Source organism: Echiichthys vipera (assembly GCF_963691815.1).
Source record: "Echiichthys vipera genome assembly, chromosome: 2".
Taxonomy (NCBI): Eukaryota; Metazoa; Chordata; class Actinopteri; order Perciformes; family Trachinidae; genus Echiichthys; species Echiichthys vipera.
The window spans coordinates 34826708-34970886 of record NC_139827.1 but is presented as its reverse complement, the minus strand read 5'-3'; the positions used below and the strand labels follow the sequence as shown (position 1 = coordinate 34970886).

General features: G+C 41.1%; 4 protein-coding genes across 5 annotated transcripts in view; 2 read left to right on the top strand and 2 right to left on the bottom strand.

The window, feature by feature from the left end:
• Positions 1-42238: 42238 nt before the first annotated feature.
• On the bottom strand, positions 42239-56287 carry fbxo8 (F-box protein 8). Its single transcript, XM_083929113.1, has 8 exons — positions 56135-56287; positions 53068-53173; positions 51934-52017; positions 49578-49722; positions 49223-49349; positions 48806-48924; positions 48342-48538; positions 42239-44854 (listed from the first exon to the last, which is right to left on the bottom strand). The coding sequence occupies exons 2-8, from the start codon at positions 53171-53173 to the stop codon at positions 44667-44669; spliced, it is 966 nt and encodes a 321-aa protein (XP_083785239.1). The 5' UTR covers positions 56135-56287; the 3' UTR covers positions 42239-44666.
• Positions 56288-56806: 519 nt separating this feature from the next.
• Positions 56807-66608, top strand: cep44 (centrosomal protein 44; the record flags this gene model as incomplete). Its single annotated transcript, XM_083927040.1, has 10 exons — positions 56807-56898; positions 57475-57622; positions 57779-57916; positions 60280-60354; positions 61678-61842; positions 62614-62742; positions 62871-62969; positions 64188-64259; positions 65813-65850; positions 66548-66608. The coding sequence occupies 10 exons, from the start codon at positions 56807-56809 to the stop codon at positions 66606-66608; spliced, it is 1017 nt and encodes a 338-aa protein (XP_083783166.1).
• A 1187-nt stretch (positions 66609-67795) lies between these two features.
• On the top strand, positions 67796-92778 carry dctd (dCMP deaminase). Of its 2 annotated transcripts, none has more exons than XM_083922066.1 (6): positions 67796-67914; positions 71769-71868; positions 81644-81779; positions 83132-83248; positions 85536-85632; positions 91880-92778. In XM_083922066.1, the coding sequence occupies exons 1-6, from the start codon at positions 67874-67876 to the stop codon at positions 91941-91943; spliced, it is 555 nt and encodes a 184-aa protein (XP_083778192.1). In that variant the 5' UTR covers positions 67796-67873; the 3' UTR covers positions 91944-92778. The 2 variants fall into 2 exon arrangements, with proteins under 2 accessions (XP_083778192.1, XP_083778191.1); XM_083922065.1 differs by having other exon boundaries at positions 91876-92778.
• Positions 92779-115190: 22412 nt separating this feature from the next.
• tenm3 (teneurin transmembrane protein 3) overlaps positions 115191-144179 on the bottom strand; it is a 261242-nt gene continuing 232253 nt past the window's right edge. The window contains exons 39-50 of the mRNA XM_083929171.1: positions 143914-144040; positions 132609-132806; positions 132100-132159; positions 131016-131360; positions 129014-129258; positions 128750-128931; positions 127676-127878; positions 126955-127065; positions 126704-126846; positions 126474-126598; positions 122817-122947; positions 115191-117649 (exon numbers count right to left, since the gene is read on the bottom strand). Of these exons, the coding sequence (XP_083785297.1) occupies positions 116894-117649; positions 122817-122947; positions 126474-126598; positions 126704-126846; positions 126955-127065; positions 127676-127878; positions 128750-128931; positions 129014-129258; positions 131016-131360; positions 132100-132159; positions 132609-132806; positions 143914-144040 (2626 nt within the window). The 3' untranslated portion in view covers positions 115191-116893. The remainder of the gene's footprint in view (positions 117650-122816; positions 122948-126473; positions 126599-126703; positions 126847-126954; positions 127066-127675; positions 127879-128749; positions 128932-129013; positions 129259-131015; positions 131361-132099; positions 132160-132608; positions 132807-143913; positions 144041-144179) is intronic.

Sequence of the window (144179 nt, the reverse complement as noted above, 5' to 3'; positions counted from 1 at the left end):
TCTCTGTGTGGCTTTGTCTGTTACATTCATGTAGCATGGAAAATGAACTGTTATCATGGATAACAGCTTCTTTTATTTAAAAAAAAGGAGCATGTATTATTCCGTTGCATGACATTGCAGCCATCAAATGCCTTTATAAGATCATTTCAGGAGACAAAGTGAATATAGAAAGTAAGGTTCTGCAGCTAATGATCATCTTCTACGCTAAAAATGTAAAATAAATTACTAAAATAATTCCTATCATCAGTTTTCAGTGCTGGTATATTTGTATATACGTAAATGTCTCATGGTCCAAAGTGTTTGTGAAACTTTATCCGCTATTCATTAATAAGACTTCATCTGATACTGTGTTTTAAAATACAAAACAAAAAAATAGCAATTGTTCATGTTCTAATGAATGAGTAGGCTATAATGAAGCTGCATATTGTCAATGGGCTTATAATCTGTGTTCATCAGTAAAATGTACAATAAAGATTGTGTTACAGACTAGTTTGGTGTCTCGGGGGATAAAGCTAAGGCTCTATCACTAGTTCAAACATAAACGGTGTACTATAACACACCCAGGCTTTCTTTGGATAACCTGGATCCATAAATACTAAACACTAAATCAGAGTTAAACGGTACCATGAAGCTCACTTTAGAGTTAATTTATGAAGCCAGGGTTTACACTTTTGTTTCAATGTTACAAAGTTTTAGTAGGCCACTGGTAATGTGCAATGTAATATGTACTTTAATTTCCCACATGATCGAGCCCAGGTAATACTCACATTAATGCTATGTGTTGACTTTCTATTCACAAAGTCTGCCTCATGTGCATTGATTTGGACTTTTTGTACACTTAATTGCACCTATGAGTTTGGGGAATCCTATAAATGGATTAGAGAACTATAGAATGTTGTCATATTATATCACCACTACATCACTTTATTTAGTTGTACTGTAACTTACTTCAGTAAGTAATGCTGCTACACTTTTAACACTGTTATCACTTATCACTCCTCATCACTTATTTAGTTTGTACTTATCTTATTTCAACTTGCTGCTAAACTGCACGGTGCGTATTGTTGTATATTGTATATATCTACGTTTAACCACGATGTCCGTTGCACTCTGTCACACTTAGTTAATTGTTTGATTTATTTAACGTTAGCTTTATTTTTTACGTTAGCTTATTGTCACTCTGATCCTTTCCTACCTTTGTATTGAAACTGTTGCACAATAATTTCCCTCGGGATAAATAAAGCTTCTTGAATCTTGAGTCTTGAATCTTGTTCGGCCGGAGCCATTCGATTTCACCCATCCGGCGGAGTGACCGCTGTGGAGGCAGATATTTTCCTGCTTTCGCGTGGCATCAAAGCTAATTAGAGAGACTGGTGCCTCAAAAGCGACATCTCTTTCTGTGAGGTGAATCATGGGTAATCAAGGAGGAAAAATAAATACTTCCTACCCATGGGGTGGGACTTCTAGATCGATTCAATGTTAAATGTATTTTTTTCTTTCTTCACTGAGAGTGGTGCATTTGGGGAGCACTTTCACAGTTCGGGAAACTGATTGACATCTCCTTCGTCCAGTAACCATATTCAGATTTCAACTTCATGGGCATCAAGATGCAGTGGTCAGAACAGAGAACTATCAGGTACAGACCAAGGCGAGAAGACAGCGACCTGTGGCCGCCAGACTTGTTGGATCACGGCATGGGCATTGGACATTTGCACGGAAGAGAAGGTGCTCAGGTGAGTCTAATATACAGCTAAGTTGACATTTATAAAGGTTTAATCTAAGGAATGGAAATGTAGTTTGATATTTTGGTCATTGTGAATGTTATTTTAAGGAATTTAAGGAAATGTAAATATTTCTTTATTTGTCTGTATAAAAAAATGATTTAATAATATTGATATCTACAGTATTTTTAATGACTGCAGAACACTCAATTTGACGTAATTCAAACAAAGTGCACTGAGGGTTATATACAGTAGCTGCATGTTTAATGTTTATGTCTGTCAGCTTGGGGAGCAGAAAGAGTGCATGCTGCAATACCACCTCCAGATCATGCAGGTGTTAAGAACACATTAAGCACAAGCTGGCAACTGGTTTTATTCAGATTCATTTTGTAATTTTGCAAAGCTATAGTTTCAGTGTTTAGGCACAGTGGCAGTAAGTTGTTTTAAGTGGCCTCAAATGATACTGTGGGGGGTAAATAATCAACATCTGCTCCATTATGCATGTGTATCTGTAAAATTCTCTCATCCAAATAATTAAAATTATGAAAAGACATGGTACATTAAGAAGACGACATTTTTTCACCTTTATTGACGGACATTGAGAAAGCTTAAAGGGGCGTTCACACCAAACGCAAATTGAGCGGCAACTGTACATTAAAAATCTATGTTAATGGCGCGATGACACACGATTCAGGCGGTGGCGGCGCAAATGGAGCGTCTAGGGCAGCAAGACGGTGTGAATGTTCCTATGGATATAATATAATGGATATAACTATAAACTGTGGATGGCAGTGACATGCATTTAGACATCTAGTGCTGGAAATCCAGAAGAAGAAAAAAAAAGCCTACTGCAGAGTGAAGCATGTTCCGGTCTTCATCTGAGAGCTCATTTCTGTTCTTTTGAAAGCATTCAGATCCCTGTTAGCACTAGCATCACTTTCCATTTAGCACAACAGCAGAGTAGGCTGAGCCGGGGGCTAGCTTACTGAAGCTGAAGCTAGCCACTTCAATTGCTACCTGCAATTGAAGTGAAGAAGCGATGATCAAAAATGTGAGCAAGCGACGTAATACTTGTGTTCCAGGCGATTTAATCGCCTCCATTGCAATTGATATGAATGCCCCTTTCATACAATCTCTGCCTTAAAGTTAGATCCAAGGACTTACATTGATAAGTTCTGTTATCATCTAATTAAAAGTAATTTTAACAGTTATCGCACTGTTTCCCCTGCCAAAGCACAGGCCTGGTGGGTTTTTCTATACCTGCTCTAGATCAAAGATTTTTTATTCATTCAGAAATAACATTAGGCACCATGTCTTATTTTGCCACTACATGTCACTACAGTAATCTCCATTACACAGGCTCAGTTATATGTTGCCCGTTGTTAAGTTTCCCTCTATTTTTTTTATGTCAACTGATGCTGATATTTTTCGGACTTCATTTTATCTTACCTTTCATGATTCAGAGAAGACAACAGCCCCAGCTGCCTTTCTGTGAAGATAACAACCAATCCACTGATTCTTTGTAAAGGTGACAGAAGAACCACTGCCTCTATGTAAAGGTGACAACCAACCCATTGAGGCCCTGGCCACACAAGACGCGTTTTCCTATAAACGCACTTTTTTATATACCTGTTAGGCCGGCTATCCACACGCAGCCGGCGTTATCGGAGCCTGAAAACGGTCTTTTTTGTAACCAGGTCCCAGAGTGGGAATATTTGAGAATGCCCCCGTGGCGTTGTCGTCTGGTTGGCGAAAATGCATACTTACTTAGTTACTTTGATGCCGTCATCCCCCCACCTCCAACCTCTAACCCCCGCAGCGTCAGATAACAACAACAGAGCTGCTGCGTGGAGAGAGACACAGACCCACAGAAGGGAAGGAATTAGGCCAACCATATATTTCTCCCTTTTCCCTGATCCCTGAATTAATTCATCTTCAACCGCTTGTCCCTATCAGCTGACATCGGGCATGAGGCAGGGTACACCCTCGTCTGGTCTATCGCAGGGCATATAGAGACGTACAGAGACAGACAACCATTCACACCTACAGGCAACTTTTAGAGTCATCAATTAACCTAACACATGCATGTCTTTTGGATTGTGGGAGGAAACCGGAGAACCCGGAGGAAACCCACGCAGACACAGGGAGAACATGCAAACTCCACACAGAAAGGCCCCAGCCAGGATGCGAACCTGGAACCTTCTCGCTGTGAGGCGACAGTGCTCACCACTACCCTAAATTGGTTGCTAGTAGCTTTTTATAAATACAGTTGCCAAGAAGGTTGCAAAAAGTAGCGAGACAGTGCCCGCCTGTGGGTGCTTTGGGACGGGGAAGGGCTCACAGCAGCACCCACTGTTTGTTTAGATCAGTTACTACAGAGTGATTCGTGCATCAGAGTCCAGAACACCACAAACACCACTACTAACACCAGAAACAGTCGACAGATTTCTCGGATGGATGAGGATTTGGGAAGTCTCCAGATTTGGCGACAAAAGCTCCGGTGTTTGTATAATGATTCTACACAACAGCGGAGCTCTGTCTCTTCTTCTCCGTGTTGGTGTATTTTTGTGGCAGTTACAGCGCCACACCCAGGCCCGGCATGTGTACTACAGCGTTTTCAGCTGGTTTTACTAGTTTCGTGTGGACGCAGATATTTCTAGAGCCGAGTCCGTGTGGACGGAAAACTTTTCAAGAATGGAGGGGAGCGATCATGTGGCCAGGGCCTGATTCTCTGTAAAGGTGACAACAGAACCACTGCATCTCTGTAAAGTTGACAACAGAAACACTGCCTTTCTGTAAAGGTGACAACAGAAGCACTGCCTTTCTGTAAAGTTGACAACCAACCCACTGCCTTTCTGTAAAGGTGACAACCAACCTAATGCCTTTCTGTAAAGGAGTTGTGGCATCAGCCAATAACTCTGTACTGTTCAATTTGGGATCCAGTGTCTTTTTAAATTTTTTAATTGTTCCTTGATTTTTTCAATCTCTATTTGAGTAATAACTTTCTTCTCAGGCCCTTATATGGGAGCTCTGTACTTGTGAGGCATGGGTTTCTTGAATTGTGCCATAAACAACCAAGCTGCTATTATTATTGTCTTCAAAATGTTCATTGTCAATAATTCCTGGTTGCTATGTTCATTTGTAAATCTGGGGTTAAGTGTGTACATATTCAAAATTCCACCTGTAACCTATTGGGTGACCACCGTGTCTACTACATGGTTGGAAAGGGAAAGGTGAGGGGAGGGGTATTCACTTGGTTGTAATCTCTTAATCACCACTAGATGACGTTACATTCTACACACTGCTCTTTAAAGAAAACGTTTAAGTCATTGTTTTACTGAATATAGAGCTGTTACTGCTACAGCCTTTGAGTTCGCCTTTTTAAACTTTCTTAACTTTTATTCTCTTTTTGTTCATTCTATTCCTTCACCCTAACTTCTGTGAAGTTCTCCCCTCTACAATGAGGTTACTTTCGATTGTTTTCATGTTTTTTTTCGTGGTGTTTTTAATAATGCCGCTTCCATCGGCCGCTGCCTTTCTTTACTCCGGAGAACAGCTGATTGCGCTAATGCCGACCGGCATAGCGGCCAGACAGGAGGATCGAGACGGGACTGGCTTATGGAGAGGAGAAGATTTAAGCCGTGTCTTTGTACAACAAAATGGATGAACTAACGGCACTAACGCAGAAGCACCCGGAGTACCGTGAGTGTAGTCTGATGTGTTTCACTGACACATGGCTGCACAGGGACGAACCAAAACGTCTCCGTGGATGGGTTCCACACCATGCGGGCTGACCGGGATTGAGAGCGGTAAGGGGAAGGAGGGGGGCTTGCCGTTCTAATAAACAGCGAATGGTGTAATCCTGGTCACATCACCATTAAAGAACAGCTCTGTAGCCTGGATGTTGAACTGTTGGCCATTGGACTCCGTCCATAGCGTCTGCCCAGAGAGATCCTGCATGTCATCACTGTTGTTCTGTCCATACCTCCCTCTGCAAACCTGACATCTGCCTGCAGCAACATAGACACCACCTTCTCCAGACTCCAGACTCAACACCCCATCATCATGTCGGGAGACTTTAACCCCATCACCTTGGATAGAGTTCTGCCGATCTTCCAACTGTACCTGAGCTGTCCTACCAGAGAGGAGAGGACTCTGGACCTGATGTATGTTATCATTAACAATGCATACATCTCCTCTTCTCTCCCCCCTCTGGGCAGGTCAGATCACAACCTGGTTCACCTCAAACCCTGTTATGTTCCTCTGGTGAAGAGGAAGTCTACGACCACAAGGACTGTGAGGAGGTGGTCTGAGGAGGCTTATGAGACACTGCAGGGCTGCTTTGAAGTGACTGACTGGCCTGCACTTTGTGAGCCGCACAGGGAGGACATTGATGGGCTCACTGAGTGCATCACGGACTACATCAATTTTTGTGTGGACTGCAATGTCCCAGCTAGGACTGTAACCTCCTACGCCAACAATAAACCTTGGATTACGAAGTACATGAAGGCCATCCTGAAAGAAAAGAAGAGAGCAGTCAGAGATGGCAACCATGATGAGGTGAGGAGAGTGCAGGGGGTACTCAAACTTAAAATCAAGGAGGCTAAAGACAATTATAGGAGAAAGCTGGAGAATTTGCGGATTTCAGCTCTGCTTTCAATACTATTCAGAGACACCTGCTGATCCAGAAACTACTCCACCTCAACGTCCCCTCCCACCTTATTCATATCCTCCACAACCTCCTTACCAACAGACAACAGACCATCCGGGTAAACACAATTCAATTCAATTCAATTCAATTTTATTTATAGTGCCAAATCATAACAAAAGTTATCTCAGGACACTTTACAAACTAGGTAAAGACCACACTCTATGACTTATTTAGGATTTACATAGACCCAACAATTCCCCCATAGAGTACGGTGGCAACGAAAACCTTTCCTATTACAGGCAGGAACGCCAGACAGACCCAGCTCTATGGAGGACGGACATCTGTCTGCACCGGTTGGGGAGGAAGAAAGGGAGAGAGAAAGAGAAAAAAGACAGACAGATGGACAGATTTACAGGGAGGAACGTCAGACAGACCCAGCTCTGTGGAGGACAAGCTCAACAACCACACCTGCACTCACCTCCAACACAGGAGCTCCGCAGAGTTGTGTCCTAAGCCCCTTCATATACACACTTTACACAAATGACTGAACCAGCCCCTCACCCAAAACCATATTTTTTAAGATGACACATCTATTCTTGGCCTCCTCACAGATGCTCACTCAACCATAGGATACCTCAACCCAGTCTCAAAACTATCTCAAACTCAATGTCAGCAACCCCACAACCCCAACAATCCATCATCACTAACAACGAAACAGTAGAGACAGTAGACGATTTCAAATACCTTGAACTCACATTTGACAACAACCTCACCTTTGAACACCACACAACAGATATCGACAAAAAAGGAAGTCAGAGAGACAGCACTGCGCAAACTAAAAGGACTTCATGCGCTTTGTTTTTCATGTGCCACAGATGCCTGTCTGTCAAAAGAGCCTGTAATGTGAAAAAGAATGTCCCTAGGGGGAAAATAATAAACTAACTAACTAACTAACTAAATTAAGTATGGAGTGCTTCCTGATAATATTGCGTAAATGAAGCATATTTAAGGTGAACAGAAGTCCAAGTGCAGAACCCTGTGGGACTCCGTCACTAACTTAAGTGTAAATGGAGGACCCGTCATTAACATGTACAAACTGAGATCGATCTGATAAGTAAGACTTAAACCAGCTTAATGCGGTTCCTTTAATGCCAATTAGATGCTCCAGTCTCTGTAGCAGGATGCGATGGTCAATAGTGTCAAAGGCAGCACTAAGATCTAGTAAAACAAGTACAGAGACCTGTCCTTTGTCTGAAGCTATAAGAAGGTCGTTAGTAATTTTTATCAGTGCTGTCTCGATGCTATGATTCATTCTAAATCCTGACTGGAAGTCCTTAAATAACTCATTATTGTGTAAAAAGTTACACAGCTGATTGGTCACTAATTTCTCGAGGATCTTAGAGAGAAAAGGAAGGTTAGATATAGGTCTATACTTGGCTAGTACCTAAGGATCAAGACTGGGCTTTTTAAGAAGAGGTTTAATTACAGCTACTTTAAAAGACTGTGGTACATAACCTGCTGATAAAGCGATATTAATCATATCTAATACAGGAGTGCTAATAAAAGGTAACACTTCTTTAAGTAAACTAGTTGGAATAGAGTCCAGGAGACCAGTAGAAGACTTTGATGCATAAATAGTAGAGGTTAATTTGTTAAGGTCGACTGTAGAAAAGCAGTCCAAGAATATAACAGGTCGTACAGTTGTTTCTAAGGTTCCTGGGTTTGAAGAAAAATTGGTGCCAAGCGAATTGATTTTGTCTCTAATAGCTATATTTTATTTTGTCATTAAAGAAGGTCATGAAGTCGTTACTACTGAGGGTTATAGGAATACATGGCTCAATAGAGCTGTGGCTCTGTGTCAGCCTGGCTACAGTGCTGAAAAGAAATCTAGGATTGTTCTTATTCTCCTCTATTAAAGATGAGTAACAGGCTGCCCTGGCATTACGGAGGGCCTTCCTATATGTTTTTAGACTTTCTTGCCAAACTAAGCAAGACTCTTCCAGATTGGTGGAACGCCACTCACTTTCCAGTCAAAAAGGACATTCTTACCACCTTCTACTACTCATTCATTTAGAGTGTCATGACTTTTTCCATAACCTGCTGGTTCCACTCCATCACCCTTCAAAAAAAGAGACCGTCTGTAGGCCACAGTCAAAGTGTGTCAAAGCACTCTCCACCATGTGGGAGCAGCATACTCTGAGGACAGCGAGCAGGATTGTACAGAACCCCTCACATGCTCTGTTCCCTGAGTTTGAGTGGCTGCCCTCAGGACGCAGGCTTCACTGCCTGAACTGCAGGACACAGAGGAGAAGGGCCCCCTTTGTCCCCAAAGTTTTTCAGCTGCTCAACTCCCAACCGTCCCTGCACCCTACACCCAACTCACCCAGCACATCTTGCTGTTGTTGTTGTCTTTGTTTTGTTCTGTTTTGTGTGTGTACAACTAGCCAATGTGCCCTTGAATTGCCCCTCAGGAACAAATAAAGTTTCTTGAATGTAATTGCGTTTACAGTAGTTTGGGTTAGCTTCAGCAATGATCAATGTGCATTTAATTTTCTGCCCCACATATGGCTGCCAGGTTTGTCCCAAATTTAGAGGTTTATAGCTTTAGAAGCCTTTAACGTTTTACTTTTTTTATGAAAAGAAAGAGAAAACACTATTGAATCCAATGAGAAGACATACATTTGTCCACTGAGGTTATTGTGATTAGGAATATTAATGCAGGAAGAATTGGTGTATTTTTTTATACATGTCCATGAAGTGATGCTGCGTTTAGTGTGTCATGCTGAAAATGAAAAACATTTTGTACTACAGGATTTATTGTGTGACCAGTTCAGGTAAGTACCCCATTAAACACTGCTACTAACCTGCCTCATGTGTGTGTGTGTGTGTGTGTGTGTGTGTGTGTGTGTGTGTGTGTGTGTGTGTGTACTGAGAGAGGGAGAGAGTGATTGAGACTGTGTACGTGTTTCAAGCTATAAAACCACTGTGGTGGCCTCAGTCATGTGTTTTTGCTTGTGTGTAATGTTTGTGTGTGAAGCAACTTCAAACAGAAACTTAATCCTGGTATTTTCAAATCCCTCTCTGTTTATTTAAGATGTATTTAAACTTAAAGTTTGTAGTAAGCTGTTTAATTAACACAGACTGTAACACAGAATGTTTTCAAGTCAGAGGCCCATACATAAAACCGATGGTCAGACTTAGTCCCAGAACCTACAATAAAAAGTTTCTAGGTTTTGTTGATTTATTGTGGAGCAGTTGGTATGTTTAGAGATATATACAACTCCAACTGGCATCAACCATTATCTTATTTTATTTTTTGTTCAGCTTGTTGGTTGAAGTGGGCAGGGATACCTACCTACAGTAACACTCGGAGTAGCAACGGAAATATTGCAATATGGGGAGAATCCTCTACCAACACCAATGCCCCGCTCAGTGCGTTTCCATGCACATCAGTAACCTGAAAATGGCCTTTCCCCAGTTAAGGGAATAACTATTGAAGTTCCCCACGTATACATGAGAGGGGGTTGAATGGGATAATGACAGACTAACTCTTCCTCCGGTACAGCAGGTGGAGCTCCACCAACATTCAGTTGCTCTGAATACGGCTTTATTTTCACCTTCACCTTTGTCAAAATCACAAGCGTGGGGAAAATGGCCGACTTTCTGACAGAATTACAACAGAAACAAGTCTTCTTGGTAGAGATGTTACTTGCTGTTGCCAAATCCTCCCTCGGTTTAAAGGTAACGCTCTATTATTGTTTTTTTCATAATGTTTTCGGTGCCGTTGCTTCCTGGTTTCTATTTCCGGGTCAAAAGCCTCTGTCCCGGAGTGAGGAGGGGTTATAACACCCGGGCACATGCACATGCACATGCGTGAAACCAGTGACGTGCAGTCAGGGGAGGCAGGTGAGGATGTGCCACCCCTGTCATCATGAGAGGAAAAAGAAACGAAATAATAAAATAACACAAGTATTAATATTTGTCCTCTGTACTATGATTTTGGTGTGGTTCTTAATGTATTTTGACCATTTTTATAGTAAAAATCGCAAAAATTTCTGTATTTCCCGCCTAAATAAACGGAGTATCCTTCGGAGACGAGAGGTGAGGCATGGACAGCCGAGCCTCCCTCCAGATTGCGCAATCACTCACAAACTGGATTGAGCGCGTGCAAATGGCGCGTACTTGTTTCCATTTCTGTGTATGTTTCCAATATGATGGTTGAAGACACTTTTGTGTAATAAAAGTATAATTCTTTTCCATGGTGTTCAGTAATGCATTTTACGTATGTGTGTAATATTTACATCTTATTGATAAGACATAAATCCACAGGGAAAATGCTTGCCTTGAGGCAGGCAGTACCTCTGCCTCAAGGAAGGCGGCGATAGTGAGCAGCCTGATAGCTGCCAGCAGCCAGGTCACGGTGAACTCTGACCCGTGTGCAAAAAGTAAACACATGAAGTGTGCTGTGCGACGCTGTAGAGCTTAGCGACAAACTGTCATTTCTCGCCCTGAAAATGGAGGATTTGATTTCTAAACTAAGACATTTTTCAAAGCTGGACTTTCAGTCAAAGCAAGAAGTAATTTACAAGTAAAGGTAAGATATACTGCAACATACAGTGGCACTGGTGTTTTAAAATGGTTTTCAGAATCCTGTTCGCACCTATTCTCTCCTATTCTCTCGTCCTATCCTATCGGCATCCTACTGTATGTTTGTAAATCTGACTTGTGAGTCAGTGCCTCCCCAACCCCAACCCTCACTGCACGTCACTGCGTGAAACTCGATAATAACCCTGGTAAAGCGTTTACATGCATGAGAACTCTGGTTACTAAAGGAGTTCTCTAGGTCTGTTAACCGGGGTATGAGAACTTCGATTTTACCCGTGGTAAGGTGTTTAGATGGTGTTTGAGAAACCAAAGTATGCCCTTAACCCTGATTATAAACAGGTTTTTAAACTGCATGTAAACACACTGACTGAAGCTCCATTTTCCCCTGCTTTCAGAAGTGCTGAGAGTCTCCGTTAAGACCTGGAAATTTCCTGCATTGTAGAGATGAAAAGAGGCTTCAGGTTAAGTGTTGGGAACCTTTTCAAAAGTAGACGTTTGATTTATCTAGTGGTTTTGTTTGACACAGATTCTTCTGCAAGTTAAGATGCAACTGTGTTTTTCTCGTGTTTTCAAGTAAAGGGAAAATTTTATTTCAGATATCTGAGTGCTTGAGATGACACAAGGCAGTGTCCCCAGATAACTAAGAAATGTTCAGTGGTCTGAGGCCTGGTTGCCAGACCCATTACTGACTCTTATACATCATTCATCACAAGTCTATTGAATGATGTATAAGAGTCAGCCAAAATATACATACTGATTCCAATTGCTGGTACAGGCCTAAACCTAGCCCAGGTGCCTCTTACTGGAGTAAATTGTCAGTTTTAATTTGCCCAAGTCTGTCCCAAAAACAAAGTCAACCCTAGCAGTCATTTATGGACCAGATAGAGCTGACATTTGGTTTTCAGGTCCTGGAACATTGCCATGTAAGTTTCCCCAAGGTCAACCACAATCAGACTGACTGGATCACATCTCTGCAGCTCTTTGGAGCTTGGAGCTTAATCCCTCTCTCGTGGACTTCTGACCATTTCCACCCACAGTGTGTGTGTCTGCTCCTGTCCGCACCACAAGCATTAGGTAAGGCTGTCCTTGTTCATTGTTAGTACACATTGCTATGAAAAGTATTGCTTTGTATGCACTGTTATTAGTTTTTTATCCATACATTGATTTATTACTGTAGAAATTACACCGGGAGCAAAGAGGTGACGTAGTAAAAGAGTGCGGGGTGGTGGATAGGTCCCAAAACACAGGACTTTGACCCGGTTGACCGGTGTTCATTTCCTGGAAAAACTAAGCCAAATCACAACCTTTTTTTTCGGATCTTGCAGGTAGCAGCCAAAGTGACTAGCTAACTGAAGCTAGCCCCCGGCTCAGCATACTCTGCTGTTGTGCTAAATGGGAAGTTCTGCTAATGCTAATCAGGGATCTGAATGCTTTTAAAAGCACAGAAATGAGCTCTCAGATGAAGTGTGTGGTTCTTAAAAGAGCCGTTGTGTTGCAGTGAGATCAAGCCGTCAGTGATTTAACCAAAGCCGTAGAGGGTGCTGCCTCTTCAGCACACCAAGACCCGTCTCCTCGTAGATCAGACCAGAACAGGCTCCACTTCAGAACTTCAGTGACGGCGGCTTTCTTCTTCTTTTGCTGGATTTCTGGCGGACTAGATGCCTAAAGGCACGATGCTGCCATCCACAGGTCAGAGTTATATCCATTATATCATTTCCACAGTCTAGTTTCCTTGATGCAGACGTTTACTGTAAAGCAGTTTTGTTGTGCACAGGTGTCGACCCGAAATCTGAAGTTGCATTGTGCCAGTGAAAGCGATACAGCCTCGTCAGGATATGACAGATGTGTCATTAAACTTATTGCAAGTTGATGTACCATCACAAGGGTCTTGGTAATATATTATGAAGGTTGGAAAACGACATGGTGTTGCTTAAACCAAGTAGTTTTTGTGCCTAAACCTAACCGTCACCTTTTGTTCTCTAAACTTAAAGCTATGGTCTACAGTCTGAAAATCAGTTGAGTCTCTGAGACAGATTTGGAAAAAAAGCGTTTTATATACAGTAACCGTATATTACTTTGACAGTAACTAAGTGTTTCTGTAATTGTATATTCCAGTAACATCACTGTGAAAACTTAGGTTGTACAGGCTAAGCTGTAAAGTAATGTAATTATTGTTATTACTATTATTATTTAATTTAACTTAACTCTATCATACATTAGCACTGGCGTTCAATCCCCACAGACCCAATGATTGCAAATATGTAATTTTGTTTATTTAAAACTTTATGAATGTTTACTGCACTTATGACAGAAATGTTATAATACAGAATCAGATGTTGTTGTTTTTTACATAGAACCAACTGAGAAGGTGTCATTAGGAACTGATTGGGAAGGGGCAGATGCTTTCAAATCATACCTGGTAGGCTTTCGGATGAACCATCTGTCTATCAAACTTTAGCTGAAGTCACTCAGGAGAAGAGAGAAAACGTATTTTCCATCCAGAAAAGCCTTCAGTGTTGTTCTCTTCTCTCAGTGAAGAAAAACTCTCCAGTTCTGATCAAACTGATGCTATTGCAGTATCTAAACTAACCTCTTTAGGAGCCGCCACTGTTGTTTTGAACAAGTCGTCATCACCCCTCTTCCCCCTCCCCCCTCATCTGTCAGTAGCTCCTCACAGGATGCTGATTGGTCAACTCACTTTAGATCTGAACAGAAAAGCATTACTTGGAGTCTGACAGGATGGATTTTCGTGTGACATGTGAACAGGTTTCACACGTAATCTTGTGATATCAAAGTATCCGGCTGCCGTGCAAGGTCATTAACTTACATCTAGAGACTTCACTTCAGTTATTCACAGAACACACATTTATATTTCAAACAGTAATGTAGACTGTGTGTATAATTACAACTATGAGCACAAACAAGTTACTCAGATGTAGCAACACTTTTATTTATAGTCTTTGTCTTACATTGAATAAAAACACTTTGGATATTTGGTAATTTGTTATCAGTGCATAGTACATTAACAATTAAGATCAAGTTTCTCCGGAAATAACACTTCAGAAAGTACAGTATTTTTTGTGTAAAACACACTGTCCGGATTCACATAAATCATCATGAAATGTCCATGACCTACTTACCTCAAGGTGCAAACATCAAGCAAAAGGCTTTGGGCAGTTCTTATCTGTGGACATTCAAACCAATTCAGGATGGTCAACAGACCTCTTTCCCTTAGTCTGGCCAGAACTGAAGGAATGAGAGTCATTGGGGAAAAGCCCAACGTTGTGTCAGGCAAAGACACAGAACATAGATGTCCAAGGTTGCCTGACCAAACTATAGCCAATCCTGTTTCAACACCTTGGGGGCTGAAGTCTCCAGTCTGCATACAGTGGGTTGCCTCTGGACAACACATCCACCCCTTAATTCAGAACACCCAGCACATGCAGGTGCAAACTGCTCCAAAGTGTGCCAGTTCAGGTGAAGCAGCCAAGCCCTCACCCGCTAACTTCTCACTCCACACATAAGTAGCTCTCCCCCGGACAGGCTAGCCTGGCAAGTCTTGTTATGATGTCACTATGACTGTCAGAAGACCATTCCCCTGTCTCGTTTTGCTGAAAACCACAGTTATAGTTATTATACTTGTTTAAATAGCCAACAGTTAATTTATTTATATTAAATCAGGTTTACAAGTCTACAAAACTGGAATATTTACCATAATGTATTACTATCCTATTCTGTGTACTACTCTTGTAATGTTAGGTTTTCTATGTGATCACCTCTGTCACCTTCCCTGCATTAGTGCTTCTCCAACTCCACACAAGAGGAAAAAAAATCATGTTTCTAATGTCTTGAGGAAAATGTGATATTTTGTATGTCTCCTCTATGTGTCAACTAGGTTACAATGAACGTAATACTAGTTATTTCAAATTAACATAACTCACCATAAACAACACCTAATGTAAGTCGGACGGACTTCATACAAACACATAGCAAGATGACTATCCAATAGTTTTAAAAATGCCATATGAGAGTTTTACTTTTAATTGATGTAATTATTGTCACAATTATTAATGTTAACTTAGCTGATGATTTGATCCCAGCTGCTGTTTTTGACTGTGGTTAATGACCCTGGAACAATATGCATCAAGGTGACCCGACTAAGCTAATATGCAAAAGATCACTCATACTGGGACTTTTTAAAAGGATTTTTGGGGCATTTTGCCTGGAAACCATGGGGAGAGACCAAGAGGGAGTCAAGCGAGGTTAACTTGGTAGGCATCTTTGACCAAGATGAGTGTGTCATACTGTACATGCAGATAAACAAAGATGGACTGATGTGTTACTTAACATCACAGTTGAAATCTCAAGGTTGCCTCGCCACCATAACTACCAAACTACTGTAGGCCTACATCTTGAGTTAAGAGGAGACACAGGTGAGTAGGGTTACATTTTTAACTAATAGATATCACCATAAAACTTCCCCAATTGAATTGAATTGAATGTAAGAGCTACTGAAGAGTTTTCTGGCTAAGAGTGAGGAAAAAAACTATATTTGAGTAAACAGCCTTGAAAGATATGCATTGTAAAATTCCATTCATTTTACACGACAGTACAGGTGAATAGGTAAAAAATGTTAAATAATGTATTTCTCCATGAATCTTCCTCAGTTGATTACTGACATTATTTTTAGCATGCCAAGTTTTCTGAACTATCATGTTTAAATGCGCAAATGAGGCATTATCTAATGCTAACTTGGTGAATTTAGGACAAATCTACAGATGCAAACAGAAGTGAAGTAAAACAAACACCTCAATGTGTGTTTGAATGTTTTCTTTCCACTAGTCTGAAAGTTAAAGAAGCAAAATGGCCCGAAATCTCAAAATTGACCAAATGATGATTTTGCCTAGTGTGTCTCCCCTTAATGTTGGCAGTTGTGTTGTATGATGCTCAAAAGTGTCTCAATTTCTTATCTGTACTTACTTAAAACTATCATAGACTCAAAATATGTACTAAGACTCGATTTAATCCCTGTCTGATGGATTGAAAGCCTATGCTACACTGTTTTAGTCTAACTCTCAAGGAAAACTAATCTCGAACATTTGCTCAAGCCAGTGGAGAATTAGAGCTGGCTATTGTGTTATAGCCATGGTAAACAGTCCACAACTGTTGTAATTGAATAGAGCTTGCATGTACTTGTGCTTGTTGAGAACATTCAGAAGGATGGTGTTACCTCCCTCTGTCTATCAGTGCTCAGCCATACAGCCATGCTCCATTTTATCTTGGGGGGGTAGAAGACGTATTGGTGTATTGTGTGTGTGTGTGTGTGTGTGTGTGTGTGTGTGTGTGTGTGTGTGTGTGTGTGTGTGTGTGTGTGTGTGTGTGTGTGTGTGTGTGTGTGTGTGTGTGTGTGTGTGTGTGTGTGTGTGTGTGTGTGTGTGTTTGTTTTATTTTATTTTAATGTAAAGCCATTTGCACTGCATTTTTGTATGTATGAAAGGTGCTAAATAAATAAAGCTGATTTGATTTGATTTGATCTAACAACTTGTGAATTTCTACCTGAGAAACATAAAGTGAAGTGATGGTCTCATACTACATTCCACTTAAATACAGTATTGTCCTTTTGTAATTCCTGAGTAATCACAGTAACACTAGTAGAAGCAATATTGAGTGATTGAGTGATTGATTTCTTGTGTCTGCACACAAAGTGCCCAATCCTGTTCCCAGTGCCAGTCCCCGCAGGCACTGGGAACTTTGGTTCAAACCCCTGCACGTACGGCAAGTTGAACGTGTTTTTGCCTGTAACTCCCACATCGTACCTCGCATATTCAAAATTATTACATTAGGAGTTCCCTGAACCTACGTGAATCTTGGGATATAGGCCACGCCCATTTCCACAGGGTTTTTTTGCCAGGATCGCAATATATGCAAAAGCAACTTTTACAAACTCCTCCTAGGCCAAATGTCCGATGAATATGAAAATTGATACACTTGTTTGTTTTGAAGGTCATGATCAAAATTTATCAAAAGAATTATTATAAATGCAGAAGTTATAAAGGAGCCACTTCCTGTAGATTACAGTCGAAGCAGGAAGTGTGGCGTATCTTCTCCAAATTGTGTCAGATCAACACAAAACTTGGGATTCTAGTTTTCTATGTCTTACTTAGGTCTGGTACAAAATTTGACCAACCAACCACTCGGTGGCGCTGCGATGCACAATTCATCATATCTTAGCAATTACAAGTGGGATTGAGAAGAAACTTAGAACAATAGTTTCTTATTCTCGTCTGAGGTATTGAGAAAAATATGACATCGATCAGCCAGGAGGTGGCGCTGTTTTGCTTATCACTCATACTGGAGCATTAACCGTACAAGTTATGGAAACAAAACTTTCAGGGGAGGTATAGAGTGGTGCCCCCACAAAGGCAAATTTGGCCTCTTACTTCCACATCGTATATATGTTTTCTGAAAGGCGCTGAATCTCGGGATACAGACCACTGCACATTTCTGCCGAGGAAGAACTTCCTGTATGTTGTATTCAAAAACAGGCTGGACCCCGTTGATACCTAGTTTTCTTTTTTGCTCTTTTGTAAACTTTATTGACACACATTCAGCTCTCTACTTCCGGAGCAATTGCATATAATGAGGGAATATCTCCACAGACACATAGATCGGAATACTCAAAAAAAATATGCGAAAAGTCAACAAGTGCTTTCATTAGTGGGTCACATGATCAATCACCGTTGTTTTAACTCACTATTTGATATAGAGGAACTTAAAAGACAGTTAACTAGTTATTATGTCTTTGATTTATACAGTGCCTTTCTCAGTGCTCAAGGTGCTTTACAGAATCCAGGTTCCATTCATTCACACAGACATATATGGTGGTGGTAAACTATGATAGTATTCACAGACTGACGGAAGCGTGGCAGCTAATCAGCGCCTAAGGCCCCTCAGACCACCTCCTCAAACATACAGCAGTCACACAAATTCAACGAAGTATTATATCTTTCAAGTCTTTGTAAAGCAGTGACAAAAGTGGAATCAGGTTTTGTCTCACTACCAACTTGTTAGTTTTAGAATAACTATAGTTATGTAAGTGAGACTAAAGCATTTTGAGCACACGTGTTGTTTTTTAAGAACATAAAGTGGACCGTTTGTTAGGATGGGGCCACGATAGAGATGCCAACTTCCCTTAGAGTTTTAATGGTAATTCCTATTATATGTTAGCCTTGAGCTTACAATTTTTTTCATTTAATTATTTATTGTAAATCAGCAAACATTACAATAAAATAAATGTACAGTAACATCTAACCATCTAAACACTAATTATTTACCCTCTCGGTTTTACACAGGCCCCCCGTCTTTTTGCCTCTCTTCTCTTGTAATACATGCTACAAGTACTGCAAGAAAATAGCAAAAGACGAGGGAAAACAAAAATGCTCAGTGCTCCTGTCAGTATAAGTCAAGAGTTAACCGTTGATCAGCACTATAAAGAAATAATCTTGTCCCGGGCTGGGGGAAGCCACGCAGCGGGCCTGGTACATCCCACCACACAGCAGCTTTTAGACATTTTCTGTCTTTTGTTAACAGACACAATTGGAAAAGGAGGCGCCCTCCCACAATACAAAGTCAATGGAGAGCTGTGTGGGCGGGGCTTTCTGTCCCTTTGGCTGCAGTGCATCATCAAACCATGATTTCATCATCCCTAACCGAAAAAATGTGAAAAACTGTGAAAAACTTTGAAAAACTGCTCAATGCTCCAACTCCATAATTCAGTATTACATGAATTACAGTCTTTGCACGTGTTGACAGCACTTCTCTTCTGACATGTATAATGTGTTTTGAAACAAATCTCTGAGTGTCCTTTACACAGACTTTAAATAATATATTTCTAACAAGGTTCCCTTCCTGGAGCACAACTCAATTTTCATAGTCATGCAAACTTAATAAATCAATAAATATGGAGATCATTACATCATGACAGTAAAACAAAAAATTAACCTCATTTTCATTTTCACCGCACACCACCAGTTGATGTTATCATCTGGAGGATTTAAGAAGGAGTTTACTCTGTCCCCTGCTGGCCACAGAGGACACTGCACACTGATCCAACATTGTGTCTCCGTTTTCACACTCGACAGCATTCAAAGGACTCAACACATGAAATCAGCAGTCTTCCTCCATCTCATTACCTCCTTGAACTCTGCGTGGACCAAGTCTCAATGCCCGTTAATCTTCTACCAGAACATGTAATAACATTAGTTTGATATGTTTGGCATTTGAGATACAATGAAAAAGAGAACATAGTGGATTTTAAAAAGGAAGAAAATAGCAAACAGATCACGGGGTTCCATCTAAACAGCTTCATTGATGCATGGCTGGAGTGTTAAATAGTTATTAATTGGCATACTAGCAGCAAATACATAATACAGTATATGGAGGTGTACTTTTGAAAAAAGAGCTAAAAATATTCAATTACTACTTGAGTTTACTATTAACATTTTCACTCTGTAACTAGCAACAGCTGATTTGAAAGAAACTTTCCTTTACTAAGGTCTGTGCTCGCAGCTAAAAAGGCTTTTGTGTGTGTGTGTGCGTGTGTGTGTGTGTGTGTGTGTGTGTGTGTGTGTGTGTGTGTGTGTGTGTGTGTGTGTGTGTGTGTGTGTGTAAATGTGATCAGGAATTCATTAGTTGAGAGGAAGCTCTATGCCACAGTCTGTTTTCTGTCAGTCTGTCGCACACAGATTTTTTTCCCAAGGCCAAGAGGATATCCCTTACACACACACACACATAGAAGCACGGACACACACACACCTACACAAACATGAATGCTGATACAAACACACATGGAAACAGAGAAAGTGAGGGAAAGAGTCAACACACGTGCAGGATAAAGACAGATAACAAAAGTGTATAGAGGCATACATCTTCTTACACAAAAAACAGGATATAATTCAATAAATGAGAGCTTAATAATTCCAAAAACGTGTGTATGATCTTTTTTTTAGTAAGACAACTATGAGTAAAACATTCACTTTGAGATTGTTGAAAATAAATGCGTCAAAACTGAACCCCAGATTATGGAACCAAATATTTAAATTTGGTTAAATTATTTAGACCCCCCCACCCACACACACACACACACATACACACACACACACACACACACACACACACACACACACACACACACACACACACACACACACACACACACACACACACACACACACACACACACACACACACACACACACACACACACACATACACACACAAACACACACACATAGTTGTCTCTAAGGCCAGGAAGACCATGCAACTGTTAGAATATATTATTTTTAAATTTACATCATGCAGCAGTATGTCTGCAGGAAAATTACACAACGCCCCCAAAAATGTGATTTGTCTGGATATACTTTTGTGTACTGTAGTTTGGTAATTATTTATTGGTGATATTAGCATCACAATAAAAATCTAAAATGAAATGAAAAACATGACACTGCGGTGCCTCAAGGCTCTTGTCGACTGTGGGGAATAGTGGTTGAATCCAACTTATACGGCTGTTAGTGTAAACCGTATATCCTCAGTTTGGTAAGAAATGCCTGGTTTGGGATACTTATGTTATCTAAAGGGGTTTGAAAGTGTTTTTGTGAACAGAATTGAAAAATGTCAACAACAAAAAAGTGAAGCTACAAACTTTGCACCAGTCAGCGGCAACAAACACCAGAATCCAGGCTACACTAAGTCTGCAGGACATGTTCGCATACACTCACTGCTGCATTCATCTGTGAGGGAAAGTGTCCTCGTGCCTGTGTTTTGGGGTTGAAAAGTGGAGCGTGTGTCCGTGGTCTGACAGTCTTGTTCCAGGCCGCTCTGCAGTCCTCAGCAGCAGCTCTGCACTGGCTCCAGTCTGACACCCAAGGACCGGACTGAAGGTAGGTCCCAAACCGACCAACAGCCTGCAACGCCAACATACACAACATTAGGCTCATGGATTGGGTTGTTTTGTTCTTTATGGGGCCATGTCTGGGAATCAGCACATATCCTCTTCTTATTTATCTTTATTTATTTGTTTATTTAATATTTATCTTTTATTTTGATATTTATATGTTTAGTTTTTGGCTGTTTTGGACGTACGCTTTGGCACGCCGGAAGGCTTCGTTTTTGTTGTTTATATTATGGTGTCTGTATAATCCTGTATGGAATGGGTCATGGGTACATGACCAGACACAAAAATAAAAATTCATTCATTCATTTATTCATACACAAGAACATTCTGTCACTCTTTCTGTGCAAGAAATAGAAACAGTGGCCCAATTCAAATGCATATCAGGGATAAATGAATGAATTTAAAGTAAAAATAATTAGCTGTTGAACTATTTACGAAACTGGGCAATTTTACAGTTACAGACAGTAGCATGTCACATCCTAATCGGCAAAGGAATTACTATCTACAGAACGCAGACAACTATAGTGGATTCAAAGTAGAAGTATCCCAAAACGGAAATATTTTAGTAAATTACCATATCTCAAAAATCTGTAAAAAAAAAAAAAAATACACGTCTGCCGTAAATGTTCCTTGTTATTATTATCCACCTCCGCTTTTATTTCCAAACAGCTTGATTTCCAGCCTGTTTCCATGGAAATCGGCGTTGTCTGAGCACCGTCACATGCTTCTGTGTGCGTGGCTGCACCTCTGAATTCCACTTACATATTAATATTTGGTGCTTCTGTCAGGAGCTGCTGCGCTAATGTTCTCTAATGACTCCGACACTATTACGCTTCTGACTGATTCATCTCCACAGTTTTAGTATTTCAGGGGACGGAGACAAAGAAAGAGAGTGAGGGCGCGTGACGAGAGGCAGCTAAAGGGGCCTTAATAACTAAATAGCTCCGATTAAGGTTTTAAACGGCGCTCGTGAACGCGCCCTGTTCTAGAGAATGGGGTGTCTACGTGAGCGCGCCGATCTTCTTTCTGTGACAGGGGAAAGTCAGCAGCGGGCCCGGTCGGCAGGATCTGTGGCTCATCCCAGAGCTCCACACACACTCCGGGTTCACCGGGACACCGGGGCGGCTGGGCACGGGCCACGAGCGCACGCGTTTGAGCGCGCCACAAGCAGCCAAACATAAGTGTTGTTCTGTTGTAAGCCTTTACAATTAGATATTACATTTCTAAATAAAGCCCCCCCCCCCAAAAAAAAAACAACAAAAAAAACGATTTTGATGTATTAAATTACAATCTTGGTTTCGTAATCTCTATTTAGGTGGAGGCGAACGGTGAAGTTAGTATAAGGATCTAATCTCAAGCCAAGACTTTTTATTCATGACTTTTTTATTCCCTGAAGTGTTTAATGTTTACAATACAAAGACAACAATAAATAATCATCATAAAGGCATTTGGCTGTGCACAGGTTTAGTTTGTCTTGGTTTGTCTGATAGAGCTCTTCCAACGTCCCGAAATGATTTGTCAGACAAGCCAGAAATACACTCACCATTACAAACACTCACCATTACAAACACTCACCATTACAAACATTCACCATAACAAACACTCACCATTACAGACATCCACCATTACAAACATTCACCATGACAAACATTCACCATTACAAACACTCACCATGACAAACATTCACCATAACAAACACTCACCATTACAAACATTCACCATCACAAACACTCACCATTACAAACATTCACCATTACAACACTCACCATTACAAACATTCACCATTACAACACTCACCATTACAAACATTCACCATTACAAACACTCACGATTACAAACACTCACCAATACAAACATCCACCATTTCAAACACTCACCAATACAAACATCCACCATTTCAAACACTCACCATGACAAACATTCACCATTACAAACACTCACCATTACAACACTCACCATTACAAACATTCCCCATGACAAACATTCACCATTACAAACATTCCCCATGACAAACATTCACCATTACAAACACTCACCATTACAAACATTCACCATTACAAACACTCACCATGACAAACATTCACCATTACAAACATTCACCATTACAAACACTCACCATGACAAACATTCACCATTACAAACATTCACCATTACAAACACTCACCATGACAAACATTCACCATTACAAACATTCATCATTACAAACATTCACCATTACAAACATTCACCATTACAAACACTCACCATGACAAACATTCACCATTACAAACATTCCCCATGACAAACATTCACCATTACAACACTCACCATTACAAACATTCACCATTACAAACATTCCCCATGACAAACATTCACCATTACAAACATTCACCATTACAAACATTCACCATTACAAACACTCACCATGACAAACATTCACCATTACAAACACTCACCATGACAAACATTCACCATTACAAACATTCACCATTACAAACATTCACCATTACAAACACTCACCATGACAAACATTCACCATTACAAACATTCCCCATGACAAACATTCACCATTACAAACACTCACCATGACAAACATTCACCATTACAAACATTCACCATTACAAACATTCACCATTACAAACACTCACCATGACAAACATTCACCATTACAAACACTCACCATGACAAACACTCACCATTACAAACATTCACCATTACAAACATTCACCATTACAAACATTCACCATTACAAACACTCACCATGACAAACATTCACCATTACAAACATTCCCCATGACAAACATTCACCATTACAAACACTCACCATGACAAACATTCACCATTACATTTCTGTGACTCTGCGTCACACAGGGGGAAATAGTTATTACATGTTATAAAGCCTGTGAAACCTGTTAATGATGGATGATGGAAATGCCTATATACATTCAGAAAACTCGATATGATTCGACTTTGGTCTACAATGCAAACACACACACACACACACACACACACACACACACACACACACACACACACACACACACACACACACACAATTGTAAATTATTATTTGTTGTATTTCGTTATAGACTATATTTACACATTTTTGCGCTTGTGTCTTCATTTGTATGCTGGCCTACACAACGTGCTACTAATATCATTATTATTATTATTATTATTATTATTATTAATATTATAAGATATTGTTACAACTATAGTAGACCCTGCTTTACAAAAAACATCTATGATTATACAATGCTCTATATAACACTTTAAAAAAACACTATTGGTTTCTGTTTAAAGCCGTCAACATTGTGTCCTTAATAATATAAGCCCACACCAAAACATAGTTTTTAATATTGCACTTCCTGGATAATATTCTTTATCATATTTGCGCGTGTCTTATTATTAAATCAAACTGGAAAGGACAACAATCCTAGAGAATAAGAATTTGTTCTCCGTGACTTGCCTGGTTAAATGAAGGTTCAATAAATAAATAAATATTTAAGCACATTTAAAACGGTCAAATGTTCCAAACAAAACCGCGTGCTTTGAAACAAGTGTGTGAGAGAAAGCACAAAGGATATTAACTTTACATCAAGTCATTTCACAACAATCGAATGTTCAGTTATGAGAGATGATCATCATTAAGCGTTTGCGCGGGGACAACATCGGTGCGCGAGGCTGCATGATAATTAGAGCATTTGCGTTTGAAATATGAAAGTGACACAAAGTTTATGTCTCGGTGCTGATTTCCACATAATACCGTGTTGATGTTAATGGCGCCTGTGATTAAAGCGGGTTAAGTGGCTGACCTTTAGTGTGTGTGAGTGTGTGTGTGTGTGTGTGTGTGTGTGTGTGTGTGTGTGTGTGTGTGTGTGTGTGTGTGTGTGAAAGGTTTACCTGCTGATGATTGTAAAGATAATAAATGGCGGCCTATCGTTGAAGTCCATTACAAATGAGCCTAAATGGGCCAAAATACACGTTCAAAGAAACGTGCACGCATGCGCGCACGGTCGTGCAGGTGAGCTGAATGTGTGATGAGCGGACGGTCTCGCGGTCGCTCAGAGAAAATTAGTTGCGAGAGCAGATCACCGATAGGACAGAAACACACGATCCATAACCGTGGGAGTGTGTGTGTGTGTGCGTGTGTGTGTGTGCGTGCGTGCGTGTGTTATGTGTGTGCGTGCGTGTGCGCGCATGTGTGCGTGCGTGTGGGTGTGTGCGTGTATGTGTGTGTGCGTGCGTGTGTGTGTGTGTGTGCGTGTGTGTGCGTGTGCAGGTTATATTCACCTTGTTTCTTGACACTTCTGCTCTAAAAAAGACTTCAGTCTGATGACCATGTAAATGAGTTATTACTGTTTTGTGATTAAAGGAAGAGTTTTGAAGAGGCACTGAAAAGGAAATGTGTAGGAGTAAACCCGAGGCTTCCCAAACAGTCAGGGACCCTATAAATCCACATTAGACCCCAAACACACAAGGAATGCCATCTGACAATAGTTTAGTGTTACACAGCTAATACAGGAGTACTGATCCCATATCTGCAGAAGCAGAATAGGTTGACTCAATCACAGTGTCAAATTGCACTCAACAGAAATAGTCATTAAGGAGGCTGGTACAAATATTACAGCCTGTTCGGGAAAAGTTGGACCAAATCTCTCAACAGAGTCAGTTTTCTTTTCAAATCCAAACATACTGTAAACTGAATTTAGGCATTTGGGACAGATAACAATTATTTCCTTCTCAGCAAACTTACCGTACAGTTGGTTAATAAGACCACTGTCTTTTTGTTTGAATAAGTGTTATATAACACTGAATACAGTCAGCTACAGTGTTTTATCCAAAACTGATTTAAGACACGTTATAACACGATGTGTTCTGTGGTGTAAAAATGTCACACTATATGGGATATCTTAGGAAAAGTTAGGCACAAAAAATTGTATGTTATCTTACAAATACAACATTCTTTTTAATGCCATGAAACAGCGATCAGAAGTGGAACGCAAGGCTTACATATCTGGCTCTTAAGTTTTGACGTAACCCCCTTTCAAAATATGATTTCCGGGTCCAAGCCTCATATTTCTACCACGTTTTTTCTGTGTTCCCTGTTGTTTGAACACATCTGAGTTAAAAAAAAATAACATAATTTTCATTTGACCTCTTTCTTATGGATAAAAAAGAGGTCTAACTGACCAAAGAGGTGATCTTAATTGTTCACATGTTCGGCCGTTGTGTCTGTTTGTTTCAGCGGAGCGTTTGGACCCAAAAATCGTATTTTGAAAGGGTGTTACGTCAGACTGAACAGCTGGATAGTGACCCATAAGGCAACGGAGGCTAGGTAAGGTTAGTTGGGATTGGAAAACGGGTTGTGGTTCCGGAACACGAACACCAGTCCCCCTAATGAGTGTAGATGATTAGTTTTCTATGCCTAACTTTAACCATCCAACCTTAACAATCAAGACTTTTGTAATCTGGGGTCTATAATATATCTCTATAATATGAGTGTGATTTTGGCAAATACAGTACATGACATGAAACTATTAACAATATCAGTCTCAACACAACTGAGCAAAGCACTATACAAGTCTGTAAAGTGCAAGTGTCTAAAACATTATAGCTACTCGAAATCTATATTCTATCTTATATGCAAATCTCAAAAGGTACTTTGGAAAATGACTTGATACAGTTTAAAGGAATATGTGTGTTGACAGAGATGAATATGTGTGTTGACAGAGATCCTGTACATAAGTCAGAAATTACAGATCAATGTTGGGCCCGCTGTCTAAAAAGACTCGTAGCTTGGCTGGCGGTGGTGTTATTCCAGAAGACGGAGAGGGTCTCTGTCTGTGCTCAGACAACTTTTTGCTAGGGTATCCACTAATTGTGATCATGTAGATGTTCCTGTATGGGATGGTTGTTTGAAAGTGCTCTGTAGCACCGCTGCGGTCCCAGTTCAGCTTCAGTAAAGGGTTCCAACCCCTTTCTGATAAAGTTGTTGATCAATTTCGTGGATGTGGTTTTCCCAAGTTCCTCCTGGGATGCCATACATGCAGATGGTGTGGTGCCTAGAACATGCTTCCAGGTCTGTAGCTTCATCTGTAGACTTTCCTGGTCTAGTAGTGACTGACTCAACGTCTCTTTTAAGCCTTCAGTCCACACACTGGACCTCACCCACTCTATCAGCTGTAGTTTTGTAGCCGTCGTCTTTACGTCTGCACGGACGTGCTAACTTCCATGTCAACCGCTGCAAGACCTGTACTTAGTCCACCATCTCTCCAATCTCCATGTTCCTCAGCTTTGGCCACATCTGTTACCATTTTATCTCTCCTACCCTCTCCCTGACATTCGTGACATGACGTTCCTTTTCCATTCTTGTATTTTCTCCCTCCAATATTAACAAAGATAAAGTTTAAAGCTTGCTTGTATTTAAAATGGGGAATCCGCTCGGACTAACCAGGAGGGATTGCCTTTCCACAGGGAGTCCTGTCCACTAGGTTTTTTTTTATCACATTGATCACATAAGCAAGAAGTCTGAGGCCTCGGATACTATTACCAAAAAGATGTTTTTGTTGCACACTTGAGTTCCATGTGCAATGACACAGACAGGACCAAGGACAAAACCAATCGTGATGCCATTGTGACATTATCTCCTTTTATTTAGATTAAATTTTTCTTGGCTTCATGATCTAATTTTAACTTGCACAGCAGCTTAATTGTTATGATAACAATAGCATCAGTTTGATCAGAACTGGAGAGTTTTTCCTCATTGAGAGAAGAGAACGACACTGAAGGCTTTCCTGGATGGAAAATATGTTTTCTCTCTTCTCCTGATTGACTGAGAGTTTGATAATGGTTCGTCCAATCTCCAGCCAGGTATGTTTTGAAAGCACCTGCCCCCAAACAGTTTCCTCCAGTTTTTCTGTGAAACAAATCATCTGACCAGTCAGCTTAACTGCATTAGCTTCTCACCACAAATGACACAATCGGACGAGACCTGTCCTGTCCTTCAATGAAAACAAAGTAAAAGGTTGAATATGTAGAATGAGCAGAACAGCTTCATCTAGTGTCTCAAGATCCTAGCCGCAAAAAATAACTCCAGCAGTCTTGTTGCCAGGTTGGTCAGACCCGTTCCAGTAGCCTACATGAGACCAGAGTCTGTTTGAGCCTGTTTGAACCCGTCCCCTCCTGCAAATCATACGATAAAAACAAGGATTAGAGGAGTTTGACTGGTAGTTAGCGTTAGCCGTTAGCATTAGCTGTTCCTGCTAAGTAAAGATGAAAGTGATGTTAGCGATCAAGGAGAACCGTAGCCATGTGGGCGTGCGTTTTAATGGCGTTTCTCTCCTTTCTCTCAGTCCATGGAGTGAATGCTCGGCCTATATTGACTCTGGTTGTTGCCCGTCTCCGATCACTCAGCTGCTGAGACAAATAACGCCTCCTTCACTGAGGCTCCGAAGCAGCTGCAGGATTGGCAAACTCCATTTCACCCAGTGCCAGCCTACAGTAGCTGCACCCAACAACAGACAAACCTAGCAACCAGCAACGCCCAACGCTATTTTGGCTGCTACCATGGAAACACAACGGGATAGAAAGTCATTGTCAAACCCGACAAAAATTTAAATAATAATTCAGACTAAATGTATTTTTTTATGGAAAAGCAATACTTTCATTGTGTAACCCTCAAAATGCCCCATGGGTGGATTGTTATTATTATTATTTAAAATATAGCTTTTAATATAGTTTCTACATATTCAACCTTTACTCTCCAGATAAACCCTCACATTTTTAATACTGATGAGTCAGCACTTTTATGTTTCTCAGACATGTTTTTTTTTCATAAAATGAAATGAGGATGAGCTCACTGACCTGATGAAACTGATTGAGAGCGCAGGTCAAAGAGGTTAGGAGGTCACAGAGATGTGGCCTACTTTTCTTCTTTGTCTAGTTTAATATACAGACTTTTGTTGAAATGATCCAGTAAGTGTGTTATTAGGATTCCAGTTAATATGTGCAAATCTAATTTTAACAACCTCAGAACAGCAAAGCCTAACCCTTAGGCTTCCCAGACCCCACGTTGGGAACCACCTATATAGACTATGTGAGGAATGTAAGTCCAACATTCTCTCTCCTTTTAGCTCTGTTTTCTTGGGGCAAATATCTGTCTCTTTAGCTGCTAATGACTTTGTGGCGTTGCTGTCTGTTGTGTGTGCTGCGGAGGTAGCGGATGGAGGATAGTTTTGCTGAAAACAGCTGCCTGCTGCGATTAAAAATGATGTTGATGAGAGCGGTCCGAGTGAATCAAAACAATAAAGTTGCTTGCCAGAAAACCGAACTAATGAGCTGACTAAAGCTGGGGGAAGTGCAGAGGTAGGGTAATGATTCTCTATGGGCTAATCACTTCCAGCTACCCCTTAAATATAAGTAGTCATGTACATCTACTACATCTATTGTTAATGTAAAAATATTGATCATAGCTGAAGTTCAGTAAACAAGCTCCGCCATTGCTGCTGCGGACATTGATAGTTTTGCTTTAAGACTCATAGCTGAGGAAAACAAAGTAGTTTTTGTGCTTGTTTCTGCTAATACAGAACAGAATGTAGTGGCATTGGGAAGGTTCATTTGACCTGTTCAAGGACAGTTGAAACACTGAAACTGACAGTTCCTCTCTACATAGTGAGTAATAGTAATTAGTACCTGCATTATTTTTAATAATTCCTTTAATCAATCAATACACTAGTGGTAGCACTGTGGAAATGTACATTAAATAACACAAATGCAGTACTGAGCACCACGTATCCCTCTAACGTGAGTGTGTGTGTGTGTGTGAGTGTGTGTGTGTGTGTGTGTGTGTGTGTGTGTGTGTGTGTGTGTGTGTGTGTGTGTGTGTGTGTATCAAGAGTGAAGTTCATAAATTGTCAGTGAACTAAGCTCAGGTTTTTGTTTTTTTTCCCCCATAAAGCATATCTGCACCACTTAGCTCAGCTCAGAGAGAGAGTGAGAGAGCAGCAGAGAGACAGAGTGAGAGGTACCATGTGAGACATCATTCCACAGCTGCTTAACAGATGGCTGAAGCTGACACACACATAACCTTTTTCTCATCTTAGGTGTATATCTAGCTAGCAGACTACAGCTAAGACAGAAGCTAACTACAAACAGTATTTGCTTATGAATATGTCTGTTTACCACTGATGACTGCCAACACATTGGTGTTGGTTGCCAAACCCATCTCTGACCATCGATACAGATGTCATTTGGAAACTGAGCTTCAAGCAGTTTAACTTTCTAAGATCGGTCACTTGTATGTAAAGAGAATGAGGCTACATTTCTCACCCATCAGTCTTTAACTTTTCAGTGGAATTATTGTACAAGCAAATGTGTCATTGAAGGCATGAGGGGCAAGAATGGCATTGTCGGTTGGCCAAGTGGAAAACCACTTTGGTCCAGACTTAAATCTCCAGCGGTAGCATGTAAACACTAACTAACTAGACGTAATCTAAATGAATATGTTGAAAATAAGTGGGCCTACTAACATCACCATGTTAGTATTTTCATGTTAGTATTTAGCTCATCCATACTATCATCTACAAACACTAATTCTACCACCACATGGATATCAAATGGAACATTGTAAAGTTTCTTTAAATATTTATTAGATACTTACAATAATCACATGATCCATCTTCCACTGTGCAGCACTTAATTTGTTAATTTGAAAACTGGTTTTCCTATACTAATAACTGGTGTGGTTTAATTTAATCAGATACACAAGGCTGCGTTACCTCCTCAATTACTGTATAACCAGTTGCTGACGAGCAATAGAGCATTTAAACAGAGTTGAGCTCGTTCCACATAAAAGCAATCAGCAACGAGAACAAGAAAACGAAAACGAAATCACACCGTGTGAGGGTCCAAATCCTGAGACGTTAACACAGAGAACACCCAAAAACAAGCTCACCTCAATTTTCATGCAGCCTACACAGTGCTGCGGGTACACATTATTAAAGCTCTTTCCAGTTTGACAGGTCATCGTGCAGCCCTGCCCTAAAGCACTCTCTGCTTTATGGTCCATGGACACCTGCTAAATGGGACTTTAATTAACTAAATGAACATCATGCTGTACTGAGGAAGACTTGAGATATTTCATGCTCATCTCCTCCATCTGTGACACAGTCTGTTTTCTGTCAGTAGCATACAAGGCAAATGCACTCCAAGACCCAGTGCTCAGTGTGTGTGCTTCTTAAAGCTAGAGATGCAGTTGTAACCAAGTTGGAAGCAGTGCTGGACGAGGAGGAAAAACTGTTTTTTGGTTGATTGGCCTGAGCCATGAGCAGTCACATCAGCTCTTTAAGAGGATGATGCCACGATCCGCTATTTATGTGATGGAAGAGAACAGTCTGGAGTGGATCTGCTTGAAAAAACTTCCCTGAAGTGGAAACTAGGACTTATTCAGCTTATCCCACTTAGCACTGCCTCTGTCCTGGAGCCTGTATGGTGCCTTAACTAGAAGTGCAGTGCTTTTCTGCTGTATTCATTTACATTTTTGAATTTGTCTCATTTATGAAGTTGAGGCCATATAGAATATATACCTATATATATATATATATATATATATATATATATATATATATATATATATCATCAGCGGCTGTCTCCCTTCTAGTGTGTTTCTACATCTCAACCTCACAGGACTTTTTTTTCATTCACATAATGCTCAGTGCTCACCTCGTTCAATTTCCTCCTTCCTTCCTGTGTCTGTGATGAAAACATAAGCTAGCAGCTCTCTGCTGTCCTGGGGCTGCACTAGCAGCAGTAAATCTACCAGTAGACAGACACAGGGAGACAGAGAGAAAACGTGATCTAACAGTGATCATGTCCTTGTGTGTCTTCTGAACTAATAAATCATCATTTGGAGCGTCTGTGCTGGAGCTGCGTGGCTCTGCCAGCTGCTGCCGAGTGTTGCACAACATCTGACAAGAGCTGAGACATGGTCAGAGGAGCCTTCAGCTGAGGGCAGAGCCTGGACAACAATGTGGATAACAGCTGCCTCCAAGGATCTAAACCAAAACACTCATTCAGTTTCTGTAATCCACACACTGATCACTTTCTTTGGAAATTAAGATTCGCAATTTGTAGCAATGCTTATTTCAAGGAGAGGAAGCAAGGGAAATGCCTGGCTGCTCGTGTGACGATAGTCCGATGATAGCCTCGCTGTATGTGCATGGTTCAGCTCAATGTCTGCGCTCATTAGATACACGTCTTCCTGGTGCATTATGGCCGGTAACTATATATTGATATATATTGCACTCGAATGAAATACGCATCCATCTCGGTAAAACTCTGTCACTTTTATGTGTTTAGATAAGGTAACTAATTTGTGGGGATTTATTAAATGTGTATGCTTGCATACATTTTTTTCTGCTATTAAATTTCACTTTGAACTGATTTTCATTTTATGTCACTGCATTTCTCTGTGGTGCTTCTCAATGTTTCATTGTGATGTTAATGTGTTTTTCATTACTGCTCCCAAGATTTTAATTGGTGTGTTTTACCCTAGGTTGACAAAATAAAACAAAACATATATATACTTAACAACTCAGTTCAGACTCGATTTGAAGCTGTTTCCAATGTTATATTTCATACTTTATACCTTTTCTCTTTCTGCCCTTTGCTGTTGTTTTTCTCTCGTTCACTCACTCCTTGTGTCTCTCTTTTCTCTGTACATCTCCTTTTTAATACAATTAAACTTTGCATGATTTGACAAGATTAGGAATCTCAGTGCGACCCACGTAAAATATCTTTTTGTATAAAATGTACAGACACTGAAAACAAAACGGAAAAAGGAGGCCAGACTTTAAAAAAAAAGAAAAGAAAAAAAGAGGCCATATCAAGGTAGACTGCTAACACAGTTTGTTGTCCACATTACATTGATTCAGACATTTTAGACCAATTAGACATTTTAATTGTTTCCCTCTCTACCGGAGATAAATGTGGATAAAAATCTACATGAAATTCAAAAATTATTCTATAGAAGCTGTAGCACTGTTTAGGACAGTTTCTTTTTTTCTTTTTTTTCAAGACTGGAACACTTGCACTCTCTATCCAATAGACATATAAACACACTAACCTATATGCCTGTAGCTTCATTGATACGGCAACAATGGCAACGTACTTAGTTGGTACTTATGGTACTTAGTACCATAGTGTTTTGGTATTTCATCTTGTGGTTGACAAGAATGCTTTGAAGAATATCAGCTTAATCCAAAAATGGCATCTTGAGTGATTTTTTTTTTCCTACTGCGGACAAATGCATTTGGGTTGGAATGTATTTCACTTGCTACTGGCTTAACATTATGATCACAGTAATGTTTTCAGTTCACACTGGACCCTGGTGGGCTGGACTCTTCAGCTGGACTCTAATCAATGTGTCCATGTGTATTATTATTATATCAGCTGTGTTAATGAGCAGATCAAGAATTCAAATACAGTATAAGGGAACTTCTACAGGGACTTTCATCACCAACAATTACTTCTTGTAATTGCTGTGCACATAACAATAAATAACTCTAAATAACATTTACCATCCCATATCCCCTCTGCTGGTCAAAACTGAGGTCAATGTATAAACTCCCAGAAAACATTGAATAGCTTCATAGTGTACAGTGTTACACGTTGTACAGCTTGTATGTGCACAGGATGAGTATGGAATCTCAAATGACCACATTGTTTAACTTTGTTTAGTACAGATCCCAGAGCCAGAACCCTGACAGCTTCTGCTCATCCAACATCAAGCCAAGATATTTTTACTGATCAGAAAAGGACGGCAATCGAACCAAAGTTAAAATCAGCTGAACTTCTCTCTTTCCAGCACCATTCTGCAACATTGTTCAGCATAATCTGCAGACCCTTTTCATGTTCAGCAAATAAAACTACGTCATCTGCATATGATGGTATGCTACAATCTGATCGTCAACTTTAACTCCCAAGTAAGATTCTAATTTGGAGAACTGAATCATTGACATAAATGGAAAACTATGTTGGAGACAATACATCTCCTTGTTTCACATCTCATTTTTGGTTTATGCAGTTGTGTTTTCATTAACCTGAACACAGGCAACATGTGCTTGATAGAGAGACTTAATGACAGTAAAGCTTTCCATTAACACCAGAATTAAATAACTATATTGAAGAAGATTAATTCAGTCAACTGTCTTTTTGAAATCAATGAAACAAACAAATGTATGCCCATTCTCCTTACTTCTTGCACGTACGATGTAAGTGACTGCATATATGGTTAATACAAGCTCTGGCTTTTGCTAATCCATCCTGCTCATCCACTAGCAAACCTGTCGTCTCAAGGTGCTTAACAAGTCTACAATTTAAAAGTGAGGAAAACAATTTATACACATCGCTAATAAGACTAATACAGCTGAGAGGAAACTGTTTTTTTTACAAACTTCTGCCAATGTATTAGAATAATGTCACTGTCAAAACAAGACTGAAACAACTTGTTTAATAAAATGATCAAGCATGGCAACTTCTACACTTCATTGGAAATTCAGTTCCAGTAGCTTTTTTCAGTTTGCATTCACCTATTATATTATTTGTTACCTCTTCTATAGAAAAAGTCGCTTTCAGACATAAATTACAGTTATAACATCAGCTTTCATTTGAGATTCCATTACCTTTTAAACGTATTTACTTCAAGAAAACCTCATCAAATGAACTGAAAATAAAACAGTAAAATCCTTCTCATGCTTTAGTAATACAACCCCTAGAACAGAGCTACAGCCACCATCCTCTAGTTGAATCTCAGGGAGCCCAATATGTTCATTTCATTCCAGATCTGTCGGTGATTATGAGTGTGTGAGTATTCAATATGCAGTGAATTAAAATTATGTTTAACATTGTTTAAAGTTATACTTGGTAAGATTTTCATCTATTAATTTCTTCATCTATTATCTGTTAAGTTAAAATCTATCACAGAGTGAGTTAAAACAATGGTGATGGATCATTTGACCCACTAATGAAAACCCGTGTTGACTTTTTGCCGAGTGTCTGTGGAGACATTCCCTCCATCGATGTAAATGATAAAGAGATTTTTGGGAAAAGACTCAAGCAGGTTGAGTTTATCTGCTGCTCGCAACAAAAGTGTTCCACATTAAGGAAAATAAGTCAAAACTCTTTCATCCCTTTCCCCTCACTTTTCTATCACGCGCTCTAAATGTGGATCCAGCTAATGACATGAAAGAGTTTTAACCTGGAGAGGATGAACTCATACAGTAACCTGACCCTTTACTACGCTGGGACCATTTATATTGGGGGGAACAGCCTTCCTTTATCTTATGACTCACATTTTTTTTATCTGCAGATATTTTTGACTGGTTGCAACTTTAGTGAGAAAACTTCAAGTATTAGTCATGGGATCATCATATTATTGGATATCACTATTTAGAAGTATTTTGTGAGTATGCATTGTTGCAAGTATTTACAGTATGGGCCTGTGTCTTAAAGGAAGTTAAGTGTAAGTTTTGTTATCTTTTTTAACACATGCATCTTCAGGGCTCTCTGGTTATTGCCCCGTAGAGGCTGTTGTGCAGTTTGAAGGCTATTTGGTCAGAAGTTACTTTAGTAACCTTAGCACAATGGTCAGCATCACACCGTTACTTATCATCATAATGGCAATATAACATGAGAATGATTTAATAATGAAAGTAAATGTTTTAGAAAGCATATGCAGAAAAGGCCGTGCCTCGCGGCGGGCTGACAGCAGGGCTGTATAATGACAGAGAGAAACAAGAGCAGCAGGCAGAGAGACAGAAAGCAGGAATGGTGTAAATCCTCCTGTGTTTGGAGGACGTGGTTTCTGTGGTTTTGATGGCTCCGTTTCAAGGTCTTTAGCTTTGATTTAGCTCACAGTGACAGAAACAGCAGTTAAGAGGCCAAAGGTGTGTTTAAAACCTGGGAGAAATGCCTTTTAACCTAACCTGGAATTTTAGACTTGAATATATAATATTATTTTACTGTGTGTTGGACTTAAAAATACAAAACAGGGGTCTGAAATGTTAATCGGAAAGATATTTGGTTCCAACTAGGGCAGGAATACCATGCCAGTCAGACTGCATGAGAGATGCTGTGACGTAGTTATTTTGTGAGTTGAGTTTCTGTAGGTATCACTCAGTCACTCTTCATACTAATGGTCCACTTTAAATGGACATGTTGTGACTACTGAACAACACCAACTGTGGACACAAAGAATGAAAAAAATGCTAAATGCTAAAACATAGAGAAACACAAAAAGAGGACAGTCATCAAATCCATCTAAGCAAGGGTGCATTTTATTGCTTATGAATTTATTTAAAGTTTCATTTATAGGAAGAAGAAAGTATAATTGCTTCTCCCTAAAGTGACATGGTCTCAATTTAAAACTGGAAACTGGAAAGTGTAGAACTGGACCAAAAACTCAAACTGGAAACCTAAAGTGTAGAACTGGACTTTAAAGATAAAGTATATAAATTCTTGTGGTATTCCTGTAAATGTAAGGTGATCATTGAGTGTCTTTATTTGTTCCTGTTCATTTTCAATATAATAACTTCGTTCTAATACACATATTTTTAAAATAGCTCTTTTAACTTGCCTATGCCTGTTATCGTAACCGCAAATTCCTATTTACAAGTTGTGTTCATGCTAAAAGATCTTTTAACATTGACGTGGTGTTATAACAGTAATGTTGGCTCTGCGCGGAGCCCTTGCTTTTGCTTTAGTTCTTTTGTCTTTGTCCCTGTGCTGTCTTGCCATCACCAGTCTGTCCTAATGCACATACATACATGTTTTTTATTCTGGCCTTTGCTTTTATTCATGATTGGTTTCATGCATGTGTTGCTTTAAATATCTGGGTATTGTAATTTTCTGTATGTGTGTGTGTGTGTGTGGTCAACAGCAGTAATATGTGCACTAGAGTCAAATAAAGATGAGTAACATGTAGTGTAAAGTGTAAATACTTTATCCTGACATGTCCGGCCTCTAGAGTCAGTACAGTTTGTGGGATGTTTAAGACTGCAAGTTCACTTCCATAGGTCCCCCTATAAATGACGTCTCCCGCCCTTAGCGCTCCCCTTTTGCTGCTGTGCACCAGGGGAGAGTCACACTGTGGTCTTTTAACCTTTGTATGTTTACTTACTAGCTTAGAGTTATTGTGTAATGAGCTAACATATCCATGCTTGATGGAGGATTTTGTTATGCACCGTCTTTGTCATGTATGCTTTTTTTTAATGTATTGCATGCAACATAATGCCCTTTTGCTGTTGTACTCATGTATTCATGTGTAAAGGAATTCATACAGTACATGATAGACACTCCATTTTGTTATGACCTCCATTGTCAGAATAAAGGCAGAACGGCCACAGAGATATCCTGGTCTGGGCCTCTTCACAGTGCACACGATGCTTGATATGACCAGTTACACACACACACACACACACACACACACACACACACACACACACACACACACACACACACACACACACACACACACACACACACACACACACACACACACACACACACACACACACACACACACACACACACACACACACACACACAGTTGAATGGACCACTGCAGGCTAGTAGAATAATTGTGAGTGTAAATTAAAAACCTACTACAAACTACTAAGTTAGGAGTCACTGTGCTTTATACACACACACACACACACACACACACACACACACACACACACACACACACACACACACACACACACACACACACACACACACACACACACACACACACACACACACACACACTCACACACACACACACACACACACACACACACACACACACACACACACACACGCACACACATTACAGTATATATAAATATTCTTCACCAATGTGATGATGTAATGTCCAGCACCAAAGACTGAAAACTTAAGCACATTTTATTCATGTGCAAGGCCCATTGATTGATTTAAGAACCAATGAATAAATCTATACTGAAGTATATGAAATATATATATATATATATATATATAAATACAACATCCACAAAAAAATATATATAAATATATATATATATATATATATATATATTTATATATATATGTATTCCAGTATATGAAAAATAAAAAATGGGTTATCACTTGAACAGTTTTGTCTTATGCGTTCCTCTGTCATGAATGTGTGTCATTAACAGTTGATTCTGAGCTCTGAATTTTCCTACCATGCTGCATTTGATCACAACACACACAAAAACACGCAGTGACCTTGATACACACACTGAAACTATCTGTTGGTATTCATATGAAATGGCCACCAGTCATTCCTTTCCCCCATATTTACTTTCTTCCACTCTGTAGATCCTCTTTCTCCCGTGTCTTTACTGTGTAATAATAGTGTCTCTCTGTCATGTCAATGGTTGGGTTAATATCCTCTCCTCTTCTGTTTTCATACCCGCCTTTTCATTTCAGCTTTTATTGATTCTCCATTTCTGCTTCATGTGGCTGAGATTTTCATTCGGATGTTGTATTTTACCAGACTGCCCTTAGTGGCTGCTTGATGCTAAAATGCATGTGGAGTAACGCATTTACTTTACTTACATACTACTTTACAATACCCTTGCTATACAACCAGGGACAAATCCACCATGTCCAGTGTTCTACACAAACATCTGGACTTAAAGTATATAAAAATTCAATCAGCTTTTGAAAATTACAATTTAGAAATAAGTTCAGTCAGAGAACATATGTATGTAGTACGGAGGGGAAAATGTTATTAAAATCAATGCATTAATGTTTTTTTTATTTCTCTTTAAGTTTGTTCTAGCTATTCATTTAAAGTGAAATAGCCAAGGTGAAGATTTTTATAGTTGGACCTTTCCTTTAAATAGAAACATTCAAAACTGTAATTGTGATTTCTGCCTCCCAAGGACTCGCTTGCTGTATAATTGTATGCATGATTGTATAATTCATTAGGAAAATTTCATTTTGCCTTTCATCCGGTGCAGAATCATCAAAAATACAAATGTTCATATACATTTCAAAGAGAACATTCTATTGCGGTATTGTGACTGTAAGTCCTTAGGAAATACAGCCTTAACAAAAGTGTATGTGCTGTTAAATGAATCGTTATCTTTGATTTATGTACTGAATTTTCTGTCTTTTATTTCGTTTTTTTTTTGTTAATGTAATTGATTGTGTAATTTACAAAAGTGATAAAAAAATAAAGAGTACAACAATATTACTTAATAGGTGTGGTTAGCACTTTTCTTTTTATTACATAACAATAACAATTCTTAGCAAAGTCTTTGTATAAAAGCAAGAATAATGTAATGTGTAAGAATAATAAAGGCATTAATATTAGTAGTAGTAGCAGCATCAGTAATAGTAGGTAATGGATGAGTGTGGGTAACAACAGCAGAGAAGTACCTGCAGTGTCAGCGAAGAAGCACTGTGTGAACTGGCCTGCAGAGTGCGTGTGTGTGTGCGTGTGCGTGCGTGTGTGTCAGCAGCAGTGGCTGATCATGCTGATGAAGTGCAGAAGCTCTGGGGCTCAGGAGGCCATCCATCATCTCCATCAAGCTTAAGTGAGGCTCTCTGGACTGGGACGCCACCAGACGACGACCTGGGCCACCGGTCTGAGCTGGACTAAATAAACACCAGCCCCTTCATCGTCATCATCATCATCATCATCATCATCATCATCCTCCTGAGGCCCAGCTTGGGTCAACAGCAGCAGAGAGAGCTGGTAGGTTACACGCTGTTGGATGGTATGCTCATTATTTCTTTTTTTTTCAATAACATAACACAACCTTACACATTAATACATTCATTTAGTACATTCAACATTCACTGCACCACACCACAAGCTCTGATAACTGTTCATATGATAGGAAAGAGCCTCACATCCATGCTGACTTAAAAAAGATCATTCGAGTCTGGACTACAGGCCAGTGTATCGATGTAGCCATGTTTTCTGCTTGGTGTTATAACTGACGAGTTGTGGTTGAACGTCTTGACTAGATGCTCCAGCATGACGCCTCATAATACTGAATGAATTAGCATTCATTATGGAAGTTATTGAAGCATTTATATTGTGGGACTTTCATTTCATGTCACTCTAAAGGCTTTATGGATTTTTGGACTGTATAAGCAAGGGCATAATTTTGACCATCAAACGCAGGTTTTTATGCACCAATTTGTGGTGGAAAGTAATGGGAAACACAGGTGACCATTTAAAATATAAAAATCTAATAATATGACTCAAAGCAACCGATTCTATTTCGACTTAATTCTCAAAATCTCAAATGATCATCTTCTTCTAACAGCGGCCCTAATACTCAATGTCCACCTTTTATTCTCATTGTAACGTGCAGCTTTGCCACATTTATTTCATCAAAACTTAGCCTCAACATCAATTATTGTTCTTTGTTTTATGGCAGATTGAAACCGCTGCTTTTGAGGTTGCATGCTGCTCCTGACTTTACCACAGGCATTGTTGAGTCTATGAGTCACTTTCTAGTGGTTCTTCAAAATAAAAGTCCTTTTCATGTTTTTATTATGTGTCCCCCTTCCCCTGGGATCTGCACCCAGGACTATAGGCTTATCTGATTAAGGCGGATTACTAAAAAGTCCAGATGAAACATGAACCAAAAACACATGCACAACAAAATATCTGTAAATGGATTTCAGTTCTGGTATAGCCAATAAGAAATAACTTTTAGTAAACTTCCTACAAGCACCACGACTCTAGAACAGTAAGGCTCAGTCCTTACTGCACCCCGGGTTTGAGTCCAGACCCTTTGCTGCATGTCATCCCCTCCCTCCTGCCTGTCTCTCACTATAATATACAAATAAAGCAGAAATTCCCCAAAAAGAATCTTAAGGACGACAACAAAAACTGCTGCTACTATACCATTCTTTCTTTCTGCAGTCAGGTCTGTTTTCACTGCAGAGATATAGTGAAATATACACAGAATTAAAAAAAGTGTCACTAGAGAATGAGACTTTTTGTGTGCGTGCCTGTGTGTGTGTGTTTGAATGACCTATTCCTGGGTGGTGGTGTTTTATGTACTGCAAATGAAAAGAGAGCAGAGGGCAGAAATGCATGACCTACACACACACACACACACACACACACACACACACACACACACACACACAGAGGTCAAGTGTCAAAGGTCATATTGTGTCTGAAGAGGATTTAGTTTTTTGGTTGATCTAAAACATGCACATGTTTACACACACACACACAAATTACAAGACGCAGTGTGGCCTGTATCTGTCTATATGATGGCATATCTGTGGTGTTTGTGTCCTGTTATTAAGAATATGTGTGCTGATGCAGTTACTGTAGATACTTGATCATTTTCTTGGTTGTTTATCTGAACACTTTTCTTGAATTTACACGTACTCTCAGATTTTCATTTAACTGACATTAAACATTGGATTCCTGCAAGTAATTGTTTATGTGTTTGTAAACTGTAGGTACTATTATTTTAAATCTTCATAATTATTGCTGCACATTAGCTGTTCTTATTAAACAGTAATGTGGCTGGGCGCAATCCCAGTCCTCTAACTCAGTGGTTCTCACCAGGGGTCTTAAATCCCACAGCGGTCCTTGAAGGAGTTCCAGGGGGTCTCCAGAAAAATGGGGAATAGATCACTACTGGACTTAGCCCAGTGTGAGTCGGAGTTCTAAGAGTGACTATTCATCACAGGTTACCTCAGTTATCTCTACTGGAGGGGAATCCTTTACGATTCTGGTCTACATCATGTCTAAGATTATTGTTTTTAGGTCATTGAAGCAAAAATCTTATCAAATGGGTGTGTGTATCAATTTAGAGGTTCTAGACACAGAAAAGGTAGAGAAAAGCTGCTCTAACCACACAACAGCAGCAGAAGGAACCCTGCAGTGCTACTGTATTTAGCATTAGCCATTAGCTACAGTAACCTTTCCATCATCAACACATGACTTTAGAGCACAGTAATGGATGGAATTGTTCTCCCAGCATCACTTTCTATCTATTTTATTTTTCCAAACTTTACTGTGAGCTCACTTACATTGGAGAGAAAAAGAAACACATCATCACCTTTATATAGTGAGGAAGAGGAGCCAGAGCTATCTCGGGAAAAGATGTCCAGAACTCAGTGTAGCAGATCAAATCATATTAGTGGAGCATGTTGGAAATGAAGTTCCCACTACATTTTTTTCAGTCATAAAGAAGAAGAAAAAGAAAAAAAAACACAACACACAAAGGGAAGTGAATTTCCTTCATAATTTAAATAAAAACAATTATAAGTTATCTTTCTAAGTCAGTGTGCACCATCAGCAATAATAGATCTTGAATACCTTGAATGTTGATAATTTACTTGGATAGAACACAAATCAATCAAAGTTAAAACATATGAAACTGCTTCACTGTGTCATCCTGTCTGTTACTATGGTTACCTTCAGTGGCCACTGTGACACCTCAATGTTAGCTGCTGCTGCTGCTACATGCTAGCTGCTGGTGCCGTAAACTCCTAGCCCAGAGTGACACACACACACACACACACACACACACACACACACGTTCCACTATTTAACCAATCTAGTAAAACCACTTCACATAGAGTTAAATAAGAATATGTAGTCTCTACTTTTCAACTACATGTCTCATTTAATTGGATGGATCATGCTATCGTGTGCTATCATCATGGCAGCAATAGCTGTGTCTTGAGCTGTTTCTCTAGGATTTTTGAAAACAATGAAAGCCTACGACTTCAGGAACTAAAGCTGAAGCTGAAGCAATCCTGGGTGAATGTGTGCATTGTGCAAAAATATGAAATTATAGCAGTATTGCTTTTACACCCCAAGAACCTCATACAATTAACTGCACGGTCGTCCACAGACAGTGGTCCTGTCTTTCTGTGACACTCCAAGAGCCAACGTTTGCAGAATGCCATGATGAAAACCCTGATGTTTCACTTAACATGATCGTTCTCTTCACTTGACTATAGCCATTTCCTTCATAGTGATTCCAGGTCCATCATAAAACCTCGATTTCCCAAATACCATTTAACATCCTCATAAAGCAGAATACCATAAAAGTTGCTGCTCTATCTGCTGCACCTCCAAAGCACTGGGATTATACATTCCCTTAATGTCACATATGATAAACAGTTTAAATACATCAGATTTCTGAGTGTTTGGAGCAGTCGCCCCATGTAATGAGGCTGAAAGCTCTTGAGGCAGCGGCCGCAGGTTCGACTTTGACCTGCGGCCCTTTGCTGCATGTCTCCCCCTTTCTCTCTCACCCCATTTCCTGTCTGTCCTATATAATAAAGGCTTAAAAAACTGCCAAAAAAGAGTTTAGACTAAAGCTAGTTGGTTGAAATGAGGCTTCATGAAGCATTTTGTTTATTGTCTGAGTCCATTAGACGGAGGTTGAAAACACACTGTTTCACCATTCATTCAGTCGTTTAATTTAAACCATGAGCTCCATCTAGTGGACTCAGAAAATAAAGAAAGTGGTTCATGAAGCCCTTCATTACGGAAACTACTTAGCGCGCGCACACACGCACAAACACACACACGCACACACGCCTGTGTGCCCGTCACATTAATGAAGCACTTTTTAGGAGTTTACAGGTGGTCCAGACCCGTCATCCGAGCCATGTACAGAGAGGCTGACTTTCTCCACAGTTTTTTATCTGACTTGAATATGATACTGGAATTAATAAAATGTACAAGTAAAGCAAAGCTAATTCTAAATTAATATTCCATCCCTCTTATTGTCATCATCATGGCCGTTGCCAATTTACTGAGAGGTATTTTAGATGTTATAATTGCACTTTGCAGTATGAAATTCTTCTTTTTACCTGGCCTTGATTATCAGATCTCATGAGGTGACATTCATCATCAGACTCAAACGAGCCATTAACATCAGGTTTGTGCAGTTTGCTCACTCTAACTCCGAACACACAGCAAACCTTTTCAAAAAAGAAAAAAAAAAAGTAAGAGCGATTTAGGAGAAGAAAAGGAAAATGTTCGTGCATGACACTCAATATGTTGTCTTGTTCATTTTACTCATCGGCTGGAGAAAAAAAGATCTATGGGCCACAGAAAACCAGACCTAGTTGAATCTTGACACTTGGACATTCTGGTTGTTACCACTGGACATTGTATCAAGGTCAACTGACGTGCAGAATACTTTCGATGTCCCTGTGTCATTAGTTACACTGATAAATGCTACTAGCGCTGAGTGAGTGGTCTTGTGTTAGACTTGTATTAATGTCCCGTGTCACTTCCTTCATTTATGGGCCAGTGTTTGTCCTACTGGAAGCAGCTGTCCAATAGGAAATCAGCAGGACTGTCCTGGCATCTGTGACAGGGTGAGGGCAGTGCTCCTCCTCCCTCCACCAATCAGTAGTCACCATCCGTCAGTGCAGTATCAGAGCTCTTCTTCATGGTTCCACTTTAGAACCTCCTTCTTTGCAGTAACTTGGTTTTCAAGACATTTCCCATGTTTCACACCTTTCATTCAAATCTAAAAGCATTACTTCTATTTGGTAGTACAGCCGCTCTCACAGTGCAGTGGTGAATTGTATTCATCTACCCAACTTCTTAGTAAGATTTATTGGTTGTCATGAAATTTGTCCATGTCCATTTCCACAATGTTCCAGACTACCCAGACACGTATAGGAACCCAATCACTGATTCCCGTTCTTCAGTGCAGTATGAGGATTTCCACTGGACAGCCTGTGCGTGGTGCTACGCAGCCACGTGGCCAATCAGGTATATGTTGTCATATAGGTGGCCTACAAAGTCATCCGAGACATTGTGTGCTGCTCGGCGAGTGTTCCTGATAAACTCCCTCTTGGACATTTTGTTTTTGACGTGGGGGCTGGTCAGGTCGATGGACAGCAGGATCAGACTGTAGCACAGCACATACACAGCATCTGCAGAGAGAAGATAGTAGGATATAATCAAACAGGACACCAGCTCTCACACAGAGCTCTGCTGTGTGAGGCACTAAAGAGAACAGGTGTGTAAACTGAGAGGTCAAAGTCCCACCAGAGTCCTGTATAGGCTGAAGTATCTCGCTCAGAGAGAGACAACCCTGTCATGGATTTCAAGCATGTTTTATATGGTCAGAACTTGCTAACATTGGACTCCAAAACACAATTAGCACAACATCTGACAACACCATTTACACAATCCTTGCTTTGATTTATATTTTGTTTAACATAGTTTTCCCACATTGAAAGTAATAAAAACTCAGAGATGGAGGTGGAACCACATCTAATATTTCTCCCTCATTGAGAAATTCAGCATCTGGCCTTATCCTCGCCCTCGGCTGCTTCAGTCACTGCTTTCTAGCTTCCCCCGTCAAATAGTGTTTCACATATTAGTCACCCATATTATTTTATGGATTAGTGACGTGCAAACACACGTTTAAATCACAGAGCTCAGAGAAGTGCACAGACGCCTCCCCCTTAAAGTGTACTTATATATGTAAAATCATCCCACGGTCTTTTTCAACACTTACATACATCAAATAAACCATCAAGACAGTTTTTTTTCATGTATGAACTATTAACAGAGAAATCTAGAAGAGTCGCTAACAGACGGACGTGGTTAACAAAGTCTAGCTCGGGCAGTACGGTGAAGACATTAAAAGGTATTTTTTAACCACTAATACTGCTGAAAATAACAGCAAACCTCTGCAGCAGCATGAGAAGAGTCCCTACACAGAAAACAAAGCACCAATGGGCTCCTTCCTTTGGGATTGACTTTGGTAATTGACTTGAATGGACTTTACTATGAGAGGAGCTGGTACAGGGGCCAGTAGGTAAGTCTTTTAAACACTCTTTTAATAAACTCTGGGTTCACTAACTATGTTGTTGGTGCTTTGTTTTCTGAACTACACTTTAAAGAGAGGAATGTGAAAACACCTCTCTAGTCACTAGTCAATGTCAGACATTTTAGAGGACAGAAACACTTTTTTAAATGGAGCGGGACTTCAAATAGTCTTTCCATACCAACACCAATATCATGACCAAAATAGACCAACCACAGCTGATTCTAGTCCCAGTTGAAGTTCTTTTAATTACATGAACATACACAGTAAAAATGGGACTTTTTGGCTTGATATCTTGACAAGAGAGAAGAAGAGGACCAGCACCAGGGATAGGAGTAGCTTAGCTGTGGCCAAATGATTACGATCATATAGATTAGTCAAGTCAAGTCAAATTAATTTATAAAGAACATTTTCATATGCACACTCAATGTGCTTCACAATTAAAATCAGAAGATCATACATAACAATAACAGTAACAAGGTATTACATAAAAAATAGGGCATAGCATAAAATAGGTATTACAAGGCAATAAGGTAATTTAATTTTGTGTTTAAACCTACCTAAAAGCTTGTGAATTCTAGAGAGTAGGACCATAATGACTGAAGGCACTTAGAATTTAGCGAGGCGACCTTTATTTGACGATCTAAGAAATCTATCTGGTAGATAATAACAGGAGTGTGCCTGTTCCTGCTTTTTTCCCTATTTGTGTATTTTATTTGTATGTATGGGGCCTTGTATGTTCGATTTTTAGGTAGATCACTGGTAGTCATTTCATGTTGCTAATACAGAGTTTACTGCAGCAATTCTGTCTTTAATGTAGGTGTGTTGCTATGTTAAGAGTGTAGAAAAGGTGTCTTAAGTATAGGTGTATTTCTACTTATATCTAAACGTGATGATGAAGACACATACCGTAGATGTATAGTGTGCTAGTAATTAACTCTAAACTGCTTTCCACTGCTGTGCCCAATGCTTTCCAAAGGGGATGGAGGGGCAGAAATGAAAGGCAGCCATCCATCTGTAGCCGTGGGCTCAGAACCATTAACACTAATCCTCCTAATCATATGAGAGGGTCCAAGGAGTTAACAGTGACAGAGGCAGGGATTGGTTTCTGTATGGTCTGCTGACATTAACAAAGCCCTCAGCTGGTAAATGCACAGCCCATTGAAAGGATTGAAGCAAGGGATTATTTGAAAATAAAACCTTGACGGTTTCCCCCTCATGTTGGGGTTGGGCCAACGAAGGGTCAGAAGTGGAGTAGTATCAAAGGCACTTCCTCTTTGACTATTCACACATTTTGGGCCTTGTAGCTGCATGCTTAAGAAATGGTGTGGTCAGATAGTTTGGAAAATTTAAGGGATTGTACTGTAAATTTCGTTGTACTGGTACAATGACAATAAAGAAAATTCAATTCAATATAAATGGTCCAAAGAAGCTGAATATTTAGATGTTGCCCTGACCGCTCTCACTATCAAACCTTAATTTCAACCTGAGCACTAGAAATATCAATCTAATCCTTCTTCTTGACTGAATGTATTTATGTCCTCCAGAGGATAAAACCTCTTTAATTTGGGACAAGCCATGAGCTTTCCTCTAGCGCCACCTTAAGGACATATTGTCACTTTACACAACCGTGTGCACAGTTTGTGTGCACAGTTAGGTACAATTGGATCATTTAAGCTTACCACTTGTATTGTGTCTTCGTATATGTGCACCGATAAAGGATGGTCATTGATAAGATTTTATTGATACCAATGCCATAATGGATCCTGCTTCGAATTGGTCTGATTCGTTATTGATTCCTCATCAAATTTCTGTGTGGACAAAAAAACGGCCTACACAGGTTTTCAGCATCAATGCATTTGTTTTATTCTCTGAGTCTGAACACAGAGTGGATGAAATAAAAGAATATTTGTAGAGCTTTCTTTTTTTTTTATTTAGGTTTTCAAGTTTTTGAAAGAAAGCTGATGCAAAATCCAGACTTTTGTCAGACCTGCTGCGTGATAATATTCAAAGTCTATAAAAAGTTCTGAACATTTCGGCTAGAATCCTAATGCAAAGACTACAACATTTGACCATATCACACCAATCTTAGCTGCGTCTTATTGTGTCCGACTCCGATCAATCTTTAAGATACTTCTGATGACTTACGAAACCCTAAAAAGAAATGTCCATTCATACCTGTGAGATCTTCTCAAACCTTTTAACTGTGTCCATAGTTCAAAAGCAGTTTGCAGGCTGCAGGGCCTTTTCCTATCATGTGCCCCTTCTCTGGAATAACCTCCCTGCTGACATCAGACAATTGGACTCAGTGGAGGCCTTTACATCCACACTGAAAACTTTTATTTTCAAAAGGTTGCAAATAGTTGTTTGATTTCTTCAGGCATGTACTTTCTCCATTATCCCTCTGGTTCTATGTGCTTTTTGACACCTAGAAGATGTTCTCCACCCACCCGGATCATACTCAAATTTTGTCATCCTGATTTTCCATTTAGTACGTTTATATATATATATATATATATATATATATACATAAATATACATAAATATATGTGTGTGTGTGCGTGTGTGTGTGTGAGAGTACCAACCAGGACTGAGGCCCAGGTCTCGGACAAGGCCAGGGTTACAGGTACAAAACCTGTGGCTGAACTTGGTGATGAGGGTCTCCAGATACTCTCCTCTCTCTTCTGGTGCGTGGATATGTCTGAAGAACTCCCGCAGAGCGTTGGGGAGGAACTGGTTACTGAAGTTATGGAGGGTAACCAACTCGTCCAGGACGTCCCGCCTGCACAAAGACATACACAAATACAGACTCAATGGCACAATATATTTCTTTGTACACAAATCATGCAATTCGCTGTATTATGAGATTTAGAATTGCAATTTCAAAAAGGAAAAGGGAATCAATGAATGTACTGTATATTTAATAGACACCACTCCAGAGTTTCACATAAAAGAGCTGCTGTCACAGAGGTACCAACTGTAAATATTGTAACATTGTCATCAATACAAACTGTTTTGAATTTCTGGGTATTCTTATTTCTGTGTTCACCTCTCATCCAGGTAAATCCTCAGCATCTTCCAGTTGAGCCGTCGAGTGTAAAAGATGAACTTAGCCAGCTCTTTCGGATGATCCATCAGTATACCTTTAGACATGAAATAACTGATACCCTACACACACACACACACACACAGAAGAGAGAGAATCATATCTTCTGAGTGTAGGTCTATTTCTTAACACACACACACACACACACACACACACACACACACACACACACACACACACACACACACACACACACACACACACACACACACACACACACACACACACACACACACACACACACACACACACACACACACACACACACACACACACACACACACACACACACACACACACACACACACACACACACACACCTACCTACCTACCTACCTACCTACCTACCTACCTACCTACCTCTTGTGGATTAGCATTGAATGTCAGGCTGCCCTCATCTAGTTGTAGGTAGAGTCTTCTATATGAGAAACCAGCAGGTAGTCTTCTGTTGTAGATGGAGCAGTGTCCCCATGTGGACTTACACAGCCTGATGGATAGACACAAATGCGTTGTAGAAAGAAAAATGCATAAACATGGCATTTATTTTCAATACCTTGAACTTTCTGTTATTTTGTATGTCAGTACAGCAGTTCACACAATACAGCTGCTGTCACAGCTCAGAATGATTTCTGCTCACCAAGAAGCATTTATGAACCTTAATCAATCACCACCTCATTACTTTAAAGCCTCGGAAACTAGAGTTGAATCTCCTTACCCCTGCCATAGATATTCGTCATTTCCCAGGTCCTGCCACACACAGCCAGCCAGGCAAAGATCAGTGGCATTCAGGTACGAAAGAATGGTGATGCCTAATTCAGGTGGCAACATCTCCAAATCTATAAAACCATGCTGTTCCTTACCTACAGTCACCAGAAAAAGGAGAAAAGACATAGAAAACAAAGATGTATATTTAAATTGACACACCGTACTGACACACTTTACCGTACATACTGTCTAAAATATTGCCCTTTTAAAGCCTCTTGTTGCATTCTTCTCTACTTCCTACCCAACCTGGAAGCCGGTTTCTATTGTCTCCTGCATCACAATCACAGTCATTCATGGAAATTATGTTTATGTTGCTTGAAAGAAGAAAAGATACTTGATCAATACTTGTATCTTGAACAACTGACAAGGAGGAACAGTCACTCTCAGAAAGACAGACTGCAATCAAATGAATGCAGCAGGAAAGCATGGATTATGTTGGATTCCCAATTTCTGTTGAAATGTATCATCCTGTGTGTGTGAATCCATTGAAGTGATGACTTCCAAACCAATCCCTGTTATTTCTAACTGTACTGACTCTACACACACACCTTCAGAAATAATGGAAATGAGAGGACCAATCAAAGAACACTGACCAACAGACAAGACAAGATGGTGTGTAGCACTGTACACGGACAATACAAAAATATAATTGCACATGTAAAAGGCACAGTTGGTCCTGTTGTAAAAGGTGGGTGATAGTGAAAGAGCCAGCAATAAGAGCAAACGGTATGGTAACAAAGTGCGGATAAACACAATAAAGTTTTGTTTATTGAAAGTAGTATTTTGGTGCTATTAATATAGGCGTTTAGCTTCTGTATATGGGGCGCCTGCTCTAACCGCTAAGACATCGGGCACCCCGATAGACTCAAATCTTACAATGATACAATGAAAATGACAAAATAGGCCACAAAATGAAAATAGGATGATGATGATGATAAAAAACAAGTCCATTTTGAAATCACATTGAAAAAAAATGTGACAGTGGCAACAGGAGACTGGAAATATGTAAAATGTTAAAAGAAAACTGGTGGAACATCTCACAAAGGTCAACTGGCAACAGGTCAGTAACATGATTGGGTATAAAAAGAGCATCCAGAGAGGCTGAGTCTTTCTGAAGTAAAGACTGGGAGGAGTTCATCACTATGTGAAAGACTGAGCTGGACAATGGTGGAACCATTGGGACCAATAATGTTTCTCAACATAAAATGTCAGAGGATTGTGGATTTCATCGTCTACAGTACGTAAAATCATTAAAAGATTCAGAGAGTCACCATTAATGTTGAAACATATATACAGGTTTTGGAGCAACATATGCTGCCAAGTAGACATCTTTTTCAGGGAAGGCCTTGCAAAGCATGCAAACAAAGCAAACTGCTCTTTGTAGCAGTTATAGTGCACTCACACTTGGCCCAGATGATCAGAGCCGTGCTTTAACCTGATCTGCACTCACATTACTTTAAAGGATCGGGTCTCAGCATGATTGCTTCTTGCTTATACATCATCACCCCTCAGAGTTTTAGTTTTGTCCAACTGTTTTTGAATATTTTCATCTGACCAAATCTGCAGTAAACACTCACACCACCGTGAACCCTTCGGCGCTATCTTTTTAAATGTGCTAGGAAGGAAGGTAAAGCTGAGCGAAACACTTAAACTTTGTGTTGATTGCATTAGCAATTGTCACAGAGTCCGGAAGATTAATTCCAGGGACGTTTATTCAGTCCACCTTTTTTCTTCTTTCTATGCACATTTAATTCTGTTGTGTCAAGCTCTGGAACTTGGCTTTTCCGTACCTTCAACTTTGGATTTGTAATAGTGATTTATTGCCACATATATTTTACCTTTGGACTTTAATTCTGTGGAACTTTGCCAGAGCACATGATTTTTCAGTCCTGAAAGCTTTTTGTCTCCGGTAGATTAAGTGTTTGATCTTAGGAGTGAACCATGGTTTGTCTGAAGGACAGATTTTCAAGATCTTTGGTGAAAGTTATCAATAGTAGAGTAGTATTGCAGAAGGCGTTGACTTTTTCATAAGTGGTGGTTGCTTCATTCACCTCCTGCCATGGATGAACAGTAATGCACCTGCCAAACTCGCTCAGGCCAGGCTAAGGGTTGTACTACCCGTTTAAGTCTTGATTGTGCTTTAGGACTTCAGAAGACACAATTATGGTATTTTGAGCTAATTGGTGGAAGAATCTCAGGCTTTAAATACACTGATTTCATATTAGTGATAATCGTGTCAAGGATGGCCTCCCCTCTGGTGTTGTTAGTAGCCGCTGTGTGCTTCCTGTGTGTTTGTGTGTTCATACCTCCCATGCGTGTTCTCAGCAGATGGTAGATGTCGGGGCCGTAACACTGCTGAGGACCTCTTTTCTGGGGACCTTCATTTCTCCCTGAGAAGAAAAAACAAGTTTCATATTATTTGCACACAGGGTTAACTCTAACCCTAACCCACACAACATGTAGAGTAATTATTTTAGTAAATCATAAAACCCTAAAAATCTGCAAACTAATTATACTGTCCATGTATGAAATAAGGTGCTCATGAGACTTTCAGCTGAATTAAATCAGAGATGAAGTTCAAACTTTTATTTTGCTCTTTTGGTCTAGCCTGCTCTGTGTAAAATGTTTGCATGTTTGCCAACATGGAACATTGTCCCTTTCTCTGAGTCAATACAAGTGATTAAGGAGAGAAGGTCAGATGTCAGAATTCTAGGAGCAAAACAACAATGCTAAGTGATCACACACACACACACACACACACACACACACACACACACACACACACACACACACACACACACACACACACACACACACACACACACACACACACACACACACACACACACACACACACACACACACACACACACACACACACACACACACACACACACACACACACACGTGCACGCACTCACGCACGCACACGCACGCACACGCACGCACACACGCACACACGCTGGTAAAACTACAAGCACTAGTTTGTGTAGTTCGCATTCAGTTTTTCTCCAAAGTTGAAGTTTCAAACGGCACAAAAACAGCTTGCTGGATTCCTCTATACACTATATTATGATTTATTTTTAGCTAGTTTATATATGTATGTATATACTGTGTATATATACTATGTACATATGTATCTATGTACATCCACTATCAATACAGACTAATGTTTCCACGCGTGAAGTACTGCTTTTATAATAATGATCAAAGTTATTCAGGTGGACTGATTTGTGTTGGTGCTTCCTGTGCTGATACTGAGTTGAAAGTTTATTTATAAGAACCAGAAACATATAAATAAAGTTTATGAATCAGAACAAGTTCCCATTTTGTCTAAAATGAAAAGCATTAATGTCAACCATTTTTGATAGGAGCAGTCACATTCACACAACGTGTACAAAGTACAGCCCAAAGCAATATTAATGTTCAAAAAGGATTACCGTGCTCTCTTATTCCTCCTTCTCCCTGGTCAGCCAATCGGTCTGCGAGCTCTTCCTGAAGCTGCTGCTGTTGTCTGGGGGGCAGCCTCCACAGTGCTTGACCCATCTATATGGCATCACAGTAACACAGTACAAGCATATCTTAGATGATATTGAACTGCTGTATTACAGCTGATCCACATGTATGGCAATAAGTGGTGGAGCTCTCCTGGACACGTTTCATCCATCATCCTTTTTCTCCTTATACCTCAGGAAAAATGTGGCTCATGAGCAAATGGTATGATGTCTGCACAATGTGACAACTAACATAGAGCAGTATGTTTACATGCACAACTCTGGCCATACTTGATTCTTTTATCATTCCATTAATGTATTGTGCATGAAAAAGTGTCCTGAGATAACTTTTGTTATGATTTGGCACTATAAATAAAATTGAATTGAATTGAAAACAATAGTTTGGTTACATACATCTGACTAAACTAGCTGTGATTTTGTGAGTTAGTTGGGAAGGGAAAACAAGTAATATAATTCTGCGATAATGTCACTCAGCACAGGATGGATAACTTGTTTGCTATGATCTGCCATTACCGACAACCTGATGAAGAAGGCAAATCCACAAAACAGAAACACTGTGACTGAATCACAAATGAGATACGACTCACTCTAAAGACACTGTACAGATATGAAATCATACTGTGCCTCCAGCGTGAATAGTTCTCACAATACATTGTCTTGTACTGTATATTATTCAGACTATCCACTAGTAAGTTTAACAATTCACCACAGGTTTTATACAAAAACTGCCCGACTATTGAAAGTTATGGTGCTGGAGATGGAAATATACAGTGTCTCCTGTTATTATCATTTCTTCTGCTTGTGTTTCAGGGTCAGGAAACATTAAAGTACATAAAAATATGTTTTTACAAGATTCTATCACGCCTGAGGTAATGTCTTCGTCAATAAAATACAGACACTATTAGGGATCGACCGATATGGATTTTGTAGGACCGATGCTGATACTGATTTTTTTTCTCATCAGCCTTAGAGACCGTTACGGACTGCCGATTTCCTTGAGCCGATACTACTTTTCCTCCCTCAATTTACAGTGCATCATAAAAATTACACAATGGTGATAACATGTGTTACATACTGTATGTGACATTGTTATGGAACATTTATTGAACTTAAAAAAGGCGTCTCCAGCAATATGGAGCTGCCTGTGGCTGCTGTCTGTAAACAATGCCGATGAACGCAGCAGCCTGCATCGGCCGATGCTGATACACCTAAAAAACTCAAAGCCTATCAATAGCTACCATTCATTAAAGTCAGATCATTTTGACTTATATCATTTGGGTCACTTAATGACAAGTACAGCTATGGTAAACTTCTAGAACTACTTATGATGAAAAACTAATAATAATAAATGAGGTCATACAAAATAACAGACTGGTTGAACATGTGAAGGCATGCTGCTATCATGTGCATGCAGCTTTCTGGCTTTAGATGCTTGCTCTCTCAATGACTCAAGAGCTCCAAGGCTGACATGTTTATATTAGGGCTGGGCCATAATTCTATATAATAAATGAATGTTTTCTAATGAATTCGTATTGTGATAAAATGATATATCTAGATACCATGATACACAACTCCACCATCTAAATCAATAACCACATACTCACTCAGATTTCTCTGAAAATATGATGTGAAATATTTTGAGGGAATATCATTGGAAATGGCGGTTTTGTTTTGCCGTCACATTTTGCATTACCAGTTCAATGCTTCTCCAACCTTTAAGGTACATTACCCAGAATACAACAGTGCGTGCAGCTCAGGACTGGGTTCTCTCTGTATAATAATGGAGGAGAAACACGTGTAAAGGTGCACCTGGAAATGTGGGTAAAAAAATAAAATGTGAGTTGGGTTTTTCACGGAAGCATGCCAGATTTTCTTCATTTATTAATTTTGCTTTTTTTTTGTTCAACTCCTGCATGTCTACACCCAGGAATTCTGTTCATGGGTACATCCCGGTGCAGTTTAATCTATTGTCCTAATCTGATGACTCTGTATCTGTGTGCTGAATGTAAACATAGTCAGTGTATAGCTGGGTAAACGTTATTATTTGTGCTCTATGATTTCACTTGAAACTGTTATGTTCATTTTGCACCGAAACTCCTAATTATATGAGAAAAGCGTAAATAAGTAAAATATTAAGTGCTTTTCATTAGTCAAATATTTAATTCAAACAAGATATATACATACAAAAATAGGCCTTAATTCAATGCAATTCAATTCAATTTTATTTATAGTACCAAATCATAACAAAAGTTATCTCAGGACACTTTACAAACTAAGACCACACTCTATGACTTATTTATGATTTACATAGACCCAACAATTCACCCGTAGAGTACGGTGTACGAAAACCTTCCCTATAACAAGCAGGGTGGTTATTAATATAAACTATTTAATTACTGAATTACCAGAAGGCATGCTTTATCGTGACAGTGCCTACAAGTATATGTCCGACTGACAGCACTGAAGTGTAATTGAAGAAATGAACCAGTGCCATTCGGTATGCACACATCAATGTCAGCATCTACTCCGCGCCAGTGTGCTGAGGAGCCTCGCCGTCAGCTTCACAGGTTAGTTACAAGTGTATACCACTAAACAAAGCACTAAAGCTCTGCCCTCACCCCCTGTCTAACGTCAGCTGTGTTGCATAAACAAATCCATTACACTGTTGTAAACATCAACGCTGGAACTTCGAGCAAGCAAGGTAGTTTGACCTTTAGTCCCGCCTTCCCTTCTATATCATTGGTCACACGTACCAGAACAGAATTCACAATGGGACCTCATTGGTTGAATTGACTATCACTCACAACATGTTCTTCCAAATCTCCGAGTTAGCTTACAGAGCTAGTTTAAGTTGACTAAGACAGTGTCGAGCCAAACGAATTAATTTAATCGCCCTGTTAAGGAACATTTGTGTTATTTCTTTAACAAACCTGCTTCAGCACTTCCCTAATGAGCACGACACAGCGGCGTTACCCTGGACTACCTAACTTACCTGAGTTTAGTGATTCCTCTGACAGCTGGGCCTGTGCGCGAGTATAGTTGGAAAAGCGGTTTCCTTGCTATCAAACGTATCCAGTTGTCATTGAATGTAGGCATACATGAAGCCTCAGCAGCTGCCTGCGGTTCAGTAGAAACCTTTCATACCGTGAACATCATCTGTTTTCACCACCACACTCCTCCTCCTGTCACCTCTGCCCCTCCCCCTGTTCTCCCCCTCTCCTCTCCCCACTCATTACAGGGACGGGTGGACCGAAAGACAATTTAGAATTTCAATGATGAATCAAGCGCACTCGTTTTGTAAAGTCGCGCAGCCTATGACAAACTGATAAACTAAACTCAACGGGAAAAAACAGAGAGCAGTGTGCGCACAGACTACGTCACAGGCGTCAACCTGTTAGAGTACGCGGAAAGCCTTGCGTCAGAGACGGTTGCCTCGCGCAACAGCCAATCCCGTTTCGGGCGGTCGATTCCCCGGTAGAAACAAAACTGATGTTAGCTAGCCCAGGTTCGGTTCATAGACTGTAAATAAATAAAACCAATTCATTTATACACTCTATGGTTACACTAGAGAGGACGTACAGCTAGCTTTAAAGAAGCACTTTCATTTCCGTAAAGTAGCTAGCGTTCGTGTTTTTCTGTTGTAGCTAACGTTCTAATCCCAAAGATGCTGTCTTCTGGAGATGTCCATGGTTATCTTCGTAAACTGGAAACTCTCCTGCGGGTGGTGAAGTACCCGGGATATGTCGACTACACTAGGTAAATAATAATGGAAGCCTTTTAAAAACTCGTCAACCAAAACGTTATCGTTACTTACTTAACGATAATGATTACCAGTGCCAGAAGGCAGTATAAAACTACAAGCTTGATATTTAGCTAACCTAGCACGCCTTTAAAAGTGATGATAAACATCTCGAACGTGACTTGGGACATAGTCAGTGAGGAGCAGCACTAAACGAGTTCAACCCATAACGCCACTGCCTCCCTCCATGTGGTCATATGGAATACATTATGATATTTCACATGCGTTAACGTTACAGTTCGAACAGTTGAATACTATGCAGTTGTAACCTTTTATAAGTTCCTCGTGGTTTACAGTCAAGACAAAGCCGAACATTGCATTCAATGCTCCAAGTGACAGAAACTAACACAGAAATGAGTATCAGATGTGAGAGCCGACAGGTATTGTTCATATTAGATACAGTGTGCATATCATATCTGATACACAGTTAGACCATATGCAGTACAAATGCACCAAAGCACGAGTACAACACATCCATTATATTAAAGAACCATTTGAATGAGTTAATAGTATGTTCTTTGTTTCACCACCAGCCTTTCCAAAGGGGACCCCTCTGCTTTTCTTCCAATTGTGAGCTTCACTCTCACCTCCTTCTCTCCACCTTTTACTAAGCAACTAATGGAGGCTGGACTGGAGCTGACTGGCAAAACTGACCTTCGATTTACTGACACGCTTTATAAGGTAACACACACACACACACACAATCTACTTGTTTTCACGGATGCAGTATATACGAAAGGTTTCTTCATTCACTTTCCTCCCCCTCCTCTATGAAGCACAGTGACTCCTAACTTAGTACACTGTGTGTGTGTGTGTGTGTGTGTTTTGTATGTGTAGGTACTGCGAGATATCTTCCACTATAAGCCCATACTGACCAAGCAGCAGTTCCTCCAGTGGGGTTTCTCTCTAAGGAAAATCTCTGTAGTCTGTGACATCATTAACTTGGTTCTGCAGAAACACAACCAACTGAAGAAGGTACTAAGTCTTTTCAGGGTTTACTTTTACATACATACATGCGTAATGCATATGTGTGTCTTATATATATGAAGTGCATAATCTATAGGTTAACTGTAATCTGCAACACTAAAGGCAGCAAATTCTGCCCTTTATTATTGAGCAATCTTAGATGTTGCATCATGAAGATCATTAAACCACTCAATTGATCAGTTCGGTGACACCAAATGGTAAATGGACTTGTACAGCGCCTTTCTAGTCATCTGACTACTCAAGGCGCTTCACAGTGTCTGTCACATTCACCCATTCACACAGATGGCAGTGGACTTCTACATACCATCTAATCTGATCTAACCATTCACACCACTTTTACACACCCATGCGCAGCACGGGGAGCAATTCGGGGTTCAGTGTCTTGCCCAAGGACACTTGGACATGTGGACCGGGGGGAGATGGGGATCAAACCACTAATCTCTCGAACAGAGGACGACCCACTCTTCCACCAAGCCACAGCCGCCCACCAAACTACTGTCCTATTAAACTGAAACAAGTAGCCTAGTTGCTCAATATGCAATTTTGTGAGCATCACATTGTAATCTCATCAGGTTTATCAGGAAGCAGGGTTGCATTGGAGTCTGATTAACAATAATGAAAACCAGTTGTGGAAGAAGTACTACCACCCAGTTTTAAATTACTCTGTTACATTCAAAAGTCAAAAAGCAAAAGAACAACAAAAAAACACAAGAAGCAGAGTGAGACCGTATAGATTTTCTTAAGGCTGACAACAGATCCAAGAGGAGGTGCAGAAGTCGTGTTTTCCATGATGTCATCGGACCTTGTAGCGTCCTCCATTCTTTTTCAACTTCCAAACACAGTATTTTTCAGAGGGCTGCGGCAATAGTAGCCTGCATATCATGCAGCAGAATCTGTTTTGCCCCTGAAGTGATGTAGTTCAACAGGGAGTGTAAAACACAACACTGGAGATGTAAAATTTTCGAGTCTCATAAATCTGTGACGTTTTTCTCATAGATTTGCTACTTTGAATCTCATAAATCTGTGACGCTATTTTCTTGTGGATTTGACACTTTAATCTCCTAAATCTGACTTTTTCTCAAAATATTACCCCCCCCCCCGGTTCGTCATTTTAATTTTTTTTTCATACTTGGCCCTAGTAGGCCGTCGTATATATTTGTCCAAAGATGTTGTACACAAAAGTTTGCATTAATTTAATCATTGCATGGGCATGTAGTGCGATTCAATGTAGTTTTTGAATCCTGCTGGATATGACGTCATCGGAAAAGGACAACTGTTAGCCCAGTAGCTTACTGACCCACTGACTGACAACTGCTTGATAAAGTTACACTAAGGTCTTTACGCCCAGGTGTTAAGCTACGTGTGCTATCTTACAATCAATATATAGTAAATGTAAGTTAAAGTGTGTTGCTAATCTATCCGATTAGAACTTGAGGTGGCCATGCGGTCTGACAATGTCTGGAAAGGGTCTTAAAAGGAATTAAATTTAACCTCAGGATTCTTGCACACACCCTGATTTATTTGAAATGTTTACTTTCATTCAAATGTTGGAAAACATGTAATGAAGCATTTAAAGTTTGTACGCAAGTGCAACAGACCTTTTGAAGAAGTTTAGCTAGTGGTCCAGCAGAGGGTGCTGTTAAACTCACTATGGCCATGACCTATTGCATGCTCTGTTGACAGGGTTGGCACAAGTTCCTTGAAGTGCTTGGATTTTAAGTGGGAAAGTTTAGTTTAGTAAGAGGACAGTAGTTATTTCTATAACAATATAGAAATGCATGCAACAGATTTAGCAGTCAATTTCCATCTGTAGTCCTAGACTAAGATGCCAATACTACAGTTATACTTGACAGTCACAACATCACAGTGTAAAATAATAAGATAAATACACAGAGTACACAGTGTCCAAGTACTTGTACTGGAATACCTTGAATATAGTCCCTATTTTGACAAAGTCCTTGAAATTCAAATGAAATTTATCTTATATTTTTACCAAAGCTTTTTCATCAAGTCATCAGGTTATAATTACATCGCTCAGCTTTTTCCTTTTTTAAAACTCTGATAGACCCCAATGTTGGTGCTTCAGTACAACATTTATGACTGTGAGGCCCAAGGACCTCTCATGGTTGTGGTGATTCACAATTTTTGAAAAACACATTTTATTGACTGTTCTCTAATACAAACATATACTGTGTATATATATGTATGAAAATGAATTATTTGCTGTCACTGAAATCCTTAAAAAGGAAAAAATGCTGCTTGAAAAAAGTCCTTGAATTTCTGTCTTGACTTATCAGTAAGCTAAGGTAATAAATCAAAGGACATTAGTTATGTGTTAACGTGTGTTGCAGCCGAGAGTCAGATGTCCTGCCTCACACAAGGATGACAGAGGAGAAGCTCATCCAACACTGACTGATGCAGACACTGTAAGTAATGTGTTAAGTGCTATACAACCTCTAGAAGTATACAGTACCATTATTCTGTCCCCTTGCGTTTGTGGCTGTACACAAAGTGACACAGCTAACCAGATGTATTCGGCACTGAAAAAAATAAGCAATGACTTGGACTTAGAAATAAAGTTGAGTTTAATTTATTTGTTGTTCTCCATCAACATGCTTGTTCGTGCACCGGAAACGAGTCTGACTTACTGCCGAGAACCTGTACACAGCTCTTTGAGTGCACACAGATTGGATGGCCCTAAGAAGTGACCCCCTCATCCCATACCCTCATCTCCCACAGTATCTCCCGGTGGAACCAGTCATAAGCCTTCTCCATATCCACAAAGCACATGTAGACTGGATGGGCATACTCCCAGGCCCCCTCCAGGATCCTTGCAAGAGTGAAAAGCTGGTCCGCTGCTCCACGTCCAGGACGGAATCTGCATTTTTTCTCTTTAAACTATTGGCCAAACCCTGCTTTCCAGCACCTTGGAGTAGACTTTAGCAGAGAGGCTGAGTAGTGTGATACCCCTGTAATTGGTACACACTCTCTGGTCCCCATTTTTGAATATGGGAACCTTAATCACGTTCTGCCACTCCTTGGGCACCATCGCTGACACGTAACATTGAAGAGATGTGTCATCCAAGACAACTTCTCCCACATCTGCTGGTTTTTCTCTTACACTGCAGAGGTTATAGCACTTTTTGCCTGTCGGTGCCTTGCAACCGGTATTCAGAATCCTCCTGGAAAACATATCCTGGAAGGACTCCGACTTTACCTGAGTGTCCAAAACATGCGACCTCAGATCAGATGATGCAATCAAATCAATTATCGACCTTCAGCCTAGGATACTTTGGTACCATGTACACTTATGGGCATCCCTTATTCCAACGTGGTGTTCGTTATAGACAATCCATGACTAGCACAGATGTCTAATAACAAAAGACATCTCGGCTTAAGATCAGGGAGGCCATTCCTTCCAATCTTTCCTCTCCAGGTGTCTCCATTGTTCCCACATGGGCATTGAGGTCTCCTAACAGAACTACAGAGTACCCTACCGGAGCCTCTTGCAGGAATCCACCCAGGCTCTCCTGGGTAAAACTGTATGCACAAATAACAGCCAGGGTTAATTGAAACGGTTACCACCCAAGCCTAACAAGCTTTAACAAGGATGTCAAGTGGTAAGACTGTTAGAAGGTAGGGGGGGGTAGTTACAGGAAGATGTGATGAGTCAGACAGATGAATGATTAGAAATGTGCATTGGGGTATATCTCTTCAGTTGAATGCCATTGTGTTTTTATGTGTTTCAGGTGTCCGAGAGGCCATTTGTTGTGAATCACATAGAAAATTCTACTTCTCCCATGAACTCCTCCCATAATGTAACCCATACCTCTCATAATGAAGTGTTCTCGGCCGATTCTCCTGTAAATGGGATTAGAGAGTTGGCAGGCCTGGAGGAGGATAACATTCTTTATGTAAGCATTTATTAAACCAGAAAAGCTTCTGATAGCTTGTGGTGTTTATGGGGTAAAAGTTAAAGTTGTACTCTGTAAGATTTATTTATCTATTTAATTTCCTTTTAAGGAAGGAGGAGTCAAATAAGGAGTTAAAACAATGGTGATTGATCATGTGACCCACTAATGAAAGCACTTGTTGCCTTTTTTGTCGAGTATTAAGATATCAGTGTCTGTGGCGACATTCGCAGTCTATATATTAATAAACCGCCATGTTAGTGAGGCTGCTGACAGCAGTTGTTCTGTCGGCCCAGATCATCACCAATGGTTATGCTGCGTTCACTTGTAATCGGAAATCGGCAGGTCAGGTTTTGTAGAAAGGGCAGAAGTGCAATAGGAACGTGTGTGTATGGATTAAAGAGGGGAACATTTAGGGGACGGACTGGAAGTAGAGAGGTGAATGTGTTTAATTAAAGTTTTTAATTGTCACCACACATTGTGACCCTGAACGTGACAAGATAGAGGCTCTGAAAAAACAGGCTCACCTGCAGTTACATCTTACTGCCACAGAGGCTGCTAGAAACATGGTATCTCAAATCTTATTGAGTAAAACTTTAAAAACAGACTGCCAATAGATGCAGTCATTAAGATTGAAAAGATTGATTGACTGATTGTAGTCGTTTTCTACTCCCAATACAATGGATATGGGATTTCCATGGAAATAAGTGAATATTTACTTAAAAAGGCCTCCATTTGAAACAACACATCCTACAGTTCTTTACTGTATTTCAGTCATCAGAGGTGGAGGGAAGGCTCTCAGCAATGGAAGCTCAACTAGGGAGTCTTCTGTCTGGGCTGGACAGGCTGAGGATCCTGGAGAAACGCATGGAGGAACTTGACAAACTGAAAAAAACAGAAAAGGTTGACAAGATATGATTCCTTTTACTTCTTTAAAATCTTTCAGGTTTACTTTAATGGACAGCAAAGAAAATGAAATAAATCATTAAAATAATTTTAAAACCTTTTCTATTTATCATGTTTTATTTCAGAATGAAGGACAAGTCATCACAATATCCAAACAGAGCTGGGAAAATCTGATGAGCAGAGTCCTGTTATTGGAAACTAAACTAGATCTGAGCAATATGCAGGTAGTGTACATGCTGTGACATTTCATTTTAATTTTATCTCCTTGTAGAATGTAGTCACTGATTGTCTTGATTTTATCTGTCACTAACTGTGTTCATCCAACATGTTCAGGCATCTTCACATTACAATGATGTTGTTGTAACATTCCTTTTTTTTTGCTTTCAAACAACGCAAAATTGGAACATCCATGTGAGTTGAAATATTTCAACTCAAGCGATCAAACTTGTGTGAAAAACACAGCAATACGCTAATTTTTTGCAGCTGGTCTGACAACATTAGCAAGTCATGTGTTCACACCACAGTCAAACAACTTCATTTGCTGGCAATTGTCACCAAGACGGATGCTTGTGCACTGTGCACTCTGCAGTGTTGCCTGGTTCCTGTTCTGATTCTAATAGCAATCATCAAATCTAACTATGCAAGAGATATTAAGATGTATTTATTTAGGGGTGCACATTTTACTGTATGGATGTATGGAAAAAAAATGTTTGCCACTGATGGCAATCAAAGGCCAAGAACTGGTTGCCAATTTCTCAAAATGGTTGTCAATTGCGTCCTGGCAACTGTTACTGTCGAGCGATGCATACGCTACATTATATTTAAATGTATGTGCAAATTAAAAGAAAAAGCAGAAAAACTGATGACTACAGGTATTTTAATAGAAGACAGCTAGCCTGCAAAGTGTGTGATTGGAGTTACAAGCCAGAGAGAAACTCTGGCTTGTAGAATACAAATGTACCAACACCACCAAAGCCCACAGGAAATCCTAAGCAAAAAATGTACACTGTCAGTCCCATGTTGTGGCGACAAAATTCTGCTTAAAATTTGCTGCACGTCATTGATAATAGCAGAGCTACAGTTGAAGAAAGCTGCCTGTGAAAACCCAGCAGAAGGAATGTGGACGTTTAGTCACACACTCACTAAACTGACCACTAATCCAGGTTGCGGTACAGTAAGGTAAGCATGTGCATATGAATAAACTGGTAAATCAAGAACTTTAGGGTCAGTCTTATCCACAGTCAAGAAGAGGTCACAGCACTTACCAGGCTGTCCAACACTAAATTCTGTTCATAGTTGGAAACTCTTCATTAAACTATAGTATCAGCCACCTTCAGGAGTGGTTCAAATCTAGAAACTAGCACCAAGCTAGTTTTTAGATGAATCCTCAGAACATTTTTTAAATGTCCGTTTACATTTGCTTTCTCACCTCTCTTTCTTAGTTAAATGTCCCGCTGCCATGTCCGTCATCTGCCCCCTCCTATCCTTCCAACTCCATGTCTTATGATTCAAAGGTGAGACGGAGCAATGGACTCACTGTCTGTCACTACGGATAAACAAATCTAACCTTCTCCAGCTTTACATTATTTTGTATATGAAATCAACATATTGGTTGTCTTATTTCCTTCATGATCTATTGTGCTGTGTTGTAAACATTTTGGTTTAAGTCCTCACATTTAAATATTCAATATACAACTCTGAATCTGAACTGAATGTCCTTTTTTGATTAACACGTTGTGCAGACAGCCAGCAGTTTGTTCGAGCAGTTCCACTAAAATGTTTATGGCACAATATGTATAATCATCTCAGTTTAAATAGTAAAAATCGGTTTGAAGCTTTAGACACTAGAGTCAATAAATAACTGTCTCTATCATTTGGATGTGAGTGGTCACAACGATGACAGTTTTTCCATTAATATTAGAGGGTAGCAAATCACAAACGCATTAATACTGGATCAGATTAGGATCTTACAATCATATCGCTGTGTCTTTGATCTATATATGTTTTAAATCTTCAACTATTTTTAAATGATGAATTAATTGAGAACACAGAACAAAACTATATTGTGTTCACTTATTGACACTTTCCCTGCTCTGACTCAGGCTCTTTTCTTTAAAGATAAATGTGCACAGTCTGTATGTACATGCATTGATAGCTTTACATCCACTAGATTAAAATGGAGGCTCTGCCTTTTATTTACCTGTTGCCGCGGTGAATCATAGTATCAGAGCTCTATTAATGATGGTGTTTTATATTCAGGTTCAACCTACTCCGAGTTGATTGAACTGACTGATCAGCTGTTCAAGAGTTTCCCATCTCAGCATTAGTCAACTCAGAGTGCAGAATTAGACTCAGGCTTCGTTGAGTCTGCTTTATGAAACAGGGCCCAGGTTGCTTCTATAACAAAGTCTGGCTTAATGGCTTAATGTGACACATTAAGCTTTGGCTATGAGCTATCGAGCTCCACTAGTTTCACATTGCCAGACCTACCTCTTGTATGGTCTGGCTACACCAGCTAATCAGTCTGGGATAAGGGAGGAATCGCTCTGGCTTGTTTGTATTTCTTTAAACCAATCACAATAATCTTAGACACTACTAAATGCATGGACAGTGCCCGTGCGGACCTTACGGATAGTGTAGATAGCAGGAGGATGTGAGGCATTATCCCAGAGCTGTACTTCCAGTAAGCCAGACTGCAGCAAAACATTGACTTATTATCAAATATGATTTCTGTATTTCTTTTACATATAAGCTTCTATAAGAAAACTGATTTAATTCCAGCAATGTTAGCTGGTAGCATTAGTAAAATCATTTTGTAGAAAAGAAAACAATGGGCCTGTTCTACTATGAAGAATGTCATGACTGGACTATATAATGCTGTTATATATAGAATTTGACTAAACTATGAAAACAATACATAAGAAACTAGCAAGCCATCAGCAATACATGCATGTCTGCTTTCAGGACATTCACGTTGCAATAGTAAGTCTGTTTTTAGTTCACACTGCCCAATATTCGTTTAGGAGCCAGAAACATATCTTCTTGTCTGTCCTATTTCTTTGTCCAGGAGGACCTCAAGGACAGGCTGGAGAGGATCACCAACATGTGAGTTCTTAATTATAGTAGCTCAGCATTAGGTACTCAGTTTCTCTGAATATACAGTACATGTGTTTTCTACAGACTGATTCATTTGTGTCCTTGACTTTGTTATTCATTATTGTTAGACCAACAAAAAGGGCACACAATGCAAGCGCTAAATCGGGCTAACCTTGTTATCTGTTCCTGTGTCAGACCCTTTGGTTTGGGCCCTCCAACAAAACTACAAAGTTAGCTGTGTTTAAGATCTGATTCCATTCACACAGGGGATTTTTAGTCATTGGTCTTATTAATCCATTCAGCAAAGCTTGAGAATAGCAGCAGCAGTTACCCCTCCAAACTTTAATCTTCTGAATGTTTTTTTTTTATCTAGGTCATTGGTGTCAAACTGATCCAGTAAAGGGCCGTGTGGCTGCAGGTTTTCATTCCAACCAATCAAAAACACACCTGGTCCAACAAATCAACTGTGTGGAGACAGTTCAGGTGATTGAGTAAGTCGAGTCAGGTGTGTTCTTGCTTGGTTGGAATGAAAACCTGCAGCCACACGGCCCTTTACTGGATCAGTTTGACACCCCTGATCTAGGTGATGTTGGTGTAGCTTCCATATTTAAAATTATATTTTATATTTAATATATTATTTTTTATATACATAATCAGGGCAAAATTAATTTGATGATTTGTGTATTTTTGTGTCTGAAATGTGTAGGCTGAAGAGCACCTCCAGTCTGCTCAAGAACACGGACTCTTCCACAACACACTGCAAATAAATTAGGATAAATTATCAGAAGCTTAGTTTGAGATGAATGTAATATACAACAATTGTGGCACACTTCCCATATCTACCTTGCGTTGTCGTTGTTCTTTGTGTTGATTTTCCTTATTATCACAATTATGTACCTATCGTTTCTATAGCTACCTGGAGAAACTCCTCTAGGTGCTTTTAACATGTTAGCCCTCTACAAATAAATTCTCTGTTCTTAAAACTGTGGGTGCTTGTTTGAATTGTTTTCCATCTGAAGTCCCACTCCCAAGTATTTAAAGACTGCTCTGCTATAATAAATATTTTGTTTCATATGGATTTTCCTCACAGAAAAGAAAAGAAACTCAGAGATGGAGCTGGAGGCGCTGAGTTTCTCCCTCAGTGAGGCATTCTGCATCTGGTCACTTCTTATATGAATAGCGGCCTGCCTTTGACTTCAGACTTACTATAATTTACTTCCATATTTACTTGTACTTTTTTTGTTGCACTTTTTGCACATTTATATGCCATTCTATTTCAGTCTACACCTTCTGAGCTGGAATCCAGATGACTTCACCATTACTCCTGTCCTGTTTATTCTGTAAACAGCTATCTCCAGCATCCTGTCTTGCTTTTGACTACATGCTTATGAAACTGGTTAATACACAGCATGAATCCATCCGTCTTAACACTGCTTGGTTTACAATTTCCGTTCCACTCCAGAGCTAGAAGAATAGCCAACATCCCCCCTGTCAATGCTGCAGGGTTATTATTTATTCTTTTATTGGATATTATTTTTTAAATCAGGGATAATTAATGCAATTCCTACTTTATTTGTATCTGTCGTTGAACATTGAGCCATGATTTCAGGCCTGCCCAAAAAAATCCTGAACCCCCAAAATTGAAAAATTGTACAATTCCAATTCAGTGCTACATGAATTACAGTCTTTTCATATCTTGAACGACTGCAATCATTTTCCAACATGTATAAATGTTTTTAAGCAGACATCTGAATTGACTTTACCCTGGCAGACTTTAGGATTAGACTTCTTAAGGCCACGGTTGAGACTGGAGTCTTCAGTCCTGGCGAAGGGACGGCGGAACAGGTCCTGGAAGGCAAAGAACGGGTCCTGGAAGGCAAAGAATAGGGTGTAAAAGACAAAGTTATAGCGCGGGAGTTGTCTTCCTGGTTCGTGTTGACGTAATACGGTGTCTCATTTTCGGTCGGGCTGAATTTACTTTCAGCCAACTCACCAGCATAGAGTCCAGAGAAAGGCCGGTATTTGGAAGACCATGGAAGAAGCTGAGCAGCCGGGGCCCGCTCATCTAAACAGGTAACTTTTCTGAACTTGTTGTCTACGTTCGACAGCAAATTCACCGGTGGGCTCAGACAGACCGAGTACAGGCTGGTGTAGTGCTGCCTGTCCACACCATGCGGTTGTTTCCCACAGGTTTCTCCTATTTCCAACAGCAGCCTGCGTGAACATGTGCCATGTATCCTTTCTATCAGCCCGTTTGTCACATTTATCACTCATATGTAGTTAGACCCCAGCGGGCGTTTGGAGGTGAGCTACTAGCTCAACGTGATAGAGAGAAGACTACGCTGGGCGCGGTATCCGACTATCCAAAACTAAACAGTGGTGGAAGAGGAATGTTTTTCCTAACGTTACTTAAGTGAAAGTAACACTACCACTGTGTAAACATACACATGCTAACAAGCACGTGCAGCGGGACCGTCTATCACAACAGTCAAAGTCAGATTCCAACACCCACAGGGAGATGACGCCATTACACCACTGTAACTTTACATAACCCATGTTTCTTCACTGCTATGTTAATGTTCTGATGTTTAATGCAGCTCATTTTCAATGACAGGCATACTATTTAGTATTTTGAAACTAAAATATGAATGGAAATGGATAAAGAAGTACTACTTGGTAGTTTAATCTATAACAAAGCATACTGTAAGTCGATCTAATGTTTTTTATTTAAAATCTTTTTTAAAGTCCAATATTTCCCTCTGAAATGTTGTGGAGTTAAGATATAAAGTACCATCAAATGGAAACTTTCAGGTACCTTAGGCCTGTTTGAGGAAATGTAGCCTAATGTTAATTTGTTACATTCCGACACTGCCCCCCCCCCCAAAAAAAAAAATATATATATATTGGAGGGGGGGGTGCATATTCTTAACATCACACGTGTTTCAGGATGTGTTTTTTTTGTAATCATGTACATCTCAACAACCATTCAATTAATAGGGTTGTGAGCAGATATCATCCCATAAGATCTCGTGATATTAAAATGTGACAATATTTTATCCTCATGGTGAAAAGTTGTCTCACAATCAATATGTAGCAACAGACCATTGGCCATATTGCAACAACATAAGATTCACACATTGAACAGAATGCACACATTGGCATTGACACACACACACACACCTAATTACTGACAGTAGCAGGGTACCATCTGGCCAGAACTTGGGCTGTGGTGGGCAGGGGAAAGAAACACGTGCAGTCACTGAAGACTGAACTAACGTTATGTGCTCAAAACCACGTTCACCTGACCTTTCTCATTCATACAACTGTGTCACCCACAGCCCGAGAACCAAAACACTTCCACCCCTTATTTGTGAGCAGTAAGTGTGCCAGAGCTGACGTCAAAACCCAGAAGTTTAGCATCCCGCTTGTTGTTACGGTAAATGCTAAAATAAAATAAAAGTATTTCCTCCCTTGGTCTTAAGACCGCGGCTGCATCGTTTGCATAGTGGCTTCTGTGGATTGATGATAACGCCAGGGTCATCTGCCTCACACACAAAGAACTTCCATACACGGCTCATTATCAACGAATCAAAGTGATTGCTGTTGCCATCTTCAACATGGGGTTTGTTTTGCCGAGTGAGTTCCACTTTTTGTTACGACCACCTTCTGATGCGAGTATTACTGGAACACTATACTGCCCCCATTAGTTCCGGAAGAGTCACAGCACCAAAGCTTATGGTGCCTCAAAAAAATAGGCATCTTTGTCTTTTTTTTTGTTTGTTTTTAAATCGTAGGGTATCGCAAGTATCGGTTCTTGTGAAATCCCTAGTGATGAGTAGAGAGAACACGTCAGCTGGTACAGTGTAAGCACGTAAGCGGTCATCCAACCTGAAAAACCTGAAGCCTCCGTATGGGACGAGTTGGGAGAAATGTTTGGTCTTTGCCGTGTGTCGAAAATCAATTCTGAATCGAATCGTGAGACACTCAAAGATTCCCACCCCTACAAGAGAAACTGTGTTAAAGCTGTGTTTCAGGAGTGGTTCAACATGCCCTCGTTCACTTCCCCTTGGCACTTCCCCTTGGAGGGCTGAGTGATCGAGTGAACAACGATGGTCACTCCAGAGGTGGATACCACCCACAATGCATTGCAGTTATGCATTTGGTGCAAGGCAAGGCATCTTTATTTACAGTATACAGCCTATTTCATACCAAGGCAGCTCAATGTGCTTTACATAAAGACAAAACAAAACATTAAAAAAAAAAAAAGCAGGCGCAAAGAAGAATAAAAAAGTAAAAGAAAATGGATAATGTTTAAACTTATTAAAAAGAGCTTAGCTATAAGCACATGAAAAGAGAAATGTTTTTTGTGTTTGCTAACATGTCCTTCATGTATTCTGGACCAAAACCATTCAGTGATTTGTAAACCAGTAGCAGAACTTTGAAATATGTTCTGTAGCTGACTGGGAGCCAATGTAAGGTCTTAATAACTGGGGTGATGTGATCGGATCTCTTTGTTCTGGTTCAAACTCCAGCTGTTTGATCCTCTTCAATATGTTTCAGTATGACTACTACTCCAATCCGGCTGTTAAGTCTGAAGTAACACCCTTTCAAAATAAGATTTCTGGGTCCAAATCCGTTGAAACAAAACAGACACAAAGGTCAAACATGTGAACCATTACATCACCTCTTTCGTCTGTTAAACACCTTTTTAAATTATGAGAAAGAGGTAAAATGACAATTACGTTGTTTTTTAAAAACTCAGATCTGTTCAAACAACGGGGAACATGGCACTGCGGCGTTGTAGAAATAAAAGGCTTGGACCCGGGAATCATATTTTGAAAGGCCGTTACGTCACGACTTAACAGCCGGATAGTAGTCGAGTCTATTGGAGATGAAAGCCTGAATCAGCCTCTCCTGATCAGTTTGAAAACCCTTAATTCTGGATATGTTTTTAAGTTGATAAAGGCTGATTTGGTGACTGATTTGATATGGCTGTTGAAGGTCAGATCTGAGTCTATCAGCAGGCCAAGGTTTCAGACTTGGTCTTTAGTTTCTAAAGACAGTCACTCAAGGTGTTTACTGACAGCAACCCTCTTCTCTTTATTGCCAAAAACAATGATCTCAGTTTTTTCTTAATTTAGCTGAAGGACATTTTGGTTCATCCAATATTTGACTTGCTCTAAACAGTGACATAATGACTCTATTGGTATCAGAATCAGAAATACTTTAATAATCCCAGAGGGAGGTTGTTTAAATAGTTTGGACTGAGTCATCTGGAGACAGTGCAAGATATCTGTGTGTTATGTGCGTAACTATGATAGTTGACATTAGAATTCTGCAGAATTTGACCCAAAGGCAGCACATATACAGTTGTGCTCATAAGTTAGAAGAAGAAGAAGAAGAAGAAGAAGAATTACTTTATTAATCCCACACGGGGAAATTGGATTTTTTTTTTAACATACCCTTGGAGAATTTGTTTTCCTGGCCATTCTTAAGAAGATATGAATGATAACATAAAAACCTTTCTTCCACTCATGTTTAATAGTTGGATGAAGCTATTTATTGGCAGATAACTGTTCACTCCTTAAATCAAAATGACAAAAGAAAGAACCCAGATGACCCTGATCAAAACTTTACATACCCCAGTTGTTAATACCGTGTATTGCCCCCTTTTAACATCAATGACAGCTTGAAGTCTGTTGTGGTAGTTGTGGATGAGATTTACATATTGATATTGCGATACAACTTTTTGCCAGATCACACTCTTACTATAAACTATAATGTTAGAGATTTTACTGAAGATTATGCATAATACGTTTCTTTGTCAAAAAAACGATAATTCTGGTATATTAAAGTGACAGATGTTTATGTTGCAAAACAAAAGAAATCAAATGCTTTACTCAGTGTTTCTGTTTGTTTGTCTTTAGCAGCACAACTAAGAAGAGGGAAGACTACCTGGAATGGCCAGAATATTTTATGGCTGTAGCCTTTCTGTCAGCACAAAGGAGCAAAGACCCAAGTTCACAGGTGTGTGTCTGTCTGTCTGTCTTGTTTGTCTTTGTGTTGTTGTTTCTGTGATTCAAGATTCAAGAAGCTTTATTCATCCCGAAGGAAATTATTGTTAAAACAGTTTCAATACAAAGGTGGGAAAGGATCAGAGTAACAATAAGCATAAAAACATAAATCAAATAAAATAAGCTAACATAAAATAAATCAAACAATTAACTAAGCGTGACAGAGTGCAAAAGACAATATGGTTGAGCGTAGGTATTTACAATATACAACAATACGCAGCGTGCCGTTTAGCAGCATACTGAAATAAAATAAGTACAAACTAAATAAACTAAATAAGTGGTAAGGAGCGATAAGTGAAAACAGTGTTATAAATGTAGCAGCATTTCCCACAGAACTAAGTGATTGTATGGCACAGTGAAGTGTAGCAACAGTAAGTTACAATACCACAAGATAAAGTGATGTAGTGGTGATATAAAGTGATATAAAGTGACAGTGGAGTGTAGCAGCCTTTCTCACCGGAGTAAGTTACAGTCAGTTACAGTAAAGTACAGTGTAGCAGCATTTTACAGAGATAAGTTACAGTAAACCACAGTAAAGAGAGTAGCAGCAGTAAGTTACAGTACCACTAAATAAAGTGATGTAGTGGTGGTATAAAGTGACTGTGTAAAGTATAGCAGCATTTCTCACTTAAGTAAGTGACAGTACAACTGTGTAAAGTGGTGCAGTGATGATATAAAGTGACATGTGACATTTTCAGGATACAGTGTCTCCACTGTTCCTTACCTGACCAGGGGGAGATGAATTATAAAGTTTGATGGCCGCCGGAAGGAAAGACTTCCTCCGGCGTTCAGTATTACATCGGGGGAGAATGAGTCTGTGGCTGAAGGTGCTTCTGCTGGAGGTCAGCAGCTGGTGGGTGAGTGTTGTTGTCCAGGATGCTGTGCAGTTTAGACAGCATCCGCCTCTCAGACACCGCCACCAAAGAGTCCAGTTTGACCCCCAGGACGGAGCCAGCCTTCCTGATGATCTTACTGATCCTCTTTGCGTCTGCTGCCCTCAGTCTGCTGCCCCAGCACACAACAGCAAAGAAGATGGCACTGGCTACCACCGACTGATAGAACATCCTCAGCATTGTGTTACATACATTGAATGACCGGAGCCTCCTCAGGAAATAGAGACGACTCTGGCCCTTCTTGTAGACAGCCTCAGTGTTCTTGGACCAGTCCAGTTTGTTGTCCAGGTATACTCCAAGGTATTTGTAATCCTGGACAACATCCACAGTCACGCCGTTTATGGAGATGGGTGTGGGGGCAGATTTACTCCTGCAGAAATCCACCACTAGCTCCTTAGTCTTGATGGCGTTTAGAATCAGGTGATTAGCTGCACACCAGTCGACGGAGTCCACAACACCCCTGTATTCCTCCTCCTTTCCCTCACTGACACAGTCAACAATTGCAGAATCGTCAGCAAACTTCTGCAGGTGGCAGGACTCAGAGAGGAGCTGAAAGTCTGAGGTGTACAGGGTGAACAGAAATGGGGAAAGAACAGTTCCCTGTGGAGCTCCAGTACTGCTGACCACAGTGTCAGACACTCTGTCCTGCAGTCTGACATACTGTGGTCGACCCGTCAAGTAATCCGTAATCCAGGAAACCAGGGGAGGGTCCACCTGCATCGCCGTCAGCTTACGTCCCAGCAGAGCAGGCCGGATGGTATTGAACGCACTGGAGAAGTCCATGAACAAGATTCTCACTGTGGTTCCCGCTCTGTCAAGGTGGGTGCAGGCACGGTTGAGCAGGAAGATGATAGCGTCCTCCACACCTAGTCTTGGCTGGTAGGCAAACTGTAGAGGGTCCAGTGATGAGCTGACCAAGGGCCGAAGAAGTGAAAGAACCAGCCTCTCCAGGGACTTCATCAGGTGCGACGTCAGCGCCACCGGTCTGTAGTCTTCGGAGGAGCTGGGACGCACCTTCTTTGGTACTGGTACCAGGCAGCTAGTCTTCCACAGAACAGGGACCTTCTCAAGACTCAGGCTGAAGTTGTAGATGTACTGCAGTACTCCACACAGCTGGGTCACACATGCTTTGAGGACCCTCGAGCTGACACCGTCGGGGCCTGCTACCTTGCCTGGGCGGAGTCTGCAGAACTCCTTCCTCACCTGCTCTGCGGTGATGGTCTGTCTGCTCTGTGTGTTGGTGGGGGTTGAGAGAGGTGATGGCGGGGGGGAGGGGACAGTTAGGGCAAAATCAGGAAGGAATTGAGGGGGAGGGGGGGCTGTCAGCAGGACTGGAGGTTTGGAGGTGGATGGTTGTGAAGGAGCCGCGGGGGGGGTGGTCCAGAGCCCTTTCATCAAATCTGTTGAACAGATTCAGCTCATTGGCACGTTCAGTACCACCTCCTACTGTCTGGCTACCAGATGGTTTGTAGCCAGTGATGCTCCTCATGCCGCTCCACACGTCCTTTAAATTGTTCTGCTGGAGTTTGTGCTCCAGCTTCCTCCTGTAGGTGTCTTTGCCCTGTTGAATCCTCTCCTTCAGCTCCCTCTGGACCTGCCTCATCTGCTCTCTGTCCCCTTCTCTGAAGGCCCTCTTCTTCTCATTCAGCAGGACCTTGATGTCTCTGGTGACCCACGGCTTGTTATTTGGGAAACAGCGTACAGTCACTGTAGGAACAAGGCTGTCCACACAGAAATTGATGTATCCTGTTATGCAGTCCGTGAGATCATCAAGGTCCTCCCTATGTGAATTACAGAGCAAATCCCAGTTCAAAGCAACCCTGTAAAGTTTCGTCAGTCTCCTGTGACCATCTCCTCACCGTCCTGGTGGTCACAGGAAGCCGCTGGACTTGGGGCTTATACAGGGGCTGCAGGTGGATGAGGTTGTGGTCTGATCTTCCAAGAGGAGGAAGGGCAGTGGAGCTGTAAGCCTCCTTAACATTAGCATACAGCAGGTCCAGTGTCTTGTTTTCCCTGGTGGGACAGTCCACAAACTGCTTGAAAGTGGGCAGTGTTGCAGCCAGAGTGATGTGGTTGAAGTCCCCAGATATTGCAATGAATGCGTCTGGGTGCCGTGTCTGAAGTCCCGCGACGACGGTGTGGATGACGTCACTTGCGCGCGCCGCGTTTGCAGTCGGAGGAATGTAAACAACCAGAACGATCACGTGTGAAAACTCCCTCGACAAATAATATGGCCTCAGACTCACGGCAAGCAGCTCAGTGTCCGGGCTACACACACGCTCCTTTACAGTAACGTGTCCAGGATGACACCACTTGTTGTTAATAAGAATAGCAAGTCCCCCACCTTTCCTCTTGCCACTCTCACGGTGACTCCTGTCCGCCCGAACAGTCTGAAAGCCGTCCACAGTTACGTTAGAGTCTGGGATGTCCTCATGGAGCCACGTCTCCGGAAACACAGCACACTGCTCACACGATACATCCACTGAGTCTTCACCAGGCCCGCCAGCTCGTCCATCTTATTAGCCAGCGACCTCACGTTCCCCATGGTGATGGAAGGGAGAGATGGTTTGTATCTCCTCTTCTTTTCCCGTTGTTTACGTCCAGCCTTACATCCCTTGTACTTTCTCCTCAGTTCTGTGGGGATTTCAGGCCTCTGCCGCATTAGCGCCGTTGGTGCTAGCAACAACAGCTGTTCACAGGTGTAAACAATGGAGCCGCCGCATTGTTGCGTCCAGACGGAGACGCGGTCGGCAAAAATAGTCCCAAGAATGAGACAAACGGACAAAAAACATGAACATAGTTGGCTAAGGTTAGCACTACGACTTACAGGAAAAAGCACTAATAAAAAGACAGTAAAATAAGATAAAATAGAAAAAAAGTGCGGAAAGGAGAGAGAGCAACTGTTGCTGGCTGCCGCTTTACACAGCGCCGGAACCTAGTATTGAGTAGGTAGGATGTAGACTGCCTACTCAATACTACATTGAACAATTATTTATTAAACACTAAATATTACATAATAGTAAAATATTATAATAAATGACAAGGGCCTGTATGCATTTTAAACTTTGTGTAAAGTCCTGCAGGAAACCCTGGATATGTTATAGTGTTGCACGGTAAACCGATACTAGAAAGGTACCGCCGTACCCAGCCATTAAGAACAATAACTTTTCACGGTTTATTAGTATCGGTACTTTATGAACTTTGTGCGACAGCGGGGCAGCGTGTTTTTCGTGCAGCTTCTCTCTGCTTCCCAACTGCCTGCAGCCAGACAGGGCGGGTTTTCACAGTGACATGTCACTCACAGACATGTCACTCACAGACATGGCTGACAGTGGCTCGAGTGCTCCTGCTGACCACCCTCGGCTGGTTGACAAAGCAGACGTACGGAGCCAAATATTGAAGTAATTCGCTTACGTTGCCGACAATAAGGGCAAGCCCATGGACACCACAAAGCCCGTCTGACCAACGACCAACTCTGTGAAACATGGAGCTGACAGACATGAGGACTTGTTCAAAGAGTTCAGAGAGCTGCAGGTTAGAGATGGATAACTTAAATATCCCCCTGATGTAACGGTAACTCAAGTGAGTGTTTATGTGACCATTAAAAAAAAAAAACTTTTTTCAGCATCAGAGTTGGAGGGGTAAAGCTAACTGTTTAACTGTCTGATGTGGTTCACACATCTCATGCAAATGCAAAGTTTACACTGGAGAATTTAACTTTACCAGAACATGAGCTGGAGACATTAACTTTACCAGAACATGAGCTGGAGACATTAACTTTACCAGAACATGAGCTGGAGACATTGCCCCTCATTTATCAAACGAACGTACGACAGAAAAACATGCGTACGACCATTTCCTGGCAAACGACTGCATTTATCAATTTGGACGTGAGCGGGAGCTACGATCAAATCTCACGTCTGGTCTGAGATCGTGTACGCACAATTGAGCCTGTGTATTTGCGGTGCAGCACAGCAAAATCTGATTGAAAATGATGAACAAACCTCAGCTTTCATTAAGCATAAGCAGTCACATTAAGAACAGATCAAAACGGATTCTTAAAACGAATAAAAAAAATAAAAAATTGTGGTTGGAGCAATTGATTGTACTCATGCGCGTCTGAAGGCACTATCCATGAATGATTACGCATTCATCAATCGCCAAAACTACCACTCGATAAAAGAAATGTACAGGTGATTTGTGATGCCAAGCTGTCGCTTTTAAACGTGGCGTCCAGGTGACCGGGGGGGGCAAACAATTCTTTTATATTTTAGAACAGCTCGGCTCCAGCCCCCCGCTGAATGAATGAATGTGTTGGCGCGTGGCTGCAGCAAGACGCACTGCAGAGCCAAAGTCATCTCCTCGGTTCGTGGCTACCCTCGAAAAATTGCATTAAATCAAACAAGGTATCAGATGATTAACATCTTGGAATGGTTCTTCTAGGTGACAAAGGTATTTTTTTACGGAATACCGAATAACCCCGCTGGCAAACTCCGCTACAGAGCAATAGCGCCGGTGTTGTGCCGTATTCAGCACCCCTGCCGTGAAATGCACCCCCTCGCATTCAAGGTGATATTCTGGATCAGAAGGCTGTTGTTTCCACCTAAAGGAGTAGTTTATATACAGCTAACCCACAACGGTCAGAACATTGGTTACTTACAGTCTTTAAACTATTTTAAAGAGCTTAAAATCACAAACTTGGATAATAGCAAACACAAAACAACACCCTTTTGTATGTTCTGTGGAAATATACTGCAGCCATAATTACAAAATGAATGAAATGGATCTTTTGAGCAAGTTGAATGTGTTTGACTTAGGATTTCCTAAATATAATCCCAGCTTTTCTTGCAATTCATAGGTTCAAACGTGTGTGCTTTTAATTGGGTTACACCTGTCCAACAGTGCGCACAGGCGCACTCGGGTCCCAGTGGAGCGCTGCCGTTATTATTTTCCATACAGCGTTTTTATGGGGTTCTTTTATTCCACTCTTAAGACTGACAAAAAGCACATCTTTATTTTGCTCCATCTCGGATGTCAGGATGCCGATCTGTGTGTCGGAAAAGTTTCTTTTCTAACCAGCGTTCTTCCTCTCCGTGTTTGACCTCAGTGGGCGAGGCCTCCGAACCAGGAATATTTAGGGGCATAACATATTAAAGACGATCGAATTCAGCCGCAGCATTTATCAAGGCCTGCTCATTCGTACGCTGAATTTGGTCAGATACGAATGTTTCATAAATCACACGTGGGTCCTTTCCTACGACCAATTCTGCGCTCAGATCTGCGCCCGTTTTCACGCAAGATTGATAAATGAGGCCCATTAACTTTACCACAACATGAGCTGGAGACATTAACTTTACCAGAACATGAGCTGGAGACATTGGCCCTCATTTATCAATCTTGCGTGAAAACGAGCGCAGATCTGAGCGCAGAATTGGTCGTAGGACAGGACACACGTGTAATTTATGAAACATTCGTATCCGACCAATCTCAGCGTACGAATGAGCGGGCCTTGATAAATGCGGCGGCTGAATTCGATCGTCATTAACATGTTACGCCCCTAAATATTCCTGGTTCGGAGGCCTCGCCCACTGAGGTCAAACATGGAGAGGAGAAACGCTGGTAAGAAAAGAAACTTTTCCGACACACAGATCGGCATCTTGACATCCAAGATGGAGCAAAATAAAGATGTGCATTTTGGCAGTCTTAAGAGTGGAATAAAAGGGGCCCATAAAAACACTGTATTGAAAAGAATAACGGAGGCAGTCAACCCGAAGCAGCGCTCCACTGTGACCCGTGTGCATGTGTACGCACTGTTGAACCTGTGCTCCTGCTCTCTAGCGGGGTTTGCCAGCGGGGTTATTAGGTATTCCGTTAAAGGATAACCTTTGTCACCTAGAAGAACCATATCAAGATGTTAATCATCTGATACCTTGTTTGATTTAATGCAATTTATCGAGGGTAGCCACTTACCGAGATGACTTTGACTCTGCAGTGCGCTTTCCTGGTGCTGCGCGCTAACACATTCATTCATTCATTCATTCATCTTCAACTGCTTGTCCCCTGTCGGGGGTCGCGGGGGGCTGGAGCCGAGCTGTTTTGAAATTTAAAAGAATCGTGTGTGTGTCCCCTGGCCACCTGGCCACCACGTTTAAAAGTGACAGCTTGGCATCACAAATCACCTGTACATTTATCGAGTGGTAGTTTTTGCGATTGATGAATGCGTAATCATTCATGGATGGTGCCTTCAGATGCACATGAGTTCAATCAATTGCTCCAACCACAATTTTTATTTATTTTTATTCATTTTAAGAATCCGTTTTGATCTGTTCTTAATATGTGACTGCTTATGCTTAATGACAGCTGAGGTTTGTTAATTATTTTCAGACAGATTTTGCTGTGCTGCACCGCAAATCCACAGGCTCAAATGTGCGTACACGATCTCAGACCAGACCAGTGAGATTTGCAGGTAGCTCCTGCTCACGTCCAAATTGATAAATGCCGAAGTTTGCTTGGAAATGGTCGTACGCACGTTTTTCTGCCGTACGTTCGTTTGATAAATGAATATCCAACTTAAAACTAACTTCGCAGCAGCAGCAGGTGACATGCTCTCCGTGTCATCTGCGGAGTGTGGGCGCTCGCGCATCTCTGTGGGAGAGGGACTTTCTGCTCCTGATGTTAATGCTCCAAAAATTACAGATAAAAAAATTGTGCATGAGTCTCATATCTCAAGTCCCCATCTCTGCTAGACAGACAGCTAGAAATGCTCTACAGCGACACTAGCGGCTGGCCGACCTAATAGCGCTTCCTGCAAAGCAAACAGGGGAGGAAATGGGCATCGAGCAGAGTAATGGGGATTTGAATGGGACTTAATGTATCGATACCTGCGGCCAAAAGATCGATACTTTCTCTGGAAACAAAATATTGATTAATATCGCATCATCGATAAAATCCTACAGCCCTACTGGATGACAATGTATCTATTACTTGTAGTCTTATGTTAAAGAAGCTGCGAGGCAACGTTACGGTGCTGCGCCACCATCTCCTTTCAGAGGTTAAATACTGTTCATGTTATCTGTAACTCTGTTGCCATTTATCATTTCCACCAGGAATCCAAAATTCTGCCACGCATAAGATTTTAAAGTGGCAATCAGTGTGTTCAGTACGTTTACATGTACATCAGTAACCCGAAAAATGGCCCCAATGATCAGATTATTGAAGTTCCCTTCGTATACATGAGGGGGTTGAATGGGAAAATGACGGAGTAACTCTTCCGCAGGCACAGTAGGTAGAGCTCCACCAACATACACCTGGACTGAATACATTTGTTTTCTGGTTCACCTTTGTCGAAATCACAAACGTCCGACTTTTGGACAGAATTACGACAGAAACGGGTTTTCTTGGTAGTGATGTTACTTGCCGTTGCGAGGTCCTTCCTCAGTTTAAAGGTAACGCTCTATTATTGTTGTTTTTTTAATCTTGTTTTCAGTGCCGTTGCTTCCTGGTTTATTCTATTTCCAGAGTGGGGAGCATGCGCAGACAAGAAACCCGATAATAATCAGAGAACACTGTTTACATGGATAATTAATCCGGAACTGAAGGAGTTCTCTAGGTCTGTTAACCGGGGTATGAGAACCCCAATTTTACCCGGGGTACAGTGTCTACATGGTGTTTATGAAACCAGGGTATGCCCGTTTTTAAACTGCAGGTAAACGCACTGAATTTTTCACCTTGACAGGTATGACAAATATTGTGAAGTTTAAATATCACGTCACATCTGTAATAATTGCTTTTTAAAATAAATATTTAAATAGTTTAGAACATGATTAGAATTTAATATTTTTTATACCCAAATATTGTTTCTAGAGCAGCAACAGTAAAGTTTACAACAGCAAAGTCAAGTGAGATATTATTGTTTATATAGTGCTATATAAACTCAATAATATCTCACTAGAAGTTGGCCTCAAATATCAGTATAATAAATAATTTTCCGACATCACAGTACTGAGTGAAGTTTAGAAAGAATGCAGAACAAAGATATCAGTTTGTATCCGTCCTCTTTCCTGTTGATGTGTTTATTCAGGTCCCGCTGGTTTTGTCTCAGCCAGCTGAGTTTACAACAGGTTGAGCAGGTTTATTGATAAAGTAGGCTGTTTGCTTTATTCACAAAGTTTTTATTTGTGAGTTTTTTACCTGAAGTTGTCTCTAGCTTCAGCAGACAACGTTGGCCACCAAAGACTAGACTGGGAGTTGATTGAGTTGTAACATTTATTCACCGACAAACTGTAAAAACACTGCTCTGCCACTTTCACCGTTCTAACATTACTGCTGACTTCTTACTCACTGACACACACACCTCCATCACTCACCTTGCTCTCTACTGTCAGTGGACTTCGCTCATTAGGGGTATTAATTGAACGTCCAGATGCTTTCCTCATTGTTTTTACGTTCATAAACTTAGGCTGGGGGCAAACTATCAACTATCCTGCGCCTAAACCGTATAATGACAGGGTAAACCCTGCACAGGTCCCAAGACTATTTGGTCTTTGACAGTCGTCATGTAAGCACTAGCATGAAGAACTTGGCTCTTGAATACTATGCTCCACACAAGTGGAGCAATCTGCAGAAGCGTCTACAATTAGACAAGCGTATCCCTTTTTATCAATTTAAATCCCTCTGTCAACCATACAGCAGTCTGAATGCACGTGTTTCTTTGAATTGTTAATGTGTGCTGTCACTTTTGTGTGCTTGTATTGTGTGTATTGTTTTTTAATTGTTGAAAAAGAGAACCTGCTCGCAGTGGCCCTCAAATTATGAAACCGCTCTCCCTCTCTGCAGGTAGGGGCGTGTATAGTGAACCAGGAGAATAAGATAGTTGGCATTGGTTACAATGGTATGCCTAATGGCTGTGATGATGACCTGCTACCCTGGTCCCGGTCTGCTGACGACCGGCTCGACACTAAATATCCTTATGGTGAGAATGCATGCCCACACTTTTTTTTTTCCTTGCTTCAATTTTTATTTTATTCTGGAATCAAACCGTTTTGTTGAAAAAAATGTGTATGCGCTCCTGTTTTCATCCAGCACAGCACATAACTCATTCTCATTCATCTTACTGTATGAAAGGCCTCTGGAATTAACATTATCCAAATGTCAAGGCATTGTGTTCAACAAACACTGTAATTCAATAGTTGTCCATACTATGCTGCAGAGTTCTCTTCATGTCTCAAATGCTAAACTTTGGCCTGTAGAGGGCGGTAGAGGATAAATGAAAGAATCTCACTCTTTATCCATGACTCAGATCCTCTCACAGTATACTTTATCTTCTTCTAGAGTAGAGAGCATATAAGCATTTTTAACAAAACTTTCATTTTCATGAAGAGATCAGACAGTTCCACAGAAAATGTCTGATGGTTAACATTATATTAGAATTTATCCAGAGGATTCAGTCAAAACCCGTGAAAATGTGGCATTTTCCTTGACCAAGTAGTGTTTAGACTGAGACTTCTACCCCCACCCCATTATAAAGGTTTGAATTTAATTTTGTTTGTTGGGCTGAAAGCCCGGAAAATACATTAAAACCATTCAACATGAACACCTCTTTCCAGAAACAGTGTCACAGTTACAGTGGATAATGCTCAGACCTTACCGTGGATAGTTTAATTGGGAATATCTTCAATCAAATATGTAATGTAATCATTCAACTAGTTTTATGTTTATGTAGTGTGTTTAGGAGAGGAGGAAGTGTTTTTGGTCTTTTTCTCTTGTGTCATAAGCTGTGTTTCCATTTTCCAACTGACATTCAAATTAGTTGTGTCCATCTACTGATTTGGAGTGAATAAACTAGGCTGCATGGTTTCGGTCAGAAGTTGAGGGTATAGGCTTCACATGGCTGTAAACATAGCAGAAGAAGTAGAGGTTGCTAACGGGAAACAAAACGGTCGCCTCACTTATCTAATCCCATCTGCAAGCGAAAAATGGAGAGAGGTCTTCAGGAATTAGTTTGACTGGGCAAGATGCCAAGAGAGGAAACTTATTCGGAAAAAGGTGTTTCCAGATCCAATTTAGAGCATCGACCCTATTTCGAAAGGCAAAAACCACAGTAAGCATTATTTTAGGCTCATTTGAGAAAGTTTTATGACATTTTGCTGTTTCCATTCAGCTTTTTTAATGCAAATCTTCAAAACGCACATTAAAATACGTTCATGGAAACACAGCTATAAAATTCATGCACCATCCGCGGAGCCAGGTTCTTGCATATTATGCCTGTCCATTTTGTTTATGCCTTGTACTGACTTGGGACAATGTCATCGCTGTGTCCCACAGTGTGCCATGCAGAGCTGAATGCCATTATGAACAAGAACAGCGCCGATGTGAAAGCCTGCACCATGTATGTGGCTTTGTTCCCCTGCAACGAGTGTGCCAAGCTCATCATCCAGGCCGGTGGGTGTTTACAAAACACACACACACACACACACACACACACACACACACACACACACACACTCTTACCCGCCAGTCAGCTGTTACTATTTATATTAAAGATTTAACGCCCCTGAACACCCACACAGGTGTTTTCAGTTAACCATGTTGATTAGACCTCTTCTCAGGACTGTGTGGGTGTGTCTGCTGTGAATGATTGACATCCTGTTAAAGCGGGACAAAGTAAGTCTTTATATTTCCAAGTCATATATTCCCATTAAATTCTCATCAAAGCCCCGCCCACCTTCAACCCAAGCAGGGGTCTAAACAGCCAGAAGAACTGAAAACACCCGAGTGGGTGTTCAGGGGCTATAATCACTGAAAGTTGGTGCTAACTGTGTTAGTTGTCAGTTAATTTTGTTTCAGCATTCAGTATCTAAAAATTAGCAACTTTCTTGGCAAACCCCCTACAAATAAAAAAAATTGAAAATGATCAGTGGTCCCAAATCTATATTGTACTACCCAGTAATGATGAAGTCTCTTACCAGCCACTAAAGTTCAGTCTCTCAGCAGTGTAGCTTGCCAGGTCGCACACATCGATGTGATTTTTTTTTCACATAGTGCAGATTAATCGACAATAACAATTTTGACCAATTAATGCTTTCAGTTACAATAAAAAGTAATTGTAATTGTGCACCGGCGTATGCCTTTTATTCCAGTAGCTTATTGGAGAGCTTAAATTAAAGATATTTTTCCTGTTTAGTTTGTGTCTCTAATGGCCGATTGCTGGACACAAGTGACACATGACACAATGTCCATGAGGACTGGCAGGTTTAATCTGCCGTCCTACGAACACATAGTAACATTATGCCAGGCAGGCACACAGCTGATAACCTCACAGCTAAACCAGCGGTGAAGAGCGGGGGCCGTGGCTGCATGTGTGCACTACAAACATGGCACATTGTGGCTGCCTGAACAGTACAAATCCGCAGAGCGCAGAAAGTACGTCCCAACCTCATGGGTGAACTCATTTGCCTGCTCGTCGGTTTACAGGGGTCGGCTATTGGTCAGACGGCACAGGCTACACAGTTATATGGAGCTCCTGTGCAGCGGCGGGCATGTACTGCCACAAAGCTGGTTGACTATCGTCCCTTTAGCTGTATTGCATGGGTGCTACTGTGGACATTTAATTCAACACAACAGACCATTGCGTAGCAATAAGCACTGCTTGATTTAAGTCACTGCATCTTCCAACAACGATACAGTAGTGAGAAGAACAAGTTAGCAGACTGCCGAGTGTTTGAATGCTGAATGAATGGGTGTCAGTCTATGGTCCATGCAGACTCCACACTGAATATTTTCGCATTTTATTGAGAACTTTAGTGAAAAATATAAACTCCAATTTTCTGACAACTTTCAGTTAGTATGTGCTTGTTATTACCAATTTAATCACAACATAATCGTGTATCGCAGTATCTTGATATATGATTTCATCGCAATGTGATTCCTTTGAAAAGCTGAACTTCACTGTGGGACAGTAGTGTTCATCATTACATAACCTTTTTGGTTTAACATGAGTAAGTCATATTAGTTATTAAAAATTCAGAATAAAATAAATGTTGCAGGAAAGTGCTTATTGTTCCAATTCAGTTCTAGTTGGTGTTAAAAGGAAACTAAACTTTAATTTGAGTTTCCTTTGCAGATTGGAGGAAGGAAGAAATCAGCCTTTTATCATGAGGCTATTTGCGTCACACTGGATTGCGTGTGACTCTGTGTGTAATGTAGATATACAGGCTTGGGTTATTTATAGCGCTGGTAAATGTCAATGTGCATTGTTTTGAATGAGGCCTGGAGTAATGAACATATTTCCAAACCATCAGACGCCCTAAACCTTTAGAAAGCTTAATTTCACCATCATTAGTGTAAATCCCTACTACTGGCTATAATGTTCATTGCAGCAAACAGTACGGATGTGTTTAGTGTGAACACCAACAGAATACTTAGGAATTTGCCTGGGTTTTTTTTAGCCTTATTTGGGGCAAAAGGGTGTAAAGTTTGTTCTCAGGGTGGTCACCAGATTTATTGGGATTCATCCTGTAGGCAGCTGAAATATTGCCCTGAGATGGATGGACAGTCAGACGTAGCCATAATAGGGAGACAAACAGCAGTTAAATAAACTTTTCCTCTTCTTTCATCCTGTTCTCTTCCTGCTTTCAGCACATCTCTAAGACTAATAACGGTCCGTATTTATCTTGCACTCCTGCATTCTGCATCTCTTCATAATCCCTCCCTCCCTCCTTCTGTGCAGGTATTAAGGAAGTGGTCTATCTTTCTGATAAGTACCATGACACACCAGAGATGACTGCTTCCAGAAGGCTGCTCAATATGGCAGGTATACAATACAGGTGAGTAAAGCATTTGAACTGACACACAAGAACAAGTGGAAGTGTTTTCTTTTATATGCAAGGTCAAAGGACACACACACAAACACACACACACACAGGGACACGATAACAATAGGTTTGTTTCCACTATGGTCGACTACCCTGAATGAGGCGGCTCTATCTCGCCAAAAACGCCCCTAATTTGCATGTGAGTCGCTCAGGAGGCCGTTTGACTGAGTAGAAAATGGGGCCTCTTCAGTCCCCTGAGTTATACCCGTGGCTGATTGGATAACACTAAGCGGGGTGTGATTTGCAAAGCAGGATGTGAGGTCGCACTCAAGCCGCAACAACCTGCGCCATTTTTAAAAGCCGGCAAAGCCGTAGCAAGCACACGTTTATCAAGAATATGGAGCAGAAAAGATCAAAGAGCAGAGTTATCGATAGGTGGACCAATGAAGAGGTCTTGGCCATGTTGGTTTGCTCTGCTCCTTCCATCTTGGCGTCTTATCCGTATTGTTCACGGCACGTGCTGTATCACTGATCAGCTGATCATCAGCGATCTAAACCCATTCAGAGTGCTACGTCACCTCCAGAGTCTCCTAAATCTCTCTGGGGCCTTTTTTTGTAATGGAAAAATGGTGAGTGAACGGACATTTGAGAGGATGTGCCCTGAAACTCTCAGAGAGGCCACTCTACAGGGCCAGCTGAAAACAATAAATTAGATGAGAGAAAAGCAAAAGAAACAGACTGCACCAACATCCTCCACACTTCCATTGTCTGCCCAACTTATTAGCATCACACTGCAAATTGTTAAACATATAAACCAGAAAACTGTAGTGGGCAATGCCAAGGCAATACTTGAACTCCTGATAGGAGCTTCTCATGGGTACAGCACAGCAAGAGTACTAGTCACATAAAAGGGGAAAGAACCTAAGCTAGACACAGCCCTGTTTGACCCCTGTCCTTATTTTGAAAGAATTTGATCCAGCACAGTGAGCAGTAGCAGTCATGTCATGCAAGAGTCAGGTGGTGGTGGTGATAACACATTTGAAGATGCTTGAAGTGCTCAATACATGCCATTAAATTAAAGGTCAGATCAAGTCAGGTTTTTGTATTGGCACTTTAGCCTTGCCAAGCCAAACCATCTGCACTGATTTGCCTTTCCAGTACCAGTGCCGAGCCCCTTCCGATATGAAGCGTAAATAGGCCAAAGTGCCCCCAAGCGGGTCGTGGTCAGCAAGATGTCGCTGTGGCCTGCTTAGAGGTTGACAAGCTCCAGAGTTCCTGTCTGCACTCCTCCAGCAAAGTAAAGCGGAGGGACCCAGCGGGTCACACACTGGGCTCTTAAATAATTTTTCTGGTTCACAAAACTCTATGTTAAGGAACAAATGTGAGTGAAATACTTGCACTGTAGAGCCCTGGCTTCAGATTAATGTTAAACTACTAAATAACACCTTTTCCGCATTGAATCACTCCAGCTGACAAAGGTTTTCATCAGGTGTAAAGTGTGTTAATCTGCTTATTACACCCCATAATGCATTACGCAAAGGGCTATTTGGTCTATTTTTATGCAACTGATCTCAGCAGTGCCAGGGTGGCTCTGCCCGGTTCAGCTGATTGGATTTGTTCTTCACCATCAACCTGTTCATCATTTTTGGCATGTGTATATTTAGGACACTCACAGTTCACCTGTTTACTTTCTTGCATTGTGTTCATTTGGTCTGCAACACAATAGTTTCCCTCAGGATAGTTTAAATTAATCTTGCCTATTTTATCCCTCTGGAGGCAATTAATCAAGTTATACTGAATATTAGCACAATTACAATATCAACCTTAAATTTGAAAGTATTGGTACTGCATTGTCTGTGAACTGACCAGCAAGTTGCTCTGCTGTATATACTGTACATATTAAAATCAGCCTTCCAAAAACTGAGAGGCCCAGCATCTTGAACACTGGTATGTGTGTATGTTTTTCTTGAAACAGATAGGATTTCACATTACTCAGACTACAACGATTAAGCAGTTATGTCCTTCAACCGCCACAGAGACTCAAATTAAGTTATTTAAGCGATTTCCGATTTTTTTTTAAATTGCAATATTTAACTGAATAAATTATTTTCCCTACTCCAGGTTTTATGTGGACAAGCACCAGGGGCCACATGCATAAAACTCTAGTCACTAGATCCAAAAGTAAAACCATGTACGCACAGACAGGTATATATACAGTGACTATAGAGAGTTATAATACCCTTTTGAAAGTGTCACTTTTTTGTTGCATACATAAAAAAATATTTTCCCAGCTTGATTTAGACATTTTCACAACGGTGTATTAGGGCCAAGTATGAAAAAAATAATAAGGACCTAGGGGAGGGGGGTACTATTCTGAAAAAAATGTTGCAGATTTATGAGATTAAAGTGGCAAATCTACAAGAAAATGAAGTCGCACATTTACGGGATTAGAAAGTAGCAAATTCACGAGAAAATAAAGTCACAGATCTACGAAATTCAAACTCTAAAAAAAATGGTGTTTTATTTTTGCCCTCCAGTGTTGTGTTTTACACTCCCTGTTGAACTACATCACTTCAGGATCAACACAAATGCTGCTGCATGCCATGCAGGCTACTATTGCTGCAGCACTCTGAAAAATACTGTTTGGTAGTTTAGAAAGAATGAGGAATGCTACAAGCTCCGATGGTATTGTATAATACCTCAGTGGATAAGAGACTGCATTGTGGCGCTTCGAACGTCGTATGTACTGTAGGAGCCAGATTGTTCATTTTCTGTTTTGTTGTTTGAGTGTTGTGCACATTTGTGCCAGTAGGTGGCGGTATCTATCCAGGCCTGTGGGTTAATGAGCGCAGGCGTTTTTTGAGCGTGCCATTTGCAGCACCACAAAATATTCCTGAGTTATTGTGTATTGTGAGCGCTGTTGAAAATAGTAGTATAAAAGTGTAAAGTATGGCTTTTTACTCACTAAGGAAGGTTTTATTTCAAATCCATCTCCACCAGGGACTGTTGCTAAGCATGCGTTGCCCTGGTATTAAATGCTTAGCAACGCATGCTTATCAATACACCTGTTCAACAGGCGTAAGTTAACAATGTCACGTTATAACCTAGCCATCTGGTGCGTGCTGTGGCTCACTTCACTATCAGCATTAATCGCGCATCAAAAATAATGGTGGCGTTAAAACTTTATTATACTTATAAAGTCATAAGCGACACAAATCAGTCACTCATCCACGCTGCTGTTTTTCACACACAGTACGCTACTCTGCAAATAGTGAAATACTGAAACAAGTAAAGATGAAAGCTGTCTCTATCTGTTCTAACTGTTTTTCTGAGGGTGCCACAAATCTGTGGCCAAGTGCTATAAAGGAGCTGCTGGCTGAAACAAACCAGCACCTGTCTCTACCAAAGGTGGCTATAATAAAATAAGGGCTGTTGAAGTTTCATACGCATAACGTTAACGTAAGCACCACAGTCTCTCATCCACTGCCGTATTATACATGACGTCATCGGACCTTGTAGTTTTGTTCAGTCAACAGTATTTTTCAGAGTGCTGCAGACATACAGTAGGAACTTGCATGGCATGCAGCAGCGTCCGTGTTGATCCTGAAGTGAAGTAGTTCAACAGGGAGTGTAATACTGACATTTTTCTGCTTTTTTCTCGTGGATTTGCTACTTTGTAATCTCATAAATCTGCATCTTTATTTTCTTGGAGATTTGCCACTTTTTTTTTCTCAAAATATTACCCCCTCACCAGGGTCCGTAATTTCTTTTTCATACTTGGCCCTAATACGCCGTCGTACTTTTTGCCTTACAACATTCAAGTGATTAGATGATCAACTGTTTGGATCTGTCTCTACCAGCTTTTTGCACCTAGTTTGGAAATACATTTACTCTTTCTTCCAGCAGAACTGTTGGAGTTCAGTCAGATCCTGTGGTGAGCAGTGATTGACTGCACTCTTCAAGTCCATCCACAGATGTTCTGTAGGATTTAGGACTAGGGATTTAAGATCTAGGCCAGGTCTGGGTGGATCCATATGCCTTCCACTTCTGGACATTACTCTAAACGGGCCTCATAGGGAAAGTTAAAGCCTCTGAACACTGTTTATATCCTTCTCCTAACTTGTGCCTATCCACAACTTTATCCTGGAGCTCTTTTGAAAGCATCTTTCCAACCATGGTGAAATCTTTGTGTTACCATGTAAAAAATCAAAGGAACAGCTGATTTTATTCTGAAGTCAAATCAAAGGAACAGCTGATTTTATTCTGAAGTCAAATCAAAGGAACAGCTGATTTTATTCTGAAGTCAAATCAAAGGAACAGCTGATTTTATTCTGAAGTCAAATCAAAGGAACAGCTGATTTTATTCTGAAGTAATCAAAAACACCACAGTTGATGTCAGGTGGAGGCCAATTAACTTGGTGTGTAATCTGGAAGGCGATTGGTTAAACCTGAGAATGTTTCTAATGGTGATTCTAAAGGGACTCATCAATTTAACAACACTGCGATTCTAGTTTTTCCTTTTTTTTTAAGTTCAATTTTAGAGATTAAAAAAAAAGATTCACTTAAATATTGTAAGGTAAAATGTGTAAATTAAGCTTTTTTATGTGTTATCATTTCAGGCTGTAAAACAAGAAAAAGTGACTTTCAAAAGAATATCATAGCTTTCTATAGACACTGTTAATATAACTATCATCAGATTTATTAAGCCGCATGTATGCCAGATTGTTTTCTATAAATCTCAGTCATTGGGGAGGTTGGCACACATGCACAATCGAGGTTCTGCAGCGGTGCCAGAGCAGCTGTCATTATGTACGCCTGCAGCTATTTTAGCATTGGTATAGCTAATCCGTCATGTTTCTGCAAACGATCAGGGTGGTAAAATCATCTTTATTATTAAACATCAGATGGATGATGAGTGATTCATTCATAGAGTTCATGTTGAAACAGACTGAACGTGCTTCACAATTCAGGATCAGGTTAAACCAAACATTAACCAGGCCATGATGCTCAAATGTAAATAAAGAGAATCAATCATAAATCATTCATACAGTTTATAAATGCACCTTTAATTGAGATTTTACAGAATGCTGTGCAGCCTGGAAAAATAATAATAATAATAGTATCAGTAAAATTGATAAACAATCTAAAAACAAAGTTTCTCATCCCTTAACTTCTATTCCTTATCGTTTTGTGTGTATGTACACTGGTCTGAAGTCTGTGTGAGGTGTTCACATTCTCACTGCACATTCTTCCTTTATCAATACCATCATGTGTGGGAAAGGCGTACGTTGGGTTTTTGTGCGTACACATCGTTTATGCATGTGCCCAGGTCTTTCCCATCAAAAGCAAATGTGACATTAAGTTCCAGCAACCTGGTCCATACCCGTCCGGTCATGTGTCAGATTAGCTCTAACTATTTTGAGGAAGTTCTCTGTGCTTTGTGCTGGTGGGTCACAGTGCAATATTTATTTATTTAATGTTTATTTTTATAGGAATTAATATGCAGCATAATGCCAATACCATACACCCAAAGTATTTATAGTAAGGCTATGTAGTGCTTTATGTGGTGCATTTTAAGAAACTAAAACTCAACAACAAATCCACATGATACAGTACAAAACATATATAAATGTATAATTTGGGCTATTATTGTTGTCCGATGAGTTCATTTAATGTGCGAGCCTTCCAGGGCAAGCGTCTAACAGACCAGCAACAGAGCAACATCAGGGTTTATTTGGACCCTTGTGTCCACCTGATGAATGGTAGTCCAACGTGAACTCATTTTAACTTTGTTTTTGTCTCTGTTTTAGCTGCTTCATGTTCCACTGTCTGTTGGGCTTCAGGCATCGTACAGTAGGTTTTTAGAGCCCTTTTGTCTCTGTGGCTGAAAACGGTGCTAATAAGAGCAATGAAACAGTAAAGTTAAAGTGCGTGGATGGGAAAAAATAAGCTACAAGATACTGAAACCCGCCATAGCGATGGAGAGATGTTGATAGTGGGTGATAATTCCTTTTGCCAAATAGCACTTCCCAACACAGTACACTTTAGCGTAGAGCTACGTCAGTTCTGTGTGATTTGCTGGGAGGACCACACAGACTGATAGACAACAGACTGAACCTTTCAATAGAAGAATGATGATGAAGTGACTTTCATCCCCATCCATATTTCATGTGTTGTCCATGTGTGTCCTCACACCTGTGTGTCCCTGACTAATGTGTATGTGTGTGTGTTGTTGTTTTTCATCTGTGTTGGCAGGCAGTTCAAGCCCAAGAGGACTGAGATTGTCATTGATTTTAATTCCATTAACCACCCTGGAATGCTGAACAGCGCGACCACGTGAAAACGCAAACGGCTCACCTTGGGGAGCTGCTGAATGAGGCGGGGAAGTAGAGCGACACTGACAAGATTGAAAGAGACTTTGATGCCTCTTTTCTGTATGTCTCCTTGCCCCCTGCTTTGTCCAAAGGAAAACTCAAGGATACCTCGACTTTGGCGTCCTTTGATATTTTGATTAACCGGATATTCAAGATAGTTTAATTTGACGCTTCGCCCTTTGTGGATGGATTTGGCAGAAGGTCTTTCAATGCTGCTTTACCCTTTTTCTTTTTTTCTTTTTAACTTCCTTTGGTTTGCACAAGGACTCTGAACGCACTTTCTTGAGTGTTTGATTTTAAAATTGTTTGTGTCGTGAAGCAGACTTTCTCATGGTTGTAGATTAAAAGTTCTAGATTAATCCAGAGGCACCTTGAAATTAAGTTAATTGACCTGCCCAGTAAATCAGTGTGTTTGCAATTTGGTTCATCATACCAACAAAGTTGCCACTGTTAAAATGTAGCCTGTGTTTTTATTGGCGTTTTTTATCTTTGTAAGTTTAAATGTGTCTGATTCTTCGCTGTCAAGTCAAATTTCAAAACTTAATTTAACAATGCAATAACAATCAATATTTTTTGGGGCATTAAACAACTAAAGTTCCCATGAGGCTTTTTATTTCAGGATTCCTTCATGCTATCAACAGGCTTTTAAAAACATGCATCTGTGTATCACATTGTACCTGCCATTAAGATGACAACGGTTTATTCTTTTGCTGTTTTACTGTCTAACATGCTGTTACCAAAGCTAAACATTTCTTCATAAGCTGTCTGCGTCCACGTAAGTGACTGGAGACACTTTGTTATTCTGTGTCTTCCTACCATCATTTCTTCAACGAAGTGCAGTTCAAGCCAATAAAACGTTTGGACCGCATGAGCTAGTGTCCGAACATTCTGGCTTACATTTAGTATATCAATACTGTTCCAAGTGTGGAACAGTATGTACCCCCCACACATCCAGTCTAATCACAGGAATCAATCAGATTACACAGGTGGCTAAGTCAGTCTCTAGTGCCACAGAAAATGTCTCATTTAACTAATTTAAGCTAATTAGGAGGTAATAAATGAACAAATTGCATATTAAGAGGTCCAATCTTATGCTCATTTGAGGTAAATAGTGTTTGAATAGTATGTTTTCATTTTACATGCTTTAATGTTTAAAGGCCAATATTTTTCTCATACTGTCTGTCTGAATATACCTGTATTAACTTGTTTTAGTGTCTGTCTCTAAGGGTCCACTCACACTTACTTTCGTACCGTGCCCCAGCAGGAGTCACAGCCAAAGTCTAGTTGGTTTGACCAATAGGAGTACAACTGTACCGTGCTCAAGCACTCCAGAGGCAGATTTGGTCAGATGAAAATATTCAAAAACAGTTGAACAAAACAAAAACTGTGAGGGGTCATGACGTATAAGCATGAAGTAATCGTGCAATCCTGGGCTGAGGAAGAGGAGTAAGGGGGGCATGACTGTAATGGCAAAGTAGCTGCATATAACGGCAGTGTTCAAATCTGCTTCTGTGGTAGTTCCCGCTACAGCGGCTGTGTTCAGGACCACATTTTGCCATGACACACACACACTGACTCACAAGGTGCGACTTGGACATAGTCTCTGTGAAATCACCTACAGGTTTCTGAAGAGCCAGTGTGAAAGTGGTCGTCAGTGCCTAATGTTGTCTAACTCCCAGCTCATCCACAAATGGGTGGATCATGGATGGAGCTGAGGCAGACTGAAGCACCACCTGTGATGTCACTCAAAGCATCCATCATCTTCGACCGCTTGTCCTTATCGGGGTCCTGGGGGGGCTGGAGCTGACCCCAGCTGACATTGGGCGTGAGACGGGGTCCACCCTGGACAGGACGGCAGTCTATCACAGGACACTTAGAGACAAACAGAGACAGACAACCATTCACACTCACACCTACGGGCAATTTAGAGTCATCAATGAAGCTAACACGTGCATGTCTTTGGACTGTGGGAGGAAACCGGAGAACCCGTAGAAAACCCACACAGACACGGGGAGAACAGCACACCACTCAAAGCAGCCACTGCCTAATTATGACAATCAATGGCCTATGGTCTAAAGTGCATGCTAATAGTGTATTAAAGGCATGTCCAACTCCACTTTTGCTAGTTAGACAGAACATATTCTGTGCGCAGAGGCCTGAGGCAAAGGGGTTCAATTTAGTCTCTTCATTAGTCATGGGTGTGTTTTGGACACAATATGAATAAAACCAATCAATGTTATCTTCCCTTCCCTTTAAAAGCCAGGTGCGTCCACAGTCGGTGCATTAAATCAACACATTTGAGAGGCTATTTCTTTTGTCGAGGTCCGTTACAAGTGTCAGACATGCATTTAAACAGGCGGGGTAAAATGATAGAGAAGCATTTTTGTTGTTAACATAGCCTACGTTTATGTTCATAATGAAATGCTCATTGACAATTTTTCACATTCACACAAACTCCTAAAATCACAGGCTAGTTTGATCAAGCCTAAAAATGTTACTAAACAACCTTCCCATACATTTTCTAGGAGTTAGTCTGTGCCAGTGTGCACCTGGCCTGGAGAATACTTCACTGAACATTAATGTGGCCGACCTGGAACCGCCAACATCCAGCTTAGGTTTGGATAACACAGGCTCAACAGCTCTATACTCACCGGCATTTGGATGATGAGGGAAATGTAGACAATGTACACAATATATTTTTAAATATATATTTTTAAATTTAATATGAAAGATGAATAGCCATTTACCTGCTTATTTGGAAAAAGAACAAGACAGGGCAGCTCTTTACATACAGGCGTTATATAAGTTTGGTATAACTTCATAATGAACTAGCTACACAATATTTACAATATATACACTTGATCACTATATTTACAATATACACGTTTGATTGTGTAGCTGGCCTGCTCCGCCCAGCCCCGACCGACTACACTGCGTTGTGTTCTGATGCACGACAACGGGGGCGCAGGGAACTTTTATTCCTGTATGATGGCGACATAAAACAATATGGATGAGTGAATGATAGTCACCCTCTCCATAAAATGTCTCTTTCTGTCAGGAACATCACAGACTGCCAAATGCAGCACTGTCTCCAAAAATAATCACGTCTCTTTCCAGTGAATAAAAAAAAATGAAACATCTTTTAACATAACAAATGGAAGCTGAGCAACCACACACACACCTGTATGATGACGACATAAAACAAAATGGATGAGTGAGATGATAGTGATAGTCATCCACTCCATGAAATGCCTAACACACAAAAAGCATGTAGGCTATTACATGAAGAACGCATTCACACGTGCGCACCACCCACCCACACACTCGTGCACCCACTCAGGGAGAATTTGCGCCAAAATAACTTTCTCTATTTTGCTCCAAACGGCTTCCACAATCACTCTACATGACAGAAAACACTTTAAACACATCTCAGAAGAGTATCGCATTAACATTTGTTCATTAAATCAGCATCACAAATCAAAAACATAACTTTTTGATCCCAGAGTCTGAGCTATATACCTCTTTCAGTCAGGAACATCACAGACTGACCCGGGAAGGGCGCTGACTGCGTCATATCAGCAGACAAGAAATTAAACCACAAAAATTTGAATAATCTTTATTACAAAATGAAAAGAAACTACACCACATTATGTGATGAATTTTGGTGAAATGAATAATAAAATAAAATTCCCAACTGTTTTGTTTCCTTTTCCTATCTGTTACAATTGCAATATTTACAGTATTTAGTATCCTTGCAGCAACACTATACAGCGTGATGAATACAGTACAGTTATTTGTCGAAAACAAACATTCGTAACATACAAGATAACAAAATAAAATCTTACCTATGAAAAGTTATGCCTTTATCCTTTGTTGTCTTTGTCCGTTCCTTACTACAGCCATATGCAGCGCAAAAGCTGGTTCTGACCATCAAAGAAGCGCCGTTGAACTGCCTTGGAACCCCGACACAAGATGGTGACTGTATCGACGCCATAGACTGTAAAAATGAATTATAATAGAATTATAATTACGTTCTACTGTCTATGATCGACGCATGCTGAGAGGCAGAAAGACACTTCTAGTGTTTATTTCTATGTGAGTGATTTAGGAGTTGAGTGGAGTCGAGTCGTTTTTATAGATATAGGAGCTACTTTTAGCGCTAAAATGCTTTGTGAATTACACTTATCTTAAAAGGTTAGGAGTCCTAAAATTAGGACTGAAACACCTCTTAAAGAGTTACTCCTAAAAAAGCAAGTTAAGACCTTCTCTTTAGCCTTAAGCTGTTTTGTGAATACGGCCCTGATGACCCTCTCCCATCTCACAATCCTTTGTCCCATCAAAAACTCCATTTCACTGTATATGAGCAAATGCACCCATAACCTGTTTAAATGAGAAAGAGGAGAAAAAGGACCGTGTGTAATGTATACAATAAATCATCCACCCACCACCTATGAATGGATTATTTATCCATCTGTACTTACAAGGTAGATTTTCCGTGTTGCAGTTATCTGTGCTGCAGCACGAAGCAGATGCAACTGTACTCTGAACACCCAACTTGGCTGATAATGTCTGTCTGAGTGAGTGTGGCTGTGCACACACTTCACAGTACAGGTCTTCCACTGAAAAGTACTAGCTGACATAAAGAAAAAGACTACCTTAATGGAAACTAATAAAATTTGACTTAATGATCAAAGGCTGTTTTCAGTCATTGTAGACACTACCATGCGCGCAATAAAGTCTGCAGCAAATATGGGACATAAGCAGCAAAACTCAAACCTGTTTAAATCTTGACAGAGGGAAGATCTTCTGAAATCATGAATGGAGTTACTGTTCTTGGAGCAGCAGTGGACATCAGCTCTGTTCTGCTCTATACTATGTCCCAGAGGGGAAGTTTGATGTTTCTGTTTATTACTCCATCATCAATCTTTAAACTTAACTGATATGTGTCCACAAACTGGTCAATTTATCACTACTGTTCATCAGAGGTGAATGCAGAGTGCAGATAAAGGAGTTGACATGACATTTAATGAATAGTACTGTCTGTTTAATCTCCAATAACCTGTAAACAAAGACTGGTCTTTCTTTCATGTTGTGAATAATTGCAGCTGAAGTGAAGCCTATAATATGGCCACCGTTTTACATTGTACTTAAACAAGTTCAAGCTTGAAGAAGAAGAAGCGTTTCCACTTCCCTTCAGACCCCACAACACGATCAACTCTGACTGCTGAGGGGGTTTGCGCCTTAAAGGTTCAGTGAAACCTGAAAAGCTTAACCTATCTTTTTCTGATCGTCCCAGATCTGCCAGGCCAGGTCTATGTTGGCAGTGACATACTGACTAGACTAGTTGTGCAGGTGGACATGATTAACAACATTCTGTGGTCCCTGACAGGAGTTCAAAATGATGACACTGTCTACGACCCAGAAAACATGAAGTCTGGACAGACTATCCCATAAGCCGGCCAGGTGGCCAGCGAACGTCACATGGTGGTTCCTCCCTTCCCTCACAGCAGACACTGCCTGTCGAGTTGACCTCGCCAAACAGAATGAAATGGTTATACAAAACATTACTGTCCGCTCTCTTGACTTGTCACAAAAAACATCTTCCCTGTCATTCTCAAACAGTGTAAGACAAGAGTCCTTAGAGACTGCACCTGACACTACTGGGAAACCAGACCAAGAGTTCACAGCTCAGCTTGAGCAGGTGGTAGCACAAGCAGATGCCCTTACCTGTGAAAACGAACATGATAAACTCTGCAATGTACTCTTCAAGTACAAAGCGTCCTTTTGCAAAAGATTCCCTCGACTGTGGTCTTACCACCATTCACTTGGTGCGTATCCCAACCCTGCTTAACGCACCACCAACCTTTGTGCAACAGTACAAAATCCCGTTAGCATCATAGATGATCTATTGGAAAAAGGCATAATTCGTCCATGCAACAGCACATACTCAGCACCCCTCTGGCTGGTGCTAAAATCAAATGGCAAGTGGAGCCTGACTAGTGACTTTCAGTGGTACAGGTGCTTACCAAAGTCAGGAACAACGCCAAGTACTTTTATTCCATGGACATAGCATCAGGGTTCTGGACTCTGCCTGTCCACCCTGATGACCAGCACAAGCTGGCTTTCCCCTTTGCAAACAAGCAGTATACTTTAACCAGGTGCCTCACCTGCCGAATTCAACAACTTCTTGAACAAGGCGTGTCCCGATGCTCACGTAGCACCCTCCTCTATGTGGCTGACTGATTCTTTTGCGGAGCTCAACTCTGGACTCCTACTTAGAGGATTGTGCTCGGACAGCTGACTGGAGCTGGAGCAAAAGTCTCCCTCCCTAAGTAAGACTCCCCGTTTGTCTGGGAGGTGCCACAAGAGCAGGCCATGCAGGCTTTGAAAGAAAGGCCGTGCAGGACCTGTACCAGCTGCATGACTGCAACAAACGGGTCGTGGCCTATGCCAGCAAAACCTTACTGGCCCCCGAACTCAACGATTGTGAAAAGGCACTGCTAGCAACAGCGTGGGCTGTCAAACACTTGTCCAACTACTTGTGTGGACAAAAGGTCAATCTCTGAAACCCACCACCAGCCAGTGACCTTCCTCAACAGCCAAAGAAATCAGAGGGGGCGTTGTGACTAACGCCAGGGTTGCGCCATGGCTGATGGCTCTCCAGAGTGAACAACCGGGGCTGCTGATAACCAATTGCCGTCCCCACACACAGAAAGTGTTTGTCAGACTAAACCCCCTCAACGTATGTCAGAAAAATGTGCCGACCATGACCGAACTCACTAGCTGAGCAGGATTAAAATGGAATCAAGATGTGATCATGCATGACAAAGCCGATGTGACTCAAATGCTGCAGCAGCTGCAGAAGTTCACAATCACTCAGTCGGAACTGAGTGGGGTTAGTCGCCGACCTAAGTGGTTTATGGCGGATTCTTGACTGCGTCTGCTATCGTGGGCTGCCTTTTTGGCTTGGGACTCTCCTCAGTCAACGCTCTCAGCCTGTCTACGGTAAAACGTCAAATGGTTGAATTGCCGAAATTCCAGACCTCAGAGCACAGGTTAACCGACAACAGCGCAAGTTACAATCGGTAGGACAGTCATTGAAAGGAACCATCCTCATGTCGAACACTCATAGTGAGGCCCTGAACAAGACCATTCGTGCCGTAGACTCTTTTCTATCAGTTGCCGCCACTCATCGCCTACCATGATAACAACTCTGGACTGTATTTGGACCCAAATTTGAGGATGTGCACCCTTACGAAGGACATCCATTTCCTTTGTCCCAGTAAGCCCTTCATATGGGACAACACAGATGGAATCTGTGGACCAAAAGCCATGACTACCGACTCTCGTTGTCCTACAACCATTACACCCAGATCCCGAATCACCACGACTCAGGCTGAGATTGTAGGAGGACGTTGGTTGGTTAATACACCAGTGAGGACTGGACTCTGCCAGTTCAGACCACAGATAAACCATCCAGTTTGGAAGGGGTGTGACCACAAACTAAAGAACCTGTTATGTTAGTTTATTGTATCTGTATTTCTATAAGAGCAGGCTTTTGCAAAATTGTAGTATAATCGTCGTTTAATAGTTTAAAATTTTATGTACAGTTCAACATGGACAGTGTTCTGACAGTGTTAACTGTGTTGCTGATCTGCATCGCGTTTTTGGGTGCCTTGCTCATGCTAATCTTAAAAGGTACCACCAATTTTGATTAAAAGTTTTGTAGTCGGTGGCTGTTGTGTTGTACCCTGTGTGCGCTCATTATGCATAAGACTTATGACTTCCACTATTGAAAAGCAGGAACCCACAAAGCTCATGATGCCCCTTCTCACTCCTGACTCTGATGGTGAATGTGAGGATGACTGCATTCAGATGCACCGTTTGTAGTGATCTCCATAAAGGAAATCAAAAGGGGGAATGTTGATATATATTCTCTTAGATTCAGTATGTTATTCAATATGTTACTCAGTTACAAAGTGTCACATTGTTTCATGCCTGGGATTCACTCATGCCTTACTGGCTTTGGGTAACCACTGCTGTATGACCTTGATGATGCGAGCCCACACCTGTTTGTTTTTTTCCAAATTTTTTCGTAAGTGCACAAGAAAAATCTTAACAGCCGTACAGTGTGTCTACCATTAAGTGAAAATTAGATTAAATTGATTTGAATTAAGTTTGATTTATAGTGCCAAGTCATAACAACAGTTATCTCAGGACACTTTAAAGAGTAGGTATAGAACACTTATTTATTGTTTACATACAGTAGACTTAACAATTCCCCCATTGAGTACGCCGGCAACGAAAACCATCCCTATAACAGGCAGGAACGTTGGACAGAGCCAGGTCTATGGAGGACGGACATCTGTCTGGACCGGTTGGGGAGGAAGAAAAGGAATGAGAAAGAGAGAACAGACAGACAGAGACACACTTCCAGAGATGCAAGCAACCAGAAAAGTAACAGTATTTATACACATATGAATATGACTTATAAGTTATGGCAGTGAATATAGCAGAATAGTAAAAAAACAAGCACAGCTAAGGTGATAGAATATGAAAATGATTATAACAATTATGGTGGCAAACATGATCAGTGATGGGTAGCAGTAATAACATCTGTGAGACATACCACTGATGGTGTTTTTATGGCTACAAATTTTATAGTTTATAAGACTAATGATAGTATATATGACTAATAGTGATAATAGTAGCAGGAAGTGTCACACAAGACCACGGCAGCAGGCACCACCATGATTAGCAGAGACCTGCGAGACGACAAAGCACAAACAACTCCGGGGAAGAGGTTGAGTTAGTAATATGCATTCATGAGACATGGATGATACAGGTAGAGAGGAGAGAAGCTCAGAGTATCAGGAACAGGATTATCCCCTGGCAGACTAGGCCTATAGCACCATAATTAAGCAGAACAAAATCAGCTTAGGCCCCGTACCTGCAGGTGAGAAGAGAAATTGAATGCCAATAGAGAAATTGAATGCCAAAAGAGGACAGAGACAAGAACAAAAACAAAAACAAACAAACAAAACAAAAAAACGGACCACGCCATCCCTCCCAACAACCCGTGTCAGACACGACCACAACAACCACCCTCTCCTTCCAGGCACTAGGAAGTGTCTTCAGCATCATCAGGAGTAACAGTAATACTATTACTAATAAGAGCCAGCAGTGGGTCCCAAGTTTGGTGGAATGCTGTCAAAGATCCCCTCTGTGGAAAAACTCTAACCGTAGACATTGTAAAATATCATGTATCCAACTATTTTGAGTGGATGGGGAAACATCTTTCGATTTAAGGAGAATATTATGAAGTTTCACTGACCTTCCACTGTAATAGGCCGTGCCTGGCACAAATCGAGGATGAGTGAACCAGTTTTAAAATGTCACTCCACTTGGCCTCAATAATTTCTACCTCAAAATAATTTTCCCCTGCACTTTAAGGTGATACAGTGGGGGGCAAAAATATCTTCATCATACAGGTCGTTAGGCATTTTGAGCCCTTTATCTGACCATATGCGGAATGCAGGGTCGGTGCAGGAAGGGAAAAATGCACAATTGTTCAAAACTGGGACAAGGATCGAAGTCCTTTGGAATCCATACTGCTTCCTGAACTGGAACCAAATTCTTATGGTATTAACCACAACCGGATTGGATGAGACCTTGTGGGCAGTTATGGGAAGCTGTGAGCAAATTGTAAATTGCAAAGAACATGAGGAAGATGTTATCTCATTATGAGATTCAGGATTCAAGATTCAAGAAGCTTTATTTATCCCGAGGGAAATTATTGTGCAACAGTTTCGATACAAAGGCGGAAAAGGATCAGAGTAACAATAAGCATAAACATAAATCAAATCAAAATAAAGCTAACGTCAGATAAATCAAGCAATGAACCAAGTGTGACAGAGTGCAACAGACGTCGTGGTTAAGCGTAGGTATATACAATATACAACAATACGCAGCGTGCAGTTTAGCAGCAGATTGAAATAAAATAAGTACAAACTAAATAAGTGAGAAGGAGCGATAAGTTATAAGTGTTAAAAGAGTCCAGTGTGACCCCCAGGACGGAGCCAGCCTTCCTGATGATCTTACTGATCCTCTTTGCGTCTGCTGCCCTCAGTCTGCTGCCCCAGCACACAACAGCAAAGAAGATGGCACTGGCTACCACTGACTGGTAGAACATCCTCAGCATGGTGTTACAAACATTGAATGACCGGAGCCTCCTCAGGAAATAGAGACGACTCTGGCCCTTCTTGTATACAGCCTCAGTGTTCTTGGAAAAGTCCAGTTTGTTGTCCAGGTGTACTCCAAGATATTTGTAATCCTGGACAACATCCACAGTCAGTCCGTTGATGGAGATGGGTGTGGGGGCAGATTTACTCCTGCGGAAATCCACCACTAGCTCCTTTGTCTTGGTGGCGTTTAGAATCAGGTGATTAGCTGCACACCAGTCGACAAAGGAGTCCACAACGTCCCTGTACTCCTCCTCCTTCCCCTCACTGACACAGCCAACAATTGCAGAATCGTCTGCAAACTTCTGCAGGTGGCAGGACTCAGAGAGGAACTGAAAGTCTGAGGTGTACAGGGTGAACAGAAATGGGGAAAGAACAGTACCCTGTGGAGCTCCAGTGCTGCAGACCACGGTGTCAGACACTCCGTCCTGCAGTCTGACATACTGTGGTCGACCCGTCAAGTAATCCGTAATCCAGGAAACCAGGGGAGGGTCCACCTGCATCGCTGTCAGCTTCCGTCCCAGCAGAGCAGGCCGGATGGTGTTGAACGCACTTGAGAAGTCCATGAACAAGATTCTCACTGTGGTCCCCGCTCTGTCCAGGTGGGCGCAGGCACGGTTGAGCAGGAAGATGATAGCATCCTCCACTCCTAGTCTCGGCTGGTAGGCAAACTGTAGAGGGTCCAGTGATGAGCTGACCAGGGGCCGAAGAAGTGAAAGAACCAGCCTTTCCAGGGACTTCATCAGGTGCGACGTCAGCGCCACCGGTCTGTAGTCTTCTGAGGTGCTGGGACGCACCTTCTTTGGTAATGGTACCAGGCAGGATGTCTTCCACAGCACAGGGACCTTCTCGAGACTCAGGCTGAGGTTGTAGATGTACTGCAGGACTCCACACAGCTGGATCGCACAAGTTTTGAGGACCCTCGGGCTGACACCGTCGGGACCCGCTGCCTTGCCTGGGCGGAGTCTGCACAGCTCCTTCCTCACCTGCTCTGCAGTGAAGGTCTGTCTGCTGTGTGTGTTGGTGGGGGTGGAGAGAGGTGATGGCAGGGGGGGGGGGGGGGGACAGGTAGGGCAAAATCAGGAAGGAATTGAGGGGGAGGTGTCAGCAGGGTTGGAGGTTTGGAGGTGGGTGGTTGTAGAGGAGCCGTGGGGAGGTGGTCCAGAGCCCTTTCATCAAATCTGTTGAAGAACAGATTTAGCTCATTGGCACGTTCAGTACCACCTCCTACCGTCTGGCTACCAGATGGTTTGTAGCCAGTGATGCTCCTCATGCCGCTCCACACGTCCTTTAAGTTGTTCTGCTGGAGTTTGTGCTCCAGCTTCCTCCTGTAGGTGTCTTTGCCCTGTTGGATCCTCTCCTTCAGCTCCCTCTGGACCTGCCTCATCTGCTCTCTGTCCCCCTCTCTGAAGGCCCTCTTCTTCGCATTCAGCAGGACCTTGATGTCTCTGGTGACCCACGGCTTGTTATTTGGGAAACAGAGTACAGTCTCTGTAGGAACAACGCTGTCCACACAGAAATTGATGTACCCTGTTATGCAGTCCGTGAGATCATCAAGATCCTCCCCATGTGAATTACAGAGCAAATCCCAGTCTGTGAGTTCAAAGCAACCCTGTAAAGCTTCATCAGTCTCCTGTGACCATCTCCTCACAGTCCTGGTGGTCACAGGAAGCCGCTGGACTTGGGGCTTATACAGGGGCTGCAGATGGATGAGGTTGTGATCTGATCTTCCAAGAGGAGGAAGGGCAGTGGAGCTGTAAGCCTCCTTAACATTAGCATACAGCAGGTCCAGTGTCTTGTTTTCCCTGGTGGGACAGTCAACAAACTGCTTGAAAGTGGGCAGTGTTGCAGCCAGAGTGATGTGGTTGAAGTCCCCAGATATTGCAATGAATGCGTCTGGGTGCCGTGTCTGAAGTCCCGCGACGACGGTGTGGATGACGTCACTCGCGTGCGCCGCGTTTGCAGTCGGAGGAACGTAAACAACCAGAACGATCACGTGTGAAAACTCCCTCGGCAGATAATATGGCCGCAGACTCACGGCAAGCAGCTCAATGTCCGGGCTACACACACGCTCCTTTACAGTAACGTGTCCAGGATGACACCACTTGTTGTTAATAAGAATAGCAAGTCCCCCACCTTTCCTCTTGCCACTCTCACGGTGACTCCTGTCCGCCCGAACAGTCTGAAAGCCGTCCACAGTTACGTTCGAGTCCGGGATGTCCTCGTGGAGCCACGTCTCCGTGAAACACAGCACACTGCTCACACGATACATCCACTGAGTCTTCACCAGGCCCGCCAGCTCGTCCATCTTGTTAGCCAGCGACCTCACGTTCCCCATGGTGATGGAAGGGAGAGATGGTTTATATCTCCTCTTCTTTTCCCGTTGTTTACGTCCAGCCTTACAACCCCTGTACTTTCTCCTCAGTTCTTTGGGGATTTCAGGCCTCTCCCGCATTAGCGCCGTTGGTGCTAGCGACAACAGCTGTTCACGGGTGTAAACAATGGAGCCGCCGCATTGTTGCGTCCAGACGGAGACGCGGTCGGCAAAAATAGTCCCAAGAATGAGACAAACGGACAAAAAACACGTAAGAAAGTTCACGAACATAGTTGGCTAAGGTTAGCACTACGACTTACAGGTCTAATAAAAAGTACTAATAAAAAGACAGTAAAATAAGATAAAATAGCATAAAAGTGCGGAAAGGAGAGGGAGCAACTGTTGCTGGCTGCCGCTTTACACAGCCCACGGTGGGCAGACGTCTGCCACTCCACCCTGGAGCAAATATAGTTTATGTTTATTAATGTTGCAAGCCTAGAAGTAGTGGCGGAAATTAGGGAGTGCTAGTCCCCCTTCAGGTTTAGGAAGATGAAGAATTTGTTTTACGACACGGGCTGGTTTATTCTGACAAATAAAGGTCTTGAGTTGTTGGTCCAGATGAGCAAAAAACGTGTCAAGATCCCATCCTGGCAGTCCTTCCCTTTTCCTTTTGTTCTTGTGTTTGTCTCCCTCTTTCCCTGTATGTCTCACCTCTCTGTGTTTGTTTGTTGGAGACGGGAGGCGTGGTTTTCCGGACAAGCTGTTACCAATTCCAGTAATCACCTACCCACCAGTATAAGAAGCCGGGTGTGAGACACATTCGGCGCCAGATCGTTACATCATCTATGTGGTATCGTCTTCTGATCGTTGGCTCCCCTTCGTTCTTTGAGATTGCTACTCTGTTCCGTGTTTCGTTGTTTATTGTTTCTTTGTTCCTTTTTGCTTTAGTTACCTGTGATCCTGTTACCCTGTTTGCCTTCCAGTCTGCCCGCCTACCACCCGCCTGTGTATTTCCTGTGATTGTCTCGCTGTTGTTTGCTACCTAACCTACACTGGACATGCTCAGGAGAGCAGCGCCTTCACTTGGACCTCACTCCTTTTTCCCTTGCACACTGGACACTGTTGTATATAGTTTTTTTATTAAATACTCGTTAAACCTAACTCTGTTTCCGTGTCTACATTTGGGTCCCAGTTCTCCGTGTTTTCCCAGTTTGGTTCACTCGGTGAATCCATCAGCTAAAGAAGGTGTTTCAGAGCCACGTGAGAACCACGTGTCCTCAGACCTTCTAAGAATGTGTTGCCACCCGAGAGACTGATTGAACAGATTTAGACTAGGAAAGCCTAAGGAGTAAAGTTATAGAGTTCATAATACGGTTTTCAGTATTAAATATGGCAGTTAAGGTTGAAGTTATTAATGTGTTAAAATGTATTAGTTGGATTTTGCCATAATGATATAACAAGTAGTAGTTTGTTTACAATGTAATTGGTAATGTCTAAGAGCATGAGTTAGAATGGGCATGTGCACGTGGAGCTCGGGTAGACCGAGTGGTTTTGAATGCTTGTAACCTAACTAAAGCCTTGATGATTCTCAAAACAACATGACACAGAGGCAACCAAGAAAGTCACATTCATAGAATAATTACATAATGATTACATTTATAATCCAAAAAATGTGCGTGATAACCTTACCAGGTCCTTCCACTGGGTGCCACTCTGGCTCCATAAAAAGAAATATTACAGATTGTTTGTCCTTTCAATGCCAAGTTCCCAGAGGGGAGGGGGAAACCTGAAGGTGCTAGCTCCTGTTCTGCTCTTATTTTATTGTCAAAGGGCCAGCAGTGTTAACTTTAGTCAGTCCTGTTTTCCAGAGATAACAGTTTTAATAAAAGAGGGTTGGGTGTTGCAGTTCATCAGCACTGTCCTGTCCAGAGATCAACATGTCACTTGGTGTGAATGAAACTTCAAAAAGGGAGTCTAGTTAAAAAGTTAAAACTTATAGTTAGAGTGCATATATTGGTATCCTAAGAAACTAAATTGTCTAAGGAATCCATGGGTACCAACCACCGCATGTTTGGAAGGGGGCTAAATAATGCTCCAAAGTTAGGCTAAATAATGGCGAGGGAAAACTTAGCCTTGAGCCTCTGACCTCAAGATAGCTGAATGGAAATGTGTTCTCTGGGTATCCACAAGCCTCCCCATTACAGACATGCACACTTTATGATATTTCAGATAGTTTGGGGCAAAAAAAAAGTTTTTCCTCATGCAGTAAGATATAAATGTTATTCTGACTTGTGAACTACATCACATCCCATCCCTCTGCAAAAGTCAGTGCCCCTCTTGGGCCACAAAAAAGTCTGGACACACCCCTACTTCCCCCCTTTCAGCACCTCTGCTTGGATCACCCCAGCTTCCAACTCGACCTTCATTTTGATGTCAACTTCACAACTGTAAAGTTTCATGACTGCATTTTTCGACGGCTGGGACACTATCACGTGACAAGATCCATCTACAAACAGACACACATATAAAGACATATAAATACCTGGCAAAATACTCAAAACCGCATCTCCAGGACCACATTTTGCCCGGATGACACACACAGACTCAATGTCGTGGTTGGTAAATATACACATCACTCAGTCATGAACATGGTAAGTCAACTCATAACAGAACTACAAAGTACAACCACAAATAAACCAGCCAGACTGATATGAATGATGCTAAATCATCATATTACATTACTCCATGACAGGCCTCTCCAACCTCAATACCAAAACCAACGCTTCTTTGAATGTATCATTCATTTAATAGCCAGTAGGTCTTTAGGTTAAGCTATGAGCTGAACATTGGTTTCTGTGTCTGTGGCTGGATTTGATTTGTGGACATTGTGTTTTACGTGGCCGACCTAAAGCAGTGATACTCAACTAACTGCTAGGGTGCAGGGTGGCCTGCAAACTATTTTCTAACTCATAATTAAAATACATTTATTCAAATCCTAGATACGTCCCATTGTACACCTTACATGGGTAGAGGTAGTTGTTGAAAGTCAGTGCTTTACCCAAAGCAGATATTTGAGCTCAGTGCAAGTGCACACTATATTTAGAATATTTTCACCGCTTTACCTTGTAGTCAGACAGTCCTTTCCTGTGGGACTACATTTTCTTATGTGTAGAACTTCAGTATTCGTTCACATAAGCACATCATCATGTGTGTGTTCGCGCGCGCATGTGTGTGTGTGTGTGTGTGTGTGTGTGTGTGTGTGTGTGTGTTTGTGTGTGTGTGTGTGTGTGTGTGTGTGTGTGTGTGTGTGTGTGTGTGTGTGTGTGAATGAAAGGCAAATTCTAAAGCAATTCAGATAAATGCAGTCATTTTGCAACCAATAGGTTGCTGGTCTTGAAAACATTAGATGGATGTTTTTATTCATTGTTTATCCTATAGACATACTAAATGCTTTACATTTCTCTAAGTGTTCAGTCAGAATGTGCTTCAACACCAATGAGAGGACAGTGCTGTTTTCTGCTTCTATCGCAGTGTGAATGCATGACTTCATAAAGGTCTAACCTCTGGATCTTGACCTTTATTCTAGGTCATTCCCTCACTCACCTGTTATTCTCAATGTTGTACTTTTTTTTTATGAACCACAAATGCAAGGTTTGTGCTTCTTCTATTCTATTTGTTCAAAAATTCCATCTGCAAGCTATTGTTTGACATTCTGCTAGATATTCATTGGGAAATTATGGGCCTATGGTCACAGATATTTCATTGTTTTTCCCATTGTCTATCATGCCTATCGTGCATAGAGGAATAACTCGTTCTCTCTCTCTCTCTCTCTGTCTCTCTCTTTCTCTCTCTCTCTCTCACACACACACACACACACACACACACACACACACACACACACACACACACACACACACACACACACACACACACACACACACACACACACACACACACACACACACAGTATTCCATTTGCCATTTGACAATTTTTGCAGACATGCCTACACACAGAGGCAGTAAATGCATCCAGCAGCCCATTTCACTGTCAGATTGATTTGCTGCTCATCTCTTCAGCAAGTGTTCACCAATATATTGGAATCATTATTCTGCACCCTAGAATACAGACCCTGACAACACTTTCTATAGTCTGTGCATGCCCAGGTGATGCGTTTACTTGTCATAAACTCGATCCAAAAAAGATAGATTTACTTTAATTTTATATATAATATATATATAAAATTATATATATATATTACAAAAAATATACATGTGGCTACCGCATAAACGGGGCATTGTATGTTTTGTATGTCTAAGTATAGATATAAATGTTTGACCAGGCTTTTTAATCTTTGCTGCAGAGGTGTGTTTTCCAAAACTTTTCATCCAGAATAATATTAATAAATGATAAATACACCTAAATTAGTTGTAAGAGCAGTGGAAGCTGGTGGTTTGAGATAAAAAAAACACCTACAATGTAATCTCTGCTCAACAGCAGAAAAATAGAAAGGGTCAGGTATTTTTATGGCTCTTATAAAGGTTGTTTTTAACTATTTGAATGTCAAGGGATAAAAAAAAGCAACACATTAAAATTGTTTTAATATTGTTCTCTGGCAAGAAATTATAGGGACTTTTTTTTTTTTTCAGGAAACAAACAATTTGGCCCGAACACCTGCTTTGGTGTCTGTTTGTTCCTTCACGTTTGCACAGATCGTTGAACAAAGGTTCACAGTGGGGGTGGTTGAGAGTTTGGGCATGTATTGAAATGCCTCGAGGTGTGGAGTGTGCAGAAAGCCTGAAATTGGCATTGACACCCAAGAACCCCCACTGATATAATATGTTCATTTTGTGCAACAAAGCAGTAAAATATTACTAATGAACTAAGCCGCCACCAGCTTGAGATTCCAACCTCCTGTTGAAAACCACAGTGTGATGAGACACATTAAGCCTTTTCTGCATCACTGGACTGGGCTGCATTTGATTTTGGCCACTAAACAAAGAGCGAGAGGCAGATACTGCACAAACACAGGGAGTTACAATCGAATCACATGCTATATTAGCCAAGGCACTGCTGAGGGAAGAACAGGGAGAATGCATAGAGAATGCAAAACATTGTTGACACCTCTCTTCATAGCATCATCATTATGGACCATGCCCCTGTCTCAATAACTTTTTGCTCTATTCATAGAAATTAAATTGGATAGAAAGGGCATTGAGCCATTTGCCGTGGTAATTTGACTATTACAAAACGGCGGTTGTTGACGTAAAGTGTGTCACAGCTCGCTGTGAGGAGAGCGAACTGATGCATCTCGGAAGACGTTCTCTAGAGCAGCAGGGGGTGAGGAGGAGAGAACTGCTGTTTGTCTCATTTTCTCTTGCCAATGCAAATGAAAGCACTGTGGATCCAGCAAGCTAGAAGTCAACTGATGGCCAAGCGGATGGCTAGATAGTTAGCTAGCTTGCTAACTCCAACATGCCCACACCAAACAAAGTTGTTACTCATCTGGCGATAGTAATGTGATTCCTACGTGGTGACAGAAGTGTGTGGTTGAAGCATATGTTGTTAAATGTGACTCATTTAGCAGCTGGCTCTCCTGACGTCACTACTCCACTGCTCATTTGGCCGGTTACTGTGACCCGCTGCAGGTCAGTACATACAGAAGTTAGTCTGTTGCTTGACAACGGTGCACATAAAAATAACTGCTGCTCTGACCATTCTGCTGCAGGGATTTTAATGGAAATGTCCTTTTTTATCCAGTTTAATTTATATGGCCCCACTGGTAAAATAGAAAATAAAGTTAAGCAATGGAACTTTAATAATTTGAATAACAAAAAAATATGTCTTCATATAAGCCTGTGAATGTTCTCATTCGTCCAGGTCATCGTTATCCTCAAGCAATTTCAGTCAAAAACAACTGGACTGGTTGTTTGTCTAGGAAGACGTTTCACCTCTCATCCAAGAGGCTTCATCAGTTCATGTACACATCTGACCAGGCTGGGACTGGTCCAACTAACTGGTGTGAGATCCAGGTATTTAACCTCTCACAAGGCCAATGATGTCACTGAAACCCTTTGTGCTCCAAAAGCTAACGCCCGTCGTTAGAGTGACAGTCGTTGGTGGGCAGTTGGTTTCGACTTCGTTAGTGCTCTATTGAGTCTGAACGACAGTCGTTGGGGTCACCCGGGGCCATGTGTGAACAGTTGTCTTTTGAGGTTAGATTGTTGAATCTCCTGGGAAGGGATGAAAGGGCAGCATTGTAAATTGGAGATAAGTGGTGTCTCAGACCTCCTCCTCTGTTTGGTGATGGTTTCTCCACTTTTGCATAGATGGCTTCTTTTACTCCTCTTTCAAACCATCTGTCCTCTCTGTCCAAGATTTGGACATTGCTGTCATCAAAGGAGTGGGCTTTCTCCTTGAGGTGTAAGTGGACAGCGGAGTCCAGGCCTGAGGAGTTAGCTCTCCTGTGTTGGGCCATGCGTTTATGCAGTGGTTGTTTTGTTTCTCCAATGTAAAGATCTTTGCATTCCTCGTTGCATTGGACAGCATAAACCAGGTTGCTTTTGTGGTGGTGTGGTGTTCTGTCCTTCGGATGTGCTAGTCTCTGTCTGAGTGTGTTACCGGGTTTGAAATAAACAGGGATGCAGTGTTTTTTGACTGAAATTGCTTTGAGGATGTCTTCATATAAAAACAAAGACAAGTTACAGTTTTTGTCTAAACTTAAAGATCTAGAGCTAAAACATATGGTCGATCCAAATAATGGTGTTTAGAACTGATTTTGGCAAGGGCAGAGGCATTTGCACAAATTGAGAAGAAAACATTATGAAAATGGTGAAAAGGCAAATAAAACACTTACATACCAACTGAAAAAACATGAGCAGAAACACTTCATCACTACGTTAAGGGATTACAGTAGTACTATAATAAGAGATCATGATATCATTAATGATACCTTTAAGGGCTTTTTCTCATTGCTGTACGAAACCAAATACGAAAGACCAGAAGAGTTGAAATATTTCTTTGTGAATCTACTCTTGCCAAAGACAAATTAAGAAGAAAAGGAAACACTTGAGGCCCTCATCGCAGAGGTAAAGATCCATAACACATTATGTGCTTCTCAAATGATAATTCAGGAAATGGTTACACAATAGAAACGTTTTTTTAAAAGAAATCACCCCAATGTTACTGTGTTTAACTATGTACAGAATCTATGACACCAACAACGTGGACAGCCATCATATCATTGTTGCCCAAACCTGGAAAAGACCATTTGAATATAAACAACTACAGGCCTTTAAACCTGCTTAAAGTGTAATTCCGGCATAAAATCATCCTCTGGTCTTTTTCCGGCACTTACATACATCAAATAATCCATTGAGACAGTTTTTTTTTCATGTATGAACTATTAACAGAGATATCCTGGAGAGTAGCTAACAGTCGCTAACAGTCCAGATGTAGCTAACAGTGATTAGCTCGGGGCAGTACGGTGAACACATTCAAACGTCTTTTTTAACCACTAATACAGCTCAAAATAACAACAAACCTCTGCAGTAGCATGAAAATAGTCCTTACACAGAAAACAAAGCGAAATTAGTGAACCCAGAGTTTATTAAAAGAGTGTTTTGAAAGATTTACCTACTGGCCCAGGTACCAGCTCCTCTCATAGTCAAGTCCATTTAAGTGGATTACCAAAGACAATCCAAAAGGAAGGAGCCCATTGGTGCTTTGTTTTATGTGTAGGGACTCTTCTCATGCTACTGCAGAGGTTTGCTGTTATTTTGAGAAGTATTAGTCGTTAAAAAAGACGTTTGAATGCCTTCAACATACTGCCCTAATCAGTGTTAGCCAGGTCTGGCTGTTGGTGACTCTATCGGATTAACCCGTTAATAGTTAATACACAAAAACAACTGTCTCGAGGGCTTATTTGATGTATGTAAGTGCAGAAAAAGACTATGGGATGAGTGTATGCTGGAATAACACTCTAATAATGTTTACAAGCTCCTCGTAAAAATATTAGCAACACATTTACAAAAAGCTGTATCCAATCCAATTCACCTGGAACAAGTGGGCTTCATCCCAGAGTGGCTTTTATACAATAATATGAGGAGGCTTCTACAAATTATACATGCTGCCAACTCTCTCCAACATCCAGAGGTAGCAGTATCACTGGATACGGAGAAAGCATTCGATCTGACCTGATACTGTTTTGGTCCAAGGTGCTGACAGTGGAATAGGCCACAGTTTCATCAGTCAAGTGCAATGGCTTCATCTCAAGTCCTGTTGAGCTCTACCTCTCCAGGCTGTCCCAATTCAATTATTTAGCTTTTGAACCATTAGCATGTGCAATCTGATGTGACAGGGAGTTTACTGGTGTTTGAAATGGTGATCATGATTTGATCAGATCAATAGTTGAAGTCTTTATTATCAAATAGAGATTGTAGAAAAACATGTGCTCAGATATTAGAATCAATCAGTGAATACTGAATGTCTGCTCTAAAATGTGTGTACAAAGGGTTGTTGATTATTCTGGTGCCATGATACATGATACATAAGGATACCTTAACTTGTTAATTTTGTTGACCTGAGGAAGATTAAAATGCTTTCTGTTTGAGAAAAGTGTTCATCAGACAGCATGTGGTTTATATTCCTTCAGGCTGTAGTTCATTTTATATGGCAAAATATTAGTTGCTATGATACATTGGGTGGCTACACTTTATATTCTGTATGATTTGCTGTTGATAGTTTGCACCACATGTGCTCTTGTACTTGGTGGTCTGCACATGGTCTGCACTTCTACTTTACACATTCAGGGAGTCAAATCCGCAACCGTCCTGTTACAAGCCCCCTGGCTACTCCCCCAGGCTTCTGCTGGCCCCAATGAGAGGGAGCGAGCAAAGTTCTGCATAAATGATCTAATGTGAATCAGAGTCTGAGTGAAAGAAAATCCTTGTTGACATAACCTAAATGACTAGTCAGTGTGATGAAGCTGGGATAAGGCTGCTGCTGTGAGAGAGAGCTCAAAAGGCTTACCCTGCTTTCTCATCCTGAAGAAGTGTGTTGGAACAAAGTTCAAGCCAGAACAAGAGAAGCGGAGAGTTTTGAGAAAGAGCAGAGTGTTGAAAGGTCTTTACCTTCTCACCATTTGTGCTGCATGAGTGCTCAATCTCTCAGTGTCTTCAATTACTGCTGCTTCAAACAGATATTATAAAAGTTCAGTCAAAACATTCAAAATGCAAATGTGGGTGACTGGCTTCAGAGCAGCTCTCCTGTTTGTGTATGTGTGTGTGTGTGTCTGACTGAAACAAAAGTATAGACATCTGACCTGGTTCATAGACACACTGATGGTTACCTGCTTCCTGCTGGCTAATCACTGGAAGAATCAGCTGATGATCAGCTGACCTAAGTGATTCATTATTCAAGCCAAACCTAAAAAGAGACTAAATGGAGAGCATCTTCACCGATGTACGTGAGCTAGAGTATCATCCTCTCATAGGAGCTGACTGGGCTTTAAATAGCATGATCACAAGTCAAGTCTAAAGTGACTGGGCAAAGCCAAGGTTCATGTTTTTGTTTTTCATCTGAATAGATTTGTTTTCACGTAGACATACTTATACTCACATGACATACTTGTGACTTTGACAAATCCATCCTCATCCCCACTCGTCACATACCGATGTTTTGTCAGGACCCTTTGGCGTTACTTGTTAATGCCCTGGGCAGCCCTGCACATCAAACCATAGGACGCTTCTGGGTTTCCCTGTGCGTCAGCTCCCGGTCGATGTTTTAAACGAGGGGAACATGTTGTTTATGTTGTAAACTCACATACAACTACGTGCCGGTGCCAAACGCAGAGGGCTGTGATAAAACAGTGAGTTTTAATTTCTCTTCAGGATTTAAAGAACAAAAAACAAGAAAAACAAAAAACAAGCTAATTTCTACATGGGTCAATAGTTAAGAAGAAGTATTCAAATTGTTTAAAGATGTAAAAGTAACAAGAGCACAATGTAAAAAAAGTCCAGCATTGAAATTCTTCTGAGTATTTTATATTATTCAATATCACATCATTAGGTAAATGGTAAAATAGGAAATGGGATCGCGTTCATATATCACCTTTGTCTTCCAACCACTCAAAGTACTTTAACACTGCATACCGCATTCACCCATTCTCACTCTCACTCTCACACACACACACACACACACACACACACACACACACACACACACACACACACACACACACACACACACACACACACACACACACACACACACACACACACACACACACACACACACACACACACACACACACACACACACACACACACACACACACACACACACACACACAGACACACGCCAGAGGCTACAATGCAAGGTTGCACCTGCTCACCGGGTATTTAATCTGGTATTTAAGATGAAATACACTGTATAATAGACAGCTGGGCTCATGACACATGTTAAATGACTAATTGACACTTGAATATGTGTTTTGATAACTGTTAAGTATCTGCACAGAGGAACAATATCACAACCTTCTTACCGTTTGCCTTTCAGAGCGAACATAGAAAGGATCACAGGTGTAAAACACAGTGAAAAAAATCAACTAAAGTTTCAAGGATTTTTATTCTTTACTGTAGAAACACTGTACATAAATTACTTTCTCTGAGTCTAATATTGATGTACGGATAAGTGGAATTTTTCAACCATCAAAATAAAAAAGATCAACCCATAAAACATTGTCAACTCTTCTCTGAAAAAAGATTGGTAGCATATGATGTTAACACTCTGTGTAAAGTTCCTGTTCTTTCCTTTAAAATGATTAAGATGCCTTTCTGACTTTGTAAACACACATACACACAAAGAGAACTCCTCTATAAGAGTACAGAGACCCACAATCAATGAGAAAACATCCACATCGATTTGATCTATTACTGTTACTCATTAAAGTCACTGATGGCGATGCACTGTCCCTTACAGGAGAAACGAGCAAAAACGAGGAGAGAAGCAACGATTAGTTACGACTCACAGCAACCCTGCCCCCCCAAAGCCATGACAACATGTTTCTATTGCAAGCAATACTACTACCTTTGACCGATAAAAGCAAGGTCTATGCATTATGAGGCTGAGTCACATTTTGCAGAAGTGAAGGATACCTGGGCTGACAGGAGACCAGTGTTTTACAGGACCGGTGAGCCCACTCGGTCCACAAAGAATCAGAAACAGCCATGGCATTGTGGTCGCCCTGTTTCTTCACAGACCGCCGTCAACTGTAGTCTGAAACTGTACAATTTTATAGACCTTGTAAAAGGATAGGGGATGAGAAGGAGTGGTTTGCAAACTGACCAAACAGATAATAGAGAAGGAAACAAAAACACAACTCAAAGTTTTGTTTAGTTCAGATCATGGTCCATTCCGGTGTTGGTGGTGGTATAGTAATAGTAGTAATAGTGGTATAGGTAATAGTATGTAAACCTTTTTTTGTTCCTTTTTTATATCCCCTTTTTGTCTGAAGCAAATGCAAGTTTATATATAAAAACAAAACAAGAAATCCAAACAGAAAATAAGTCTTTGTTCTCCTTCGTACAAATTGGAGTCCTTTTTTTGTGTCTGTCTCTCTTAGAGAGAGTCCACAACAGTTCCAGTTCCTTCGGCCATGGAAACAATATCTCCTATAGACATGGCTCATAGAGGTGTACAACCCAGAGCACCGGGTCACCCCTGGACCCACACAGACATGATACCTGCGCCATCTGCGAGGGATCCGCAGATGATATACGGTATATTGACTGCTCCGACAGTTTACAACTGTCTAAATGCTTGGGGGCTCATCTTGTTGTGATGGCTGCTGAAACGCTCAGTGCGCTATTTGAACAGTCTCTACATCCCACTGTTTCACAGCTAGAGAGCACAAGATCATAGCACTGACGTTAGCCCCGCCTACCAGAGAGAGGGGGAGGGGCATGCGTGTAGGCTGTTTAAAGGCAGACGACAGGGCTAAAGAAAGAAAGAAAGAAAGAAAGAAACTATAGATAGATTAAGAAAGAGAGAAAAGGCATTGGTCAAAAGACTGAACCTTCTTGCAGGCTCATGAAGACTACTGTAAACCATCACAACTGTACTTTCATAATGTTTCGGGTCATTTGCGTTGAAGTGATTGTTCACTATAGATCTGACTTTACCGTCCTCAGCGTGAAACTAATTTGCAAACATGGGGTCTCTTCAGTGGCTACTTTTGAGTCTCAAGACAGCTTAGTCTATGACATCCATATTGTGTTAAAACTGAACTTCGTGTTAGTCTTTGACAGTCACAGGGGGTAGAAATGAGACGTTGGTTGATGCCGTGTTACCTCCTCCCTATCTCACTCTGCCGTAGGAACTGCATGTTGTTAGCGCTGTCGGCTAGCTCCGGGTACTGCTCTATGGACAAGACGTAGTAGCCATCGTAACCTAAAACCTTCCCGCTGCTCAGCAGCTGCCTTTTCTCTCCCTCCGTCCACAGACGAACTCCCTCCTCCCCGTCTCTCACCCGCTGCTGTTCGCGAGCCCAGGCGCTCGACAGCGCCCTCTGCCTTGCATGCTCCAGGATGCGTGCTTTCTCTTCGTCCAGCGTCGTCCCGTAGCGCACATGTAGTGCCAGAGCACCATACTGCAGCTCCACGTCAGCAAAGCGCCGGGTTCTCCCATTCATCACTGTTGTAGACTGGGACACTGTGACATTGACACCGTTTTCCAGGGATTTTCTGCCTGAGGTGAGCCGCAGCGCACTAAGGTCGTTCTCAGGCAGACTGGTCTTGATGAAGTAGTGCGTGTCCCGTCCCTCCACTGTATAATGTAGGTCTTCAAGGTAAAAGGCATTGTTTAAGACTGCAGCCACTTTGATGCAGTCCTCGTTGGCAATGTTGAGAGCGTTGGTCACCACACGGCCTTGGATCACGGCGAGCATCACTCCCTTGCCAATCAAAGACTTGACAGTAGCAAACCACAGCCAGGGTTTGGCATGGTCTGAATGCCGCCGGCTGAGCTGGATTTCTGGCATGCGCTCAAAGGACAGGAAGGCTCGAGATTGACAAGTCACCTCCTGCTGGACCCCTGAAATAGACTGTGGGTGAAAGAGATAGCATGAGGAAGTCATGTTGGACTGTAGCAAGTACATGACACAAACACTTGATAACCTGAACATGATAATACAGACAATGTGTTGGTTGGTTACTTCGTCTGTCCTAAAGCTCATATCTCACACACATTTTTTTAAATCATTTTGGAGCATTGTCTTTGCTGAGGGAAGGAACAAATAACCAACTATCTGTGAGCAACAGATATGCAGCTGCAGACCAGCAGCAGGTTTACAGATACATTTCTGACCACACATGAAAAGGTGGAAAGCAAGTGTGTGCTTTCTCTGGGTCCCTTTCACACCGGCTGACTACTGAAGCTGTTGTAGGGCTCCCCAGTTTTTTTACACCATTAAGTGTTTTTTTATTGTTATATGTTGCAAACTGTAACAAGTTTAAGGTAGTGCCTTCTGCCTGACTAATAATGATTTAGGTGTCTTCTGGATGCTCTTGATTAGTCATAAACTAGTGACTAATTGACGGATGGGGCTTACAAAACATTATGACTACCTTGACTCACCTACACACACACCTCAACAGTCAGCTGTAGTCAGGACTCATAGTGCACTATAATAATCCATGCAGTATCATAATGGGATACTAAAAAAAAAAGAACAGGTGTCACAGTGAAACTTCCCCAGTGGATTTCTCACATTAAGACATTTTTTTTGTCATATCATAAGTGTAAGTCAAATTATAAATTCTGAAATCTTATGTTTAAATGTGGCAGTATCTTATGAAGTATGTGCTAATCTGCATACATTTCCAGAACGAAAACTTATCATTCATTCAGTCAAATGTTTTACAGAGGGGATTTTGGATATCTTTTTATCTCATATTTTAGGAATCAAATAATGTATAAATCAGGCCACTCAGAATATAGATGATAGGAATGTAACTGGAAAGTTTGTTTGTATGTAGAGTGCTGTGAAAAAGTATTTGCCCCCTTACAGATTTTTTTCTGCTCTTGCTCATTTGTCACACTTACATGCTTCACATCAAAGACATTTTAATATAAGATAACCTGAGTAAATACAAAATGCAGTTTTTTTAAATGATGATTTCATTTATTAAGCTATCCAAACCAACTTGGTCCTATGTGACTCTGTTTAACCCCCGGTTAAAGCTATGGTCTGCCATTGGGAATATTGGTAATTATTACTAATATCGTTTATACGGCAATTATGCCGTAAAACTGCACAGAAAGTTCGCAAGCCAATGGGAGCCATCCGACACAGAAGGCTCCCATTCGTCAATCCTCTCGTCTCCCCTGCTCCTCGTCATCCCTCCTCGTCCCCTCCCACTCCCCCTCCCTCTCTGTAAACTCTGAGCAGCTAGTGATTAGCTTAGCAGCTCAGCTGCCGGAGCTTCTGTTACCATGGAGAAGGAAAAGCCGATACCAGCAAGCGGCCTCTGCTCACCCCAACGGAGAAAGTTGGAAGAAAACGTAAGTCCACAGAGGAGGCGGTGGAGAAGGCTATGCCAGGATTTGGCACTGAAAACAGATGCTGAGACAGCAGACGTTTTGTTCAACAGGTCATCTTTGCATTTTATTGTGGTAGATGTCACATAAATAGCCTCCATTAGTCCGTGCCAATACTGGCTTATGATTGTGAACGCCCCCGGTCTGATAAACAGCAATGTCAACACATGTTTGCATACATAAGCCATGTATTCTGTCTCAGAGGGTCAACTGATTTTCAGAATGTAGACCATAGCTTTAAATTCTGAATTAACTGTGATAAACAAAGTCATTGACATCTATCAGTCTAGAATTGTTACAAAGCCATTTCTAAGGTTTTGGGACTCCAGTGAACCACAGTGAGAGCCATTGTCCAAAAATGGAGAAAACATGAAACAGCGGTGAACCTTCCCAGGAGTGGCCAGCTGACCAAAATGACTCCAAGAGCTCATGGACAACTCATTCAGGAGGTGACAAAAGAACCCAGAACAACAACTAAAGCACTGCAGGCCTCACTTGCCTCAGTTAGGTCAGTGTTCATGATTCAACAAGAAGAAAGAGACGGGGCCAAAATGGCATCCCTGCTAACCAAAAAGAATACAAAGACCCGTCTGCCAAAAAACATCTTGATGATCCTCAAGTCTTTAGGGAAAATATTCTGTAGACCAACGAGTCAAAAGTGGAACTTTTTGTAAAGTGTGCATCCCATAACATCTGGCGTAAAACTAATACCGCGTTTCAGAGACATCAACATTATAGCAACAGTCAAACATGGTGGTGGTAGTGTGAATGAATTCTGCTCTCTGCCAGAAAATCCTCAAGGAGAATGTCCGCCCATCAGTTTGTGACCTTAAGCTCAAGAACACTTGGGTTATGCAGCAATGGAGGACAATGATCTGAACACACCAGCAAGGCCACCTCTGAATGGCTCAAAAAAACCCAAATTACCTTAACCAGGCCATTCACTTTGAAAACCCACCATTGTGACTGAATTCAAACAATTCTGCCAAGTGTGGACCAAAATCCCTCCACAGCGATGTGAAAGAGTCATTTATCAGTTATCACAAACACTTGATTGCAGGTGTTGCAATTCCTTTTTCAAACAGGGCCAGGTTGGTTTGGATATATTTTTTACCTTAATAAATTAAATCATCATTTAAAAACGGCATTTGTATTTACTCAGGTTATCTTTGTCTGATATTGAAATATGTTTGATGATCTGAAGCATGCAAGTGTGACAAAAAAGCAAGAACAGCTGCTGAAGATATTTCTGGCTCAGAGTGAAAATTTTGAGATTTTGAGAAAAGGGCCTTTAAAGAGACACTAAAAGTTTTCTGAACTATCATGTTTAAATATGGAAATGAGGCATTATCTAATGCTAACTTGTTAAATTTATGACAAATCTACAGATGCAAACCGAAGTGAAGTAAAACAAACACCTCAATGTGTGTTTGGATGTTTTCTTTCCACTAGTCTGAAAGAAGACACGTTAAAGAAGCAAAATGGCCAAATGATGATTTTGCCTGGGGTGTCTCCCCAAATGTTATCATTGTGTGTTTAGTAGAGTGAAGTACATATTGAATCATCTATAATAATGCATAAGGTGTCATTGTTGAAGGTAAGTAAAGTCATATATTTTCATAGATTTAAAGAATCTGTGCTGCATCAAAGCCCACTGACTTCTGACTACAGCTGACTGGTTGTGTGTAGGTGAGTATGGGGGGTGGAAAACTTCTATATTTTGTAATTACAACTAACGGCAAATAGTGCATTTACAGAATTTTTGTAACTTTTACTTTATATATTTTTTCTTGTCATTTTATGCTGGATCTGCTGTTTCTCTGTATTAAAAAAAATGTCTGTAGGTACATGTTATTGTTGTGTTACATATGTGTATAACATTTTAGTTCTCTCTCCCAGGGACTGGGGGCAGAAAACCAGATGTCTGCCTGTATTTCTGCACACCGCATCAGTTTACTGTATGTCTTTATTGCATCTGCTCTCAAATAAACCTGAATAAGTGAAAGGAGTACTGCAGAACAGTACTGCGCCAAAGCACTAATGAGATAACATTTATAAACGTGCACACACACACACACACACACACACACACACACACCGGATATACTGTATGTAAACTACATATACGATATATAGATATAGATATATATAAGATAAAGATATTTTTGATCTCAAATTTGTGTGTCTGTGTGTGTGTGTGGGTGTGTGTGTGTGTGTGTGTAGCTTCTGAACTTCCTGTTGAGAAGGACCATTACCACACCCAAACTACACAAATAAGTCCAGCCTCTCTCCTTTCCCTGCTCATTGTCTCTGGTCTTCTCCACATTCCTTTCTGAATCTGACACATCTATTTTTGCCTCTGTCTTCATTAAGCAGCATTCATGTTGGTGTCAGTTTCTCACTCTTTGTGCGCCTGTGTGACATCCTGAGAACCTGGCCACCAAACAAGTGTATAAATAGCAGAATGTAAGACAACAGAAAGGAGTTTTAAGCCCAGACAGGCATAGAGGACTGTTGTGGCTGGATGACTCTTTATTGTCTTGTCTCCTCATTATTCGCACTCCATTTCTTCCGACAGCTTCCTCTTTCCCCTCCATTTCCTGATTTTCTTGTCAGTATGAAGTCAGGATGTCTCTCAATTCACTCACCTTCTCACGCTCTCATTTTCATGTTTTCAACTGCTTTGTTTCCTTCTCAATGTTCAGTTTGTAGTTTTCATCTTGTTTTTAAAAAAAATATATAGATAGACTTTCTTCTATATTTTTTCGTCCTTCTTGTTTTGTGTTTTTCTTTTGCATGTATGAAATAAACTTTTCTGATATTTTAGTAGATAGTAGAGTTCAAAACAGTAAAAAAAGAAATTTAGGATATCTGTAGAATATATGTGTAGCACCATTTAAATACAATTAATTGTTAATCACTTTTAATGAGCTGATCTCTGAATGTGTCTGTATGTGTGGGCAGATGTGTGCGTAAGTATATGCAGGTGCTTGTACTATGTATGTATATACTTGTACTGTGTGTGCTTGGTGCATGTGAATGTATATATGCATACTATATATATGTGCATGTAGGAGTTTGATGTGCGTGAGTGTGTGTATGCACACGTGATGGATGTATACACATACTCATACTTGCCTAGTCATCTAAGTATTCTTATTTCATGATCTGAGTTTTTTAGGGGAATAATCTAATTGCTTGTTTTTTTTTCATATTATATTGTTTGTGACTTCTATTAGAACTGTTATTTGTCTTGCTTTTTAGGGACCCCGGGAAGAATAGTTGTCATCATGGTGACGACTAATGGGGATCCAATAAACAATAAACATTCATGCTGTCTTGCCCATTGTATGGGAACTTTAAATTGTTAAAATATATTCAAATAATAACAATATAATAACAACAATAATCATAATAATAATACATTCAAACAAATTGTTTTAAAAAAGTAATGACCAGGGATGTCACAACAGGTAACAACAGAATACCTGCTGCCAGATCTCTCATCACTGTTTGAAGGTTAGAGCAGTGCAGAAGCACTTTCTGCTCCATGTGCATAAATATGGATCAGATCATATCAGTTATGATAACAGAGAACAGTCTGCTGCTAATGGGGCATCTGCATCATGGTTCTTTCAACTGTTCTATCTAAGAGTACTTCAGATACATACAGGCAGGTCATCCCACAGCTGGCTCTTTTTCATCTCCAGTGACGGCTGTGTCAGGTCAAACTTGGGAATGGGGAATCCTGGGATTGCGTTGTGGAGATGGAAGCCAAATGTGACCAACCAGATATTGACATCTGCAGAGACGGAGAGCAGTGGAAAAAAGATCTGATGATTTGCCCTCAATAGAAACACCAGCTGAACAAACTGTAATAATAAAGACTGCATATTTCTAATGCCTTCTTTTACTTCCAGAGGAGCCCCTGTTACAAATACCTCATACATTGCAGCTCATTACTACAATCCAAATCTATCTGACCCATCTCACATGCTGTATCTACGAAGCCCCCCGGGGGCCAGTCAAGAAAAAAAAATGCATGTACTAAACTGAGGGCACATATTATTAAAGTTGGCAACCCGCGCATACAGATATGACGTCAGCTACTGCAACGTCAAGGAAAGGTGCGTTTGACGTGACAACCACAATAAATGCAACGGTACGAAAGCAGCCAATGTACACTGTTGAACACAATAAAGCATTAACTGTAAGGCTACTCCTAAATATTGATACATTGACTTACCTGTGAGTGCGGTGTTTTTTTTCTCTCTCTTTTTTTTTTACAACTTTACTTGCATATTTTCACAAGTATAATACAAGCATTTGTAAAAATATTTCGGCATCATACTCAAAAGAGAAACAAAATATAAACTTAAGGTGATTTCTTCTTTCAATGAACATTACAATCTTAAATTATAATGACATAACAAGTAAACTTAGGAAGAGAGGACTTAAAAAAACAATAAAATAAAAAGAATGCAAATAACGTTGTAAAAAAAAAATAATACCCACACCGCACCTAACAGGTAAGTCAATGTATCAATATTTAAGAGTAGCCTTACAGTTAATGCTATATTGTGTTCAACAGTGTACATTGGCTGCTTTCGTACCGTTACATCTATTGTGGTTGTCACGTCAAACGCACCTTTCATTAACGTTGAAGTAGCTGACTTGCTGAAGCCAAGTTTAATCATCTTTGCCCTCAGTTTAGAACATGTTGGTTTTTTTTGACTGACACCAGGGGGGCTCCATATGTATTATTTCATATCTCAATGATAAGTTTACCTGGTAAACGGGAAATACAATTTTCCAAAAATCAGACTGATTTACACCAGACCCACGTCACATTTACACCAGACCCACATCACATTTACACCAGACTCACATCACATATACACCAGACTCACATCACATTTACATCAGACTCACATCACATTTACACCAGACCTACATCACATTAACACCAGACTCACATCACATTTACACCAGACTCACATCACATTTACACCAGACCTACATCACATTAACACCAGACTCACATCACATTTACACCAGACCCACATCACATTTACACCAGACTCACATCACATATACACCAGACTCACATCACATATACACCAGACTCACATCACATTTACACCAGACTCACATCACATTTACACCAGACTCACATCACATTTACACCAGACCTACATCACATTAACACCAGACTCACATCACATTTACACCAGACCCACATCACATTTACACCAGACTCACATCACATTTACACCACACTTACACCAGACTCACAAATTACATTTACTCCAGACTTACATCACATTTACACCAGACCCACATTACATTTACACCAGACTCACATCACATTTACACCAGACTCACAGCACATTTACACCAGACTCACATCACATTTACACCAGACCTACATCACATTTACACTAGACTCACATCACATTTACACCAGACTCACATCACATTTACACCAGACTCACATCACATTTACACCAGACTCACATCACATTTACACCAGACTCACATCACATTTACACTAGACCCACATCACATTTACACCAGACTCACATCACATTTACACCAGACTCACATCACATTTACACCAGACTCACATCACATTTACACCAGACTCACATCACATTTACACTAGACCCACATCACATTTACACCAGACTCACATCACATTTACACCCCGCTGACATCACATTTACACCAGACTCACATCACATTTACACCAGACCTACATCACATTTACACCAGACTCACATCACATTTACACCAGACTCACATCACATTTACACCAGACTCACATCACATTTACACCCGGCTGACATCACATTTACACCAGACTCACATCACATTTACACCAGACCTACATCACATTTACTCCAGACTTACATCACATTTACACCACACTTACATCACATTTACACCAGACTCACATCACATTTACACCACACTTACACCAGACTCACAAATTACACTTACACCAGACTCACATCACATTTACACCAGACCCACATCACATTTACATCAGACTCACATCACATTTACACCAGACTCACATCACATTTACACCCCGCTGACATCACATTTACACCAGACTCACATCACATTTACTCCAGACCTACATCACATTTACACCAGACTCACATCACATTTACACCAGACCCACATCACATTTACACCAGAATCACATCACATTTACACCAGACTCACATTACATTTACATCACACTTACATCACATTTACACCAGACTCACATCACATTTACACCACACTTACACCAGACTCACAAATTACATTTACAGCAGACTCACATCACATTTACACCAGACTCACATCACATTTACACCAGACTCACATCACATTTACACCAGACCAACATCACATTTACACCAGACTCACATCACATTTACACCAGACCTACATCACATTTACACCAGACTCACATCACATTTACACCAGACCCACATCACATTTACACCAGAATCACATCACATTTACACCAGACTCACATCACATTTACACCAGACTCACATCACATTTACACCAGACTCACATCACATTTACACCAGACTCACATCACATTTACACCAGACTCACATCACATTTACTCCAGACTTACATCACATTTACACCAGACTCACATCACATTTACACCAGACTTACATCACATTTACACCAGACTCACATCACATTTACTCCAGACTTACATCACATTTACACCAGACTCACATCACATTTACTCCAGACCCACATCACATTTACACCAGACTCCCAGCACATTTACACCAGACCCACATCACATTTACACCAGACTCGCATCACATTTACACCACACTTACACCAGACTCACAAATTACATTTACTCCAGACTTACATCACATTTACACCAGACCCACATCACATTTACACCAGACTCACATCACATTTACACCAGACTCACATCACATTTACACCAGACTCACATCACATTTACACCAGACTCACATCACATTTACACCAGACTCACATCACATTTACACCAGACTCACAGCACATTTACACCAGACTCATCACATTTACACCAGACTCACATCACATTTACACCAGACTCACATCACATTTACACCAGACTCACATCACATTTACACCAGACTCACATCACATTTACACCCGGCTGACATCACATTTACTCCAGACTTACATCACATTTACACCAGACTCACATCAGACGCCAAAAGCATTACTCCTAATTATTACTAATTACTACCACATTAATCTGGAAAGAAAACGGCGGACTTACATGCTTTATAATCAATTCTCATTACCTGTAACATATTCTTTGACCTGATGAATCTTGCTGATGGGGTTGTTGCCTCGAAACATGTAGAGGTTGAAGGGCTGGGGGTCTTTACCAACATGTGTCCATGTGCTGAAGTCAGGAGTAGTCCACCTTCATAAAAAAAACACACTCCAGTCAGATGTGACAACGACGAAGCTGGAATAGCATCCAGTTGTAGAAAGTGACCTCATGCTTGGACTGGGAATGAGAGAATACCTTCCAGCAGGGATGTCGTAGTCTCTGTCTCCAAAATGCAGTAGTCGAGTCAGAGGATCATACAAGCCTCCATGGAAACCAATTACCAGTACAAAGTCCGGGTTGGAATCAAAGTAAACCTCCCCATATGCTGTGTACTGCACCTACACACACACAAACAGAGATTTAGGATCTGATAGGAAGACACAAAACCATTTCATCAAACACTTTCTTCCTTTGCAGGGAAAACACACACATTCACACACACATACCTGTTTGAGCAAGAGCCCATTATTGCTGAAGACAGCCAGTGGGGTCCCAGTGTTATCACATGCGATATAAAACTCCTCTCCACTGCTGATCTCCATAGCAAACACATGGCCCTGTACAAGAAACGTGACAATTATACACATTATGAATCAATAATACTAATTATAACAGTAATGCTGATGAGTTTTAATGTTGCTGTAGCATTCTGAGTCCATGTGATAACAGGAGTGCTATAAATAATGAAATGATTATTGTGGTTGTTGTGACTGATGATTTATTTTCTTTATCATAAAACAACATAGACAAGTTAATCTCCGTAATGTCACTGCATTACAAGTCTCTTAACATGTGAAGCATTTGAAGTAGAAGAGCTCTTTGAGAATATGTTTACGTGATAAAGTGCTGCAGAGAAAACCGTCACCTGCACTCTAATTGAGATGCTGTACATTCACCATGTTTTCCCTCTGGTCACTGGACTGAAACCTGCTCCACACAGACTATCATAAATCAAAAGCTGAGAGTGAAAACCAAAAGTGACTCATAACTAGCACTGAGTGGGAGCTCTGTCCAGAGAAAGCTGGACTCTGTCTGTTGCCAGCTAGAAATACTGGACAACATTTGGAAAATAAATAACATGTACATACTTTCTTTGTCAAATTTGACCAAATTAGTATTTTAACCATGAAATCACCATATTTATAATGGCTTTTCCAGTGTAGCTACCTGCAGATCGTAGTAAAAGGATGTGATCTCAGAGCTGGAGTGGTTATAGACGTGGGTGATCCTGGTGGGGTAGTTCAGGTCAGCGTAGAAGAACTGCAGGTGTTGGCCCAGACTGTTTCTAGATGCCACACGTCGACCCAAACCATCGTAACGGTACTGGATAGTCCAGCTGGCCGCTTTACTGTAGACACGGACTAGAAGACCTGGATTACAGATGATAAAAAGGAAGAATAAGGAGGTGAGGAACGACAATAAGTTAGATGTTGCTGTTGATAACTAATGTGTAGAATTAAAAAATGGCAGACTTTTGTAACCCCCAGTGTAAGTATTAACGTCAGAGGGACTTTTTTAACAAGGAGAATTCTTTTTTAAAATGCTGAACTTCTACAAAAATAAAGTATGACTAAGGCTTTGTCACACCAGCATTTAATGTAAAACAGCAGGCCTGAATGGATCCAGAACCTTTATTAATTATTCTTGGTGCAGCTGAAGCATCAAGAAGATTCACCACAGCCCATTTCCTGTCTCGCTGCCTTATTGCAGCAAACAACTACTATGGCTCCTACCTGCAAGATGCGGCTACATGATTGAACAAGTGTGTTACATTTGGAAAGATAAGATGTCCTAAAAGCTGAACTCACACAGTATAATAAGATTTGGCAGCCTATTATATCACATCTTGCACATAGAAGTCCCTGAGCTGTATTTTACACACTGTCTCATTGTATTTAAAGAAGCACCGTGTCAGGGGAAGGGTTGGGGATAGGGAAACAGTAGAGGTTTAGGAGGATAAGGGATGGCAAGACATCAGTGTTCAAAGAATTTCTCTTTTATCTATTATATACGGGGTTGTCTTTGTTTTTTTTCTAATTGGTTTATTTTGTTTAAGTATTATTATCACTATTATTATTTAATTAGCTTTTGACACTGTTCCGTTCTCAAAACACCTTTTTATATCGGTAGCCACTACATCACCAAGCTTCTAGCACTGCTTAATTCATTACGACACACTGATAAACTGTATTACTGGGCCTTTATACAGCTTTGTTGGGCTACCAAAATAATAATCCCCACCTTTGGAGTTGTATTCAAATATCTCAGCTCCTCTCTGTCTTAAGAAACCATCTTCATCCAGCCTGTACTGAACATCTCCCAGACGAGTGATTCTGTCCCTTAGATCGTAGCGTAGAGGAGTTAACCGACCGCTGTTGCCAGGATTCAGCAAATGCAGGTTCCCATTCAGATCGTAATTATACCTGGAAAGCCAGAAACATATACAATTAACATTTGGCATCATCAAAAAATGGTGCTTTCTTCAGTTTAATGTTTCGATCCTACCTCCACATCATCTTCTCATTGAGGGAGACTGTCTGCAGCTGGCCATCAACGTCATACTCGTAACCATATTTGGTTGTGTTGGCAAACGGTCCAATCTTGATCTCCCGCTTAGTGACTCGGCCCATGTTGTCGTACTGAATGGTGATCCAGTACATGAGGGACCTGAAGATCTCATACTGGATCTCCTTGATGCGGCCGTGCTGGTCGAAGTGTTTAGTGTAGGTCATCACTGCTGTGGAGATGATCTAAGAAGACAAGTTCACAAAACCAACAGTTTACTTCCTACACTGGCATAAAGCTGAAGAGACATGACTGACCAGACAAGACGTTGACATTAACACTAAACAGATGCCATTCAGGGAGTTTTTAGTCCTGCTTTGTAGACACATAAATACATTTATGACCAGTTGTATTTGAGGAAGTCAAGCATATAGCTCAGGGAATGCTTATCAAGCATCTCACAATCACTCCTGAGAATCGAATGGTTTGCGTGGTAGAAGAGAGTAGCCTATAGCATCGACAAAACTCGGAAGATCGGAAGAACTAAAGACCGCTCCCCATGTTGAAGTGTCCTTGGGCACGACACTGAACACCAAATTGCTCCCCTGCCCTCACCTAGATTGGGCAGGTAACCTCTGCCATAAGTGTATGAATGTCTGTGTGAATGGGTTTAGCGTAAACTACTACTAAAAACTGCAAAAGTGCATTGAGTGGTCAAAAGACTAGAAATGTGCTTTATACTGTAAGTACAAGTCCATCCATTACAAGTCCAATTTTTAAGAGACGTTTTTAATGGTGCAGAGCTGGGTAGACCCACAACCAATCAGAGCAACAGAAGTGACCTATCAGCAACGAAACAACGTAGCACTGAGCAACACATGCAAGTTGAGGCTGTGCTTGGGAAAACGAGGGAAGCCAGGTCACAAACTTTGTCAAACAGCTGAACAGTAAATGTAAACACAAAAATGTGTTTCTGAAACATTAGGGTAGAGAAATTGGAAATACAGTAACACAAACTTGATTCATATTTGATCAACGCTGCCTAGTTTGACAGTTGTGCTAGATGGAGAACGCCAATTACACTATGGTGTGCCAATTACGCTATGACGTGCCAATTACACTATGACGTGACAATAACGCTGTGACGTTCCTCTGTCAGTCATCGTCTTAAAGCCGCCCCACGAGTTAGATGGTTGCGTTTGGCTTCCCCAGGATCTGGCTGGCTGGAAATCTGTCTGAATAGGAGAGGGGCTCGACATATATGCCAGAGAAAATGCTATGAAGGCTAAAAAAGTCCACCAATAGTCTGCAGACATGGTGGCAGTAAACCTGGTTGTTTAACCACTAACTGAGTGCTGCTGAGGGACATTACCTATTGCTTCTTCCAAAAGGTAGAGTTTTATAAATATTTCAATTCCAGGTTCTTTGCTTTTATGTTATGGAAAACATGGAAGTTACAAGTATTTTTTCTAGCAGTTCCGTGTTGGCATTCCAAAACCAACATTCACTCATGCACTTATCTATTGTGCTCTTTAACACATATTATTTGAGGAGTAAACACACTGAATTGGTACATTTATGGGTTACTGTTCTTGTCATTTGCGTGACAAACTACTGTCAAATACATCTGTCATATTATCAGCAAAGTAGAAAATGTTGTGATCTAATGATTTAGCCGTATCTCCTTCCCCACTATTGATTATTAACCATTGATGCCATGTGCAACTGTGAAAATTGTCAGTTTGGAAGGGTGGATGAGGGTTAAACAGTAAAGTCACAACAGGATGTTAAGGGGCTGTGGGTGATGCCAAAGAGCACACACCTTACAATAGATCATTCATTCACTTAGAGGTTCAGACTGAGATTGATGTATCTGACCCTTTAAATGCTGATAGTATCACCTCCAACTTAAACGACTGATCCACCTTATCTAGATATATAAGATATTTTTTCTAACTTAATCATCATTTAAAGGCAAACAATGCAACCAATCCGGTCTTACCTGATTGATATCATAATAGATGACTCCAAACTTCCCAAACTGCTCCACCTTCCCAGATATATCATCAAACTGATAAAGATCGATTGGCAGAGGTGTCTCATTGATTACAGCCTGCATACTGGTGACTCGGAAGCTGTTGTCGTAGGTGTAGTCAAATCGTGCATTCACCATCCCGTCCTCGCTGAAACGGAATATTTGCCGGTCAACCAGCGGGCCGATCTGGCGGTACCGGATGGAGCAGATAAAGCCTTCGCTCTGCAGGTTGACCGTCTTAAGCACACCGGCGGTCTCATCATATGTGAAACTGACCCGCGTTGAGTCATAGAGGATCTCTGCCAGCTTGTTCTGATGAGAGAAATAAAACAGAGCAGTATGTGTTTACAAAAATGGGCTGTGTAAAGTATCAAATCCTGTTCATCCAGGATCAGCTACACCATCAGTTAACTTCAATGACTGCCATCAACTGACTTCAGTTGTCTTTTCAAACTGCCAAAATCCCTGTTCGTTGTACGCTGCAGCTGCTGCTGCTTCAGTAGGGTCCACCTGACTTTGTTTCTTCTTCATGTTTGGGCTGTATTGATCTCTCCCTGCCAGGACTCTAAGTACACCAAACAGAGTCTTGATGCAAAAATGCATGTATTCCCTATATTATATCTTGAAAATCCTGTTCAGGATCTTGATGAAAAAGTAGTGATGGGAAGTTCCACTAAAGTCCACTAGATGGAGCTCTCTGTTCAACAAAGGGTTGAAAACACACTGAATCTTTAAATTACACTGAATTCTTTAAACCAAGAGCTCCATCTAGTGGACTCAGAAAATAAAGAAAGTAGTTCAGGAAGCATCATTTGCATCTCTAGGAAAAATGTATCTTCTTCAAATGTATGCACAACTGCTATATATACATATGTTGACTTAACAGGAAATAGCAATAAAAATTTGATCAAATTTTTGCTATGAATATTTAATTTTTTAAATGATTTTAAATTGCAAAACATCACACATACATTTACAATCAGATAATGATTAATGATTAATTTCATTATTATTAATTATGTTGACTCTGTAAAAATAGAAAATTACATACCTGTCTGCGATATTTGTACAATATACGGCGTCCAGTGCCTAAATGGGCGACTCTGAGGAGCTAGAGAGAGAGAGAGAGAGAGAGAGAGAGAGAGAGGGGGAGTGATGTTTAAATAAAGGTTATCAACATATCTAATATCATTAAAATGATGATCAGAGAGTGGGTTGCTCATCAGACTCAAAAAATATTTATATTAACAGAATTGATGAATATTGCTCGTCTGCCAGTTACAGTCACAAAACAGTATACTTTAGAACTACAACGTCTGCTAAGGAAAATAACACAAAGAAGGAAAATTAAAAAATCCTATCAAGTGATATGAACTGCACACACACACACACACACACACACACACACACACACACACACACACACACACACACACACACACACACACACACACACACACACACACACACACACACACACACACACACACACACACACACACACACACACACACACACACACACACACACACACACACACACACACACACACACACACACCTGTCCATCTTCAGAGTAGTCCACAGTAACAGAGGCGTTGCTCTCTGGGGGGTTGTAGATGTTCCTGTAGTATCCTATGGATCTGATAGTCTGCATGGTGTGTCGAGCCACGCTGGGCATTGTGACCGCTGCCAGACGGTCCCCGGAGTCATAGTCGAAGATGTACTGGTGTTGGCTGTGCAGCAGCAAGACCATAGACTGTTAGAGAGAGGCAGGACAAAGGGTCATGACATGCCATCAGAGCAGTAAGAAACACTAGAATGATGTTAAATATTAATATACAAATAATACCAGTAATATTCAAAACTAATACTATACATATTGGCTGGTTGGGGGCAGAGAGGAGCCTCCATGACATCATATCAAAGCATCTTGATCGCCCCCTGGTGGCTGGTTGCAGTCAGTGTTGGGAAGATTACTTTTTACAATTACAAGTTACCCTCTTGATAATCTAACCGTTGTAATAATAATAATAATAATAATTCATTTTATTTATATAGCGCTTTTCAGAGACCCAAAGTCGCTTACAGAGTAGGACATATAATATATACAGACGATAAACAACAGGAGACAAGGATGACAAGGATGACAGGGAAGCAAGGCGAAGGGGGCATGGGGTAATGGTGATACAGACAAATAGCCAGAAACAGGTACAACAATAGAGGTGGGGGGATGGATTGAAGAGCAGTGGGGGGGGGGGGGGGGGGGGGGGGGGGGGGGGGGGGGGGGGGGGGGGGGGGGGGGGGTGTCAAGGGGAGGGGCTGAAATGGGTGAGGAGAGCGGAAGGAGGGTGGGGGGGGGAGTCGGGGGGAGAGGCCGGGAGTGAATGTAGTTATGGGTAGGGGAGGTTGTAGGCTTGTGAGAAAAGGAAGGTTTTTAGACGGGATTTAAATGTTGTGAGTGATGGAGAGTCGCGGATGGGCTGGGGGAGAGAGTTCCAGAGTCGGGGTGCAGTTCTAGAGAAAGCTCTGTGTCCGAAGGTTTTGAGTTTGGAAGGTGGCAAGGTCAGAGTTAGGGAGGAGGAGGATCGGAGGGCTCGGGAGGGGCGGTGGGGGGTAAGGAGGTCAGAGAGGTAGGGTGGTGCCAGATGGTGAAGAGCTTTGAAGGTGAGGAGGAGTATTTTGAAGTCGATGCGTTGTTTGATCGGGAGCCAGTGGAGGGTGTAGAGAATGGGGGTGATGTGTTCGCGGGAGCGGGTGTGAGTGAGGAGGCGAGCAGCAGAGTTCTGGACCATTTGGAGTCTATGGAGGTAATGGGAGGTGATGCCAGTGAGGAGGGAATTGCAGTAGTCGAGACGTGAGGAGATGAAGGCGTGGATGAGGGATTCAGCGGCAGGGGGGGAGAGGCAGTGTCTGATTTTGGCGATGCGGCGGAGGTGGAAGTAGGAGGTCTTGACGATGGAGCGGACGTGGTGATCAAAGGAGAGCGTGGGGTCCAGGATAACACCAAGGTTGCGTGCAAGGGGGGAGGGAGAAATGATTGAGCTGTCAATGGTAAGTGAGATGGGTCCGGTTTTGTTTAAAGTGGATTTGGTGCCAATGAGGAGGAGTTCTGTTTTGTCGCTGTTGAGTTTGAGGAAGTTCTGGGACAGCCATGTTTTTATTGCAGAAATGCAGGTTTCAATGTGGTTGAGTGGAAGATTTTGGGTGGGTTTGGTGCGGATGTAGATCTGGGTGTCGTCAGCATAGCAGTGGAAATCGAGGTTGAGTGAGCGGATGAGGTGACCAAGGGGGAATAGGTAGCATATGAAGGGAAGGGGGCCAAGGACTGAGCCTTGAGGGACCCCCTGCGAAACAGGAGAGAGGGTGGATGTGTGGCCGGAGAGGGAGACGAACTGTTGCCTGTTGGTGAGGTAGGAGGTGAGCCAGTCGAGGGCAGTTGTGTGTTGTGTAACTATTTCAATTACTTTATCAAAGTAATGTAACTTATTACATTTGATAACTTTCTGTTTACTTCCTTAAACTTAGCCTACTTCTTCCTTTGAATCAATGTAATAAACTGTTGACCAATTTTCACATTTTTGGACCAGACAGTGTTAAGCTTCCAGCAGTACTCAACACAGCTGTTGAATAATGAATACCATTACGTCAGAAAAACTCCTGCATATTCACCAAGCAAAATACGGGGCTCAATTAGTTTTAGGTTTGTCCCTGGTCAAACATACCTGAGTCTAATGCTCTGCTCGTTATCAAGCTTCAGTTGCTCGGTTTCAAACAGCTGGAGCAGGATTGGGGATGCCTGCCTTAGTTTTTTGAAGAAATCGTTCAGATGTAACTTAAATTGTAATCATGAATAATTCCATAAATAACTGTTATTTAATCATACAGTTTTCTGCAGTAATTTAACTGATACAATTATGTTTTTTTGTAATTAAATTACATAGCGGTTACACGTTACTAGCTACTCCCCAAGTTAAAGTAAGTAAGTAAGTAAGTACGTTTGTTTTTAATGAGTTATTTGATGCTATAAAAGGGATTGACAGCTGTGACTAGCGATTACATAGCTCCACCACCTGATCCCAACTGCACACACTCGGCTGAGAAATGACAACATGGTAGTGCCCGCATCCGGGATATTTTGGCTTCACTTTTTGAAAAGCTGAAGTGGACATGAGTTGATCATCTTTATATACAGTCTGTGATTTCACTATAAGTTGTTGACTGGATGTTGGTTTTAAAAATGCTACACATCCACATTAGAAATAAATGAGGGAATCAAGATTTATTAGATGGATGTCTTGATATTTTTGTGCCATCTGGTGGGGTTGTGCCCCACTGGATCTTATGCAAAATCCCACCTGCATGAGAATTAGACAGCTCGCCTTGCATTTTAAGTAGTGCTTTATTTGCAGCCCCCTGGGCACATTACCAGCCATATAACAGCAGCAATTTAGCTGAGGCATATGTGGCATCTGTTCATGTGTGTTTCTATAAGATCTAGGTCCATCCACAACACACCTGTGCCAGCTTTCTTCATAATTTCCAGTGCAGAAAATAATCAGTTAGGAAGCTTTTAATATTTGTTTTGAAGGCCCTTAATGGGCTGTGCCCTCCCTTTCTTAGGGCCTTTAACCCTTCAGGTGTCTGGTCTGGCAGATCTCTTCAGTAATCTGAAATGGAGCATCACATTAGGTTGATCAGAGCACTGAAGTAACGCTGTCATCAGCCTCTCCATTCATGCTTTACCATTGCTGGCTCATTCAGCAGCTGCTTGGCTACCAGCTGAATGATAACATTCAATCATAATTCAAATATAAATCAGATGGACTAATCTGCTGATTCACTCTTGCCAAGACTGCTGCCACAGCCCCCCCCCCCCAAACCACCTCCTTCTTAAATCTCTGGCATTGTCCATTTTCAATGAGGATAATACAAAATGTAATGTTCATTTATGTGCTTCGTCAGCCCAGTAATTATGTTCTAGATTTAAGTAGCTCCTGTACTGTAGTTACTACAACCCCATTTCCTCCGTTAAAGAGAAACAGAATGCAATGATTTTCAAATCATTAAAAACCCCATAAGTAATTAAAAATTTCACAAAGACAACATTTAATAGTTTTTGTAATATTAGAATTTAGAATCTGGTGGGACAGGGTCATGTTTACCACTCTGTTGCATCACCTCTCGTAAGCCTTTGGGAACTGAGGAGACCGGTTGCTGTCATTTTGAAAGTGGAATGTTTTGTCATTTTTGCTTGATGTAGGATTTCAGCTGCTCAACAGTTTGGGGTTTCTTTGTCATATTTTACATTTAACAATGTGCCACACTTTTTCAATGGTAGACAAATCTGGACTGCAGAATGCCAGTTTAACACCTGGACTCTTTTACTACAGAGCAATGCTGTTGGACTGGTGTGGAATGTGTTGTGGCATTGTCTTGCTGAAATAATCAAGGACTTCTCTGAAAAAGATGTTGTCTACTTGTCAGCATTTGTTGCTCCAAAACCTGAATATAGGGTTCAGCATTATTGGAGCCTTCACAAATGTGCAGGTTACCCATGTGCACTAATGCATCCCCATACCATCATGGATGCTGGATTTTGAACTGTGCGCCGATAAGCTGGATGGTCCCTCTCTTCTTTAGCATGGAGGACGGAGCATCCATGATTTCCAAATGTTGACTCGTGAGACCACAGGACAGTTGTCCGCCTGACCTCAGTCCATCTTAAATGAGCTGAGAGAAGGCGGCGGCGTTTCTGGATCGAGTTTATATACGGTTTCTTCTTCGCATTTTCAAATGTCCCTTTTTGATGCAATAATGAACTGTGTTCACAGACAATGGTTTCTGGAAGTATTCCTAAGCCCATGCAATAATGTCCACTACAGAATGCTGTCTGTTGGGGCATCCAGTAGCTGACCTAATAGAGCAGGTGCCCCATGCAGCCCAGTGCTGCATGACCTGGGGTTTTAGTCCTGTTCTGCGCCATGCCAGTACTTATTCTGGAGAATGTCAGTAAAAATGACAGTGATTTTTACCCTCTGTAAAACGGTCCAGAAAAAACACCTCAGGTAATCCCGTCCAAATATGACACTTTGTAAAATGTATGTGGATATTCCATCATATCCTGTTAATACGTAGTTTCCGCATTTTCTTTTGAGAATGGAGGCACTTGAAGAAGCACCTTTCTCACTTTTTTTCAATAATTGATTATGTCCTTTAGTTTCCTGTTTAGTTAGTTTTGTGATATCAGGAAGCTACGTAGCACGCACATGGAGACAGGGAGGTGATGTAGTGCGTAAATCGAGTACCCCCCCGCCACACACACACACACACACGCACACACCTCTGGTAGAAAAAAATGTCCTGAGGGAAGAGGCTCCTCCTGAGCAGTGCTGGCCTGGTGTATCTGGTACCTTCTTCTCAACCTCATCAGGGAGAAAAGTGCTGGGTGGTCTTTAATGATTCTCTTAGCCTTATCCTTGCAGCGCCTGGTGTAAATATCCTTTAGGCAGGGTAGGGCCGAACAAACCCCTCTTTGCAAGGCCTTGCGGCCCTGTTCAGTGCTGTCAAGGTGATCTTTACCGCCTGCCTGAGGCAGGGAGCACACACCCAGGAGAGCGTGTGTTTTTCACATTATAAGAGTTATCTCCCAGGCAAAGAAGAGTTGCTGCTGTCCTGTCCTATATATTAGATCTGTATTTTCCTCACATTTCAGATTATCTCCCACTATTAATCAAATTGCAGGAGGGGCTGAGAGGATTGGTCTTTTGTTTTGGACAACTGGAGGAACTTGGTGTCACATTATTCTACAAAGAAGTCCAGTTTTTCTGTTCCAGCAGAAGAGCTATGCATGTTAAGCCCCAGGCCCCCCAGGCCCCCCGGGCCACCAGGCCCCAATGACAAACACTCCTGGGACAAATGAAGGAGCAAGACATCCAAGATGAAAAATGTTTAACCTCAGGATGTCTGTAATATAAATGGCCAATTCGCACAGGATTAAGAAATCCCTGAATTCTACCAGGAGAGTGTGTGCGTGTGCGTGTGTGTGGGGGGTTACTAAATTTACACACAACTTTGCTGACATTCTCCAGAATAATTACTGACATGGGGCATTCGGGCTGGACTAAAACCCCTGGTAAAAATGACCTTACCCTACGTCCTCACATCAAACTAAAACTAATCCTGTGCGCATAAGGCTTAAGACTGCCAAACGCTGTTATAATGCACAAGTAAAGAAACTGACAGGATTACATTTCACTGGAATTGTATTTTATATTCCATGTGAAAAATAAATGATTTGATAGATTGATTGATTGATTCATTGACTGACCGACCTCCAACTGAACAGGCCCAAGTCTGTTAACCTAAAGTGGCTCATGAAGAAGTGACACTGCGCTTTTAGTTTTTTCACATTTGCTTTGAACTCTTTCACTGAATTAAACTGAACTGATCTGATGTATTATTGTCCATTCATATTTCTATGTCTTTAATACACCATGACGACAGGTTTGCGTTGCTAGGAAGCAGCTAAAGGGCCAAGTCTAATTCTTGTAGAGTGGACTCATTTAGATTTTTATTTGTCTATAACTTTTTGCCTTTTGTGTTAATTTGACTGTAAGACCTGTTCTTTCTTGGATCCGCAGAGATACTGGCAGATACTGAAATAAATTGCGTAATTCAATACATTGTACACATTTCCCCCTGGACAATTTTTCAGGCTCCCAAATGTTTCTTGCTTTAACCTTTGTATTGAGTTCTTAATTGATTACAGTACTTACTGTAGTATCGGGGAAATACACGAGTATACCGCTCACTCAACTGTGCTCATGGTGTTCATCATAAATAACAGTATCTCTATAGCCAGACCACCCACAGCATATGGTCTGGCTGCACGAGTTATCATTCTGGAATAGGGGGAAAACCCCCTCTGGCCTGTTTGTATTTCTTCAAACCAATAACAATAGTTCTGGGTGGCACTAAACCTGATCGGAGAGATAGCAGAGGGGGAGGAAAGGGCTCATCAAACTTTACACCAGAACTGTACATCCAGTAAGCCAGACTATAGATGCAGCTACGATGTTGTATGTGTGTCACAGTGCGTGATGAATTCTGCTTTTTGACACTTTTTTTCCCATAGAGGCTTCTAGTAAGAATTTTCAGCAGGGAGAGAAAGTGACAGATGGAGGAAGGAAGTGAATAAAAAACAGGTGCAAGAGTAGGGGAGAGTGTGCACAGAGTAACACATGGAGTAATAGAATACTGCTCATTTATTCACCAGGGGGGGAATGATCTCTCCTCTTGTTTTGTGTCTTGTTTTGTGCCTTCTCTTTCTCATTTTATCTTTTGCCGGCTCCTTTCTCTTTCATTTGTCTTTATTTCAGTCCCTTCTCCCTTTGTCAGATTCTCCTGTTTTATTTATTATTGACTTGCTTGGGTCTTGCTTCTATTTTTTCAAAACTGTCACTCACAATTTTTATTTTCTTCCTTATAGTTTCTTTGGGCTGTTTTCCCTTTTTGCCTCCATAACACATTACGCCTCACAATATGGATTTTCCAGAAAAACACTATGGCTACACAAAGTTTAACTTATTGTCAAAGGGAAACAGCCAACTTGGTGTCACTGCAGTATGGACAGTACTTGCATATGAACAGCATGCAATCGTTTTGAGTCAGCTGGCAGCGTTTTGGCGGCTTTTGAGGAGTGATGTCCAAAAGAAGCTTCATGAACCATTTTCTTTATTTTCTGAGCCCTCTAAATGGAGCTCTCTGTTTAACAAAGGGTTGAAAGCACACTGAATCACCATTTAACCAGCCTTTTTCTTCAAACCAGCATGTCATCTAGAGGGGTCAAGAAATATAACTGATGGTTCATAAAGCTTCTGTTTGACATCACTACTTGTGAGCAGGAAGGAGCTCCGTGCACAGTGGTGGTGGTGGTGGTGGTGGTGGCTGTTTATCTGAAGTCTCCCTCTAAGCCTAACTAAAATACTTAAATAGATCACCAAAATGTCTATTATAAATAAGCCGCGGTTAGGTTAATTGATGACTCTAAATCACCCGTAGGTGTGAAAGGTTGTCTGTCTCTGTTCGTCTCTATGTGTCCTGTGATAGACTGGCGTCCTGTCCAGGGTGGACCCCGCCTTCCGCCCGATGTCAGTTGGGATCGGCTCCAGCCCCCCCACGACCCCGACAGGGACAAGAGGCTTAAGATGGATGGATGGATGGATAATAATCTACTTTATCTTTGAATTTTCCAACTGAATTTGTTGAACTTATTTCATGTAGAAACCACCACAGTTGGGTGGTAAAGATGATTCTTAGATGCAGTTTCAACAACACTATATAATATGGTTGTCTGTCAAGACAAGACAAATGCAGAAGCAGCATGTTGTTCAAGCACTATTAAAACTCTTAAGAGAGAGTAAGCATTTAATCATCTCATACCTACGGCCAATGTGGGTTCCTTTCAACTATTTCCACAATCTTTCCCCAATTTTAACAAAGTTGTTTTATCCTACCATACTACACACTAGACTGGAGACCTTGCATTGTCAATATTTGCAACGGTACAACTAGATATCTTTTGAGATTATTTCCCATCATGCTCCTGGTGGAAAATATTAAGACCACCTCCCTTTACGAAATATATGAAGAATTCTTTATGTGTCTGCAGAAACATATAGCTCTAGAAACACAAAATAAAAGATGTCATATGTCGTCAGTATTCTTGTCAATAGGGCATCAATATAATCTATAAAGATAAACTGTATTTGGGTACAAACTTTACAGTTCCTCAGTAGCTCCCAGCTGCGCTCTTTTGACCATGGGGAAGAGAGGCAAACCATTTCAAAGAAAGATTTCTCATCAAAATCAGAGCTGGTTGGGTGCATCAGAGCAACGCCAAATAAGCCATATAGACTCATAACACTGTCCACCAGTTTCTTCTCCTTTTCAACATTTCAAGAGAACCAAGCCTTGGACTTCACCTCATTTGTAGGAGCCAACACTAACAGCTTATGACAATATGATATATGTTTGATTTTATCGGAACAGATCACAGGAGTTTGCCACAACTCTAGCAAAACTTGGTCTGGGACAGTGAAATTGCTTTGTCAGACACTAACAAGCAGTGTTGTCTTGCTGATAGTGGCGTCAGATCAGAAAATGCTCAAGTTGGGTTGTTTTCCAGGGACCTGTTCTGTCAGTTTTGCTACTCATTATAACATGACCGACATTCCACACTCCAGAGCCAGCACCATTTGCTGAACACTGAGATGAGGTTAAAAGCTCCAAACAAGCTAGCTGACGGACCTTTGAGGTGACATTTTGTCACACCAAACGCTGCTCACGTTCACCAGCTGTTTAATCCTGGCCATGTAAAAGGATGGCTGGGATTGGCTGCAGTATTAGATTACTGTAACATTAAACATAGCTGTCTTTGATTTCTTTCCTTATTAGTATTTTAACGATACATGTTAATGCCATCACCATACAGCCCCTTCATCGTCTTCTATTTTGAGAGTTTGTCCATTTTTTTCCTAAACCCTTATTCATGAATGTGTATCACTGAGATTAGATAACTGTTAATGATTGTTCTGGGCTCTGTCAAACATCATCTTGTTCAACACCCAGTGGTTGTAACTGTCATGAAACAGACATTTAAGCCTTCACAGACAGATCTGAATTAAAATAGTTTATGGATAAAAAGCACTACATGGGTTAGTTCTATATTATTGAGCAAACCTCACCCTCGTTTACTGTCCAATTCCGTTTTTCCATACACGTGGGATGGCTTGGCTCGGCTTGGTTTGACTCCGCACGTCAGATGGATTTGCTTTCCATAACAGCAGCATTGAAGGTGTGTTTTTAGTGGCATGGCTTTTTGGGCCTGTATTTTAGTGTTTTATTTTTTTAGTTCCATAAAATGTACCTGCATTCACAAAAAATGTATGTGGGATATTACTACAGACATTCCTGTTCTGACGTCGCAACCTCTGTTGTTGCTGTTTAGAAGCTGGCGAGTGATTGGTCAATAGCTGCTGCAGTGGATAAAAACATTTAACCACCTATAAATTATACACAATAAAAGTCCCCCTTTTTTTCCTGCTGCACAGATATCAGTTGAGTCTGACAAAACAGCTTTCTTTGAGGGGGAGAGGGGGGTTAATCATGGGTCGGCTGCGGCCAGTGAGATGTCCCCATGACCTGCTTGAAGGCGGGGATGAAGCGCTTTGGCCCTACTCTGGAGAAGGTCCAACTTCGGCTCTTTTCTTTCTTTTGACGCTGCTTTAGGGTCATTTATTTCTCTTTCGTTATTTATTGCTCTCTCCTTATGCATCTCATACTATATCGCTCCTGTTCTCTTGCCATCATTCTCATCTCTCTTCCTCCACAATTGCTGTTATTTCTCTCTCAATCTCAGTCTCTCCTCTCCGTCCAACATGCTTTAACTAAGCTCCCACCTTCCCTTGGGTCTTGTTTCCACAGTAGTACCGCTGTCTTTGCAGACTCCCTTAAATATCCCTGTTTCTTCGTCCATCTCTCTCTATCTTTCCTTTCTTTCACCATGCACAAACTAGGCCTACTGCTGTTTAGAGTCGGTTCTGCCTGCCTGTCTGCCCCTTTGTCTTCCTGAGCAAACAAACACAAAAATGGTCTGATTTATCCCTTTTCTACTCTTCCTCATACCACTTGATTTTTTACGCCCCAGCCCTTGTACCACAGGGAATCCCCTCTTTTGTTCTCTTTTCTTGTCCCTCCTTTTAAGTATCTGTCTTCCTTTCTTCAACAGCAGTAGCTGCTTTTTGAGTTCATTACTGTTGTAGAAAGTTTTCATTGCTCTGCCCCCCTTACTCTCCTCTCCATAAGAAACTGAGTCGGTCATCCATTTTAAAGCCACCTATTTTGTGAAATATGTCTTTCTCTACCCCTTGGGAGCACTGTGGTCACTGGGAAAAACTGTTTCCAGGTGTAGGTTAACAGATGCTTTTCCTTTCCCGATTTCATTACCATTCAATGTCACTGCCGATTTCAGAGCACACTGAAAGCTTTTTGCCTCCATTTTTAATCTGTGTCCTCAACCTTATCAGTCCTATTCACATTGAAATTTAATGAAAAGAGTCAATGCCAAATAAGCCATAAAATCCAAGCTATATAACCTATGACCTCACCTGTAACTCAAAGTCAGACATATTTGACAACCACCTCTTGGAAGGGAAGACAAACCCATGTTTTACTAGTGTGCCTCTCCTCTCCTCTCCTCTCTCCTCTCTTCTCTCTCTAGGGGAGGTCAGCTGTCTCTTTGTAAGTGCAGTCTTTGTGTCTGGTTGTTTTCCTGACTAACTTTGTGACAGATTTTACACAGGGGAAAAGCCTCGATTAATGTTGCTTACTTTGTTTGACCAGAATTTATGGCAAAAACAGTAACCTTGCTTTGAGTGCGGGAAAAACAGAACAAATGTGTGTGTGTGTGTGTGTGTGTGTGTGTGTGTGTGTGTGCATGTGTGTGCGTGTGCCGGGGCATGTACTTGGCACGTCATTTATCTTTTTCTCCATAGTGTGTCTGCAGAGTTGAGCAGCATCTCTGTCACAGTAACTCCTTGAGAGAGAGTGTTAGTGTTTGTGAGTGTGTAGGAATGTGTGTATGGAATTTAAAACACAGGTTATGCACATGCAGCATTATGCAGCACTACTTCATTAAAAATGAAGATGTTTTTTTCTCGTCCTTCATGAAACACAGAATATACATGATATTAAATGTAATATACACAACGTGAAAGTCTGTCAAACTGAATGTTTTCAGTTTCATATTGGTTATACGGTAGTTAGCAATGTGTACATGTGGCTTTCGTTGTGTCTTCCCATACCTTATCCAAGTAAGTGTAGCTCCACGTCTTTCCATCAGCAAAGACTCTGGAAATGATTCTTCCCTGACTGTCGTACTCCCACCTTTCTGTGGTTGGGCCTCTCTGGAGGCCTGTCACCTGCCCCGTACTGAACACACACACACACACACACACACACATACACATACATACACACACACACACACACACACACACACACACACACACACACACACACACACACACACACACACACACACACACACACACACACACACACACACACA

Bases quoted from the DNA above. Each gene is read 5' to 3' on its own strand.
- fbxo8 (XM_083929113.1), bottom strand. From the start codon at position 53,173: ATGGGTCAAGCACTGTGGAGGCTGCCCCCCAGACAACAGCAGCAGCTT. The intron at 49,723-51,933 runs GTATGAACACAC...TGGTGACTGTAG, and splicing joins GCTGAGAACACGCATGGGAG to GTAAGGAACAGCATGGTTTT. The intron at 44,855-48,341 runs GTTGGTACTCTC...TTCTCTCTGCAG, and splicing joins AGACCTGGGCCTCAGTCCTG to ATGCTGTGTATGTGCTGTGC.
- dctd (XM_083922065.1), top strand. From the start codon at position 67,874: ATGGAAGAAGCTGAGCAGCCGGGGCCCGCTCATCTAAACAG. The intron at 67,915-71,768 runs GTAACTTTTCTG...GTTTGTCTTTAG, and splicing joins GGGCCCGCTCATCTAAACAG to CAGCACAACTAAGAAGAGGG. The intron at 85,633-91,875 runs GTGAGTAAAGCA...CTGTGTTGGCAG, and splicing joins ATGGCAGGTATACAATACAG to GCAGTTCAAGCCCAAGAGGA.